General features: G+C 48.4%; 2 protein-coding genes across 3 annotated transcripts in view; one reads left to right on the top strand and one right to left on the bottom strand.

Moving 5' to 3' along the window:
• The window catches only part of LOC309961854 (cilia- and flagella-associated protein 298), a 15925-nt gene extending 12654 nt beyond the window's left edge, over window positions 1-3271 (top strand). For both annotated transcript variants that reach the window (XM_082839336.1, XM_082839337.1), the window contains 4 exons: window positions 1-6; window positions 1700-1831; window positions 2582-2677; window positions 2968-3271. The exon at window positions 1-6 is cut by the window's left edge and continues 153 nt beyond it. In XM_082839336.1, coding sequence (XP_082695462.1) covers window positions 1-6; window positions 1700-1831; window positions 2582-2677; window positions 2968-3078 — 345 coding nt within the window. In that variant the 3' untranslated portion in view covers window positions 3079-3271. The remainder of the gene's footprint in view (window positions 7-1699; window positions 1832-2581; window positions 2678-2967) is intronic.
• A 34366-nt stretch (window positions 3272-37637) lies between these two features.
• EVA1C (eva-1 homolog C) lies at window positions 37638-121528 on the bottom strand. The gene is made up of 8 exons (XM_082840286.1): window positions 121187-121528; window positions 86052-86248; window positions 82139-82262; window positions 73781-73933; window positions 57819-57962; window positions 48802-48882; window positions 46986-47075; window positions 37638-38164 (listed from the first exon to the last, which is right to left on the bottom strand). The coding sequence occupies exons 1-8, from the start codon at window positions 121344-121346 to the stop codon at window positions 37788-37790; spliced, it is 1326 nt and encodes a 441-aa protein (XP_082696412.1). The 5' UTR covers window positions 121347-121528; the 3' UTR covers window positions 37638-37787.
• Window positions 121529-122126: the final 598 nt, after the last annotated feature.

Raw genomic sequence — 122126 nt, forward strand, 5'->3', positions numbered from 1 at the left:
AGTCAGGTATGTGGCTCTTGGGGTTTCTTCCAGGTGAGTCCCTTCCCTCCCCCAGCCCCCAAAGAGCAGCAGCCCCTCCAATTTGACCTTTCTCTGCTGATGTAGTTTGTTGCTTCATACACAGCTTTCCATTTTGCTAGACTAGGCTTCAGAGCAGAGTTGTGAATTCAGGGGAGGACCCCGAGGACGTGCTCCTGCCTGAGGGCTTGGCCCCCACACACAGGGGTGGCAAGAGACAAGGGAGTAACTGAAAACAGTCCCATTTTCTTTGACCACTGGGAAGCCAAAACCCTAATTTGTGCCTATTTCTACCCTTTGCATGGAATTTTGTGTTCTAGCCTTATCTCTTTTTTTTCCCCAATACATTTATTTATTTATTTATTTATTCGTTCATTCATTCATTCATTCTTGGCTGCGTTGGGTCTTCGTTGCTGCGCGTGGGCTTTCTCTAGTTGTGGCGAGCAGGGGCTACTCTTTGTCGCGGTGCACGGGCTTCTCATTGCGGTGGCTTCTCTTGCTGCGGAGCATGGCCTCTAGGCACGCGGGCTTCAGTAGTTGTGGCTCGCGGGCTCTAGAGCGCAGGCTCAGTAGTTCTGGCGCACAGGCTTAGTTGCTCCGTGGCACGTGGGAGCTTCCCGGACCAGGGCTCGAACCCGTGTCCCCCGCATTGGCAGGCGGATTCTTAACCACTGCGCCACCAGGGAAGCCCCTAGCCTTACCTCTTGCTCCTTATTATTTTCTTAGCTTTCTGTTCCACTTTCCTTTGTTTTTCTCATTTTTTCATTCCTTATCCTGTGGGACAGTATCTTTTTCTCTGAGCCATCTTAAATAGGCAGGATATGCAGAAGCAAACGAACAGCCCCATTATACCTATACAGCTCTTCCTCAGTTTATGATGGGATTATGCCCCAACAAACCCAGCGTAAGTTGGAAATACTATAAGTTGAAAATGCATTGAATACATTTAACCTACCAAATATCATAGCTTAGCCTAGCCCACCTGAAACGTGCTCAGAACACTTACATTAGCCAACCGTTGGGCAAAATCATCTAACACAAAGCCTATTTTATAATAGTGTGATTTATTGAATACTGTACTAAAAGTGAAAAACAGAACTGTTGTCCGGTACGGACAGTTGTATCGGTTGATTACTCTGGCGATCACAAGTTACTGCCGTTGCCCAGCATCACGAGGAAGTCTCATACTCTACATCACTAGGCCGAGAAGAAATCAAAATTCAAAATGTAAAGCATGGTTTCTACTGAATGCGTATCACTTTCACACCATCATATAGTCAAAAAGTCATAAATCGAACCATCGTAAGTCAGAGGCTTTAGTATTTAAACACCCAGCAGGATCCCCATCTTCTTCCCTGGCAGTAACCTAAAAATCCATCTAAGACAGACCTTATATCATGGATGAGGGTGCAAATGAGATAGGATACCCGCCACCTTCCAGAAGTGACCTGAGTCAGGGCATGAGTTGAAACTAACAGGAAAGGTGCTGAAATGAGTGAGGGCTTTGAGTCAGGGGCATTAGTGCTGCCCGTGGGGGACGGCAGGGGAGGGCAGGGTGCTGGAAGCCTGTCCCACTTCCGATGCTGGGAGGGGCATTGGCCAGGCTCCCTGCCCACAGGGCCGGGCCACACCCTTGGCCGTGTCCTGACTACCTTAAAGCTGGTTCTTACCGTGAACCCAGGCAGCACTCAGTGTCATCACAGAATCAGAGGCACAATTGTGGTGGGCAGCGAAGGAGCTGAGACGAACAAAGAAGCTTTCGGACTACGTGGGGAAGAACGAAAAAACCAAAATTATCGTCAAGATTCAGCGGGTAAGTACTTTAACATGTCACTATTTTTCGCTTACTTGCAAACTGATAAAACTTTACATTAAATCTGAAAGATTTAAACTCTTGTGCAGACACTTTAATCCTGCCGGTCCAGGCTTAAAGTCAAACTGTCCTCTTTATGGGGCAACAAAAACATGAAGGAAATATGGATCGGTGGACAGTATCTGGAGTTTGTTTTAATTGGGGGGAAAGGAGAGTATGCTGCGTTCATTTCAACTTTAAAAATGGGGCTTACAAAAAAAAAAAAAAAAAAATGGGCTTACAAGTAACTAAAACTGTTTCTTGAAATGAAAAATACCGCCCAGAGCACGGATCTCAAGTTTTTCTAAGTGCTGACGGTCTGTGAAAGAGGTGGAGGGCTGGAGACCTGTCAGGACTTCGTGTGGAGCCGTGTACCTGCAGGCTGCTTTGTTGTGTGCTCTCTCCTAAATCACCTCTATAGTTTGGGGGTAACAGGGTCCCCCCACGATTATCTCTACCCCTCCCTCACTGGACCTGCAGTGGCTGACTTGGGAATGGCTGTGAGCAACACGGCACCCTCCCGCCTCCACTGTGAGGGCCCAGGGCCAGAGCGAGACTCCCCTCGTGATCCGCTGTGGGTGAGCAGAGATGCATGGCCTGTTTATCTTTAGCAGTCGGCAAAGGCAGTTGTAAGGCGTGAGCTGTAACTTCCTGGGTCGTCCTTATAAGAACGCCTCAGTCCGCAATTTGCTGTCCCCCCCGCCTTTTCAGAGGGGGCAGGGCGCTCCAGCGCGAGAGCCCATCATTAGCAGTGAGGAGCAGAAGCAGCTGATGCTCTTCTATCACAGGAGACAAGAGGAGCTCAAGGTACCGTGTGGCTGATGGATCCTCAGCTAGCTGGCGCCTGGGGCGTCCGCCCCCCACCCCCAGGCCTTACTCTGGGCACGGGGGTAGCTCGGGGGGCTCTGCAGGATGTGGTGAGGGCACGTCCTGAGCTGCAGCCTCGCCGGGGCTGCGGGGGCCCTGCCCGGTGTCCGCCTGCCTTAGGCTCTGGCGGTGTCCTGCTTCTGGGGACGTGGGGGGCAAGGAGGTTGGTCGTGGGTTCTGCAGAACACTTCCCTGAAATGCCTTCCTGAGCAAAATACGTTTGTGTCCAGAAACTGGAAGAAAATGACGACGATTCCTGTTTAAATTCTCCGTGGGCAGATAACACGGCTTTGAAAAGACATTTTCATGGAGTAAAAGACATAAAGTGGAGACCAAGATGAAGTTCACCAGTTGATGAAGCTTTCTAAAATATTAGCTCACCTTCCTTTTGGCAAAATAATAATAATAATAACTAAAAAGGACACCCACAGCTCTCTTTGAAAGTTGTTGAAATTTCTGGTTTTCCTAGTTGCTTTTTCAGTTTGAATGTTTAAAATAAAAGTTATTCAAGGCTTTAGAACTTAATAAATACATCCTCAAAAGAATCCGCCTAAACTATTTTTATTTCAGGACGACTATCTACTAATCTGAGGTTTTTCTTTGGCAAACTACTGAAGATATAGTTACAAACATTTTTTGCTTCCTGATTGCTTTATTTTATATTCTCATAACAGCTGCTGTATTGCAGGAGGTTGAAAGTACCTTTTCTCCCAGGGATCTGCTGTGAAACTCCACTGTCAGTGGCCACTAGAGGCCGCCCGTCACTTCCTTACCCGCATTCTTCCTGGGCCCTCCCTGTGGAACTGTCAGAGGCCCAATTCTCAATCTTGTTTCAGAGACTGGCAGGGGGTCTAACTGTAGCCTCGTGTCTCCCAGCTTCAAAGGTGAAGTTCACCCCCTTGTTGAGACCTGGCTGGTCTTGTCTTACCAGGTGTAAAGGCTGTACCTGTGATGGAAGTTGGGTGGCCAAACTAGACTAACCTTGAAACGGACAAATTCTTGTGTAGTTTCTGGGCTTTTCCTGAAAACAAATGCCGATCCTGGTAACCGATGGTTCTCCCCGTGGGCTCACAAGAGCCTGCAGCTCTTGTCGCGCTGAGGTCGGCACCGAGGCTGACAGATGCAAACGCTGTTGGCTGGGTGACAACCACGTTGGCTCACCTGTCATCCTGACTGGTTTTCTAGGACATCTTTGCTTTTAAATTCTCCAACTCATCATCTCTGCAAATGCTGACGTCTCAGCAGCTCGAGTACATCTCTCAGATTGTGCAGCCAGAAGTGGCCTAGACGTCTTGTCCAGCTGCATTTGGTCTGTAGAAGACTCTTCCCCTAGTTGGAGGAAACGCGTCATGCTCACTCTGAGGAAGAGTGAAGTGACAAGGACGCTCCCTGCCCTGGTCTCCCTGTGCCCACTGCTCCTCGCCCGCCACGGTGCTGGAGCGCCCCGTACACGCACAGCCACAGGGATGGAGCTGGGGCCGGGGCCGGGGCCGGGGCCCTGGGTTCCCAGACCTGATTCCCTTGTGGAGGGTGAGGACCGTCCATGTCTCCCCCAGCCCTTCACACATCGGCGAGACCCACTCAGAGTGCCCTCACCTCGAGGGGAGGCCTTGGCTCCTGGCGGAGACTAGTGCCCCTGGAGAGCACCCTACACAGGTTCTTCTCCCAGAACCCTCTGCAGCCTGTCCTCATCTCCCCACAGTCTCCAGGTTACTTAGGGCCCCTGCACTGACTAACATTTCTGCTGTCCTCAAAACAGCATTTTTCTAAAGTGGCTTGAAACCGACTCTACGTCTTGATTGTACCTTACTCTTTTGATTGTCAAATTTTGTAAAATCAAGTTTGCATCTGTTTGCTTTTTGACTTTCATTATTATTTTATTTTTAGCAAAGTAGAGTTGACATGATATTATATTAGTTTCAGGTGTAACTTTCATTGTAATTTTATTTTTTTTTCATTATAATTGTAAACGTCTCTGTGGAAAGCTTCTGTCCTTGGATGATATAAAGTTTGCAATAAGATCCTGTGATTTTATTTGAGGAGCTCCCGCTCTTGTCAGTGCATAGTTCACACGCATGCGTGACAGCCACACTTGACTTGCAGAAGACGTTAAGCCACGTGATCACGGTAGATCTTCTTAAGAATCACTATTTCCATATCACTAGGAATTCTTGACTCAATGGGATTTCAGTGCTTTCTGTGGCCATGACGGTTACTCTGTTGCTTCACATAATCACCGGAAATTGTTAACCAAAGGGCCCCTGGCTTTTGAGTACAGAAATCACTGCATTACTAACATCACACTACAGCCCTTTATTGAATACTCACGTAAAACGCACAGTCCTCTCCTCGTCATAACCCCTGAGCTCTGTCCGTTCTGACATAGCGGCTCCTCAGAAGGGCAGTACTGGAGCTGCCCCTTCACGGCCGTCTGTCTATAAGGAAGGGGGGCAGGCAGTCCCTGGGCGACTCTGTGCTAATGTGGGTTGATTCACTTCGCATCCACTCCCTGAGGAGGGTGGTGGTGACCTCAGATGGGTGGCCTCGCCCATCCATGGTGGCCTGGCTAGTGAGGCTAGAGCCAAGGGCCACTCCCAGGACTTCCCAAGGAATCAACCTACCAGCAAAAGTCATCTTGCCAAGTGGCAGGCTGTGGACCAGCCTAAGTGTGCAGGCCTGGGCTTTTCGGTGGGACTGTTGTTTTTTAATCCCATACATCTGTGGATCAATATCAAGGAAACACAGTGCATGTTGTCTGTTGCCAGGCTGGGTCTGCGGTTTTGTCCTCCATAACTTGTCTTCTCACACGGTTGTTTCAGGGAGACCAGGAATGCCTGTAATAAAACTTGTCACCACCCAAAACCCTTTCCACCGGCAAACCGAAACCCCAGGCAGTGTTTCTGTCACAGGATTACGTTGTTCCTTGGCAACGGCTCTGCGAAGGCTGTGCCGTCAGGCTTGAAGTCAGCCGCCACGAGCTGAGGGCAGGTGGCCTTGAGCCGTTCTCCATGAAGCCTCAGGAAACTGCATCCATCGCCCACCCTTCGTCCCAAGATCCCAGGGGTCGTCACTCTGTTCCTCCAAGTCCACTGGCCCCAGAGAGAGGGCCAGGAGAGATGTCACTGGTTCCCAAGAAAAGTTCGATACTGGATGTCAGAGTACGGAGCTGTTTCCCAGCTACCAGCGTGCTAAGTGCTTTATGTGTGTTTTCTCGTTTACAACCTCTCGACAGCCAAATCAGGAAGAAACTAGTGTTGTCATTGCACCAATAAGGAAGCCAAAGCCCAGAAAGGTTCTTTTGCCCAAGGTGAAGCATCTAAAAGCCCACCTGCTTGCCCCAGAATCTGCCACGAACTATACGGTAAGTTTCCATGTGTACCTAGTGTAGATGCTAAACCGCGTGCTAGGGAACATCGGGGAGGGAACGTCCACGGAACCCGCCCCTGTGAAGGGCCCCAAGCAGGAGTGCTCTCTCCAGAGCGGGCAAGTGGCAGCCTTCAATTATTTTAACTTACTCTGAGGCCGATAGTGATGGGAATACGGGCCCTAAGACTGCTTCTTTTCACCAACCACTGAAAAGGGGGAAAAGAGATATGTGAGCCCACCCATGAGATGCTTTAAGCAAAGAGACACTTGGCTTGACTCTGAAACCACTGCCCAGAGCGATAAAAAGTGTCTGGGGTTGTGTTCCTGCTGGAGAAGGGACCCCAACCTGCTCTCAGGCCCAGCACACGCGGGCCGTAGGACACTTTGCCGTAGGATTCTGGGCCACACTAGCATGGATTCAGAGGTTATTGGATGAGCAGATTCCCACAGGCCAAGTCCCAGGCTATCATTACTGTGAATAGATTGAACTCGCTGCATTCAGACCAAGAAAACAACAGCTACAGCTGTCTTGCTGTTCCAGCCACGGGACAGGGTTCCAGCATCGTCATGAAATGCAGAATGGGAAGTACCAGCAACTCCGTTTGCAGTTTTGTCGCCTAAATCCCTGATCCTACAACCGTCTGTGTTGGGTGGCAGCCCTGCTCAGCAGCCCCGTGACCACAGCTGTGTCCCTGCCGTTCCCCTGCCCCCACCCCAGTGCGCTTGGTACATCCGCCCAAGGTACCCAACGCGTTCTGTTGCTTTTCCTTGGCTCATTGAGAGAGGCCGTCGTACTGCAGGTGCCCAGGTGGCCTCAGCACAGGGCTAATGAAGGTGAGGATGGTACCTGCGCCTTCATTCTGCCCCTTCACCTGTCACATCGTGTTGTTGTTGTTGTTGTTTAATATTTATTTATTTATTTGGTTGCGCCGGGTCTTGGTTGCAGCAGGCGGGCTCCTTAGTTGCGGCTCACCAGCTCCTTAGTTGCGGCACTCAGGCTCCTCGGTTGTGGCATGTGAACTCTTAGATGTGGCATGCAGGTGGGATCTAGTTCCCTGACCGGGGATCGAGCCTGGGCCGCCTGAATTGGGAGCATGGAGTCTTCTCCACCGCGCCGCCAGGGAAGTCCCTGTCGCATAGTTTTGAAACAAGACAAACCCCGCCTACGAGCGGGTGACTACAGCGCAATAAACGCCCACGGGCCTCCTCTGTCCCCTCCTCCCTGCTGGCTTACTCTCGCCTCCCCCAGCCCCACCCCCAGACAAAGTAGGCAGGCATGATAGCGTTATCCTTCCGTTCTCATTTCTCATTTGCGTCTCTATTTGCATTGTGCTGGACCAGGTCCCATAGGCTCAGAGCAACTGTATGTTTCAGTGGTAAGTCAGCAAAATACAAGATGCACTCAGAGCTCCTACTGGGAATTCCCTGGTGGCCCAGTGGTTAGGACTCCCCTGGTCGGGGAACTAGGACCCCACAAGCCTCGTGGAGGTGGGGAGTGGCTCCTGCTCTCAGAATCCTGTGTTGTAACTAAATCACTTATTGTAAAATAAAAGAGATGGAGGTAAAACTACTAAGGGCATTAATATGCAAATCAGAACCCCCAAACTGAGAGCTGCTCTGAGTGTAACTCTTAGACCTTCACAAAAGGAGCTCAGCTCACGTGAACAGGTGTCCACCTTTTCTTGCAACTATTTCCAGGTCTGAAAACGCTTGGCATTTCTAGAGGTAACTTAGCATTGAACTGAGGAGAGAGTTTTCCAGTGGCACAGCTGTTGATTTTTCCCTGGGAGGTAAATCTGATTTCAGTTATTGAATATAGGATCTTATTAGCTTTACGCTAAAGGAAGTCAAAAATTGGTGCACATGTCTAGAAAATAAATGTCACAAATTGACTGTTAGCAAATATAATTTAATCTAATAAAGTTCAACTGAAGCTGTCTGTATGAGAAAATTCACCCTGAGCTGAGATGGAGGAAAAGGAAACATTACCTGGCCTAAAATAGCAATTTGTTAAAAACAGAGAAAGAAAGGGGGGGAGAGAGAGAGAGAGAGAGAGAGAGAGAGAGAGAGAGAGAGAGAGAGAGAGAGAGAGAATTTCGGAGTGTGTGGACATCCCATGCTTGTTGAAACAATTAAGACCGAGGAATTGGGCATTTTTCTTTTTCTCAAAGCAGTACGTTTCCTATAATGCTTCAGACTGCCATGGTTAGAATCTATCCCTCTGAGCGGCTTGTAACTCAGTCTTTATTTGCATGTCTGTCCCCTGAACGGACTGAGAGCTCTTGGCGGCAGAGACACTGTTTTACAATATCTTGACTCTTTCCCCGCAAAAGCAAGTATTCTGACACTTCCCCCGGCCTTTCTGAAGAAGGTGAAGCAGATGTGGAGTGAACAGACAGCACTCCCATCTTAATTCAAGAGCTGCTTTGCCTTTTTTGCTCATTGATTATCGAAAGGGGCGATGGGGCCAGAGTCGGGCACGGTGGGGTAGGGGGGATGTTAATTCTTTGCAAGTCTATGCTTCGGGGTCAGTGATAAGGGTCCACAGTCACCACCCTCCGCCGGGCTGTCTGGTCTTGCCTGGAAGATGCTACTGCTCCCACACACTGTGGCTGGATGTGGACTTTCCTGGTACAGGAAGCAGTTTGGGGATAGCGCTCAGCGCATAACGGACTGCTCGGTTTACAAGCTAGTTTACAAGCTACCGTGTGTGCCTTTGTCACCACCCAATTTTCGGCCTGGGGAAAGTCCTCTGTGAAAGTCAGCCTTACAGCTTTTGTGACTGGGGAAGCAATGACAGGATCGGACTTTCACTTTCAGAGAGGGGTCTTCAGCAGAGCACAAGAAGTTCTGTCATCACACAGAGCGCACCATATGTAATAGATCATCTACGTTTTTTTAATGAAAACATTTTAGGGCCAAACATTTACAATGGATCTGTTCCACCCAGCACATCTTGAAATGGGGCACACAGGTTCTTTTTGTTCTTGGAGGCCTTCTCCAGGCCTGTGTTTCTCCAAAGGGCTGTAGAAATGCTACCAAATAGAAAATTTACCAAATATTCATAGAACATTTTCAAATAGAAGAGAAATGTCTCTGGGAAGCTTCCTGCTGCGTATGTGGAGCAGAGGTGTGTAGACACCCACCCTACCCTCAACCCAGGGATGTATCTTCCAAAAGGGGAATGAGGCACCCTTCCCCCGGAGCTTCCTGCATGGGCTCTGTAGTTGTGGCTCGTGGGCTCAGTAGTTACGGCACGTGGGCTTAGTTCCCCCACGGCATGTGGGATCTTAGTTCCCCAACCAGGGATTGAACTGGTGTCCCCTGCATTGCAAGCGAATTCTTAACCACTGGCCCACCAGGGAAGTCCCAAGGCAAAATTTTAAAATAAAAATATAAGGAAATTGAATCCAAAAATGCATTAGATATGATATTTCACAACCCAGTGGGATTTATTCCAGAATTGCAAGGACGGTTTAATATTAGGAAATCTATCATATTAACGGAGCGAGGACGAAAATCACACGATCATGTCCATAGATGCCTACAAGGCATTTGACAAAATTCAACTCCCAGTTGACTCCGGCTGTGAACCACAAAGCACACTGTACAGGTGGTTTCATCCTGCCACACTTCATCACGCTCTTAGATATTCTTCCAAAACATGACAAGGATGAGGTTCCAAGGGGGTGCTCTGGACGCCCCTCTCCCTGGGGAGGCTGCGTATGGAGGGTGAGGTGGAGGAGCTCAGGTCAGACAAGGAAGCAGGGTTGACCGCAGATGTGCCAGCAGTTGAGGAGGAAACAGAGCCACAGGCCAATATCAAGCTGGCAGGCCTGGTGTCTTCCGAGGCCTCTGTGCTTGGCCTGCACATGGCCACCTTCTCTCTGTGTCCTCATGGTCCTTCCGCTGTGTGTGCACATCCCTCATGTCTCTTCCTCTTCCTATAAGGGCGCGAGTCTTATTGGATTAGGGCCTCATCCTTATGACTGTGGTGTAAGCCCTGAAAACGAGGTTTTCTCTTTTTTGTAATGCAAGTGCCAGATTTAAGCTTTGATTGAATGAACACATTGCCAGCCACAGGACTAGGTAAAGAGCCAGGCCCCCTTCCCCCACTAAGGCTCTTTTGTTTTAGAGATCTTTTGTTTTGTTTTGTTTTTGTCTTTGTTCTTGTTTTAGAGATCTTGATTGACTTCAATAACTGCTGACTTTGGGCCCCTTGTTTTTTCTTTTCCCTCCCTTTAAATTCCTGCTCTTTTTTGAACTCAGCAGTTTTGAACTCAGCAGTAGTGAGCCCATGAAACCCTAGGCCCCCACCCTCACCCCTATAAAAGGAGAACCCCTGGCCTGTGCTCACGCGCTCTCTACCCACAATCTTGCGGTGTGACCCCAGGTGTGCCGTGTAATTTCCGGGTCCTGTAAGTAAGACATATTTTTTTTCAGTTTCCTGATGGTTATTGCAGTTTGATCTCACACCAATTGTGTTAAATGTTTACAAGGACCGGAGGACTGAAGCCTGTTCTCTGGAGGAAATAAAGAAAGTACGTTTGGAGAGGAAAAAAAAATGTTTACGATTGTGTCTTGAAATCATAATAACCACAAGGGCTTGTCCAGCCACAACATTGGTTATTAGCAGGCTGAGACTGGCACACAACAATGACCTCATTTAACCTTGTCTGCAAATGCAGTCACATTCTAAGATGCTGAGGGTTAGGGCTTCACCATATGACTTTTGGGAGGACACAGTTCAGTCCATAGAGGCTCTGTCATTTAAGAGCCACCAGGCTTTGGATAATTTTATTAACATTATAGGCTTCAGTCTCCTCCTCTATAAAAGGGAATAATACCATTGCCTATTTCATCCATTAGGACTGAAGTTGGCTGCGTGTCCCAGTGACATAATCACAGTAACTTAGCCAAATAGAGGTTACATTTTTCTCAGGATCCAACTACTTGATCCAAATCTGTCCTGGTCAGAATCGAGATCTGCCATCTCCATGTGTTTCTGACGCTTTGACTTCGGGCCTTTTCTGGCCCTGGAGGGACTGCCCCTCCCAGGGTTAGCTGATTCCTAGAGACAGCAAACAGCTCACCTGGGAGCACACCTCTTGTATACAAACCAACCAATCCAGAGGCAGACAATTCAGGGTTGGGGCAGCTGAAGACCCAGGCTCCTTCTGGCTTCCTGCTCCATTTTCCATGGCTTGAAGCTTTCTTCTTCATGCTTGGAAGTTGACTCGCATGCCTCTAGCACCCAGCTTTTGTATTAGGCAGGAGGACAGGGGAGGGGCAAAAGGCAAGAAGCTGCGATGTGGATGCCACTTGCGTCTGCTCTCTCCTGAAGAGGTTCCTAGGGCCTCTTTCCTTTGTATCACATTGGCTAGAACTGGCTGTTTCATCAATGGTAGCTATTAAGGAGTATGAAGTGGTCAGTATTTTAGCCAGGGGCATTGCTACCTTGAAAAAAATTGGAGTTCTGCTAGTAAGGAAGAAAGGGAAAGTGAATATTAGATAGTTAACTACTCATATCTGCCGTACCTAACCTCAGGGTTGTTGAAGGATTAATTGAGATAATTTGTTTGAAGCAAGACAAATGAATAGTGGAGATGATATAAAACTTAGCCATGAATTCAACATGTGAGGTCCAAAAACGTCAAACGTGTAAAATGTAGGATTGCGTTACTGCAAGACTAGTGAGAGGAAAATGACAAGCCTGGGCAGCCAGCTGGCTGAGCATCTCAGGGTCCAACTACTTGATCCAAATCTGTCCTGGTCAAAAGTGAGATCTGGCATCTCCATGTGTTTCTGATGCTTTGACTCTGAGCCTTTGCTGGCCCTGGAGGGACTGCCCCTCCCAGCGTTAGCTGATTCCTAGAGACAGCAAACAGCTCACCTGGGAGCACACCTTTTGTATGCAAACCAACCAGTCCAGGGCCCACCCCAGTGACCTCCTTTACTGAGCTCTCACAGGACTCTCACACTCAAGGCCACTTATCTCCCTGCCCTCATCACCCAGGGCTAGGTATCAGACAGCCCTACCCTCCAGAGCTTGCTGGAATTATTCAAACTAGCCAGTCTCAAGCCTGCTTACCCTGCCTAGCCCATTCCTTCCAGTTAAACCACAGTAAAGGCTCTGTTCACATTTCCCCTGCACTCCCTCCGTCTCCTGACCGACCCTTGTGCTTCCCCGTGTGGCCCTGCATGGGGCGGTGTGCCCCCTCCTCCTAGGAACTGTGAGTAACAAGCTGTCTTTTAAGCAGCAGTTGTCTCCTGATCTGCTGCCTTCACTACCCCCAAATAATAATAAAACCGATGTTTTAACAGTAAGAGGATAACACAAAAATATAGGCAAGTACAGGCAGTTTAGAGAGCTGCTCACGCCTGGGCGCGTGGCTGAGATCCTGGTGTGCAACTTGGCCTCAGGTGGCCTACCTGCCTCTGCCCGGCTCTGAAGGCGCTACTGCTCCCACCCATACAGGATGCACAGGAAGCACGCGGACGCCGGCCCCTGCCTCCGGGCGTGGCCCTTCCTGGCAGTTCTTCCCCACATCGCCATCTGACCCCTGCCCCACTGCCCAGTCCCCGTGCACCCCACCCTGGCCACGAGGCTGTGGGGTGCAGCGACTGGACCTTCGGATTCCCAGAGTGTATGCTCTATCTGAACCCATATCTGGGGAACAGAGGGGGGAAAAAGGCTGCTAAGTTTAGAATCTCAAAGAAAGGTTCACAGCCTGTGAACCCAGATGCGTCTGGCTGTTTCAGTAAAAGGAAGTTTATAGAAAGCTGTGGGAAATATAGCACTTCCTTGGATACAGACACAGCCCAGTTACACATGAGCTCAAGGTTTTGCCATCGTGAGAAGGAGTTTCAATAGCTGGAGACCAAGCAGACTCCCAACAGGAGCGCGTGGTGGCCAAGTGAAGTCAGAGGGGACGGGCTGGTTCTCAGCGGCCCCGGGTCCTCGGCTTCGGGAAACCAAGTGCTCCCCAAAGTGAAGGAGCTCGGCTGGGTGTGGGGAGGTCATCATAAAGCAGGCCCGCGGGGATAACCGGGGCAGCCACGACACGTGGGGCAGAATCTCTGAAAGTCACCTCTGAAGCGAGACTCTCTGAGTGCCTGGCCGGCTGTCCCGAGAATTGCGAGGTTTTCCAGTCTCGCTGGTGGAACAGGCACTTCTTCTCCTTGCAGAGCTCGGGATGCAGCTTCTGCTGGTCCTTGCCTGTTTTACCCACCCCACTATCCCAGCCTTGAGTGGTCCCCTCCCAAGCACATGTGATGAGCTCTCAGCCGCCTTCTCGAGGGGCCTCTGCTCACCCCTGGGTTCTCTCTCCCTGTGCACCCCTCTCATCCCCGACAGTCTGTCCCGGGGACTCTGGCCACCTTGGTGTCCCTGGATGCTCAGCTCCATGTCTCCAACTCAGGTCAGCCACTGCCCACCCCCCTGCCCCCGGGGCTGCCCCTGCCTACGCTGCCCCCAAGGCAGTGAGTGGGGCGAGCACTGTCCCTCCTTGCCTCATGTCCAATCTCTTGAAGACGTTGTTTCACATACTTTTTAAAGTTTTTGATTGTTGCAGGTGGGAGGGTAAATCTAGTCTCTGTTCTCCATTTTGGCCAGAAACAGAAGTCTCAGGATACTCTTTTAAATCAAATATTATCCTCACTATAGATCTACAGTCATTAAAATACCAATGTTTAAAGAATTAAAATAGGGCTTCCCTGGTGGCGCAGTGGTTGAGAGTCCGCCTGCCGATGCAGGGGACACGGGTTCGTGCCCCGCTCCGGGAGGATCCCATGTGCCGCGGAGCGGCTGGGCCCGTGGGCCATGGCCGCTGAGCCTGCGCGTCCGGAGCCTGTGCTCCGGACAACGGGAGAGGCCAGAGCAGTGAGAGGCCCGCGTACCGCAAAAAAAAAAAAAAAAAAGAATTAAAGCACATCAATCACTGGAAACTCTACTAAATATGATTTGGTTTGGGGTGATCAAGAAGGTGACTGGGGGCATATGGTGTTTTACGGTCTCTGAATTGGACCACTGCCTCCAATTTCTCTCTGCTCTGATTTTGTCTGATTCCCACCACAAGCCCCTCACTCGTTGGAGCCGCCCCTCTAAGGCTCCCCTTTGACGTCACAGTTCAGTCCAAACTCCTCATTCAAGCAGGAAAAGCCGCTAGAATGGGTCACTGTGGGTGCTTCAAACCCATCCCGCGACTGGCTGGCGTCATGATCTGGGCCCAGCTGGCCGTTCGTGTTTCCCCACCCCCGGCGACATAGGGATCACCGTCATTCCCTCTGGGTCCCCATATTCCAGCTGAATGGAACTGCCCATCCTTCCCTGTGATGGTCGCTGCTGAGCACACCTCCCTCCCCCACCATTTGCTGAACTGGGCTGATGTGCCCATCCCCCCCACTGCTGTGAGATTGGCTGCTGAGTTCCCACCACCACCCCATTCCCTGGGGAACTGCTCTCTGCCGGCCAGGAGCCACCTTGATGGGGAAGTTGGCCTCTCTCCCCTCCAAGTTCCCCAGACCACGCCCGACTGTGGACCACTCCTGTGCACGCGCTTAGCTCCAGGGCTCCAGTGGGGCAGGCTGCATCCACACCCCTGCTGGGCTCTCTTCCTCTGCTCCATCCCTCTTCCCCCTTCCCCTCGGACAGCCCTCCCTTAATGAATCTCTTGAACATGAATCCCCATCTCAGGTTCTGCTTCTAGGGATCCTGACCTAACACATTCCCCTAAGAGGCTCGCATTTCTGGCGTCCGCCCCTCAACTCCTGTTGCCCCCTCTCCCCCAGAAGATCCTCTTCCCGACACACTTCTACCTGAGCAACTTCTACCTGTACTTCAGGGACCTGATCAAGGACCCCCTCCTCCATGAAGCCTCCCTTCATGTATAATGAGACGAGACAAGAGCAGACGCCCTGGTCGTGCCAGTCTCACTCTTCCGCGATAGAGCTCAAGAACTCCTCGCTATTCTGATTATTGGGTGTGAGATGGAGGTCTGTCCAAACAACGTTCGAGATTCTGCGCTAAGTGCTTCACGCACCACAGCAGAGGCTGTAGCAGCCCCCCACTATCTCCTCTACTTCTTTAATAATTGAAACCCCAATATTCAGCTGGTAGCAGGACCCCCCCGAATAAAATCTACATTTCCCAGCTTCCCACTGAAGCATAACCTTGTGATTTCTGGGTTACAAGCAGAAACTGTGTGTGTGACTTCTAAGACATGTGCCTTCTCACCTGCCCACCCCTCTCTTTCCAGCGAGCTGGAATGTGCAGGTTATTTGTCCCTGGGACTCCAACACCATGGACCATAACCTGACCCTGAGAAGGGAGGCACATCTTGGAGCTGGAGGTACCTGCCGTCTTGAGTACGGAGAGAAAAGAAACTGGTATTTTTTAAAGCCATTACTCTCTTGGGTTTTTCTGCTTCTCAAAGCTGAGCCCAATTCTAACTAAACCACGTAGGTTATCTCTCCCTGAAGCCCAACTCATAAGTGCGTAGCCAGGATTTGACCCCAGGTTTATCTAAATCTGAACCTATGTTCTTCACTGCTTTGCTCTATCCTCTCCAGCTTGGCAGGGTGGAGGGAGGGCCCACATCAATGGGGCAGGAGTACAAGGTACTCCTCACCCTTGGGAAATAATCAGTAATGGTTGTTTAGGTGACCAGGAAATGTGATGCCAGCCCCTAGTTTATATCCTCTTTATCAGGGCTGCCGTTCACAGCTGTTCAGGTTGTACACAGCACAAATGGTCCTGGCTGTGTGTGCTGAGATTGAGCATGGAGCTGCATGTCCCCAGAGAGAGTACCTTTCTCTTATTTTTTTAATTGTCACAGACGCAACATCTGGGCCAGTGGGGGCCCTGAACCTGACCCAGCTGAGACTCCTCCTACATGGGTGGCTTACTGAGCCTGGGGAAGCTGGGCTATGCATGGACACTTGTAATAACGGGTCTGAACTCATGAGAGATGGACCGAGTCCTGAACTTGACTTTCTGTGACATTGTCAAGGATCCTGCAGTGATTAGCTGGGTGTCAGAATAAAGAGAGACAGACAGGGATCCCATAGTGCTGGGCCCTCATTCCTGGCACGATGAACTAGAGTGGACCCCTGTTGAATTGGCCAGGAGACAAATTTAACATCTTCTTTTTACCATTTAAATAGCACCTCCCTGTGCCTCCCTCCTTCAGGCTGCTCTGGGGGAGGCAGAAGTCACCCTTAGACCCACCACCTTGGGGCACTTTGCTTGCATACGCTTACCCAGCATAGCTTATCCACAGATCCCAGCACTAGACACATGTATGTCTCCTAGTTCTTCCTGAACCCATGACCTTGATCTTCTTCCTCATAATACAGCAGAGTAACTATAACAAAGCCAGCCATTTGCCTCCCAGTTGCAATTCTTTCCTTTTCTCTTAGCAAAAGAGCACTTTAAAAAAAAAAAAAAAGAAGCTGGACACAGTGCTGCCAACTAAAACACTACATCCCCCGATATTCTTCACATCTAGAGGTAGCCATAGAAGAAAACTTTGGAGAGAGAAATTAAAGTGAAGGGGTGGAGGTAATAGTGGAACGTCTCTTTAAAAGTGATTTCTTCCTCTTCTTCTCTTTTCTGTCACCTGGAATGCAGTGGTAATGGCTGGAGCTCCAGCAATCGTATTGGACTATGAGATGACCTTGGAAAAGAAAGCCACGTGTGGCAGAGCAATGAGGTAGAAGAAGCCTGGGTCTGTAACACCATGGGCCACCGTACCACTCAGGAAGGCCTATGTGTGTTCTTCTCTACAGGTTAAGTCACTGTTTTTATTATTAGGTTACTTGCAGATGAACCCAATCTAATTGGTATAGCTACACAACCCATCTCCATCTTCCTCTTACCTCACGGCGGCCCCATTCCTGCAATGCTTAACAATGTAAACAAGAGAAACCAGAGACAGAATTGATAAAGTTGCCTCGGGCTGTGGAAAATCGAGATGCACTGAGCCAATGCTTTGTGCTGGAGTGTTGAAAGACTGAAGGGCACTTGCCTGCCAGAGGAAAACAGAGGAACACTTCAAAGAGTCTTCCCACGTTCCACACTCAAAAGAAGACCGGAGCAAGATGCTTCAGCGCTCGACTGTCAGATAGACAGACGTGGGAATCGCTCATCGCTCCTGAATCAACACCTAATCTGGCAACGTCTCTTTTTCCTCTACTGAGCATTTTCTGCTGGTAGTTTTGAATTGGTAAGTCACCACTGCAAGCACCATTTGGCCATTTAACTGAGAGAGGTAGAAACAATGAGAGCCGATCACTGAGTGGGTGACTATGGGGGAGGATTCTTTCTGAATCGAAAGAAAAATCTTTTCATCTCCAGAGCTGGGGCAATTGAGCATTGCCCCTCGTGTCAGTTTAGGCTCTTTTGCTGGTAGCAGGCAGAGGAGCTTGGGTGAAGATCACAGGCTCATGTTCAAATCCTGACCCCACCTCTTGCTGGCTCTGGAATCCAAACAAGTTACTTTACCTCTGTCTGCCTCAGTGTCCTCATCTGTAAAATGGGAATGATAATACACCTAACTTCATAGGGCTGTTATGAAGACTAAATGAAACACTCCCTGTAAAAACACTTAACGTGGCACAGAGAAAGAGTTCCAAACTTTTCAGTTACTGTTCACAGTTTCAGGAGATGTGATTGGAGGCCAGTCAAACCCTCCAGAACCAAGTGATAATTGAGTTCTCCTGGATCAAGGGAGGTGACGGACCCAGCATATCATGGCCTCAATCTTTGGACACAGCCTCCCCAGGAAAGACGTCTGTCAGGCTTGGGTCCAGCTGGGGTTCTCTCATGGTGCCTGCCACAGGTCAAATTTTAAGAGCAAGCTGTTGAATGAGGAACTTCACTAGAATGTAGAGGGTCCCAGGCCCCCGTGATCTGCTTGGGGACCATTCTGGCTGGTCCCATCATGCCCTTTATTCCCGTTTTTGATGGTCCCAAGAGGCCCAAGACTCCTGGGTCTCTCATCCAGACCCCTACCATTTGGCTCGGGAGAGCCTGTGGTACATCCACAAAAATCCCTCATATGCTCAACCTCCCCTCCAGCATCTCCTTCACTCTGTCGCATCGAAAGCCTGACTCTCCCCTGAGGCCCGCTCTCTGTGCAGCCTGTGAAGTGGGGACCGGTTTCTCCCCGATCCCCCGATTCCCAGGTGGGTGATTCCCAGGTGGGTGTGGGTCGATGTCCTCCTGGCTGTTCTCCATCATAATCCTCTCTCCTCCCTCAAAACCCTGCCTCTGACACTTCTTCAACCCCTCGGGGTCTTTGTACAGCTCTGTTTGCTGCCCCTTCACCACCCCTGCATCTGAACCCCCCCTCACAGACCTCAGGGCGCCTTTAAACCACCACAGCAGGCCCAGTCAGCTCCCACACTCGGCCCTCTCCCTTGGGAACTTTGTTTGGCAAAACCCCAAACGTTGTTAAAAACAACATTCCAGCGCAGCACGATGGAGAGAACAGCACAGTCATGGCCATAGGGAGGGCACCCCTGGTCCTTAGCTTCTCCCCTTAGGCACCCACATCACGTCTCCTCTCTCGCCACACCTCTGCGCTCCTCCCATCCTCTCTTGCCTCCTAATTCACAGAGAAAACAGAAGCCCCTACCAGAGAGACGGTCCGCATGCTCCTGCCACCACTTCGCCCCCACCTGGCATCTGCCCGCATTTCAGGGGCAAACTGTCCGGGCTCCCGCCAAGGCCAGGGCCTTGTTCCCCGCCCGGGACACAGCTCTGGCCGACCCGCTCTCTGCTCCACACCGCCATACTCCCTGCAGTATCATCCATCCCCTTAATCTGTAATTACGTAAGGGTCCCCATCTTAAAACAAATCCTCTCTGTCCGCACAATGACTTTGGTGTCAGAAGCATCTCTTCTCTTTTTTGCTTCCTTCATTGAAAAACATTTTTTTTTAATTTTTCCTTCCATTTCTGCTTTTACTTTTTGACTGTCTGATTCTAGGTTTTCTTTTTGTTATTTGTCCAAATGAGTCTTGTGCTTTGTAGTTGGTTTTAGGGGAAGAATTTTCATCTACCGAAATGTTTTAATTTGCATTTTCTGTTTACTTTTTTTTTTTTTTTAATATTTATTTACTTGGCTGTGTTGGGTCTTAGTTGCGCACGCAGGATCTCTTGTCATGGCGCGTGGGCTTCTCTCTAGTTGTGGCGTGTGGGCTTAGTTGCCCTGCCGCATGTGGGATCTTAGTTCCCTGACCAGGGATTGAAACCGCATCCCCCGAGTTGGAAGGCAATTGGTAATCATGAAATGGAGGATACTTCCTCATCGTGATAAAGAATAAAGAGCAGCTAATGCCATTTATTTATTTATTTATTTATTTATGGCCGTGTTGGGTCTTTGTTGCTGCGCGCGGGCTTTCTCTAGTTGAGGCGAGCGGGGGCAACTCTTCGTTGGGGTGTGCGGGCTTCTCATTGCGGTGGCTTCTCTTGTTGTGGTGCACAGGCTTCAGTAGTGTGGCACGTGGGCTCGGTAGTTGTGGCTCACGGGCTCCAGAGTGTAGGCTCAGCAGTTGCAGCACACGGGCTTAGTTGCTCCGCAGCATGTGGCATCTTCCCGGACCAGGGATCGAACCCATGTCCCCTGCATTGGCAGGATGATTCTTAACTACTATGCCACCAGGGAAGTCCCAGCAGCTAATGTCATTCTTAACCTTGACCTATGTGGCTAACACTTCCCAAGTGAGTCCTCAGAAAAGGGGATCTGGTGTTTTTATTTTAAAAATAGTATCATGGCGTATTAGTTAGGGTAATGTGACAAAAGCCAACATTTCAGAGGCTTAATACAATAGAAATGTATTTCTTGCTTCTGTAATAGTCCCGTGTGGATGTTTCTAGTTGGTGGACCTGTTTTTCCGCTTGGTGGTTCAGTGACTCATTGATGGATTCCTTCCACCATGTGGGCTCTACCATTTCCCAGGGCCTTGAAATTGGCTTCCAGCTGGTGGAGAGGAAAAGAGAAAGTGGAGAATGCACACCCTCTTCTCACTTCCCTTGGATGCACACATCACTTCTGTTCACATTCCAACAGCCAGAGCTAGATTTACAGACTTCACCTGTCGGTGAAATGTGCATGCGTGAGACCAGGTGGGGGATGGGAAGTCGCCCCAAGTGGAGGATAGGCATTCTTGTTTATAGTTGGCAGGAGCTGAAATTAGGACCACCCTGATGAGGGGCATTTTGGTAAATATCTATCAAATTTTAAAGTACACTTATCCTTTAACCTCATAATTCCACTTCTAGCAATTTTTCCTACAGATATAGTCACAAATGTGTGTAGATTTACATTTTGAGGATATATTTATTGTGTTTGTTTCTTGTGGCTGCTATAAATTACCACAAACTTGGTAGCTTAAACAACAGAAATTTATTATCTCACATTTAGGAGATAAAGTTCAAAATTGGTGTCACTGAGCCGAAGTCAAGGTGTCAGCTGGTCCGCACTCTGAAGACAAGTCCTTCCTTGCCTCTTCCGGCTTCTCGTGTCTGCCAGCCTCCCAGTTTCTTCTTCTGTCTTCACATCACCTTCTTTCTGTGTGTGCCTTCTCTTCTGTCTGTACCAAATCTCCCTCTGCCTCTCTAAGGACACGTATGATTTCACTCAGATACAGGCTCCCCCCCACTATCCAACAGTAGAGCATTGCTATGAAATCTTCCGCAAGCCGAACTGGCATAAAGTAAAGAAGCAATTACCTTAGGACACATCTTGTTAATGAATGCACAGAGTAAGTTGAGCACGGATGCTCAGACAGTTCAAAGCTCTGGCGGCTTGATGCTGAGATGCTGAGTGGAGTTCCTAGCGAAGGAGCTTGGTGGTACCACTCTAGCTGCTGAGGATGACTACCTCTACAACAGCTCGCTGCAAAACAAATGCTGAATGTTATTTTTCAATTTTTGCCTTTTTTTCATATAAATGAAAATCCTCTTCGAAATTCTTTCGGTTAGCAAAAACAGGTACTAACGTAGGTCTTTAGGAAAAGCGAAGTGGCCTAAAACGAACTTTCAGAAAGTGGGAGATGGAGGTAATCTAGGATCATCTCTTCATCTTGAGTCTTAATCACACCTTTAATCACATCTGCAAAATTTTCCCACGTAAAGTAACACTCCCAGGTTCCAGGAATTAGGGCTTGATATGTTCAGGTGGCCACCATTCAGTCTACTACACCTAACAGCACTGTAATAGCAAAAGATTGGAAGCATCTTGAATGTTCATCAAAAAGGAATGGATGGATAAATTATTGTACATCCATATAGTGGAACACCTACAACCACCATGAGGAACAAGGACACGACATGTGTACTGACTGGGGATAGAATAATCAAGATGCAAAACTATGTGTATGCACTCAACCATTTGTTTAAAAAGAAAAATAAATACATAAATGCTCATATACTCATAGACTCTGTGGAAAAATCACAAGAAACTGGTAACTGTGACCGCTTGTGGTTGAAACTGTAGAGAGGAGGGGAATGGGATGGAAGGAGTCACGCTTTCACTATATGCTCTTTTTTTTTTTTTTTTTTTCCTTTATTTGCGGTATGCGGGGCTCTCACTGTTGTGGCCTCTCCCGTCGCGGAGCACAGGCTCCGGACGCGCAGGCTCAGCGGCCATGGCTCACGGGCCCAGCCGCTCCGCGGCATGTGGGATCTTCCCGGACCAGGGCACGAACCCATGTCCCCTGCATCGGCAGGCGGACTCTCAACGACTGCACCACCAGGGAAGCCCCTATATGCTCTTTTGTACCTTTTGAAGTCACCTATCCAAATAAACACGAGAGCCAGTTGTAGTACCATGCTCGTAGCATCATCATTCACTATACCCAAAAGGCAGAAGTAACCCAAGTGTCCATCAAGGAAGGAATGGATAAACAAAATGTGGTCTATCCATACGATTGGAATATTATTCAGCCTTAAAAAGGAAGCAAACTCTGACACAGGCTACAACAGGGATGAAGCTTGAGGACATTCTGCCAAGAGACATGACTCAGACGCAAAAGGACAAATACTGCATAATTCCACTTATATGAGTTTCCCAGAGTAGTCAAAGTCAGAGGCAGAAAGCAGAGCGGTGGTTGCCAGGGGGCTGCGGGGGGCGTGGAAGGCAGAGTTAGTCTTTAATGGGTTCCGAGTTTCGGTTTTGCAAGATGAAAAGAGTTCTGGTGGTGGATGGTGGTGATGATTGCCCCCAAATATACTTTATTATACTCCTGAACTGTACACTTGAAAGTGGCTAAAATGGAAAATTTTATGTTATATATATTTTACCACAATAAAAAATAAAGAAAAAAATTTAAAAGTCAGTTGTAGAAGTACAGTAAATAACATGAGAAGATAGTTGTAATGTATTGTTGCCACAAAGTGGCTTACCGAAATTATATATAAATGTGACTGCATTTATGTAATAAATTAAATAAATAAAAAATTTAAACAGCATATTAAAAAATCCTCTCTTGACCTCTCATCCTTCTCTAGCTCTTGTCTCCCTTCTCTGCTTTCCTTTATAGAGAAGCACCTTAAAATCATTGTGCACACCTGCTGTTCCCTCGCATTTTCTCCTGAACCTACTCCAGGTGGCCTCTAGTCCACACAGCATCACGGAAGTGGCTCTTGTCACACCGCCGTTGACCTCCATGCTGTTGGAAATAGAGCCTTTGCAGATATAATCTAAATTATGGACCTCGAGACAAGATCATCCTGGGTTATCCAGGAGGGCCCTAAATCCAATGACGTGTCCTTTTAGAGACACACAGAGAAGGAGACATGGAGAGAAGGGAAGGGCATGTGAAGAGGCAGACAGACACTGGAGTGATGCAGCCACAAGCCAAGACCACATGGAGCCACCAGAGGCTGGAGGAAGCCGGGGAGGATCCTCCCCTAGAGCCTTCAGAGAACACGGCCCTCGCGACCCCTGGATTTCTGGCTTCTAGGGTTCAGAACTGTCAGAGACTAATTTCTGTTGTTTTAAGCCACCTAGTTTGTGGTATTTGTTACAGCAGCTGCAGGAAATGGATCCACAACCCAAAGCCAAAGTCCTTCTCAGAGGTCTACATGGCCCTAAATGACCGGCCCCTGCCCTCCCCCAACCCGACGCCACCACCCTGACCTCCTGCTCTCCTCCAAACAGGCTGAGCATGTTCTCTTCCTCGGGGCCTTTGCACTCACTCTGCCTCTTCTGGGAGCCCTCTTCCCTCTGCTTTGTGGCTTGTTCCTTCACTTCCTTCTGGTTTGTGCTCACATGCTACATTATTAGCAAGACCTTCCCTGACCATTCTTATAAATAGCATCCCAAGGTCTCTTCCTCCACCTTACTCTGTTTTATTTGTCCCCATAGCATTTATCACAAGATGGCCTACTGTGGGCTACTTAGAACGTAAGATCCATGCGGGTGGGTTGTTTTCTGTTTTGTTCACTCCCTAGAACAGTGCCCGGCACAGAGTAAGCCCTCATATTTTTTAAAAGTCCTTATCTGATCAAGATCTAACATCTGAAATATATAAAGAGCTCTTAAAACTCAACAATAAGAAAATAAGTTTATTTTGCCAACTAAAAGTAGGCAAGAAATCTGAACAGACACCTCACCAAAGAAGAGATGGCAAATTAAAAAAAAAAATTATTGAATGAAGAAATGAATGGAATTTAATAAACTGGGACATTTTCTAATTTCTCAAGGAACTTGTCTGGGTCCTTTTTTAAAAAAGTAGTTAGCCTTTATTTACCTGTATTTTTTTTTCTTTTAAATAGATTTTATTTTTTCGAACTGTGTTAGGTTCACAACAAAACTGAATGGAAAGTACAGAGAGTCCCCATAACTACCCGCCGCCACACATGCACAGCCTTTCCCATTGTTGAGACCCCAGACCAGAGGCACACATTTGTCACAATCAATGAACCTACACTGACACATTATTATTATCCGAAGTCCATAGTTTACGTTAAGGTCACTCTTTGTGTTGTACATTCTGTGGGTCTGGGCAAATGTATGACACGTAGCTACATTATAGTATCATACAGAGTATTTTCACAGCCCTAAAAATCCTTTGAGTTCCATCTATTCATCCCTCCCTCTCCCCTAACCCTGGCCACCACTGATGCTTTCACTGTCTCTGTAGTCTTGCCTTTTCTAGAATGTCGTATGGTTGGAATCATAGCCTAGGCAGCCTTTTGAGATTAGCTTCTTTCACTTTGTAATATACATTTAAGTTTCCTTCATATCTTTTCGTGGCTTGAAAGCGCATTTCATTTTAGCACTGAATAATATCCCGTTGTCTGGACGGACCACAGTTTATCCATTCACCTACTGAAAGACTTCTGGTTGCTTCCAAGTTCTGAGGATTATGAATAGAGCTGCTCTAAACATTCGTGTGTGGGTTTGTGTGTGGAGATAAGTTTTCAACTCCTTTGAGTAAATACAGAGAAGCGTGGTTGCTGGAATGTCTGGTGAGATTGTCTGGGCCCCTTTAGACTCCAATTTCCTACCTATCCCGCTTGGCCCGCCACACTCCCCCGTATCCCTGCACAACCAGCACCCTGCGACTCCTTTCCTTTGTCTGTTTCTCATGGTGGTCTCGAATACGGGGTTTTCCCACCATGGCTTCACCACAGGGTAGAAAGAGCTGCAGCCTTCATTCTAGAAGGATGTACTCCGGCTGTGAAATGCGGGCTGAGCGTGGCTGAGGAGACCTGAACCAATCACTGGCAGAGTCACACAAGTATTTTGTTTCATAATGTTAGCTTTTCATTTTTAAGTATGAATATCAATGTTTACGTATACTTTTTGACTTGTGATAAGATACACAAAACACAAAACTTACCATCTTAAACATTTCCAAGGGCACAGTTCAGCGGTGTTAAGTACATTCAGATTGTTCCGAAACCCATCTCCAGAGCGCCTTTCATCTTGCAAAACTGAAACTCTATACCCATTAAATAACAACTCTCCCGTTCCTCCCACCCCCAGCCCCTGGCAACCACCATTCTACTTTGTCTCCCTGGATTCGACTACTCCTATAAGTGAAAGTACACAGTATTGGTCCTTTTGTGTCTGCCTTACGTCACTTAGCAAAATGTCCTCAAGGTTCACACATTGTAGCCTGTGTCAGAACGTCCTTCCTTTTTAAGACTGAATAATATTCCGTTGTGTGGACAGACCACATTTTGCTTATCATCTGTCAGTGGACACTTGGGTTGCTTCCCCCTTTTGGCTCTTGTGAATAACACTGCTATGTCAATGTTTATGTTTTTATATGTAGGAATGCCACTGCCTAGCACATTCTAATAGATGTTTTTTCTATACACTAATGTGTTACTTTCACTGTTTTCCTAGATGAGACTTAGAACACAGGATTTAACAAAGACTTTCCATCCTGTGATCTCCCTGAAGGGCTCTGGAGGGCTGGGCAGGGCGGAGTGAAGGGCTGTGGTCTTGGGGATGGTGGGTGGGCTCTAGCGCTGACCAAAAGGGAATCATTCTTGGGGCACAAGGTGACATGAGCCGGGCCTTCTCCAGGGAAACAGCCCAGGTGGCCGAGAGGGCCCCTGAGCCCAGGGCCTGGCCAGGTGTGCATGGACAAGGCTCCTTCCATCCTTTATCTTCTCTCTGTTTTCCTTTTCATTAAAGACAAACTTCCTAGGAATTCTGTGTGAGTAAACTTCCCACTTTCTTGACCAAAGCCAGGCTTTTCAACAAGCAGTGGGGTTGGAGGGTTGCCTGTGAGGGTGGGAACACCTGGAGAATCCTCAGGTAACAGGGGCTCCCGGCTACCGTTCCCCGGGCACTCGGACATCTGGGCCCTGTGCAAGCACTTGGCGCTCCCAACCTCATTTACTTCCCGCCACAGCACTCTGTGGTTGTACTCCCGTCATCTCTATTTTCCAGAGGAGGAAACAGAGGCACAGAGGGGCCAAGCCAGCCACCCAAGGTCACGCAGCTACCGAGTGGCAGAGGTGGGGTTTGATCCCAGGTCAGCAGAAACCTCTACGCCAGCGGCCGCTATTCAAACTTACATGTGCAGACCTGCAGAGTGGAAACGACGCCTCATGCCCTGGCCACTTGGCAACGTGCTTTTAAGGGCAGAGGGAGATAAGACACACATGCCGGCACACACACATGCGCACACCCACAGGCATACACGCACGTGCACACACGCGCATACAGATGCACCCATGCACGCACACCGTGTTCTCTTTGCCCTTCAAACAGCTCATGATTCTGGTGGAAAGAACAACTGAGCAAATGAAGATCTGAGAGGGTGAATGCCTGGTTTCTGCAGCTCTGGGGCCGGGGAGCCTTTGTGGGCGGGGCGGGGGGGGGGATGCGGTGCTCTGTCCCTGGGTTGATGGGGCTGGAATTTGAAGGTGCTGAGGGATCCTTCTGGCCCCGCCCACACGAGGGCACCTTGTGTGAGACCCAGATACACTTTCACGCTGGAATCGGGGTGAGCGGCTGAAGCTGAAACGAACGACGCTCGTGTGCGAAAGGAGTTTAAACAGACCCCGTGAGCGGGAAGGGTCACGAGGGGGTAAGATGGGAGCAGCGCCAGGCAAGGCTGCTGGACCGGACCCTCCCAGAACCCAAGTCCGCCAACCAGCCTGGGCAGCCTCGCAGACCCAAGGAGCCCACGACTTTAGAAGCACCGCATTCTCCTTTCTTGTTTTCTAGGGTCACATTCCTGGGATCGCCGAATATGTCAACCTGACATTTCATGATTCAGGCATCCAAGCGCAGTAAAGGGCATTATTTTAGACTGAAAAGGTGCATTTTATATTCACACACTTGACTTTCAAGACCCTGAATAAATTTTGCTGAAATAAATATTCACCTTTGGGTCTAGTCCAAGTATGTGAAGTTTCAGTACCAAGGGCCTTCTCTCTTTCTTTCTTATATTAAAAGGATATTAAAAGTGACTGAAAAGAGGGATTTAGAGATGAATGGCAGTTTTTCAACATGTCTTATAAAACGAAAAAGAGCAAATGCTATAATATTTCTTTGGGACATGGATTTAAGGAAAATGAGATTTAGAACCCAGTGGCTGTTCGTTGCAACGTGAGATTTCTATCCTTGCACTGCCTGGTCAGAAGGAAGGTGAGAATTAGGGTGACCACCCGTGTGTGTCCACCCGTCACGACTGCCCAGGATGACGACCCCGGTTTTAGCACTGAGACTCCCGCATTGCAGAAGACCCCTTGGTGCCCAGCAAACCAGGATGGTGGGTCACCCTAGCTGAAATGACTACAGATACGAGAAGTGCTTGTAAACCCCACTCACCTGAGCTTCTCACCAGCCCTGTAGGCAGACACCCAAGGATACCCACTGGGTCAGTGGGAGCTTTTAGACAGGCTTACAGGAGGGTCTGGGCTTTCTGGAGGCGTGAAGTTGAGCTGTCTTCACCTGCTTGGCTTCCTGCCCCCTGCCTTTCCCAGGTCAAGGACCTCTTGAGGTCCTCAAGGACCTTGTCCTCAGCCCAGGCCATCTGCAGCCCCCGCCCAGGGCTCTTCACGTTGTCTAAGAGGATAGATTCCAAAGCCCCACCCAAGAGCCACTGAGTCTTAGGGGGCAGGGCCTGGGAATATGCATTCGTATCACAAACTCCCCTGGGTTTCGTTCTTTTTTTTTTTTTGGCCGTGCTGTACGGCTTGTGGGATCTTAGTTCCCCGACCAGGCATCAAGCCCGGGCAGTGAAAGCGTAGAGTCCTAACCACTGGACTGCCAGGGAATTCCCTCCCTGGGGTTTCCGATGGGCAGGCGGCTGAGAGGCCTAGCCTGGCCTCTGCCTGGGCTTCCTGAGCCCCGTCACCTACCTGCTTATATCTTGCAGCCCAGGTACCCCCCATATTTGGGCTTTTTGTTTGCCCTTGTACAGAATCCCTTCCCTTCGCCCTGACCCACCTGCTCTCCACTCTCTTCCAGCCTTCTCCACCCTGTCCCTCACCCCAGTGCCTTGTCCGCCATCCTGACTTCCTACAGGGCTGGGCCCCCAGCAGGAGATCACATACTTAAGGCTGTTGTGGGCATGGGTGGAACAGGGAATGGACACAGGAGCCGTGTCATCCACACTTAAGTATGTGAGGTCCCTCCCAGGGAGGAACAGAAGGGAGGTGGGACTCGAAGGGTGGGTCAGGGGCCAGAGTATAAGACCAGCCCCTTCCTCCCCATGCAGCCGTGTTGCCGCATCAAACCCTGAAAAGCCTGAGAATTCTGTTTGAACCTGGGCTTCAAGGTCGTTATAAAGGTATATGTGTCACGGAAGGCAAGAGAACATTTATATAACTTTATATTTTCGGCCTGATGTCTATAACATTTTAACGCTTGGCTGTTCGGTAGGTAACACTCGTTCCTTCTCTCCGACCTGCAGATGTGAGAGGCAGACCTATAGATTTCCATGCATACACAGAAAAATATAGTTTTATGTGGGAGTCTTTTTCTTTTACATAATGATATCATAATCTATGCATTATTTTCCAATTTGCCCTTTTCATTGAATAAGACTTCAAGAAGTTTTCAGGTCTGTATGTACAGATCTACCTCATTTAAAAACACAGTACAACCCGTCTTTATTCTAATTTTTTCCGAACAGTTGGAATTCCTCCCAAGACATCTTCCATAAGAAAAGAAGTTTTCCACGTGCCTGAGCTGAGTGATGTAGGCAAGTCTGATTTAACAGAAACCTCGGAGGAGGCGAGCCTGGCTATAGCTCCTGTGAGTCCCCCTCTGCTGACAGCACACGCCTTGCTCTCCCAGGGCCCAGAGGCTTTACAATCAGAGGTCAAGTTCTAAGGAAGGAAGTTCGGGGAGCTCAGAGCTGGGAGGCAACTCACTGGGTTTTGTAGATTCCTAACACATTCTCTTGCTCGTTCATGGTCAGTGGGTTGGGAACATTTTGCTTTTTCTCCGTGAGGGAGGTAATATCATGATTCTACACATCCCTCTAATTGCTACTCCCTCCCTTCCTCGGAAACTAATCAAGCATTTTCCAGGTCAGGTTGCTGTTTAGTCATCTGAACACGAGTCCCCTTCCTCTTGCCGTAATCTTTCCCAGGCTGGATTTTGTCTTTGAAACAATAGGAAATGACAAGGTCTATTTTTCTTTTCTTGAAAGAACTCCATGCATGGAGTCATGAGTTGCAACAAAGTACGGGGAATTAATATGCAGCCCTGATCGGAAGTGACCAGCCTTCCTGTCTTTGTTCCACCGAGTCCTGCAGTCTGAGCTCATGATATCGTGGGCAGTTTGCTTACAAGCAGGAAGGCTGCATTTTCATCTCAAGATAAATCCCCAATTGGATTTTCTGTCGGACCCATCTGAAAGAAGTGCAGTTGGGCCGTGAGCAATCTTCAGGCAAAGATTGGGAACATTCCAAAGAATGGCTCTGCTACAGATCATCTGTCAGGTCCTGGACATATATTTGTATCATTGGAGAAGTTCATTGCATCTTTTTTTTTTTAAGAGTTTTTTTGATGTGAACCATTCTCAAAGTCTTCAATGAATCTGCTACAATGTTGCCTCCATCTATGTCCTGGCTTCTCGGCTGCGAGGCATGTGGGATCCCAGCTCCTCCACCAGGGATCAAACCCACACGCCCTGCGCTGGAAGGCGAAGTCTCAACCGCTGGACCACCAAGGAAGTCCCTGGACCACCAGGGAAGTCCCCACTGCATTTTCAAGCACCCTTGCGAGTAAGTCCCTGGAATAGCTTTCTAAGAACGTTGTTTAATTTCTCCAACAGAAAATTAAGCTGTAATTTGGTAACTTATAAGATAGTAAGACTAGCTGGATAGTCACCAGCAACCTTAAAATCAGGAGCCATTACTATTCCAAGAGTTCGAGGCCCAGGTTTGAGGCCAGGCCCAGCCCGTTACTGGCTGTGGGTGCGCTGAATAGGCAAGTCCCTTACGTGCTCTGAACACTGGCTTTTGCTTCTTGGAGATGGAGGGATCCTGCCCAAAGTGGGTGATGCCCCCTACAGCCAGTCCTGCACCCTGGAGTCCAGACCCAGCTCGTGGTGTTCTCTACCCCGTCAGCCTGATTTCCCATGGCGCCCCTCACCCTGGCGGCTCCCCATTCCCAAACATCCCCTTCCTGTTCCCACCTCCTGGCCCACTGCTGCGGTTCCCGTCTCCCCCTCAGGTTTCCCCACCTTCACCTTTTAAAATTCTGCTCATGGGCTTCCCTGGTGGCGCAGTGGTTGAGAGTCCGCCTGCCGATGCAGGGGACACGGGTTCGCGCCCCGCTCCGGGAAGATCCCACGTGCCGCGGGGCGGCTGGGCCCGTGAGCCATGGCCGCTGAGCCTGCGCGTCCGGAGCCTGTGCTCCGCAACGGGAGAGGCCACAACAGTGAGAGGCCTGCGAACCGCAAAAAAAACAAACAAAAAAATTCTGCTCATTCCTGAGGACCCTGTTGAGCACCGTCTCCATTAAGCATCTCCAGCCCATTAGGTAGAATCGTTCTCTCTGGGCTCCCACGGCCATTTGGTTTGACCATCTGATGTCATTCTTTTTTTCTTTTTTCTTTCTGGTACCGCCCCGAGGCTCGCAGGATCTGAGTTCCCCCACCAGGGACTGAACCCAGGCCTCAGCAGTGAACTGGACCGCCAGGGAATTGGGCTAATGTCATTCTTATACTCTGTCTTGTGAAGCTAAAACCTCCAAAGGATAAAGAAGAGGGCCTCTGCTGACTCCACTCACAGGTCCAGCAAAAAGATGGAAGGTCCTGAAGGTTACGAGGAAGAGGAGGGTAGGAGGTGTGGGCCTGGTGGACCAGCCACTGCTGCCTGGGAAATGGGGAGACAGGGCCTTGGTGTGAAGAGCGCTTGGCCTGAGGTTCCTCTGGACCCTTCCTGGGGGTGCCGCTAGCCTGCTGGGCCAGGAGGAAGGGGCACTGGCTCTTCTCGGAAGGCGCGCTCTTCTCAGGAAGCAATAATAAAAGGTGAATTGATAGCAGCAGCGGTGCCCAGAGGAGGGCTGGTGGCAGCAGCTGCGGCAGGACAGGTGGTCAGAGCAAAAGGGCGCCATGAGCTGCGTGCAGCTGGGGCAGCAAAGGTGGACACGACGGCTGCGGGCGCGGCTCTGCAGGGGTCGGTGCCCACAAAGGCTGGGCTGCACCAAGGTGTCCCCGCAGGACCGAGCCCTGAGGGCTTGGAGACTAGGGACGTGTGAGGGCATCCCCAGGAAGGTGAGCCAGGGTGGGAGTAGGAGGTACTTTATCCCATGTTTCTGTGCCTGGGATTTTGATCTGATTACACCCTCAGTTGGTAATAAAATATCCGCTCCACTTCATTGCGGTGAGTTGGGCTTGTGTCTCCGAGTCTGACTTAATACACCAGCTCAGCATCGCCTAAAAGAGCTCTCTGCACCATCCAAGACGGGAGCCACTGGCCACGTGGCCACTGAGTGCCTAGCGTGATTGAAGAGCTGACTTTTACATTTTATTAACTGGACTTCCCTGGTGGCGCAGTGGTTAAGAATCTGCCTGCCAATGTAGGGGACACGGGTTCGAGCCCTGGTCCGGGAAGAGCCCACATGCTGTGGAGCAACTAAGCCCGTGCGCCACCGCTACTGAGCCTGTGCTCTAGAGCCCGCGAGCCACAACTGCTGAGCTCACGGGCCACAAATACTGAAGCCCGCACGCCTAGAGCCCGTGCTCCGCAACAAGAGAAGCCACGACAATGAGAAGCCCGCGCACCGCAACGAAGAGAAGCCCCTGCTCGCCGCAGCTAGAGAAAGCCTGCGTGCAGCAACGAAGACCCAATGCAGCCAAAATTTAAAAACTTAAAAATAAATAAATAAATAAATGTTATGAACTGATTTCAGTTTGAGATTAGCTAAGCACACGTGGCTGCTGGCTCCGTACCAGACGATCAGCACGGTGATTAGTACCGTCTCATTCATTCTCCAGGGAGCCCAGCACTGCCCCCACGGGGAGGTGCCTGTTGATTTGAAATTCCTACAAAGGATGTGATGGCCTTGGATAATTATTAGCTGGCTTCCTGAATTCTCCCTTATCTGGTTGATGCTATCGCGCTTCTTTCTTGTCTTACTTCCAGCTATAGGCCAGTGTGGCTTCCAATTGACAGGGCATTTAGTTGGAGTATTTATTTAGGATTTAATCTCTGAGGCTACCGTCCAGTCATGGGATGGAGTTTGGCCAACTCTGCATTGGTGGTCAGGCTTACAATGGGCTTCTGAAAACCCAGTGACCATAGTTCCGGGTTTACAGCTATCCTGCCAATACTGGGCCTGGCCTTTCAAGTCCAAGTGTGGGAAACTTCACAATGGACTTGGCTGAAGACTCCCAGCAAGGTCAGGCCTTGACACTTTCCTTGGAGCTCTGCAGACAGTCATTCCTCCTCCAAACTCCCCTCTGTGGTGAGGCTGGAGGGGTGCCTTGTTCTCCCCCTCAGCAGCTTGTTCTTGCTTTGCCCTAGAGCTCTGGTTGATGCCCTGAATGTGGTAAAACTGGTGAAGTTTTGGCCCTGCTGGATGCTGACCCTCAGGAGGAAGAAATAATCGAAGATAAAAGCTTTCATTTACGGTGGTTCTTATTAGGTGTGAAGCACGGTCACTCTCCACACCGCTAGGGAGGAGTTACTATTATTGTGCCCATTTTACAGATGAGGAAACTGAAGCACAGATAGATCTTCCTGAGACCAAGCTAAGACCAAGTCAGACAGAAGTTGGGAAACAAGAGGGCAGCACAGCAGGAGGGGGACCCTGAGGCCGGGGCTGGTGCAGAGGCATGTCCAGTCTGGTTGACATCGGTGTTCCAGGGTCTGGGTGGGGCAGGGAGTGGGGTGAAAGCTTCAGGGCAGTCGTGCTTTCCAGGAGGCCCCCACTAGACAATATGGGCTGACGAGAGTGGATCAGCCCTGGGGAAAGTGGATGAGAAGGCTCTTGCAGCTCCCCCCGCTGCCAGGGAGGACTCAGCGTCAGACCTTGGTCCCCCAGGTAACCTGGAGCCGGAATAGGGCGTCGCCACGCATGGAGAAGGACAGGGACAGATTGAAAGGGGGCCCTTGTGGGCATCACTTTTCTGAGACTCACCAGATGCCAGATGTATGAACCAATGGCTAACTCTTCCCTGACATCGCTTGCTAGTGGGGAGGCTCCCCCATGTTCCTTCCACTCTGGCTCCCCCAGAGGCTGCGGGTGGCATTGTGCCGGCAGTGTGGGCCGACAGGGACCAATAGGTACCCCCAGGCCCCTCACACTGGATGTCTCAGGTCAGTTTCCGAGATTCTTGAATGAGTGGTTTATTGAAACAGTGCTCTCAGGGGAAATACTTGTAAGAAAAGTGCTATGGTCTGAATGTTTGTGTCCCTCCAAATTCATACGTTCACATCCTAACTCCCAAAGGTGATGGCATTAGGAAGTGAGGCCTTCGGGAGGTTTTTAGATCAAAGACCTCACGAATGAGATTAGTGCCCCGTGTGCCTTCCATCATGTGAGGACGCAGCGAGAAGTCTGCAACCCAGAAGAGGGCCCTCACCCCACCATGCTGGCACCCTGAGCTTGGACGTCCATTTCCATAACTGAGAAAAAAAATTCTGTTGTTTATAAGCTACCCTGTCTGTGGTAGTTTTGTTATAGCAGCCCACGCAGATTAAGACAAAAATGGTGAGGGGGCAATTCTCTGCAAAAGAGGGCAGCCGTGGGCCGTTAGGTCACCCTCGCAGCAGCTGGGGCAGGGAGCAGGCTTGGTACAGGGATCTGGGCGGCCACAGCCCCGCGCACTGCCCATCTGCGGGGTCGGCAGTGGGACCGCTCACAGGGCCGCCCAGGAACTGCTTGGTCCCTGGGTAAGCGCTGCTTTTTCCTGAAGCGGCAGCAAATGCCCCAGCATCAACAGAGCGGGAGCGGCCCTGCTAACAAGCTCCGTGAATCCATGAGGGCTGAATTTTACAGCAGGCGGCTTGCATTTTGAAAGTCAGCATCTGCAGCAAGTAACTGAGGTAGTGACACGTGCAAACCTCCCACCGAGAGCTGGCCTCTTGGCACAGGACTTCCGGAACCCCACAGCTTGGAAACAGTGGGGTGTCTGTGTCCCAGAGAAACACAAAACTCAGAAGCAGCAGCCCATGTGTGCCTCACACTCCGCGGGTGGAATTCCACCTGGGAGCTTCCACCAGCCACCACGCTCCATCAGAAATCCTTCATCCAAATCTGGTTTGGTCCTTTTCCTCCTGGGCGTGGTGCCCGTCCAAACACATTCTCAGCAGGACCTCTCAGGCTCCTTCCATGAGAAGAACGTGACATTCTTCTCTTGGGCTCAGAAAACGCAAATAAACAACTCGTTGCTTTTGATCAGGCCAAAGACTGCCCCTCGCTTTGGCCGGCCTGTCTTCCAGCTGCCTCCTCGGGGGTCCTGGGAGGAGTGTGCACGTGGGTGGGTGTTGGGGGGGAGACGCAGATAAGGGAAGACCCAACGCGGCATTCAACAAGAGCTTTGAGACTGAGGTCAGTGTGGGCACAGCTCTTCCTCCAACTGGAAAAGTGAAAACCTTCAGCTGGCGCGTGCTCTCTCTTTAGCTGCACAAGGTCATCGGAAGGACAGCGGTTACGTTCACGGAGCCAGAGAAGATGCTGCTTGGGAATTAGAACTAGAGACCATGGCGGAGGCTGTTCTGGGACCTGAGACAGTTTCAAAGTGCTTCTTGCTGAGCTCAGGAAATAAAAGGACAAGGATTCTCTTTGATTAGAACAAAATCCTCACGAAGAAGTTAGACAATGGGGCCATATGTTCATTCTCTGCTATGACCTAGAACAGATTTATCTCTAATGACAGACTGAAGGCGAGTCATCTTCGCCCTGTCAACTTCTCCCAATTCCCTCCACTATAGATGGAGGACTCCGGTTCCTGGAGGTGCTGAGGCATTTCAGCTCTGCCCACACGACCCCAGCCTGTCCATATGGTACCCCTCTGGACCAGTCTCTACTCTCCCACCTTCGCAGGTAAGTGTAAGGGAAGAACCCTCTGAAACTGGCAGAAGCGGGGGTGAGAAAGGGGGTTTCACTCTGACTCACCTTCACTCCCCCTTCCCTCTGTTGAATGGAATCCGTGAGATATCTCATCAACTTTATCTGCAGTTGCCGTCTTATGTGGTTTCACTGCTGTTAAAATACCACACGAGGGGCTTCCCTGGCGGTCCAGTGGTTAAGACTCTGTGCTGCCAATGCAGGGGGCACAGGTTCGATCCCTAGTCAGGGAACTAAGATCCCACATGCTGTGCAGTGTGGCCAAAAGATAAAAAAGGAAAAGAAAACACACATGAATGTTTATAGCAGCACTGTTCACAGTAGCCTAAAGTGGAAGCAACCCAGATGTCTACCAATGGATGAATTAATGAACTCAATGTGGCCTATACATATAGTGGAATATTATTCAGCCATAAAAAGGAAGAAAGTACTGATTCATGCTACAACGTGGATGACCTTGAGGACATTATGCTACACGAAAGAAGCCAGTGACAAAAGATTACATTTATATGTGTGATTCCCTTTATATGAACCCTCCAGCATAAGTGAATGCATAGAGACAGAAAGTAGAGAGGTAGCTGCCAGGGGCTGGAGGGAAGGCGGAATGGGGAGTGACTGCTGAATGGGTAGGGGGTTTTATTTTCTGATGTTGAAAATGTTTTGGAACTAGATAGAAGTGGTGGTCCCATGACACTGTGAATGTACTAAAAGCCACTGAATTGTGTGCTTTAAAATGGTTAATCTTACTTCGTGTGAATTTCATCTCTGGCGTAGACCAAATGTTTGTGTTCCCCCCAAACTCAGAGTAAATCCTAACGCCCATTGTATTTGGAGGTGGGGCCTTTGGGAGGTGATCAGGTCATGAGGGCAGAGCCTCCCTGGATAAGATTAGTGCCCTTATAAAGGAGATCCCAGAGAGCTCCCGGCCTTTCTGCCACGTGGGGACCCAGTGAGACCGCCAGCTACGAGCCAGGAAGCCAGGCTCTCACCAGACCCTGGCCCCTTGAGCTTGGACTTGGCCTCCAAAACCGTGAGAAATAAATTTCTGTGGTTTTATAAGCCACTCAGTCTATGGTGTTTTTGTTATAGCAGAATGAATGAACTGAGACAAACTGAATTTTAAAAAACAAACAAAACTGCAGCCCCTCTGCCCTCCAGGCAGCTGGGCTAGTTGATGAGAGACAGGCCCCTCCCTCCACACCACCCCCTCCTCTGGATTCCTCAGATGGGCCCTTCGCCCTCAGGATCTGGGGGCTGAAAGAGAAATGTCTCCTGTCCTACCTGTCATTACTGGGGTTCCTGAGGGAACAGCTAGCATTTCCTGATCACCTTACAGCTGAGCCATCTCCAGCACTTGGTACCGTATGACTTGGCCCCAGTACTGTCAGCCTTCAGCTCCCTCATCTACATATGCCTGCTTGCAGGGCTGATGTGATGATGAAGTAAGATAAGGCAGGGAGACCTCATTCATAGTCAACACCATCATTTTAATGCTCTAAGCCCCCTAGGACAGGAAAGAGAAAAAAATTCTTTTCTTATTCTACTCCACAGCTATAAGCCTCCTGTCCACCAGGGGGCGCCTTCTAAAAGAAACCATCGCCAGTTCTCCCACCAGGAATCTTGTTTCCTCAACTCCTTTTTCTTTTACTTCCTCACCTGCCCCTCCCCCTAATATGGTAGGACCTATTTTTTTGCAATAATTTGAAAGGTAGCTCGACTTGCTCCTTGCCCACAGGCTGCTGGGGAATCTGGTCGACTGTTTTTTTACCACTAGAGATTCTGTAGTTTTCATCTAAGTCGGGGGTCAGCAAGCTTTTCCTGCGAGGGTAAATGTTTTAGGCGTTATAAACCATACTTTATTTACAAAATCAAGAGGCAGGCCAAATCTAGTCTACTGCCTGTAGGCTACTGGACAGCCCATGAGCTAAGAATGGCTTTTACATTTTAAAATAATTGATTAAAAAAAGAGAACTATGTGACATACGGAAGTTAATTTCAGATTGCAGTTCCCACAAATAAAGTTTTATTGAAACACAGCCGTGTTCATTCATTACCTATTAGCTGTGGCTGCTTTTGAGCTCCAGGGTCAGAGGTGAGTAGTTGTGGCAGACCTATCTGACCTACGATGCCTAAAATATTATCTTTCCCTTAAAAAGAAAACAAACTTTGCCAATCCCTTCTCTAAACAAATTATGTTAGTGATTAAAGTCTACCACCAGTGAACGTGGAGTGACTGAACTCACGCTTGCCATTGCGAATATTAGTATAATTCTTTTATGGATGGATAGGGATCTTCTGTTTACCCATCTGTAAAACGATAATGACAGCACCATCTCCTGAAGTTGTCGTGAGCATTAAATGACTTAATACATGAAAAGCAGCTAGAACAGTGCCTGGCATTATAAGTGCTCAATAAATGTGAACTCTAGTTCTGTTAGCATATAGACATGAATTTAAATAAATACAGAAAACCAAGACTTCTTCCCTCCATATTTATTTTGAAATGTGCTGTAAACAGTTTGAAATGTCCCTTTAAGAGCTTTCTGGCTTCCTCAGTATTGGATGACATGACAAGTTCTCCTTCATAGAAGGTACGAGTGAAACAGAACTGGAGGGGCATTCTCAACCCTTCCCTCTTCAGAAAGTGTGATCACATCAAGATGCATCTGGTTTTCAGTAGAACTGGCTCATGTTTCTTGGGAGTGAAGTGTCCAGACCACTGTTCATCCATATTTCCTGGATGATTTGCTCCCTGCGCTCAATCCTTTCTGCCAGCTCTGCAGCCTCTATGGAACTGTAGACAGGATATGTAGTCCTACGAAACCCCGACAGTTCCCCCGGAAAGTCGGAGTCGGAGGAGTCCTCCTCCCCCTCCTCATCCTGGCTGTCCTCCTCGGCTTTGTCGCTTCCTGGCACCAGGTGCTCCCTCGCCAGCTGCAGCTCCCGGAAGTCCTTGGTGCAGGACACTCTGATGACCAAGGCACACAGCGTGAGTGCAAGACCGATGCAAACACTGGACACGAACAGCAGGGCAGCTCTTTCAGGGTGGGCTGTAAGGGAAAGAGAACACGTCAGGACGCGGGGGAGCTGTCAGTCTTCACCAGGCCAAAGTCCCACAGAAGCAGATACATGCAGTCCTGGACAGCATCTCCGAGACCATCCACACCTAACTGATCATATACCCCCACTAATTAAAAAGAAAAAAAAGGTTTGGAGCATATATAGTCAACATGTGTATGTTTATGAGAGGACACATAGCAAAGGACCTGAGAAGCTGGGCCCTCCTGAGTTCAAATGCAGATCTGTCATTCCCTAGTAGTGTGACTTTCGGCGAATTACATCACCTCTCTGTTCCTCAGTTCCTTCACCTGTAAAATGGGGCCAGAAGCCCCTTTCTGTCAGAGTTAATTCCTGTGAAGCTCTCAGAACACTCAACGACACATAACAAATGTTCAATAAACTGTTAGCTATTATTAATAGTAGTAAATTTTGAAAAATTAATTTACATGTAAAGTATATATATGAATGTAAGTACTAATATAGTAAATGTTACAAAGCTTAATTTTAGATTAAAAAATAAATATAAATAAAAGTTCTGGTAGTAAAAGTTCAACCTCCAAATAACTGTACAATAGAAATAGAAAGAATGCTAATTTGTACTATGTACGCTGGTCTAAATCTTTACATATGTTTAATCCTTACATTAACCCTGCATGGAAAGGACTATTACTTTTCAGCTGTGTACCCCCTGAGGTGTTAGCACTCCCATTTTGGGAAGTAATGATCCAGCTAACTTCCTAATATAGGTCAGGAGTTGACAGATTTTTCTGACCCTTCTGTCAAAAGGTCAGATAGTACATATTTTAAGGCTTTGTGGGCCGTACAGTCTGTGTTGCAGCTACTCAACTGTGCTGTTGTAACACGAAAGATGATACAGGTGTGGCTGTGTTCTAATAAAACTTTATTTACAAAATCAGCCCGTGGGCCGTATTTGCGGATCACTGATACAGAGACTCAAGCTGAGGTCTAGGCGAGCCACTGTCTGAGCTCAGCTGGCCTCTTTAGCTGCAGCCAGGACAGGAACCCAGCTCCTGAGCTGCAAGCAGCTTGTGAGATGTGCACTGGCCGTTTGCTCCTACGTCTCGACGGAACCAGCCTCCGCCAGGCACGTGGCCTCCTCGTTCACTAGACTCGACTATAATGATGACTGTTGTCTTCACTGCCTCGGTCCCTCCCCAGAGGTAGAGACTGGAGGTTCAGAACTTGACAGTTGTTAAGTTTCATGTACAGTCAAGGGATCTAGCCGCTGTGATCTGACAGGAGAGATCTAAGTGGGACACGTTATCTCCTTGAAACATGCAACTTCCCTATTTGGCTTCCTTCACTTGCAGCTCAATTCACTGGACCCAAATGTCCTTTGTTGCCGTCGCCCCTACGAGCACCATCTCATCACTCTCTAAGACACAGAAGTCTGAATGCAAAACTGATTTTGGCCAGGGGAGGGGCAGTGAGCTGTGTCTGTAGTGCTATTAATAACAATATATTTTTCCTAAGGGTCAAGGTATTTTGAAGATTTGGTCAGATAGAGACACACATCCTTTGTGCTGTGTTCATTTCTGGGAGTGGTGGTAGAACAGGGATTGGAAGACTGGCATTTGGGACGCAATCATTAAACTGTAAACCACAAAATGATGCTAAGACCCGAGGCCCTGATCTGATGGGGCAAATCGTTTCTCCTCCCCCTGCACGTCAAAGCCTCTGCTGGGAGTGCACTCGTCACTCCCAGCTTCACTCTCACCTCCCTTTCCTTTGAAACCTCCTTTCCTCTCCCCGCTGCCTCCGGCCCCCCCTTCCCAAGCCTCCTGGCCACTGTCCTCTCCAGTCCTTCCTGTCCTCATGGACTCGGATACGGGCTTTCTGTGCAGCCACAATTCATCTCCTCTTCCTCCTGGGAAAGCGTAAGCCTTGAGCCCACTGACAGCCACGCCTCTAGCCATCACCTCCTGCAGTGCCTGGAAGGAGCGCTGCCGATGGGCGAATGGAGTCCCATCCACTTGTAACCTTTTCCAGCCATCCCGGTTCAGGACAGGGCCAGCTCCAGGCAGAAAGATCTCATGCTGGTCAAGCTTCTGGGAGACCATGATCACCCACAGCCCCCTTCTCTCCTCGCCCACGAGACCATCATTCCCAGTGGTGGTCTCATGGGTGAATCAGGTACTCAGGCCAGGATCAAGGAGGATTTAAGGTCTGGCTCTGCCCCAGACAGGTGGGTAACTGTGGGCTAGTTACTGTCCCCCACTCCTTTCCCATCTCTACTTCTTTTTATTTTATTTTATTTTATTTATTTATTTTTTGCGGTACGCGGGCCTCTCACTGCTGTGGCCTCTCCCGTTGCAGAGCACAGGCTCTGGATGCGCAGGCTCAGCGGCCATGGCTCACGGGCCCAGCCGCTCCGCGGCACGTGGGATCTTCCCGGACCGGGGCACGAACCCGCGTCCCCCGCATCGGCAGGCGGACTCCCAACCACTGTGCCACCGGGTAAGCCCCGCTACTTCTTTTTAAAGACTCCAGGTGGACAGAACTAAACTCACCATAATCCTCAGGATATGACACATTCTGTTTATCGGTCAATACGCGGCGTTCCTTTATGTTTATTTATTTAATTAGTTACTTTAAATTCTGTACCTGCGCTGTGAATAAGCCCCCCACGTGGGAGTTAGAGCCTTGACAATAACCATGTCTAACCTGTGAGTTCCCCTCCCCCCAGCCTCCTCCCATCAAGGTAACTACCACCTGAATTCCATGCTCGTTACTCCCCCACTTGCCTTTTTACATAGCTTATTGCACCTCTGTGTATTCCTAAAAGCTTTATGGAAAAGGTGTAACGTTACAGCGTTGGGGGTTTGGTGTTTGTTTTGAACTTGACAGTATATTGCTGCATGTTATTCCGCTATCTTGACTACACTGTGGTTTATTCACTCGCTCTCCTGCTGATGGGCATCTGGGGGGCTGCCAGGTTTCTATATGTGGGCCTTGTAGCTGTGACCATTCCTGTACATGTCCCTGGTGAATATCTGCAAGTGTCGGTCTCGGCTACTGACCTAGGACGGCAACCGGATGAGCTGTAAGGCATGTGAATTGGGGAAATACTGCCACCGTGGTTTCCAAAGTGGCTGCAATGCATGAGGAATCCTGCAAATCCTCATCTTCTCCAGCACTGAGTATGGACAGGCTTCGAACATTTTTCCAATCATATGAGTATAAAATTGCATCTCACTATGGCTTGACTTGTATTTCCCTGATCCCCAGTTATGTACACATCTCTTCAGGTACTTACCTATCCCTCGTCTCAAAATGCTGTCTCAGGTCATGTGCCCACTTTTTAAATGGGGTTGTGTGTGCTTTTCTTCTTACACATAAAATATATCTGTATCTATCTATAGTTTCTATATATTCCTGATATTGATCATTAGACAGTATATACATTGTGAATATCTCTGGGTAAGTGGCTTGTATTTTCCTTTCATTAAGGTGTCTTTTGATCTAGTGAATTTATCTGAAAAGCAGGAATGATAACACTTCTCTTCTCCATCCTCCCCACCCCCAGCTGGTCTCCTCTCTCCTCTCTTGCCCCTCTCATCCATCTTCCCCACCGTGGCCACTGTAATCTTTTTAAAAATGCACATCAGATCACATCACTCCCCTACTTCAAACCTATAAACGGTCTCCCTCCTCCCGTAAGGTAAAAATCAAACCCAGACCACTGCCTACGAAGCTTGCTAGGACCTGGTCCATGGAACTACCCTCCCCAAGTTCAACTCCAAAGACTCATCCCTCTGCTTTCTGCTTTCGCACCCACTGGCCTCTCTCCATCCCTCGCAGGGGCCAGACGGCTTCGCACCTTGGCGCTTTTGCACGTGCTGTTCCTTCTGTCTGGAATGTTCTTTCTCCCCTCTTCATCCAGCCCTCCGTGACCCCACCCCCAGTCTGGACCAGGTCTCCCCTCTCATTAGGTCTCATAGCCTCTGGAATGGCACTAAGTTGCTGAGTGTGTTTTGTCCTCCCCCCCGCCCTTCGCCCGCCATAGAATGCAAGCTCCGTGCGGACTGGGACTGAACAACCTTGTTTTTCACCAAATCCCCGGTGCCTGGCCCAAAGCAGGGCTGACACAGCTATCTGCTGAGTGCTTGAAGGGAGGGGTCGTGGGTCTACGGCACGAGGCTTGGTGCCCTGTGGGTTGGGGGCTCCATAACGTTAGTTGCCTTTCTTCCTCTCTCCCTCTGCTCCCGGGGAGGGAGGGTGTGGATTCTATTGCCAGGAGCGCTTCTCACTCATCAGACCCTACGTGCCTCTTGGCTCCGGTGTACCTCCTGCCAAGTGATCACTCTTCAGGCCATGTTTACACCAAGTCTGCTAATATCCAATAATCAAAGATGGAGAATATGGCAACTCTTGGAAAGCCCGTTGGAAATAAGGCTTCCTAGTCACCTGAACCAACTAGTCTGGAGTCACAGAATCACCAGATCTTAGTTAAATGGAGCCCTGGTGGTGAACTGGCTCAACTCTTCCTGTCACAGCCATTTAATGTGTCCATAGCCACTGCTTGGCTGGGACCCCAAGCTCGGGGCCAGGGTTCACTCCAAAGCCCCAGGCTTTAAACTAAGGGGATACCATCTGTTTTCTAAAATCAATTGGACCACTTTAGGCTTTTGTGACCCCTTTTCTTATTATACTGAATGCGTTCTGTTAAAATAAAGGCGTTAGTCTCCTCGTCAAACAGAATCTTCACACTGTGCTATTGTTGGTCTTATTCTCATTTTAGCCTTAGTTCATCACAGGCTCAAGCGAATGGCTTTAATTTCATCAGCAGTAGCAAGCCCTCGGGAACCTCACCATGGTGGCCCGTGGCCTTTAAGGCCCCTTGACCCTTAGATCCCTGGTCTGGAGCCAACACAAGCTCCAGCTCAAACTTATTTGTGTCCAAATAAGACACCGAGAGGCTGGGGCGAAGGTTCCACCCCTTGGGGCCCTGCTACCGTCGGGTGAAAGCACAAAGAGTATTGGGCCTGGTCTGACAGCACTTAGGGATGTGATAATAACTTTCTGTCATGGAACCAAAGATTAGAGGCCGTGGGAACACTTCAGAATCCACACCTATGTGACAAGGTGGCGCTGATTTCCCATCATCCTCCCTGACAGGGGATCGTGTAACTTCAACTCTGGAATGTGTTATGATACTTTCTATTTCAATGGGGGTTTGCCTGATAGCCTGCAGTTCCTTTCATATGAAACAATGACGCCCTCCCAACTCAGGAGAAGCACTGCTTTCTCACCCATGGCCCCAGTTACCCCATGCACCTCGCAAGTCCACAGTGAGCGCTTCCAGAGGCCAAAGACACACACAGGCCCAAGCCCAAGGCCGGGGCTGAAATATTGGGCCACGAGGGCACCCAGTAAAACACTAACTAGGTGGAATGGAGGACATCAAGCTCTGAGCCAGGCTGTCTAACTAAGTCTCCTTCAGAACCACCTGCAGAGGTACAATGGCTGAGCCAGCGAACTGCCTTCTGCAAGCCTCACACACACACACACACACACACACACACACACACACACACACACACACACACTCACACACACACTCACACACACACACACACACACAGACACACACACACAGGCACCTCTTTCCATTTCCCGGATATCAAAAATTCTCTATGAGTTTCTTCAGACCCATGATCAAAATTCTAGAATGAATTCAAGGAGTAGGTCTCTATTACTGAGAGGAGGGTAAATTCTAACACTCCTAAGAAAATGTCTCACAGATCATTTAAATGGCCCAAAGCAAAATCATTCATCAGGGACCCTTGGATATCCTTGTGTCCGTTCCACCAGGCTCTCTGTCTCAGCATCCCAGGACAGGCCCCTTGATTCTGGGTCCTGGTCTGCTGGTCCTTCATGTGAACTTGGCTGCACTAATAGAGCAAAGCTACCTACAGCCTGACGTGGGAAACGTCCTTCTGGATGTGCTCAATCGACTGTCTATTTAGCTGATTTTGCCAGAATCTTCCCAGCTCACTCTTGGTGGCTCCTGTCGGGGTCCCTCCTGTAGGAGGGTCTCCCCCCTTTGGTGGGTGCCCAGGGACCCCAGTCCAGCCTTCAGATCCTATCCCTGCAACAAGGGTAAGGATGCTACTGAGAGTCGGCTGGGGCACCGCCTTCTAACGACGATGAGGGTGACGCTCTCACGTGTGACACTCGTGTTGAAACAGCTCAGCCTGACGTCCTGCCCTTCGCTGCAGTGTGCTGGCCTGCTTCGTGAGGAGGACGAGGTGGGCTGGGGACCTCTAGAGTGACCACCCAGAGGGCGACATGCCCAGGAAATTCACCAGCAAGTGCAGATGTCCCTGTTTCCCTACGACTTGGTGAGCCTCTGTGATTTGACAAATGAACTCCTATAGCAACTTCATTTCACTAACACCTGACACCACACGTTCAGAGCCTCTTTCTCTCTGTCATGAAATTTCGGCCTAAACATCCCTCTATAAAGTAACAACCCACCAAGTCCTCACATTCCTTAAAAATTTAATACCTACAAACAGCAAATACAGGGAGATGATTAGGCGCAGGACAGCTCATGACACCAAAGGAGGACTCTTCATACGGTCACTTATTAACCACTTAGTGTGCATCTACTCTGTGCCCGCTCTGTCCCAGGCAGTAGGATATGACAATGACTAAGGTGACAAACACCTGTACTTGAAATAGTTAATGTCTAGTGGAGAGATGGGTGTTTAACAGATAAATCTCTCCAACGACTTCTGGGAGTGATGAGTGTGTAAAAGGTTAGACAGGGATGGAGGCAGTCTAACTTAGATCACTCGAGGTCATGAGGTTTCCATCCTTCAAAATTCTGAAAGGCATGCATCTCTCTTGGAGAAGCTGGAGGGCAGGTTTTATATCTGCTGAGTCTGAATCCTGCCCTGTTGCCAGCCACTTGGTGTCCTCAGGCACCTGGCTCAACTCCTCTGAGCCTCAGCTTCCCTGTGTGCAGAATAGGGGATAAGAGTCCCTCTCTCAAGGTCACTACTATGGACTGTATTGTGTCCCCCTCAGATTCATGTGTTGAATGAATATGACTATATTTAGAGATACAACCTATAAGGAGGTAATTACAGTTCAATGGGGTCATACGGGTGGGGCCCTGATCCAACAGGATTAGTGTCCTTATAAGGAGAGACACCAAGGGGGACCTAATATATGACATAAATGAACATATCTATGAAACAGCAACAGACTCATAGGCATAGAGAACAGACTTGTAGTTGCCAAGGGTGAGGGAGGGTGGGGGAGGGATGGACTGGGAGTTTAGGATTAGCAGATGCAAACTATTATATATAGAATGGATAAACAACAAGGTCCTACTGTATAGCACAGGGAACTATATTCAGTAGCCTGTGATAAACCATAATGGAAAATAATATGAAAAAGTATGTATATATATGTAGAACTAAATCACTTTGCGGTACAGCAGAAATTATCACAACATTGTAAATCAACTATAATTCAATTTAAAAAAAAAAGAGAGACACCTAGAGCTCTCTCTCTCTCTCTTTCCCTCCCTGCTGTGTGAAGACATAGGGGGAAGGCAGTTGTTTACAAGCCATGAAGAGAGCCCTCACCAGAAACCAAGCCTGCCAGCTCCTTAATCATGGCCTTCCAGCCTGGAAGAAAATACAATTCTGTTGTTTAAGCCACCGGGTCCATGGTATCTTGTTATGGTTGCCTGAGCTGACCAAGACAGTTGTTGAAAGGAACTGACAGGGTCCAGAATGGCCGCATCACATAAGCAGCCTCCTAGTTGCTCCTCTGAGTGAAGGATTTTCATGATGTCTTTCCTCCAAGGAGCTCTCCGGGGACTTTGAAAATATGTGATATTTTCAACAATAAAAAATCCTTACATCTCTTAACTATGACAACTGTCCGGAACAGCAAGAAACAGAAATGGAAGGGTGGTTAGAAAAGAGAAGATTCTCAACAACCACACAACCACCACACAGGGAGGCTATTGGTAAGGAGGTCCCAAGACTGTTCTATCTCCTGTGTTGAGATGTTTCCTTAAGCCTTTATTTTCTTCTGAGGAAGGCTTAGTCCAAACAGCCCCAGCTCTGGCAGGCCTTGAGTAAGTAATGCCGTCATGCATTGTATTACCATGTATTTTACAAAAGTCTTCTGAGGTTCTGGCTCTCTGAACAGAGTCAGGCAGGCATTGTCGAAACTTGCAGAGTTGATATTCCAAAATACGGTCTCTCCAGAGGTGAGCGGTGAGGCTGGAGAGGAAAGGTAGCATGCACCTGAGCAATCTGGGCTCTGCTAATTAAGGAGGGCTGAGTCTGACTGATCCTGAAGGGGAAGATTATCAAGGGAAACCTTGGAACCGTGAGAAGTAATGCTGGTGACTCAGAAAGGGGCTCTCCTTTCACAGAGCATGACCTGTTTTGTTCACTAAGTCATCTTTCAGCCCAATTTTCTCCCAGCCAAGGGTGGAATTCAATAATCCTATGCCCTTCCCAAATTTTAGAGCTGGAAAATGCATTCCTCAGCTTCCTACTTTGCAAAGTGGAAAATTCCCATGGAGCCCAACTGCTACATAGTGTGACTTTAGCCTTTGCTACTTGCCTGTGTGGTTCTCTTGTTGGTTGCCAGTGACAAGCATACCTAAATTCAGGCCTCTGTGTTTCTGGATTGTAGAAGATTGCAGTTGCTGTGTCAAACTTAAAGTCCTTTTTCTTTAGCCAACCAAGTGTTGTAATTAAACAGAGCATTCGTGAGTAAGAATTCAGTAAATCCGTTATTAATTCACTGACCTACCTCGAAGGTAAGCAAATGCTGCCAGGGAATGGCTGACAATAGCTCCATCTTTCCTCAGAACTCTTGGTTTCCTTGGGTCAAAGTTTATACCTGTTTCGTAAAAAATGCAAGACCGATTAATCACAACTGTTCACAGTATGCATTTTTTCCTAATCCAGGACTGCCATAATAAATAAAAAGTCATAGAGATCCAATAAGTGGGCCTCTGACAAAATTAGGGAAGACTAAGCCAGGAAGAGCATTTAGTAAGCAGTCTCTGAAAATATTAAGTGATAAAAGGGATTCAGAAATTCTAAAATGTGTTGGTTCCAACTTCACTCATCTACTCTACTGCAGAAGGGAACACATTTATTTTCCCATTTTAAGGCAATGGCATTCATCACGCCTCTGGGAGATTTAATAATGTCCCACTTAACCACAGAGCTGCTGTCTGCTCTGTTCACCACAGATAAGAAGGCCTGGAATTATGGAGGGAGGTTGTGTTGGGCTACGTTTTTGGAAATGAAGCAGAATACAGGGCAGATCTGGCTTCGGATGCCTGGTTAAGCTGCTGTGATGCAGCTTAGGGAGCCCCTGATGGGGTAGCCTGAGGGCCCTGGGGACCCCTGGGAATGTCAGACACGGCTCTCAGGCCTCCACTCCAGGGGGCCCAGGATATCCATGGGATCTGGGTGGGAGCCCTCTTAGAAAGAGAAGAGGGGCTGGGAGAGGCTGGGAGAAGCAGAGCCTGGTGGAGAGCTGGAGGGCTGGAACTAGAAGAACATAGGATACTAACAATAGTTATCTCTAAGCTTTGAGACTAAGGGTGAGTTCTATTTCTTGGTGCTTTCCTGTGTGCTCCATAACAAGCACACTTTAGTTTCATTCTTAGGGGGAAAAATTTCATAAATGTAATCAAAATAACACAAGACCAATTCTCAACCTGCAAAGTGCAATATCTTATATAGATTGTCTTGGGGGGGGGCTCTGTAATTTCTATCAAGAGCCCCAAGGGTCTGGGTCTGAACTGCATTCTAGATTTGATAAGAAGACCAAAACGTTCATCCCCTTATTTACAAAAGGCTGGTGAAAACCTCAGGAAGAAGGGCACCTGTGGATAGAGGCACACAGGTCCAGCCTGGGTGTGGCCCACCCAGGCTCCCTATGGCAGAGGTCCCCGTCCCCCGGGCCACAGACTGGTATCAGTCTGTGGCCTGTTGGGAACTGGACGGCACAGCAGGTGGTGAGCGGAGGCTAGCAAGCGAAGCTTCATCTGTATTTACAGCCGCTCCCCGCCGCTTGCATTACCGCCTGAGCTCCGCCTCCTGTCAGCATTAGGGTGAGTTGCACACTCACTGTATTATATATTACAATGTAATAATAATAGAAATAAAGTGCACAATAAATGCAATGCGCTTTGATCATCCCGAAACCATCCCTCCCCACCCCACAAGCCCCGGTCTGTGGAAAAATTGTCTTCCACGATATTGGTCCCAGCTGCCAAAAAAAGGTTGGGGACCGCTGCCCTATGTGATCCTCTTTCCAACAAGCTTGTCGGATAATCCAGGAACCCCAGATTTATTTCGGAGCAGATCTCTTTTCAAGGTGACTTTTCTTTTAGGAAATAAGAGAGGGAATGGAAGGGGGATTTATCCTACTTATAATTTAAAACACAAAATGCTGGCCACCATTTGCAACCATCCGCCACAGCACTGCCATCCTCAGAGCTGGCAGCTCACACACCTTCCATCCTAACCAGTGTGCACCCACCTGCGGTCACATGGGGCTGTTCACCTTCACTTAAAGAGAAATGCTGCGAGTAAGCCATAAACCTTACCATAGTCACCGTCTTTCTGTTTCACAGAAGGTTTTAGATTAGCAACGGATGGATCGATCGCTGTGAGTATATTCTTGGGAACTAAAAACCAAAAAGAAATATTTTAAATACTTTGTACACATAATACAACTTTCAAATGCAACGTAGATAAGACAAAAAGAGATCAAGTTTCAAATCAGTACATAAATCACTCTGCTTGTCCAATACACTCACATACATACACCAACGGTACCCATGTGATCATCAAATGTCCCAGAAAGGTTAAACTTTAGGCCTATCTTGCAGTATTTAAAAAAAAACAACATAGAGAACAAAGAAACAAGATATGGCATATCTATCCAATTGAATGATATTTAGCGATAACAAGGAATGAAGTATAATCATCTTTCGGTATCCTTGGGGGATTGGTTCCAGGACCCACCTTGGATACCAAAATCCACAGACACTCAAGTCCCTAATACACATAGCATATGATTTGCATGTAACCTATGCACATCCTCCCATGTACTTTAAATCATCTCTAGATTCCTTACAATACCTAATATACTGTAAATGTTATGTAAATAGTTGTAAATACAGTGTAAATGCTATGTAAATAGTTGTCAGTGTGCAGGAAATTCAAGTTGTGCTTTTTACAACATTCTGGAATTTTTTTCCGAATATTTTCAGTCTGTGGTTGATGTGTAACCCACAGATACAGAGGACCGACTGCACTGACACTTGCTACAACACGGATGAACTTCAAAAACATTATGCTCAGTGAAAGAAGCCAGACACAGAAGACCACATATGGTATGATTCCATTCACATGAAATCTCCAGAAAAAGAGACAGAAAGTAAATTCGTGGTTGCCGAGGACAGGAGTGGGGATGGGGACTGACCGCAAATGGGCGTGAGAGAACTTTGGGGATCTTGGAAATATTTTAAAATTGGAGTGTGGTGAAGGCTGCACGGCTCTGTAAATCTACCAGAAATCACTGGATCACTTTTACTTAAAACGGGTGAATTTTAAGGTATGTAAATCTCAATAACGCTGTTCACTCTGAACATCAACTTCCCTGAGACACAGTGAAACAAAATGAATGGGACCAACTCAAAACTCATCACCGACCTCTCCCGGCTGCGATTCCACTTTTTGTTTACTCTCTCTAACTCACTCCTTCCTTAATAACCCTGAGAGAATTCGAAGTCTCTGTGCTAGAATGCAGCTCTCAGTATTATAAGAAAGGATGACAGGAGGATGAAGAGAGAGGGCCGTGAAACAGACTCCCTTGGAAGATGGTTAAAGATTCTTCCAAACTGACCTTAAGAATAAACCATCCGGATCTCAAGACCCCCCAGGCAAAGCGGACAAGACGGTAGCAGGAGCTGAGCAGGGGGGCAAAGCAAGAATTGTGAAGAGCCAGTGCCCTGCAGCCAGCTGGGAGGAGGGAGAGGAAACCAAATGTTTTCGCTACAGAAAATTATTTTTGTTTGTTCTTCGGCTCAGCTGGTATCTGGGAGAAGTGGCAACAGGAAATAGAAGGGAAGCCAATACAAACCGGGCAAGTTCAACTGCACTGATTTTTTGGAAGAGAGCTGGTAAGCCATCTTCAGCAGCAAGAAAACCTCATTTCCTTTCTCAAAGTGCTTAACAAAAGTCTTTTGGGGATGTCCCAGGATCAACAACCAGAGGACGTTCCTAAATTGTGAATTTTCCACGTGCAGGAGGCCCTGGCGCCTTTGTGACCGTCAGCAGCGAGGGTCACTTTCCAGGGCGGCACAGTGATGGGGACAGAGGCGGCGTAAGCTGTCCACCCCTCCCCCCGGGAATGCTCCTTGGCCGACCAAGGGGCAGGCACACTGCTGATCCTGGGACGCCGGCGGTGCCCCAGACAGCTGGGCTGTGCTGCCCCAGATGCTTTCTGATGAACAACTTCTCCATCACTTCTGCGCCCTGATTCCTCGGCAGGAGTTAAGTCCTCTCTGCAGGAGTGGTGTTTCTTTCCCACGTCTGCCTCTTGGCCTGTAGTCGAGATACAGCCTCAGGAGGGCTGGGCTCCCTACAAATGCCAGAGGCTTTCTAGCGCGAGGAGGAATTGCTTGGGAGAGGAATGAGCTTTGCAGAATAAAACATTAAATCGCCTGTGTCTGCCGTAGGCTCACGTCAGGGAACTTGCTGATTTACTATGTGAAAATGGCTCTCGTCCTGGGAGAATCTCTTAGGATCTTTAAGGTAACAACAGGTGTCAACACACCTGTCAGATTCTCGCATCTCCTGTTTCAAACTGATTCTGAATGAGGACAGGGACTGCGTGTCATTTACTACCACCCCTAAACCCGTCCCTCTCCACTTGAGGTCCTTTTGTGAAAATGCCAGCAAACCCCTTTTCATGGAGCTCCCACCACGTGCCGAACCCTGTGCTCAGCGTTTAAACAGTGCCTCTTGTGCAGTCCTCTTAGTGACCCCATGAAGATGCGTGTCATTCCCATTCCCGCAGATGGGAAAACTGAGGCTCAGAGATGAACCATTCACCTAGCAAAGGGCGACGCTTCAACTCCTGGTCTCACTCACATATGCCCTTACTCTTTTCTGTGATGCTGGGACGTTCAGCCTTTGGGCACCCGATACAGGATTGTTTTAAAGGATTATAAAGATGGCAAAGCAATTCCCACTCAGATAGTCCCCCTCAAGCCTCTTAGGTGAAACCAGAGATGATGATTCTAATGGGTTCCAGTGGTTCGCTAAATTTAGGCAGGCCCCCTTCCTGAATTTTTTTTTCCTGAGTAAATCTGTGTCAAGCCTGGATCCGGGTAGACTTTAAGAAAGAAGCCTCCACAGGTTGAAATTAGAGCCCCACATAATTTTTCACATCAGAGACAAAAAAGATCTCTGCTTACCCTCTCAATAGGTACCCAGATTGCATGAGCACCTCTGAATCCTGTCATTCCCCCGATCCCGCCTGTCCCAAACCTGCAGCACCTATTCCTCCTGTCCCCAATCCTAGCACCTACAGAAGGGGGTACCCCAAATTCTGGTACCACCATCCCTCTTGTCCCCAGATCCTGGCACCCATTCCTTTTACACACAACCCTGGTCCTGAAACAGAGCAGGACCTTACGGTCTTTCTCCCCTATGTCCTCTGCCTGCCTTTTGCCTGTGGAAAAACTTTAGCCAAAGAATAAGTTTAATCAGAGAAGTGAGAAAATGCAGAAAGAAAGGAAAACAGTCAAAGGAGACCAAATAATAATAGTTTAGTCATTAAGCGTAGTCAAGGACCATTAGTTCCTTCTCAAGGGCTATAGATGATATTCTGAGCCATATCCTGTGAGCTGTCTTATAGATACTGAAACCCCCGCCAGGCGAGAGAAGTTAACTACGTGTTGACCAGACTGTAGCCATGACGTAAGGTGTCACAATTCCAAGAACTGGCCTCAAGGAAATGGGAACAAACCGACCCTGGAACTGAAGATTAACTGTACTTAAAACAATCAAGATGACGCCGGTCAGACCATCGATGACCAATTTCAAGATGACCGTCAGAGCTGACTGTGCTGTTTCTGCACGTAGCCCCTCCCTCAGCCTATAAAAGCTCTTGCCCACTGGGTGTCAGTGGGGGGAGTCGGCCTTTGGACAGGCATCCCCTCCCTCCCACCCCGCGTAGGTTGCCGGCATCCAAAAGAAAGCACACTTCCCTTTCCACCAACCTGGCCTCCTTATTGGCTTTTAAGCAGCGAGCAGCTGGACCCCACTTTCGGTTACAGTACCACCATCCCTCCTGCCCCCAAATCCTGGCATCCATCTCCTGGGAGGAGCTGCAGGCCCCCGGCTGAGGTCCATGTGCTTCCTGTCCCTCTCAGGAACTGTCAGGGCGGGGATGCTGGCTGTCAGGGCGGGGATGCTGGCTGTGCCTCTGTCTTGGTGACCCTCAAGGACCAGTGGCTGTGGACCCAGGGAGAAGCCCTCCCCGTCGGGGTGAGGGGAGAGCAGGCCGTTCTCCAGGTCTGCCTCCTCCTAATAGGAGGAAAGTCTGAAACCTATCCTGTCCAAGAGATGTGGCTAATAATAAAACCTGGATAAAAATTGAGAGCGAGGACCTCGTCTAGCCATGCATTAAAGAAGGGAGCTCCAGCGATGCATCTCCCAGCCCAGTCAAAGACTGATTGCTCCGCTCTCCCATGCACCGCCTACAGTTCAAAAGGCAAAAGGCCCACAGCCTGAATCATTCCCCCGAGGGTTCACCAAGACGCTGAAATTCTCCACGCAGCCCACGAGCAATGAGGGAGGGGAAGGCAGGATTAAAGGAAGCTATAAAATAGGGAGGGGTGTTCCTATCAAAATGCAAATTACTTATGTCCCCGGAGAACACCCTCCAAGGGCTCCCTGCTGCCGTTAGGTACAAGCCAATCCTTAGTCGCCCTTCCCCCAAGGTCCCACTGTCCTGCTCCTGTGCTCACTTCCCAGCCTTTGCCTGCCCGTCACCTTGCTGACTCCTTACACGCCTGGTCTCACTTGCCTCAGACGCCACTCCCCTGGGAAGCCCTCCTGGTCCCCCAAGTCACCAGGGCCTGGAATCACCACATTCCATCCTACAGCTCATGAGGGCAGGGACCACATTGCTCACAGCACCGAGGCAACCTCTCCCCAACCCAAGGGGCGGGGTATTTCCTGGGTGGGCGCAGCAAGATTGCTGGGCAGAATAGCAAAGCCCGGTTGGACACTGCGGTCAGAAGCCAGGTAGTGGAACAGATGTCTATAGGGGTGGATCTTCCATGAGCCTCTTAGGTAAGAGCATCTTGATTTGAGTAGGGGGTTGGCTGGGCCCCTCTCTAGCAGCCATGTTTATAATCACATCACATGGTCTCTGGCCAAGGCATATCCAAGGAGGGGGCTACTGGACCCCAGTCCAGCCAATTAAATAGCTCTCTGTTAGAAATTTGGAATTAAGTTGCCAGATTGCCAGTCTTCATGTTGTTCGAACATAAAAATCTAACAGAAGAATCACTCGGGCTGTGGGGATAGCTGTATGGCATCCAGCCCAGGGTCAGAGGGCTGTCTGCAGAGGGGAGAGAGAGAGAGACAGACAGAGACAGAGAGAGAGAGAGAGAGAGAGACAGAGAGAGGGAGGGAGAGACAGAGAGCGAGAGACAGAGAGAGACAGAGAGACAGAGAGAGAGAGAGAGACAGAGAGAGACAGAGAGAGACAGAGAGACAGAGAGAGAGAGAGAGAGAGAGGGAGGGAGAGAGAGACAGAGAGAGGGAGGGAGGAGAGAGACAGACAGACAGAGAGAGACAGAGAGAGAGAGGGAGAGAGGGAGGGAGAGAGAGACAGAGAGAGAGGGAGGGAGGAGAGAGAGAGAGAGAGAGAGAGGGAGAGAGGGAGGGAGAGAGAGAGAGAGAGAGAGAGAGAGAGGCAGAGAGGTGAGGGACGGCTGCCATCGCCGTGAAGTCTCCAGCTGGGCCCACCCTGAGGCCTTGCTTTCCGGCCCTGGCTTCTGGAGACGGCCTTCTAGCCTCAGGGAACCTCCCCAACCTCAACCCCCTTTCGGCTTAAACCAGCTCAACTTGGTTTCTTCATTCACATCCAGAGAGTCCCAAGTAAGACAGATTCTCTTAGAAATTAATTCCCGACATCCTCTGTTTTTGTATCAACTCCCACATCAGTAGAACTCATGTTTTTAAAATGTAAAACTTTTCATGCCCATTTGGTAATCTACAAAATATGCAGACATTGCAAATCATGTTTTCATGATTCAGGTTTCACAGTGAAGGGTCATCTGTTCGGGGGGGAGAAATAATTTTTAAATGTCAACCACTTAAAAAAGAAAAAAAACATCAACCACTCAGAAGGTGGTTAGAAGTCGCCTTAGAAGGTGTCTGCTTGGACAGTCGGGGCTGGGCTGGGAACATTAAGTGGCCTCAGGCTGAGGGTCACCACCTCCCTTTGGGATAACTCCTGGGGAACCACGCCGACGACAGGGGGCCACTGTCCACGGTCCCACGTCCGAAAGCAAGATGCAAAGCCCCCTCTCTGACCTCGGCTTCCCACCCGCGAGCGGACTCACTTGGATGCCTCCCTCTGCCATCCTTCGACCTCGTCCAGACCCTTCCCCGTTGCCCAGTGAGGCTGGAGCAGGCCTCTGCTCCGTGCCGGCCCTCAAGCAGCTGGCCCTGAGGGAGGGACCCACCACCGGGCAGACCAGGGTCCCCCAGAACACTGACCGCTAACCCCCTGGGCTCTCAACACACCCAGCTCCGTCACCACCGCCCTTTCCGAAGTCAGCCTGCCCCCACGGCCCTTACTTCAGACCTTCTCCCATCTCCTCAAACCCCTCTCTCCTCCCCCAAGTCCTCACAGCGGAACACCTCAGCTCGCACTTATCTTGAGAAGGTTGGGAAGACAGGGGCCATGCGGTTGGAACCCCAAGCCCTCCCTCCATCCATTCCCAGAGCCTCTGCCCCACCCCGTTGGGACAAGGGACACATCTTTCCCGCCCTCGTCACCTTCTCTGGACCCCAATCTTGCCCAAATAGGCCAGGTCTCTCCAGCGTCTCGAATGTCTTCCTACTTTCCCAAACCTCTCAATCCACCCAGTTTGGGCCACGTCCTCTAGCGCCATTCGGGTCCGAGTCATTGCCTGCCGCTGTCTGACGGGTCTCTGCTTCCATCCCGCTCTAGCCCACCCTCCACCCTCCAGCCGGAGTGGTCCTCTAAGGGTCTAATCATCACCAAATGACTCCCTTACTTAAAACTCTCCAGTGGCACCTCCTCCCAGGACCCTGTGGGATCTGGTCCCGGCCCCTCCCGTGCCACCTCATCCACCTTCCACCTCACCCACTGCCCTCGTCTCCCCCGCTCAGCACCTGCCAGCTCACGCCTGCACACCCCTCAGAGGACGGGGGCAAATTCGCCCCAGAGGAAAGTTCTCTTTGGAAAACGTCTCCGTCCCCCCACCTCCCACCCGCTAAAAGGGCCCCTCCACTGTTATCCTTCCACACGGCATCCTGTCCTTCTCAGAAGCATCAGTTATCACAGTGGGTAACGACACATTTCTCTGGTTATTTGTTTAATGCCCATCTCTCTCCCCCAGCTGATAATTCCATGAGGACACGGACAACGTCTTTTCTTTTTTAACGACAACACGCCCACAGTGTGCTGAACGAGTGAATGAGGGAGAGGAAGCTTGGACTGGAACACGTGACCCCTAGGCTCTGAAAGTCCACCTTCTCTTCGCGAAGAGCAGCCTCAGCTGGAAACTGCTCTGGCCTCGCCGTGAAGGCGCACCAGGAAATCCACCTTATTTGCAGGTTAATGTCCTGCCCTTCCCTCAACGCTCAGCTGCAGAGGCCTGGAGTTACTAGAACTTCAGAGTGATCTGTCTGGTATCTTGGGGAAACTCAGCCAGAATGGGCTCCATGCTACCCAGAGCTGCTTTACATGGGAGCCAGCATATAGACTGGAGAGCAAATAAAACCATGCTTCCTGGAATGTGAGTGTGGGTGCCGTTACTCTGGGAATACAATCCTGTAGTCACTGCACTGTGACTATTACAGCTTTGCTATTGCAGAGGACAACGGTTTGAGCTCGGGATAGAAAAGGCTGGGGATGTCACGAAATATTATTGGGCCATAAAAAGGAATGAAGTACTGCCACGTACTCCAAATAGATGAACCTTGAAAACATATACTAGGTAAAGAAATCAGTCACAAAGAACCACGTATTGTCCGATTCCATTTATAGGAAATGTCCAGAAGAGGCAAATCAGTAAAGACAGAGTGGTGGTTGCTTTGGGTGGGACTGGAGGGTGAGGGGTGGGTCGGGAAGTGACTGCTGAAGGGTCCAGGGCTTCTTTGGGGGAGTGATGAGAATGTTCTTAAATGAATTATGGTGGGAGTCGCACAATTCTGTGACTCTACTAGGATCACTGATTTGTATGATTAATGGGTGAATTGTATAGTTTGTGATTTATAGTTCAATAAAGCTCTTACCAAAAAAAAGACAGGCTAGGGGTATCTGGCAGGGGGAAAGGGGTTTCCATGAGCAAAAGTATGGGGTTCTTCAGTTATGATGTTCTTTGCTTTCCCTTTGCTTCTATACTTATTTCAAAAAAAACAAAAACAAAAAACACCTCTAAAAACCAGTTCACATGTCAGGATTACAAACCAGAAATCCACGGCACCCTCTGAGGGTAATTAACACCTGATTTTTAAAGGCGGCTTTATAAAATTAGAATCAAATGAATGAGCAATTTCATGTTATTATTTGAAGACACTAGGAAAGCAAAGTGATGCTGTCATGTAACATATTTAATGGCTGCGGGGTAAGCATTTGATCCGTTGGTTTAACCCTGGGGGTACGTCGATAAAGCGGCTGTCGGCAGCACAGAGAATTAGTCATTTTACAGCCTAAAGGCTGGGATGGAAGATCAGCTGGGCGTCCAGCAATACTGAGTGAATTTGTGTGACGAGCCCATACATTTCAGAGCCTCCTAAGAACCCAGCTTAAAATCACTCTTCTCAGTGACATCCATTTTATCCCATTTGCTTCTTCTCCTGCCCACCCCGCTTGCTGCCAATCTGATTGCTAAAAGCACTTTTTTTTTTTTTTTGCGGTACTCAGGCCTCTCACTGCTGTGGCCTCTCCCGTTGCGGAGCACAGGCTCCGGACGCGGAGGCTCAGCGGCCATGGCTCACGGGCCCAGCCGCTCCGCGGCACATGGGATCCTCCCAGACCGGGGCACGAACCCGCGTCCCCTGCATCGGCAGGCGGACTCTCAACCACTGCGCCACCAGGGAAGCCCGCTAAAAGCACTTTTAAAACAAACGTGGACCAGAGACAATTCGATCGCTTATCTGAGGCGAATGTCATAAACAAGGCTAAGGGCTAGGAGGAGAGGCTCGCCAGTATCTGGGATGACAGCACAGTTTCAGGGTAGAGTGAGTGCAATGGTTTGTTACCGGAAAACTCCTGTTCACATGCTCACCACCTCCCCAAGAGGCAGGGTCTCCAAGCAGCTTGGGGAGGGTGGATTCTTACCACACGCGTAGGTGACGGTGAGGTATTTCTTCACTCCCGGAAGACAGGGGCTTCCGAAATGGTGATTGTTGACGAGAATTTTGCATCTCTGCTTCCCATAACACCTCCTGGATAATACTTGCAAAGCCGAGTAAGACAAGCAATCTAGAGGCAAAAAAAAATCAAGAACCTCATGTTAGTTGGATTCCACGTACGGCCACCGTGTAGCTACTGTTATTTTCTGTAAATAAGGATACTGAGCTGGATCTCACATCTCACGGAGATCGTTTCTCTGATTATTTTCTGTCTCATCAAAGCACCCCGCATGGGCTAAGTATCGATACTACACAGGCAGGCCTGGAAGGGCTTACTTTAATCAGACTGCTCGAACCCTCTGCTGTCACTGGTCGGAAATCCTTATGTAGTTTTGAACAAGGGGCCCTGTATTTGCATCTTGCACTGGGCACTGCCCCTGTCTCCCCAGTCAGGTAACGGGCCTCGCATATAGAAGAGGCAAAGCACGCAGAACACTGAATAAAGATTCGTATTTCTTTTGCGAGCGTTACCTCTCTGAAATACTTTAGTTATTGGTTAATTTTGAGAATCCTTCTCCCTGCGTGAGCATAAGCTCCATGAGGACGGGAACTATTTCTATCTTGTTCCTTATCTAATTCCCACAGCCTGGTCCACTGTGGAAATCCAGTAATAACGAATGAATGAATGACCAAAAGGATAGATAGATGAATAAACACAAGGATGTGGTTTTCAGCACCCTGGCACGATGCCATCACAATTAGTAAATATTAATTGAACACGTACGGAGGACAAGGCACTGGGCTAGGTACCGTCTGAAAAACAAGTCAGAAGAAGCCTGCCTTGCATTCGCAGGATGTCGGATGGGGCTGGAGAGACAAAACCCACATTAACCTGACGGCTAATAATGTGAAACACGGAGTGAGTGTCAGCAGTGATTGGTCCAGACAAGAGGTGATGGGGTTGGAGGCAGGAGAGGTTGCTGGGGACCGGAGTGGTCAAGACAGGCTTTATGGAGCAGAGGGGCTTGGTCATGGGAGAAACAGCATGAATTGGACAGAGGCAGGCAAAGAGAGAAAGGTAGAAACACCAAGGCAAGTGGGCCAGAAGCACTTCGTGGGAGTCTAGGGGCTCAGCGTGAGCTGGAATAGCGGGCGTGGGCAAGGAAGATGCAGTAGATGAGCCGGAAAAGCAAAATGGAGCAGGACCAAGCTACCTCTGAACGCTGAGCTGAAGATTTCGAACTTTATTCTGCAAGCAACAGGGAGCCTAAAAAAATGCCTTGATGCTACTTCCTCTGGGGACAGTGTATGGGATGCCCTGGGAGAGAAAAGGAACCAAAGGCAGGGAGACTAGTTTGGAAGCAATTTTAATAATACACGTTGGGAGGAGTTAAGGGTTTGAAGAGAAGGGAATGGAGAAGAAGAGAATTCTAGACACCTCGCGAAGTTCAGCTCACTATAACAGCTAACATTCTGCCAGGCTCTGCTCTCAGCACTTGTATGTGAACTGATACAATGTTTCAACAACCCCATGAGATAGGTTGTTTATTATAATATCTTATATTTTAGAGAGACTATATATAGGATAGGATATATGATTATGTATCATAAGTTGCTTATATAATCTATAATAGGTTAGTTGATATCTAATAGGTTGTTTATATTACATATGTTTATATATATATATATATATATATATATATACACACACACGTATAGAGAGAGAGAGAGTGTGTGGGTGTATATATATATAAAATATCAATTTTGTGAATGGGCACACAGATGTGTGAGAGGTTACGGAACCGCATACAACTAAAGAATGAGGACAGCAGGGTCTGGACGTGAACACCCGGGAAAGGCCCCCAAGTCTGCAGGTTTAACCTTTTAACCTCTGAGCTCCACTCTTCAGGTCTCCAGTGGGGGGGGGGGTGAGGGCCCCACTGAGGATGAGTCAGACCTTCAGCCTGGGGACAGAGGAGATGGCGGTGCCACTGCCGTGGACAGGGGAGATCAGTAGCAGTAGGCAGTTTGGAGGACGAGATAGTAAATTCATTAAAATAAAACAAAACAAAATAAAAAACTATTCTGCCTTTCAAAGGGGAAGGACCATTCAAGAAAGTTTTCAGATCCTGAGATGCCCGTGGGATGTGCATGCCCGCAGAGCCCGAGGGCGGATGCTATGAAGCTGATCTCAGGGAGAGCACAGGGGCCCCCAGTCCCAGGACTTTTCTTTTCTTGGCTACACCACGTAGCTTGCGGGATCTTAGTTCCCCGACCAGGGACTGAACCCGGGCCGTGGCAGTGAAAGCGTGGAGTCCTAACCACTGGAGCGCCAGGGAAGTCCCCTCACAGGACTTTTCTTGTGCTGTCTGTTCATGTCTTACAGATGACAAACTCCTCTACCCTGTAAAAACAAAACCCCTGCAGTCCGATCCCGGAAACTGTCTCCAGCCTTATTGCCTTCCTTCACAGTCAGGATTCTGCCAAGGTCCTCCATGCCGGCCACCTCCACTGTGTCCCCCTCCACCCACGTCCCAGCCATTCCTCAATGTGCCTCTGCCCTCCACACACCCTGACAAGGGTCCCTTCCCTCAGATCACAGGGACCTACTACTGTCCTAGCAGAGAGATGCGGCCGGCCCTAATCCTCGCCCATCTCCGGAACTCTGGGTGCCTGAACACTCTTGCTGGAGGCTTCCTCCCTGACCTTGGCTGCCTGGTGCCCTTCTCCCCCGTCTGTCTGACTGCTCCACCCCAGAGACCCCTGCAGGCCTGCTCGCCCCACAGGAGGTCCTTCCTCAGCCTGGGCTCTCTCCTTGCACCTGCACACGCCATCTGGGCCCACGTCCACCTGGACCATCAGAAAACTGAGGACCCGACCGCTTCCAGCTCCCATAATGGATCGCCTTCACTGTTCCCTCAGGAACCTCTCACTCCTCACGCGACATTCATCATGTGCCCCTCCCCCACCAACACCCAAGCGAAGGCCTGAGCTTGCTCTTCCCCCACATGCTGCTCTCAGTCGCGCTGCGACATCCTCTAGGCAGCCCGGCCAGAAGCCCCGGCTCCCTCCTCCGAGGTCTGATGCTCGGTCCTAGAATCATCCCTCCTCAGTTCCCCGCTGCAGCTGCAGCTTCAACCCTGTCACTTTTGCAGGAAATCTTTTTTTTTTTTTTGCGGTACGCGGGCCTCTCTCACTGTTGTGGCCTCTCCCGTCGCGGAGCACAGGCTCCGGACGCGCAGGCTCAGCGGCCGTGGCTCACGGGCCCAGCCGCTCCGCGGCACGTGGGATCCTCCCGGAGCGGGGCGCGAACCCGTGTCCCCTGCATCGGCAGGCGGACTCCCAACCACTGCGCCACCAGGGAAGCCCTCCAACTCCATCTCTTATGTTAACTAGAGATCCGTGAAAGAGTCCAGTTGAAAGGAAGGATGTGTTTGGAAATTCCCTGGAGGTCCAGTGGTTAGGACTCTGCACCTTCACTGTTGAGGGCGTGGGTTCAATCCCTGATTGGGGAACTAAGATCCCATAAGCAGCACGGTACGGCTAAACCAAAAAAAAGGAAGAAAAAAAAAGAAAGGAAGGATCTGTGGTAAACACCACAAAGCTGGAAAGACAATGATCTTGAGGAAAGGACAATTAAATTAAATAAATACACACACGCACACACACATATGCACACACACATATATATAATATATAAATTATATATTTGTTTATGTAATATGTGTATATTATATATTCACACATATAAAAATATATGGACCCTATAAACATATATGTATATATGTGTGTGTGTATGTGTGAATATATATGTATATATTTTTGGTGATATATCTAAATGTATGTAATATGTATATCTCAACAAATGGTGAGGAACGTTATTATAAAAGCACTTGATCTGAATATATTCATGAAGGTTCTGATTTATTTTGCTAAGTCCAGTTCCATGATCACTGGAGTGTTGGGCACATAGCAGACACCCAAAAATGATACATTTAATGAATGAATTAGTGGACTGGCATGGACGCCAGGGAATGCAAACATCCCATATATCTGGCTTTAGAATGTGTTTGCTATGTGTGTGTGGGGAGGGGCGGGGTGTGATCCGTGAGTTCAAATCTGTGCTGAGAAGAGCTGCCTGGAGGGGCTTCAGGAAGCTGTCAGCCTCCTTTTGGTCCCTGGGTCAGTTCTCTGCAACTCGCTCTGGCTTGGAATAGATCCATCTTTTTTCTGACTGCTTCTGAATACTCCAGTCTAAAGGAGGCATCTTGCTGGACCTAATCTGGTGCGTTCTTATGAATGAAAGAAAAGTAAACAGAGCAAGTCAAGCAGCCAATGAAGATAGAATGAAATGTTTTAAGTGCCTGAGCATCAAGTACGTCTTTGTGAAGAGTAAAGAATAGTAACGTGAGCAGTGGGTATCATCAGGGTTCCGGCAGGCCACCCAGCGCTCAAATCGGACAATGTAAAGCAAGCTTGATAAAGAGACTTTACAACGGTGTGGGATGTGAACACCTCGAAGGATGGTGCAGGACCCCGGGGCAAGGAACAGCAGTGAGATGCTACCACCCCAAGCCTAAGGGGCGAGGGCAATGGCTTCCAGAGCACAAAGGGGGATGCCCCATGGACAGGGCTGCTGCACGGAGCTGGGGTCTGCGGTGGGCAGTCGTGCTGCTTACGGTGCGTTGTGTTGCGTTAGGTTAGCTGCTTTGGTGCCTGGATCTCTCATTGGATGAGAGCTCCTGGAGGGCATGGGAGTTTCTCTGCTGTTTGCCCAGCACCTGGTATCTGCTCAACTCACTGAGACTCTGTGTCCCTCCTGCGTAGCATGAGGAACACCTTTTTCACTGTCTCTCTGTGAGGTTTGTATGAAGCAACTGCGGAAGTCAAAGCCCACATAAATGTGAACTGTTCTCACCAGCTGTCTCTAAGGTCGAATGGAATACCTCCTATGGTTAAGAGTCCAGAAAGTGAAAACAAGCATATGGTACAATCAGACCTAAATATTAAAGTTTAACCTGCAAATAAGCAAAAATTTAAAAACACTGTAAGGAGAATCACCAAGATGGTAACAGGGGATATTTCTGGCTGATGGGAAAGTTTTTTTTTTTCCCCTATCGATTTTAAGATACTTTCCAAGTTTTTGAGTTTACATTGCTTTGAAATGAAAGCGTACAAAATGAACTTTCTTAAAAAGAAAAATAAAATTCATGTCTGGATAGAAGACAGCTTTTGAATACGAGGGTCTCTGGGGCGATTATTTTCAGAAATGTAAATTTTTCTGCAAATGTAATGATAAACTATTCTTTTGTATAACCCAGTTTGCCCCAGAAGCCATGAAAAGTTTACCTAGGAGTAAAAATGTATCCTTTGAATTTTCTTCCAGTTTATTTAAAAAGTTTTTTATTGAAGTATGATTAATTTACAATGTTGTGCTAGTTTCAAGTGTATAGCAAAGTGATTCAGTTATACATATATACATATATATTCTTTTTCAGATTGTTTTCCATTATCGGTTATTATAATCCAAGATATTGAGTATAGTTCCCTGTGCTATACAGTAGGTCCTTGTTGTTTACTTACTTTATATATAGTAGTGTGTATCTGTTAATCCCAAACTCTTAATTTATCTCTCTCCGGTCCCTTGCAGTTTATTTTTATTATTATTTTTCATTGCTTTGTGGACGCACAGGTTCTTCTCTGAGCACATGTATCAGTTGAAAAAAAGAAACCTTAAATCTCAAGAGATCTGAGAATGCACTGTATGATTTCTGTATAAGCCACCTACATTGGGAAGAAGTAACCGTACGAATTATGAAGTTATTCTTAGAAGTCCTATAATAACTATTATTGTTTTTGTCTGTAAACTATTATTTTTTTCTGTTTCAAAAAACAACATGTTTGTAGTTGAAAACTTGAAAATCACAAATATGCCTAAACCAGGAAAATAAAAATCCCCAGTAAATCCCACTAATAGGAAAAAAAAGGTTAACCTTTAAAGAACATCCTTGTAGTCACTTTCCTATGTTTAAATGTCCTTCCCCCTCAATGGGATCATGTACATATTACTCTGTATGCTATTTTTTCTCAGTTATTAATATACTTGTGAAAATTTTAACATAAGCATCGTTTTAAAGAGGTGTAGAGGTTCTCACTTTATGGATGTATCAGCTCTATTTACAATACCCTATTGGCAGACATTCTGATGAGTTCCATGGTTTAATGCTATAAAGAATTCTATGTGAAACATCCTTAGAGATAGACATTTGCACACAGGCATGACAGTTTCTAATTCTTGGAAGTAGATTGCTTTGTCAGAGGGCATTCAAAATGTTAAAGTTTTTGACACACACTGCCAACCCGTTACCCAGAAGAGTTGTACCAATTCATGCTCTTGCCAGAACGGTATAAGAGCCCTGGAACCTTTATATTTTCTTAGGACATGTGCCTGACCATATTCTTTAAGGCTCACAGAGGAAGGGCGGGGGGAAGAGACTCCCATCTATAAGACTACAATCCTCTTGCACCCAGGAGGTCCTGTGACCAGCGTGATTTACAGAGGCAGGCTTCTGCACTCACAGCTACCCTGGGAGTGAAAGAGTTTATCTTGGTGAGAAGGAAAGAAGCCACAGTGTGTTTTTAGGAAGAGGCCCAAGGTAATTCAGGTCCACTTCGGGTCTGACCATTTCCTTGTTGATGCTGAGCTCTGAACCATTGGCAGGATTCTTTTTTTAAAGTGGTTATTTCCCTCCAAGGCGGATTCTGTTTGCACCTCTCTGCCTGGCAAACTACCCTCCACCCCAATACATGTGATAACAAGATATTCAACTTTTTTGGGGGGAGGGGAGGCTACTGTTTAACAGAAACTGAAGTTAATCGCTCTTTACAACCTGTGTTTATTCAGATAATTAGGCTGGTTGCTCTTAAGAGACTTTCTTGGCAGTGGGAATCCCTGGCACCTTGATCTTTGGCTGAAAAGTCCAGGCCTGCCCACACTTGGCCTTGGGGCGGCCTTAGCCCAGCCTTTGACGTCCATTGTGTCGTTTTTCTCATTCACTTCTTAAGGAAATGGAGTCCCTGGAGCCCACCCAGAAAATGTAGCTGCAGCAGGAAATGACGTCCCATAGTGGAGGCCCAGCGAAGGGAACTTTCTAGAGGCCTGCTTTCCTAAGTTCATGCCCGGGTCTGTGGGAAGGTTCAGTCCTTCCTGTGTTAGGATGCTGCTTCACTGGTGTTTCTCTGGAACCAATGCTGATCACTTCCATACCTTTCTTTCAGTTTCTCTTCCACTAGAGGAGCTGTAAGTTTTCGGGTTTTTTTCCAAATTTTTTGGCCATGCCGCGCGGCACGTGGGATCTTGGTTCTCCGACCAGGGATTGAACCCACGCCCCCTGCATTGGAAGCACGGGGAGTCTTAACCACTGGGCCTCCAGGGAAGTCCCGAAAAGAGCCATAAGTGCTGAGGGGTGTGACTTGCTTTAAGATCTTTCAGAAATTTTGGGTCACCACCCTCAAGAAGAGACACCAGATCTACCTGTGTTTGAACCTGTGTGACGGTAAAATGTCGCTTTTTGACAGCTGTGGCGGTCAGTCAGCCTTTGTAGTAGTTTATAGGGCCGTGGTAATGAGTACCACAAACTGGGTGGCTTAAACAACAGAATTTTGTTTCCTCTTGGTTCTGGAGGCCGGAAGTCCAAGATGTCAGGAGGGTTGGCTCCTTCTGAGGTTTCTCTCCTTAGCTTGCAAATGGCTGACCTCTCCCTGCGTCCTCACATGGTCTTCCCTCTGTGTGTGTCCGTGTCCTGATCTCCCCTTCTTATAAGCAGTCACGTTGGATTAAGGCCCTCCCATATGACCTCGGTTTAACTTAGTCACCTCTTTAAAGGCCCCATCTTCCCAGACAGTCACAATTCTGAGGTACTGGAGGTTAGGATGTCAACACGGGAATTTTACGAGGACACAGTTCAGCCCGTAGCAGCCTTCAAGATGGCCCCCAATGGTCTCAACCTCCTGGAGTACACACCCTTGTGTAGCCTCCTCCCTCAAAGAATCAGCTGGTCTGTGAGACCCATAGAGTTGCGTGGAGGTGACGGTGTGTGGCTTCCATTTGCTCTTCTGCATCTTGGGCTTTGGGAGAAGCTAGCTGCCATGTCTCAAGGACACTCGAGACCTATGTGGGGAGAACCAAGGTCTCCCACCAACAACCTGCACCAACTTGCCCGCCATATGAGTGAGTCACCTTGGAAGTCCAGCCCTCAGATGACTGCAGCCCAAGCCGACATGCCGGCTGCAACCATGAGACACCATGAGGCCCTAAGCAAGAACTTCCCAACTAGGGTACCCCAGACTCCCTGCCCCACAGAAACGCACAGGTTCCTTACACATTGTTTATGATATTTACAATAATAAATGTTCATTTTTGTTTAAGCCATTAAATTTGGGAATATTTCATTACTCTGCAACAGAAAACAAATATAGTAGATGCAAACTATTACATTTAGAATGGGTAAACGACAAGGTCCTACTGTATAGTACACAGAAGTATATTCTGTGATCAACCATAATGGAAAAGAATATAAAAAAGAGGGGTTTCCCTGGTGGCGCAGTGGTTGAGAGTCCGCCTGCCGATGCAGGGGACACGGGTTCGTGCCCCAGTCCGGGAAGATCCCACATGTCGCGGAGCGGCATGGCCACTGAGCCTGCGCAGCCGGAGCCTGTGCTCCGCAACGGGAGAGGCCACAACAGTGAGAGGCCCGCGTACCGCAAAAAAAAAAAAAGAATATAAAAAAGAATGTCTACATGTATATAACTGAGTCACTTTGCTGTACAGCAGAGACTGGCACAACATTGTAAATCAACTATACTTCAATTTAAAAAAATTTAAAAAAAAGAAAACAAATACACATTGCTGGGGAAAGAAAATCCTAAAACTACAGAAGTGGCTTTGGGACTGGGCAGTGGGCATAGTTGGGAGGACCTTGAGGAGATGGTTAAAGTCCAAGGGCCTTGAAGACAAGCCCAGCATCAGTAACCTTTGCGCCCTGAGCCAAGTGCATCTTCCAGGCAGAGCTTCCCAACTTCAACAGTGAATGCAGGGACTTCCCTGGTGGCGCAGTGGATAAGAATCCACCTGCCAATGCAGGGGACACGGGTTTGAGCCCTGGTCCGGGACGATCGCACATGCCGCGGAGCAACTAAGCCCGTGCGCCACAACTACTGAGCCTGTGCTCTAGAGCCCGCGAGCCACAACTACTGAGCCCACGTGCCACAACTACTGAAGTCTGTGCACCTAGAGCCCGTGCTCCACAACAAGAGAAGCCACCGCAATGAGAAGCACGCGCACTGCAACGAAGAGTAGCCCCCCACTGGCCGCAACTAGAGAAAGCCTACATGCAGTAACGAAGACCCAACGCAGCCAAAAATAAATAAATTATAAAAAAAACAAAACCAGTGAATGCACACAGGTACACTGAATGTATCTCGTCAGGCCTCCAGGCTTCCCTTGGACTCTTGATTTGGGGTATGGGCAGTGCCTCCCTTTACCCCTCTGTGCCATGCAAATATAATTTTCTGTGTGTGATGACGTGGGAAGACTGGGAAGCCCTGTTCAAGGCCAGGGTGTGGTGTGTGACCAGCGCCTCACCGTGGCTGCGCCTGCCCTGATACATTCCAGATAGGACCAGCTTAGAGTATCACCCATAGAGCATGGAGACTCTGTCCGCCCTCCTCCCAGCCCAGACCCGGAGGGCTTGCCGAGGACAGCATGAGTCCCCTCATATCCTTGGGGATGTCCAGTAGAAGCCTGGGTCCCGCTATGGGAGGTACTGACAGCCAGGCCTTGGGCAGCCCTGAGGATGCCTGTGGGAACATGATGCCGTCACACCATGATTTGGGGACCACATGTACCTGCCCGACTCCCACCAGGGGCGTCCCCCTCTCCACCACCACTCAACCCATTCCCTTTGAACTTATCCTACGTATGAAGTACACAGACGCAACCAGCCCTATAGAGCAAACCCGGACTACTAGTTCAGAAAAAAATATACCGTGGCATGGGAAACTTCCAGCAGAAAAAAATGTATAAAGGGTTCATATCTTTACTCTGTCTTGAGCTCATAAAAATTAATGGAAAAAATAAAGATCTCAACAACAACAAAAGGACAAAGGCTAGAGACACAGTGTGTGCAAAGCACAAATACAATCACCACAAACACAAGGGGAAAGGTTCAAGGTCATTCATAAACAAAGAAAAGCAAATAAAAAATATACAGAAAGGCCACTATATACCTATTAACTTGGAAACATGAAGAAAAATCATACAGAATGCTGCAAAAATTGCAGGGAAACCCACAGTTCTACGTCGCTGTTTATGCACATAAACTGGTATGAAAAGGTTCTGGAAAGACCTCTGGTGGTACATGGGAAGAACTGTAAACATGCCCATGCCCTCCTTTGGAATAAAACTTCTGGGAATTTATCCCAAGGAAATAAACCAGAGGAAAGAAAAAGCTACAAGCACAGGTTCCTTACACATTGTTTATGATATTTACAAATCAGAAACAATGAAATAGGGACTTCCCTGGTGGTGCAGTGGTTAAGAGTCCGCCTGCCAATGCAGGGGACACGGGTTCGAGCCCTGGTCAGGGAAGATCCCACATGCCGCGGAGCAACTAAGCCCGAGCGCCACAACTACTGAGCCTGCGCTCTAGAGCCCGTGCTCCGCAACAAGAGAAGCCACCGCAACGAGAAGCCCTCACACCCCAATGAAGAGTAGCCCCTGTTCTCCGCAACTAGAGAAAGCCCTCACGTAGCAACGAAGACCCAATGCAGCCAAAAAAATAAATAAATTAATTAAAAAAAAAAAAAAGCAATGAAACAGCCACCAGGGAATGGGTAAGTAAAGTATATATTGTATCCCTTTAACAAGAGAGTGATTGACTTTGTCAGGAATTCACTGGTCATGTGGAAAACCACCTGTGACATAAAGTGAAACTTCAAAGCAGAATTCAAATGTATCTACTTCCGAATTGCCATTATGTAAAAGTTGTTCTCTGCTCATCATACACCAGGACTTGGAAGAGATCCTGAAAAGAAAAATCTTTTCATTAGATGGGAAAAATCTGTGGCTGAATCTTTCTCTTATTTCTGTTCAATACAATGACGGTGCTTGTGCAGAACAACAATCATCACAACAATTATCGTTTAGAAAGAAGTGGAAATGCTCTCGCTGGGTATCTGAGTGCTAACGCCCCGCTCCGCCCTGCTTTCTGACCGAGTATGCGGGGCTGCCCTGGGTACCCAGACCCTGAGCTTGTGGGGCGGCACCAGACTCTAGCTTATATGCAAGAGGAAAGGCACACACATCCCCTTTCAGAGGCCCAAGGTGAGACCCGACCACTTGGCCTTTAGGCAACCATCCTCCCAAGTTCATACCAGGTTCCGGGGTTAAAAATAAACAGCCCTTTCTCCTTCTTCGAAGTGCTGAGGCCCAGCTGCAGTAATAACTTAGAACTGAGGGCAGAGATCACACACCGGTGGCCCATGGACCGGATGTGGCCCGCAGGCATGTTTTGTTTGGCTTGCACGGTGTTTTAAAAGTTGGAAAATTTCACATTAAAAAAAAATTCAGATTCCCAGCATCTCATGAGAGGTTGGAAGCTGTGACAACACCAGGCCCACATTCCAGGCCGGCAACCATCCACCCGCCAGAGGCCAGTGTGGGTGCCTCACTTAGGAAGGGGGGCTCTGATTCATTCACCGGGCTCGAGATTCACACGGGCACCTGCTCTGTGCCAGGCTCTGCTCTGCTTGCTGGGAATTCCACAGGAAAAAAGAGACATATCCTCGGCAGTGCTGGCCTTCTCCAGGCGAGAGAGACCATATGCACATAAGTGACTATTTCCATGTTATGAAGACAATCAAATGGGGACAGCTCGAGTGGGATGACAGGGACAAGGTGCCGTGCTGGCAGGCTGCCTCGGAGAACCTCTCTGAAATGACATCTGAGTTGATTCCCGAAGGACGAGACGGAGCTGGCCAGGCAAAGGTGTGGGGTGAGAGTCCAGGCCAGAGGAAGAGCTTGTGCAAAGGCCCTGGGGCATGAAGGAGTGTGGAGTGCTCCAGAGGTAGTGAAGGAAGGAGAGAGAGAGGCGCACCACAGCTGGGAGACTGCGTTTACTCTACAGTAGACGGAGTGAAGGGCTTTAATTGGCGTGGGGGGATGTGATCTGATTTGATTTAAATAAAATCCCTCTGATTGCTAAGTGAAGAAGGGGCTAAGGGAGGGTGTGGAATCAAGAAGCAAGGCCGGAGACCAGTCAAGAGGCAGCCCAGATGGTCCAGGTGAGAGAAGCCCTGAGTGGGCTGGGAGCAAACAGTCTGGATACTGGGTACGGGGAGAGGCCACAGGACTTGCAGACGCAGTGGATGGGAGACAGGGGGTCAAAAGAGGGTGCTTTTTAAAGTGGGTGATATTAAAGTGTGTTTATATCAGAGGGAAAACTGATGATTTTTGTGGGGCAAACACGCCAAATTCAGTTTAAAACCCTTACGTACAGTTTACCTGGGCCAAGGAGGGGAGTATTTCTTAGCATTCAGTTAGATCAAGAAACTTCATCAGCACAGGCTGCCAGGGGTTCATATTTCTGCACACATGCACGGTTCTGCCCTTAAGTGCTAACCCGAAAGGTGAAACCAGAGGCCTCCACGTAAGGCTGTGGGACAAGATGAACGGGGACCCGAGACGGTGAGGTGAAGGGCACACGAGATGGTGAGATGAAGGGGGACCCGCAAGGACCCTTTCACTTTCCCTTGGACCCCTTCGCACTGCAGAGCCTAGGGCCGGAGGATCTCTGGCATTTGGGTGGTGGTTCATGAATGCAGGGAAGAGCTTGACCCTCAGCCGCACGGGCACTCAGGGGCCATGGGCAGAAGCACGCAACGGTGAGGGGAGGGTGGGAAGGGGGAGAGGGATGGGCAGGCTGTTTATTTACTTATTTTTTTGCGGTACGCGGGCCTCTCACTGCCGTGGCCTCTCCCGCTGCGGAGCACAGCCTCCGGACGCGCAGGCTCAGCGGCCACGGCTCACGGGCCCAGCCGCTCCGCGGCCTGTGGGATCTTCCCGGACCGGGGCACGAACCCGCGTCCCCTGCATCGGCAGGCGAACTCTCAACCACTGCGCCACCAGGGAAGCCCTGGAAGGCTGTTTTTGCCATGTGACCCTGGCCAGGGCTCAGGGTTTAATAACTGAACAGCCAGGCAAGGGGCACAGTCTCCCATTCACAGACCTTTCCTGAGTCAACAAGGCTTATTCACAGCTGACCTGAGGATTCCCTGAACTCTCTATGGAAACCTGTCTTTTAACCACGGGGTCTGCTAACGTTTTCTTTGGCTGATGACTTTTCCCTGTAAACCCAACTCCCATCCAACCTCCCAGGAACCTAAGGCAGTGACGTACGGAACGTCAGTCATTCAGCCTGCACACAGATCTACCTACCTGGCTGACCAACTTCTGCTCAAAAGAACTTCTAAGATAGATGTTACTTATTGCTGTCTCCCAAAACACACATGGCTAAGCTAGACTCAGTGAGCCCGAGAAATGGGATGTCCCACACTGATATTAAGAAGTGGAGTCGCTTTCTGTCGAAAGAGATCAGATCACCAAGGGTGCCTTGTCCAGCTAAGCAAACCAGATGATACAGGGAGCCCCTGCAGGACGTTCAGGAGGGCAGTGAGCAGATTTGCCTTTTAGAAGGGACATCTGGCCACCCAGGGGAGAAAGCCATGCCTAGGGACAGGGGGACTCCTGCGATGACCAGGCAATGGTCCTTTGACCTAACGCAGCAGCAGGAACAAGGGAAAAGGGGGTGGAGACATTGTGAACACGGGGAGATGTTATATGGGAGGGAGAATGGAGTTTCCAAACTCACAAGTCACTTGCTGGAGCACCGGGCACTACGCACAGACAGCAGGAGCCACCCTCACGGGGGTCTCTCTGCCCACGTGGCAGGCAAGCCTGTTAAGACGGGAGCTAATTAAGAGCGGCCGGATGCCCACTTCGGCCTGCTTCTGCTGTCTGCCTCAGCTGTCCTTCAGACGACCTTCTACCTTCCCTGAACGCTGGACGAGGGGCCTCGGAGACACGTGTGACACGTGTTCCTTGTGAATTGCTTTTTGGTGCCTGTGTAGCTAGGTCACTTTACATTCTTCTTTTTTTCTTTTTTTTTTCAGATCCAAGATATTAGTTATGTATAGACTTCTTTTTAAATTAATGTTTAATTTCACATGTGATCCAGGAATCGACTGCAGCAATTTAACACATTAAGGAGCTCATTTCAGGTTTGATGAATAAAGTGCAGCTTCTTGGGCCGTTTCACAATTGGTCTGTTCTCTCTGGTAACACGGCGGGTGGAGCTGAGGCCGTTTCACCACCACAGATTGGGGCGTGTGATGGTTAATTTCATGTGCCATTTTGCCTAGGCTACAGTGCCCAGTGGTTTGGTCAGACACCAGTCTAGATGTTATTGGGAAGGTATTTTTAAGATATGATTAACATTAGACATAGAAAATAAACTTATGGTTACTAAAGGGGAAAGGGGGGGAGGGATAAATTAGGAGCTTGCGATTAACAGATACACACTACTATATATAAAATAGACAAACATCAAAGACCTACTGTATAGCACAGGGAACTATTCAATATCTTGTAATAACCTATAATGGAAAAGAATTTGAAAAAGAATACACACACACACACACACACACATATACATGTATAACTGAATCACTTTGCTGTACACCTGAAACATTGTAAATAAACTATACTTCAATTTAAAAAAAAAGATATGACTAACAGTCAATCAGCAGACTTTGAGTAACGCAGATCACCCTCCATAACGTGGGTGGACCTCAACCACTCCATGGAAGGCCTTAGGAGCAAAGACTGGGGTCATCTGAAAAGGGAGTTCTTCTCCAGGCCGCGACATAGAACTTCTGCCAGGGTTTCCAGCCTGCTGTCCTGCAGAATTCAAACTCAAGACTGAACATCAACTCTTACCTGAGTTTTCAGACTGCCAGCCTGCCCTGCAGGTTTCAAACTTGCCAACCTCCACAAATGTGTGAGCCAATTCTTTAAAATCAGTCTATCTATCTATCTATCTATCTATCTATCTATCTATCTATCTATCTATCTATCTATTATCTATCAATCTACCTATCATCTATCTATCTATCTGTCTATCCACCTATCTCCTATTGGTTCCATTTCTCTGGAGAACCCTAATAATAACAGAGGGTGACTTTGAAGGGTGGAGCTCTCAGGTGTGTCGGGCCATCATCTTAGCTCCAAACTGCGGACTTCTAAGAATGACTCACTGAGCTCTTCTCCACCCTGAACATAGCCTCAGGGCCTTAGCATGGGCTCTTCTCCCCGCCTGGACGCCGTCCCCAGGACCTGCAGGCTCTGCCCCTCCGAGTCTCTGCTCAGCACACCCATCAGTCCACAGCACTGTGCCTCCCTGCAGCATCCTCCGCGTGCTCTCCAGCCTTCCCTCCCTCCCTCCCTCCCTCATGTGCTTTTCCCTTTAATGCTTATGTGCACTGGAAGTGCGACACATTAGCTCGTTTATTGTCTGCTTTCTCATTGCCTCCTCATCCACTGCTGGAAGGTCAGCTCCAGGGAGACTCTGTGCTGGTCGCTGATGACTCCCCCATGCTTACAACAGGCCCTGCATACAGCAGGTGTTCAGTAAATACTCGGCGTAGACTAACTGAACAACAGACGGATTCCAGAATGTGGGGCAGAGGGAGACAGGACCCTGGGGGGTGGTTTCCTCCTGCCCTTGACTTTCCCTCTAGTCCAGGTACCAGCCAGCGCGTGGCCTCCTTCCTTAGGGACCGGAGCCCTAATCTCCGACAGCACCCTGAGAACAGCCACATAAAGACACATACCAAAGGGGGGGAGCCACGTGGCTTCCGAGGAGCAGACATCCCTCTCCTGGGTCTTCCTGCCATAGGTCGCTGAGTAGATGTTGAGAAACTTGGACTCGTGGCAGTGCAGTTTCAGCTCGTGATCTTCACACACAGTTTTGTTTTTTAACTCATCTGAAGCAGAAACAAAAACAGGTGGCACCATCAGCTTCCTCAGAAGGAATCAGAAAGCACTGCCCGCGCCCTGGCCAGGTCCCATCCCCCGGGGGGCTGCACCCCAGGAAGGGGAGAGTCGGGATGGTCCTGCCTGCCGTGGGCTCTCTGACCCTGCAAAATCCTCTGCAGGAAGAGGGTCAACAAGTGCAAAGACCCAGGAATTACCCTAAGGACCAAACGGAGGAGGAGAGATGCCAGGGTGAAGACAGCAGAGCTCCCTGGGCCAGGTCCTGGGCCAGGCCATAAAGGGAGTTTCTCTCTCTCCCCACTTGAGGTCCCACGTTCCTTAATCGAAGGGAGCCTCTTCTCAAATGCCACACTGGGACTCACACAGGTAAAGACCAGGAATCACCTGATGGAAGATTAAGTTCTGGAGAGAGTCCAGCTAAACCGCACCACCCAACTTCGTAACGTTCTAGTATTCCGTTTGTGTATTTACAAAGAGAAAGAGAAATGATAGGAAAGTAAATTATGTCCTTGTCTGGGAAAGGAAAAAAAGCAAGGCACAGTGTCTGTGAAGGATCGCTCTTTGAAACAACAAGGTCCTACTGTAGAGCACAGGGAACTATATTCAATATCCTGTAATAAACCAGAATGCAAAAGAATATGAAAAAGAATATTGAAAAAAAAAAAGAATCCCTCTTCGAAGAGGTGTGAAGAGTTGGCCCCAAGTCTGGTGATCCAGGAACAACGGGCCCTTGGGCTGGCGTGGGTCCTAGGAGAGGACGATTCCAGCTTATAGTCTGTTCCCAAAGAATTCAGGAAAAGTTTATTTGTTTACTCCGTGCAGCACAGTGACACTTCCCTTTGCCACGTCATACACAGTTGACATTATACATGTGCCCTGGGGAAAATATAGTTCGTTGGTTTTTTTTAAAAGAGTGTCTCCCAAAACCATTCAATTGACTAAAATGTTTTACTAATGATTTGATTTTTTAAAGTAATAATAGTTAACACTGCAGACACAATAGACTGCCTAACGTATGATTCTATTTCTGTGAGCTATCCAGAAAAGGCAAACCTCTAGAGACAGAATGAAGATTAGGGGTCTTCTGAGGCTGAGAGCTGGGGACACGAAGTGACAATGGCAAATGGACACAAGGAAATATCTTCAGATGATGGAAATGTTCTATTGCTGGACTGTTGCGGCTGCACAACTCAGTACGTCTACTAAAAATCATTGAATTGTACAGTTAAAATGGGTGAATGTTTCGCTATGTAAATTACACCTCAACAAAGATATTTTAAAAATAACAATAGCTGATGTTTACACCTTCTCTGAACTTAGGCCTTGTTCTAGGACCTTTAAATGTATCAATGAATTTACTACTCAAAGCAGCCCTTCCGTGAGCCCCCTCTTTACATCCTTTGCATGTTGTGTTTCAGATCTTTAGAAATCACTTGTAGGAGTGATTCATAGATACTGGATGCTAACTTTTGAACTTTTGTCTCTTACATGTTATAAATGTCTTTTCCTAGCTTCCCACTTATTTTACACCTTGCAAGATAAAAGCAAAGCAAAACATAAAGGGGACCGTGGTCATTTCTTTGCATGTGGGGTTCTTTCCCTCCCTCACCCAAACGTTTGTATAAGAAAAATCATGAAAAAATGCTAGCCCCACCCTATCACCCCAGTCCTAGTTTTTTCTACTTTGAGGCACATCTTTCAGCCAGACAAGCATTGGTGTCAACAGCAAACGAGAGCTAAATTCCACGAGCTGCTCAGGGTGTCACGGGCTGCCTAGGACGGGAAGAAACAGAAAGGAAAACTAGCCCACACCCTCCATCACCCTCACAGTCAACCTGTCTTTCACTTCTCTCTCCCATTCATGTTTTTGTTCCACTTTTCTCTCCTGGATGGGAGGTACAGCCAGATAACCTGAAACCAAACTTTTCCAATTGTCATTTGAGGCCCATTAATAGGTCATGAAATTAATGTGCTGAGTTGTGATTAAAATTTTAAAAAATAAAGAATAGCTCAGAAAACATCAAAGTGCATCACGCAAAGTAAGGATAAACAGTAGTTTATAAAAGATTTTTTCAGTTGAGCGTGCGTTATGTAGGGCCAAAATGTAAAATGTTTTTCTCACTCGGGGTTGTGATCAAACCAATCTGAAATTCCCTGCAGAAGAAGGCGTGAGCGCAACGGTGGCCGGCGGGACCTTCACATCCTGGAATCGCTGATGCTTAAGTCCCAAACTTAAAACATGAAAGAGAATAATTTCCTAATAGAAATGCCACCTTTCGGTAACTTGTAAATTCCCATGCCTCTCTCCTGAAAACAGAGACGTAGCAGTGAGGCCAGAGTTTTGAACTGCTTGAAGGAAACGTTTTAGGATCTCAAGATTACCATCAGCTCTGGCGCTGGAAAACTTGGGCAATGGTTCTTTAAAACATGATGATGGGAAGATTCATGAATGAAAGGTGCAGAGCAGAAACCAGGTTACAGATGCTCACAGAATCCTCACAGATGCTCATCATTCTCTTTAGTATGTGAACATAGTTGAGGACCCATCAGAGGAGGGAGAAGTCAGGTGATGACTCAGCAAATGTCTAGGAGGCCCTTTACCCACTCACTGGAATCTTAATATAACAGTTTGAACTTAGAGCCAAGAAAAGTTTTGTTTCCTTTTTCTAAATAAAAAGAACGCTGTGTCTGACCTTGACATGGGAGGGTTCGATTTCGGTGAGTCATATCCGCACTGGTATGAGTTTTTCAGTGCTTTTGATGAGTAAACACTAAATCCCACCAACTCCGAAATATTGCCTGACTTCAAAGGTCCAGCCTGAGCAACGGCCTTTAACGCAGAACAGAGGGCCTAGTAGACACACCAACTTCCAACTAGAAGAATACCGAAAATGCTAAGAATTTTTGGTGAACTGCCTTCCATTGGCAGAGCTTGCCAAGAAGGAGAAGGGAGAACACAGGACAGAAAGCAAGCCTTATCTCTGTAATCCGGAAACTTTTCAACAGGAATGGTTTCTTTCTTTTTTTATCAGAATTAAAAAAAAAATTAGATGAGCTTTTTTAAGGCATGTCATGAAACGCATTTAGTAGCCCCCATCTCTCTGATTTATTAAGACACGTTCATGAAAGGTTCCAGCCTCGGTACCAGCCAAACTCACCCAGAGTAACATGACACTCCCATGTAAGGCCTCCAGTGATTTCTGTCCCCAGAATATGGGCAAATCATCTCCTGGAATGGAGGGGCCTGGGAGTGTCACATTATGTGCTTGGAGGTTAGTGCTGTATGATGTTGAGTCCTTTGGTTCCTTGGGAGTGTACTAATTCACTGTCACCTAAGAGTGACATTTCTGGGTTCTAAAAACAATGGGACCATTAACACAATTGCTGCTTTTCTTAGAGAACTAGAATTTGGGTTAGAGCTGGGTTAGCGTGTGGGCAGCCTTCCAGAAACGGGTTGCCAACATCTCTGTGGGTTCGGACGGTTGACCCGGGTAGCCTGGGTAGAGGTAGAACCACGACTCTGCTTAAAGGACAACAGCAACAAATTCTCTCGCCTAATTAGAGGTCTTTGTGTGCGATGCATTCCTCTTTCACAATGCATACGGACTTCCCAGGTAACGCAGCGGTTAAGAATCCACCTGCCAACACGGGGGACACAGGTTCGAGCCCTGATCTGGGAAGATCCCACATGCCGCGGTACAATTAAGCCCCTGTGCCACAACTACTGAGCCTGTGCTCTAGAGCCCATGCTCCGCAACGAGAAGCCACCGCAATGAGAAGCCCGCGCACCGCAACAAAGAGTAGCCCCCGCTCGCCGCAACTAGAGAAAGCCCGCGTGCACAGCAACGAAGACCCAAAGCAGCCAAAAATAAATAAATTTATAAAAACAAACGAACAAACAAAAAACAATGCATAGACACATCTGCATATCAGCAGTGGCCTTTCAAAGATGGGCATGTGGAGTGATCTGCCATGATGGGAACATGTTATTATTGACATTATTTATGACTGCCAGTGCATGGCAATGTTAACATGCAGACAGATACTTGGTCTCTTCTATTGTGTTTTTAAATTCTCAGCAGACAGTGCACCCTGCTATTGCCTGCACTCAGGGCAGACCGCACCCCCCTGCCCCCCCCCCCCCCCGCCATTGGTATATCACTGCCTTTCAGTCATTCACATCTTTAGCAAGAATTACTTTAATCTGCCTCTTGGAATAATAGCTACCAATCGCTGAGCTCAAGTCCATGACAGGTGCTGTGCTAAGCATTTTACGTACAGCACTGTAATTTTAGTCTTTACGACAGCCCTAGGTAGAGGGTGCTTTATCTTCATTTTCTAATTGAGTTATGGTGCCTCAGAAAGTTTCCCTCCACTGCCCAAGGTCACACAGCAGCTCCACAGCAGACAGGAACATGAACCCCAAATTCAAAGACTCACTGGAACCAAAATTCTCTGAAGGGATGATATTTAGGGAGGAAGTGAAGCATGGCACACGATCGGGGAAAAGAAGATTCTAGTGAGGACTGTTGGTAAGATACTCTCCAAAAAACAAACATACAAGTAAGCCCTGATTTGTAGCCTTAGCCAATTTCCCCGGTGTAAGAACTTCCATCAGGGCAGATTCCACTGCACACAGGCACGGCTGGGAAGAGATGGGAGTAACTGGCTCTCACGGTAACAGCCGGCTCCATGCGCACCTGGGTGCAGCCGTGGGGGCTTTGGACCATTAGAGTGTTATGCAGGGGCTGGAACTGGGGCCATGGAGAAGAGCCTCAGGAGGTGACAGGGTTGCAGAAAAAGAGACAGGAGGGTGCGGGGACCTCACTTCCACCCCTACTTCATAGCAGCAATAGGTGCTGCCACCTAAACGGCAGTGCTTTAGGCCCCCAATGTCCAGGTCACACGAGGGGCTCTGGTTTCTTTTATTTATTTATTTTTGGCTGCATTGGGTCTTCGTTGCTGTGCACAGGCTTTCTCTAGTCGTGGTGAGTGGGGGCTACTCTTTGTTGTGGTGCGCGGGCTTCTCATTGCGGTGGGTTCTAGGTTCACGGGCACAGTAGTTGTGGCTCGCGGGCTCAGTAGTTGTGGCACGTGGGCTCAGTAGTTGTGGCTCACGGGCTCAGTAGTTGTGGCACGCGGGCTCAGTAGTTGTGGCTCGCGGGCTCTAGAGCGCAGGCTCAGTAGTTGTGGTGCATGGGCTTAGCTGCTCCACAGCATGTGGGATCTTCCCGGACCAGGGCTCGAACCCATGTCCCCTGTATTGGCAGGCGGATTCTTAACCACTGCACCACCAGCGAAGCCCAGGGACTCTGGTCTGAATGTTTGCGTCCTCGTACAGTTCATATGCTGAAATCCTGATGCCCATGTGATGGTATCAGGAGGTGGAGCTTCTGGGAGGTGATGAGGTCATGAGTACGCAGCCCCCATGAATGGGATCCGTGCTCTGGTACACGAGACCCCAGAGAGATTCCTCGCCCCTCCGCCGTGTGGTTAGAGCAAAAAGGACAGCCGCCTACGCGGAAGCAGGCCCTCAGCAGGTACCAGATCTGCACCTTGATCCTGGCCTTCCCAGCACTCCAGAACTGACAGAAATGAATTTCTGTTGATTATAAGCCACTTACATTATGGCATTTTGTTGTAGCGATTCAAACAGACTAAGATGCAAGGGCTCTGCCCCTCCAATCCGTTACACACAGGGCAGCCAGAGGGCCCTCTACCACCCCAGCCGAGTAGCCTCCCTGCTTCAATGCTGCCCTACGGGAAGACTCCACCCACTTCCCTGGCCATCAGGGCCCTGGATCACACTCCAGCTCTCTGCCCAGGGCTCCTTTTGCTCCTTCCGGCCCCCGCACCACCCTGTGCCACCCCTGCCACAGGCCTCTGTAAGGACCCAGCTTTCTGTGCCCTGACTCTACCCCAGAAGGTTGTCACCATCTGCCGGGAAAGCCTTCCCTGAGTTCCTGCCGAGGTCAATTCCTCCTGGGAGCTTCTCGCACAGTACCAAGGGCGCAGGGGTCTTCTTTAGATATTTTTTTGGACAGAGAAGGTCTTTCTGGAGAAAGGAGGTCTTTGGCCTAGAATCTAAAGAATGAGAAGCAACTGGCTATGTGAAGATCTCAATAAATGCTCACTTTATGAAGGGACATTGGAAATCACCCAAGACAGAACCACCATCCAGGAATCCTCTGTGAGATATGAGTTCTCTTCATAACCAAAACGTGGCCCACAGCTGTGCACAGCAGGTGCTTAATAAGTGTTTGAGGAAATGAAATTAGCAAACAGACCTAACTGCCCACTGGAGAAACCAGGCTGAGGCCCAGCACTGGCTTATCCAGGGTCCTGCCAATTTCATGAGGGTCTTTTCACTTCTTCTAAAGTCTGGTCCTGTCCAACTTTTTATTATGAACTATTTCCAACATACAGAAAATGTGAGAGAATATCACAATAAATGGGCAGAAGAGAAAAAGAAGGGAAAGCTAAGACAGTCAAGGGTGAGGCCAAGGGCGTGGCCAAAACCATGGCCAGGGCATGGTCAAGGGCATGGTCATTTTTTGTTTGTTTGTTTGTTTGTTTTTGCGGTACGCGGGCCCCTCCCTGTTGTGGTCTCCCGTTGCGGACGCGCAGGCCCAGCAGCCATGGCTCAAGGGCCCAGCCGCTCCGCGGCACGTGGGATCTTCCCGGACCGGGGCACGAACCCGTGTCTCCTGCATCAGCAGGCGGACTCTCAACCACTGTGCCACCAGGGAAGCCCTAGGGGGTGTGGTCATTTTTTGAGATTCAGCAGAGGGAGGATGTTACTAAAAACGTGGGCATCTAGAGGTGATTTTCCTGAGTCTGTGAGGTAGGGCAGGAGTTGGTGAGAATCCCTGGGTGGGGAGCAGGGGAGTTTCGGCTGTTCTGCAAACTTTGGGCCTGCTTGTGAGAGCTTGTGATTGTGTGTACTTGTGAGTGAGTGTGTGTATGTGGTATGACTACATGTGTGACAGTGCATATGTGTATAATAGTGTGTATGGGTGTGATAGTGTATACGTGTGAGAGTCCAGGTGTGTGCATCGTGTGTGATAGCGTGTGCATTGTGAGTGTGTACATGGGTGCACGTGTGAGTATGAGTGAGTTTGAGTGTATGTTTGGACGCAGAGTAGGGGCGCTGAGCCATAGGGCCATTCTAAGGTATCTGGGTCCCAGCAAGGAAAGGATTTGAGACAGAAGCCTGGGTATTTGCTGAAGCCCCCAGGGCTTTCTCTGAAGACGTGCGCCTGAGACCGTTCCACGCATATGACTGATGCCTCACCCGTCAGAGGAACCCAGGCCACCAGTGTCTTGGGAGATGCTGGGCTCCAGAGGCAGAAACCAACACAGAACAAGATGCAAAACAATGAGAACGGTTGCATTGCTGTGGCAGTACAGAATTTTACAAATGATTATCCCTGATGTTTGGCTAAATGTTGTTGCTAGAACACTGCTGTCTTTCAACAAGTTTTCCGAGTGTTACCAGGAACCCGTAATTACCTTTGGCTTCTCTCAGGCAGACCCTCCACGCCTGGAGGTGTGACCTCCTCATGGAACAGCAATTATTTTTAGCCTGCAATGGGTTAACCACAAAACTGGCGTGTGTTAGAAATGGCGCAAGTTAGTGGGGAGAAGTGCAAGAATCAGGATAGAAGAGCTTGCTCCGCCAAGTCCTCTTCCTCTTTCTTTCTCCTTAGGAAACATGCTGCTTCAGGAGCCCCCGCTGAAGGTGAAAGTGGGAAGAAGCCAGTCTGTAAAGACCTGGAATCTGGGGCTCAGCTGGCAGCTGTGCCACCAGCCTCCTCAGAAAAATAAGTTGCCCTGCAGCCGGGGGAGGGGGAGCCTCATAACAAGCCTTCCTCTGAAAAGGAGAAGCAGCTCCTTATGTGGGGGAAAAGCCATTGCAGTCTCTTGTCACCTGGCATCTTTAGCATCAGCACAACCAAGTTTTACATATTAGGAAGGATTTTTTTAAATTCAGGGATTTGCAAGAATTCACACAGATCGGTGCGCGTGTGCACACAACACGCACACAGATACACACAAACTAAAAAACCAGGTGGGATGGGGCCCCGACATTCCGATGAACAAGAGTTTCAAAGCTGGACGAACGTCAGCTGGCGGAGCATTGCCGTCAGGGAACCCACCCCCTGCACATGCTGTGCCCCTCGCAAGTTACTTACTAGGTTGGCATTTAAAGGAGACCAGGAGGTATTTACTGCTTCCTGGACAAAGGTCCGGTCCAAAAACACGGCTATTGACCAGGAGGTGGCAGGTCCGCTGGTTCTGGCATTCGTCCAGCACCTTCTAAAATGAGGGGGTAGAAAAGGGATAGGCTTGAGAACCACACACAGTGTCTGCGAGACTCCACACCTGGGCTGCTCTGGGCTCTCAGGAGGAAGGGCACCTGCCTGCCTGGCCTGGGGCTCCCGTTTTAAAACCTTCTCGCTGGTACCAGCTGTGTCTAAGATGCAAGCACCCGCACGCGGCTGACCAGGTCGGCTGCCTGTCTCCCCATGTCTCCCCCAAACGAAACCTGCTCCAAGAGTGCCAGGCCTCCCTCAGAAAACCAGCTCCTATTCGGCTCACCTGGCACCACTGCTGACAGTTTGGGCAAGAGCGCTGCATCATGGAGGCTCCCAGGGACGGGAGCAAAATCAGGGCACCGCGGAGTGTGGACTGGAGGGGACTTGGAGGCCCCCTTCTGGGAGGGATCCGTGGTTTTAAAGCTGACAGAGGGCTATGGGGAGCGGGAACCGTAATCACAGCTCCTCATCCTTAGAAACACCTGACGCTGGCCACAGGGAAGCTCAGCATCTGGGAGATGCTGGCCTTGGAGACCTCAACCCAAACACAGGCCAACTAATAAAAATTAAAAAGCTGATTCCCTAGGAGGCGGGTCAAAAGGGATCTTGCTGTGATTTATGTCATAGAGGGTTCTGCCTATGTTTTCCTCTAAGAGTTTGATAGTTTCTGGCCTTACATTTAGGTCTTTAATCCATTTTGAGCTTATTTTTGTGTATGGTGTTAGGGAGTGTTCTAATCTCATACTTTCACATGTACCTGTCCAGTTTTCCCAGCACTACTTGTTGAAGAGGCTGTCTCTTCTCCACTGTATATTCTTGCCTCCTTTATCAAAGATAAGGTGACCATATGTGCGTGGATTTAATTCTGGGCTTTCTATCCTGTTCCATTGATCTATATTTCTGTTTTTGTGCCAGTACCATACTGTCTTGATTACTGTAGCTTTGTAGTATAGTCTGAAGTCAGGGAGCCTGATTCCTCCTAGAGTCTGTCATACAGAGTGAAGTAAGTCAGAAAGAGAAAAACAAATACCGTATGCTAACACATATACATGGAATCTAAGAAAAAAAAAAAGGTCATGAAGAACCTAGGGGCAAGACGGGAATAAAGCCACAGACCTACTAGAGAATGGACTTGAGGATATGGGGAGGGGGAAGGGTAAGCTGTGACAAAGCGAGAGAGAGGCATGGACATATATACACTACCAAACGTAAAATAGATAGCTAGTGGGAAGCAGCCGCATAGCACAGGGAGATCAGCTCGGTGCTTTGTGACCACATAGAGGGGTGGGATAGGGAGCGGGGGAGGGAGGGAGACGCAAGAGGGAAGAGATATGGGAACATACGTATATGTATAACTGATTCACTTTGTTATAAAGCAGAAACTAACACACCATTGTAAAGCAATTATACTCCAACAAAGAGGTTAAAAAAAAAAAAAGCTGATTCCCACCCTCGCTAACCTCAAGGACGTGGGACCCACGTTTCCTGGTGGAGCACTTTTCTGGGTGGAATATGCAGGCTTTCTGTTGAGTATTTGGCTTAAAATTTTTCCTTTATAAAAATAAATTTTAAAAAAAGCTTTCCTTCAAATCTCTCCCGACCTTTTCCAGGCACCTTTGTGAGTCTGCTCTGCGGAAGCTTGGGGAACGCCCAATACTGGGTTGCAGATGGGCCAGCGTCACGCTGCTGCCCTTCCGGCTCCCAAACGGATCAGGCCCTGCCGACGACAAACACAGAGGTCGTCCGCACCAAGTACAGTAAAAATGTTCCCAAGAATCTACTTATTACTATTGGACTGAAGTGCAGATTCACGACCCTGTCTGAGTCGCCATGTTCTCATAGTGGCTCATGGAATATCTCCGTGAAGGATGCTGGCCCTACCAGGTATCCCCCCGTCACCTCAGCGGCCCCGTGGATGTGCGTAAAATCAGGAAAAATGCCCAGGGAGACCCCAAGGGCCCCCAGATGATGGTGCATATTCCACGGCCGAGGGTATCGTGAAATAACTCAGTCCTTGGATGGCTCTTCGTGTTACAGCCATGGAATGGGACCCAAGGGCAGAGCTCTTTCCAAACTGTATTACAGCTGGAAGTTGCAGAGAGGGGACTTCCTATAGCCATTCAGTCGTGGGCTAGATCAGGTGAGGTGCTCCTGTGTGGACATCAACCTGTCCTCTCCTACGTTAAGCAACTGCCCCCTGAGGAAGCACCTTGCCTCAGCCCCCAAACACAGGTTAAAAGACAAAGTAAAGGATCTCCTAGCACGCGGGGATGTTTCTGGCAAACAAACCCTCCGCACAGCATCAGAATTGTGTTCACAAACTCTGACTTGTCTGCCCGGTTATGGCAACATCCTCTTCCCTCGGGGATGCCCGGCAGAGGCAGGCGCCCGTGTTGGAGGGCGAGGTGCCCGTGTTTTGGAACCGCAGGACGCCAGGAGTTCATACGTTCACAAAGCAGGCACTGCCGCCCTGGTGGCACCGGCCACGTTCTTTTTATGTCCCTAGGAGGGCAGCAGAAAGCCTGGGTACCTGGGATAGGTGGGCAAGAGTGCTGGGGGGAGGAAAGGGAACATTCTCAAGGTACAGGGAAGGATTGGGGGTAGGGTGGGGCACACAAGTAAAGGAACTTCTTGTCTGCAGAAGACACACGTTGTCTCTCCTCAGGGTGTGGAAACCAGGGGATTCATTCAAACACATTCTTCTGGCTCCTCAGTTGGTGTCTTTACCAATCACATGACCACCCGGGTACTACAATGCTTAGCTTGGAAGTAATACATAGTAGACAAAATAGAAAAATCCTTACATGATCATTTTATGTTTGCTTCTCCTCTTCCGGCCTTAGGGAGAGCTGCACGGCATTACAGCTAATTCCATGTCTCCTCAGTCCGCCTAGGAAATTTACCATCACCCACATTTCCCACAACTGACAACATCAAGCTGACATCTAATTTGCCACCTATCTGCTCTAACCACCGTGACTCCAATGGACTCACAGGGAACTTTGGAGGCATTAAAAAAACCCAAGGCCAAGGGACTCCATAATCTTAGCTAACTAGTTATAAATGTTGAGGGGCCTGGGAGAGCAGAACAGAGGTTGTTTGGATAATTGAAAGCCAGAATAGTCTAGAATCATCATTGCTATATTAGTTTTGACCTCCCCGTAGACCACATATTTCCCCAATGCCGACTGAAAAAAGAATGAGTCAGCCACCCCCCACCCCTAATTCCTGGTACCATCAAGGACGAACCAGCAGAAACTGCCCAAAATAGCTCCAAACAAGAATAACATGATTATCTACAACGGGAGAAGCAAACCATAAAAAAAAAAAAAAAAAAGATAATTAGTGATGTTCCCCTTCCTTGAGTGCATTCTCTAAGAATTTGATCATGACTTCTGATGTCTGCCTTGTGGTTTCCACTAAAGAATGCACAGCCTTTCCTCTCTCCCGGGGTACTGATAGGCAACGTAGGCCTGGAGGTTAAAGCCCAACATGACGATACTTTATGGCAGGGAGGAGTGTGCCTATGAATAACTTCATTCTGCAAGTGTATTAAGGGAGCTCTCCAATAAGCAGGAATTCTATTTAGACTCGTTTGGTAAAGAATCCTTTTGAGAAGCAAAGACTAGCTCGCCTGCAAAATGCGTGATTTGCCTACGTTGAGATTTCATGGAGCGGGTTTGCTTTGAGTACACTATAGGATCACAAGTAGATACACAGAGAGAGAGAGAGAGAGGGAGCGAGAGAGAAACCCATTTTGTCATCTTAAACCATCCGTGAAAGGCAATACCTGCAGTGTGGTGGGCGCCACACAGGTTAAGCTGTCTTCTCTCTGGGAGGCAGGTTGCTGCGCGCTACATGTTTGGTAATCTTGCCCATAAAATGCCGATTGGACACTTATCGTCGAATGCCGAGGGCAGTGCAGATCCAGATGGTCCCCATCACAGGCATAGGCGGTGTGGTTTTGCAGGAGTTTGGTTAGGTAACCTAGAAAACATGCAGCCGGGTTACAAGAGGCCCAGGAGTTCACCACTCCTTCATGGATTTGGGGCAGGAGGACCTCGGCTCCCCGGAGGGAGGAGCTGGTCAGTGAGGAAGGTGTGGGCGGGGCCTCCTCAGCTGCTCCCTGGACAGGACACCAGACAGGCCCGGAGCTGGGGCGGAGGGACCGGATGCTCGTTTTTCCATCTGGGCCTGAAACCTTGCTCTGGAATGGCACGTTGCAAGCCTCCAAGGGCTCCTTCCCTCCAGGAAGCACTAAAGGACGGGCCAGGAGCCATGAAGTCCCAAAGCATCTCTATAAAGCAGGAAAAAAATGCGAGTAGGTGTCCCTTGGGCATGTAGATGCCTGTCCTAGGGGAGACTCGGGTTCTCTGATCTCCCACTAGCTGGGCCAGGCCTTCCTGGGGCGAGGGGATGCCGTTTTATTTTAAGAAACCACTCCTGGGCCTGCCTCAGTCCTGGAGAAGAAAGCAAGGCAGGCCCCCTGCATGGGATAAGGGCCTTCTCTGAAGGGAAGGGAAGGGGAGGATGGTGGGGCTCTGTTATGGGTCGAATAGTGTTCCATCCCCCCAAATTCATGTTCACCCGGAACCTCAGAATGTGACCTTATTTGGACATAGGGTCGTTGCAGACATAATTAGTTAAGATGAGGTCAGACTGGAGTAAGAAAGGCCCTTAATCCTGTATGACCTATGTCCTGATGAGAAGAGACGAGACACAGAGGCAGACAGCCATGTTTCTACAAGCCAAGAACACCAAGGATTGCTGGGAGCCACCAGGAGCTGGAAGAGGCGAGGAAAGACTCTTCCTTAGAAACTTCAGAGACAGCAGGGCCCTCCGGACGCCTTGATCTCAGCCTTCGGGCCTCTGGAACTCTGAGAGAATGTATTTCTGTTGTTTTCAGTCACTCAAGTTAGTGGTCATTTGTTACAGCAGCCCCGGCAAACTCATACAGGCTCCCGATCCCTGCGTCTCCGGCTGGCTGGCTGAGCTGAGCAGGGCCTCGGGCTCGGAGGAGCGCTGGCGGCCTGGGTGTTTTCTCAGGAAGGAGGAGGGAAGGTTCATCTGAAACACAGATTCCTTTCCTCCTTCTCACACCTCACGAGGTCAGTCGCAAGGCGGCTGGGAGGGAAGCCAGGGACTTTCTGGTGAGGTGTGTGGGAGACGGCCTGGCAGCCTTCGGCCTCTGAGGGGGAAGAGGGAGAGTGTAGGAAGGCAGCCTTAGAGCTCCCCAGTTCCCACACGGCCAGGCCGTGTTCCAGCTAGTCCTGCTTGGCTTTCAAAATCCTCTCCGGGCTGTAACGCTCTGCAAAAGGCACCCAGTCCAGCTCCCTGGGCTTCCCTGACAGTCACAGAAAAGGGACTGAGATGCTCTGCGGTACGGTGGGCACACCAGCCCATCCACACCTGCCCACCTGAGGACGGAGACCGGGCGCCCTTGACAGCACACTGCATCCAGACTGTAGGTCTTTCACTGCGACTCCTTTTCTTCCTTCCCGCCCATGACAATCATCATGAGAAAGGCCAAGACATCAGCTACCCTGATTTAACTCTGCTTCGAGAAGCAAAGTCTAGCTTGAGCAGCAAAACTGCCAGCGGGCATGTGAGTCAAGGGCCTGCTTGGTGAAATGCTGTCACTCATAAGGTCACTCAAACCCCTCAGGGCACCAAGAGGGGCCAGGAAGAGGCCCCTTGGTGGTCCTAGGGCCCCAGGTCGGTGTCATCCTGTAGGATACACAGGTGAGCCCTGATTAAGCCATGATTTGATTTGTACAAGATCATTTGTGGGATCTCAGCATTATGAGCTGAGCTGAGCCACACCAGGGAACTCACGGTGGCCCTCAGGCTGCCCCCAGGCCAGCACCCACCCTGAGGCTTCCCAGACTGGTACCCCCGCGCTTTAGCTTCGTCATTAACACTTTCTTGTCCATCACGCATCACTCATGGAGACGATGGGCTGACTGAAATGTTAAATTAATTCTGGGAGCATGACTTCATCTTCATGTTTACGGTTTGTGAAAAAGGCCATGTGTTACTCTGGCTAAATGAAGGTGATGATAAGGCCCTGGGGCAGGTGGAGCCACAAGACGGAAGGGGCCTGGGTCCTGGATTCACGGAGGGGATTGCTGCCTGCTCCACAGATTGTCACATGAGTGAGAAAGAAACTTCTGCTGTGTTCGGGCCATCACCTTTCTTCACCCTGTGTGTCATGTACTCTGTGCCCAGTGAACAAACTTGATCTCCGTGGGACCATTTACATCAAAACACAACACGATGTAGCACAGTGGCCCGAGCCCCCCTGCATACCGTATTCACATTCTGAGTGATATTCTAGAGGCAGAAGCTCAATGCATAGAATTGACTAACTGCAGGTCTTTTAGGCCCTTCTGCACTTTGAGGGGGGAGGGGAGCCTCCTTCCCCGTACATCAGTCCTAACACTAATACGAGTTCAAAGAAGATACTTCAGCAGTAAAGCTTGCTCTAGACGCGGTCCAATTCCTTCTTCGAAAACCTATGCCTAGGTCCAATAATGGAATATTATTCAGCACTAAATGAAATGAGCTATGAAGCCACAAAAGACACAGAGGAAACAAACGCATATGACTAAGCGAAACAAGCCAATTTGAAAAGGCTCCACACTGTGTGATTCCAACTATACGGCGTTCAGGAAAAGGCGCAACTGTGGAGACAGTGAAAACATTAGTGGTTGCCAGAGGTCTGGGGGGAGAGAGGGATGAGTAGGTGAAGCACAGGGGAATTTTAGGGCAATGAAACCATTCTGTCTGATACTATACTGGGGGATACATATCATTATACGTTTGTCAAAACCCAAAGAATGTATAACATCAAGAGTGAACCCTAGTGTAAACTATGGACTCTGGGTGATAATCAGGTGTCAGAGTAGGTTCACTGATTGTAACAGATGCACTGCTGGTGTGGGATGCTGACAGTGGGGAAGGCTGTGTGTGCGGGGTCGGCGGGGAAAGGGATATACGGGAAATCTCTGAACTTTCTGCTCCATTTTGCTGTGAACCTAAAACTTCTCAGAAAGAAAGTCTATATAAAAGGGCAAAAATTTAAAAACCACCCATGCCTCCCCAGGATAGCGCGACCTCTGGGAAGAGAGGGGTTAGGTGACAGGGAGGGGACGTGACAGGGAGTGCGTGTTGCTGGCAAAGTTTTGTTTCTTGACCTGAAGGGGGGTTACATGCTTTACTTTGTGAAAGTTCACTGAGCTACGCACTTAGGATCTGTGTACTTTTTTGTTGGTAGATAAATGTTTGTTTAGAAAACCTTTACCTGCAGTTTTGTGACCAATACTCTACACTAATAAAGAAAGTCTAGATACTGTGGAGCCTGTGGCTGATGTATAGGACATGGAGAGCCATGGAACCCCGTTTTCTGCAGCTGACCCCATCCCATCCACACTAGATCCTCCTCCATAGTGACAGCAGGAAACCCTCATGAGGACAAGCCATTGGCCCGCCCACCTTATGGCCCCCATAGGTGCCTTCCATGCCCCGTTCTGATTGGCCGACTATGTCAGAAGCTGCTAATAGGTCCAAAGAAGGACAGTTAGAACTGCCCACTGCTTTCAGCAACATGGAGGGCATCAAGGACCATTTGGAGAGGCATTTGGGATGGTGAGTGGGGAACAGAAGCCAGTTTAGAAAAGGCTGAAAGGGAGTGGAAGTTAAGGAAATCTAAGATGGTTCACCTGGTAGACAGAATAATGCCCGCCCCCCCAAATGTCCACAGGGACCAGTCCCCAGAACCTATAAATATGTTCTTTACATTATAAAAGGGACTTTGCAGTTATAATTAAGTTAAAGATCTTGAGATGGCAAGATGATCCTGGCTGATCTGGGAGGGACCAGTGTCATTCCAAGGGTCCTTATACGAGGGAGGCAAGAAGGTCAAAGTCAGAAGAAGGAGGTGTGGCAAGAGAACCAGAGGTTGGAATGGGGCAGCCATGAGCCAAAAAATGTAGGCGGTTTCTAGAAACTAGAAAAGACAAGGAAACAGATTGTGCCCTGAAGCCTCCAGAAGGAATGCAGGCCTGCCAACACCTTGATTTTAGACTTCTGACCTCCAGAACTGTAAGAGAATAAGCCTGTGCTGGGTAATCATTTGTTAAAGCAGCCATAGGAAACTAAGAGTTTATACAGATGACCCTTACAACAACTTGGTGAAGATAAGGAGAGACGTAAGGCTATAGTCATAAGAACTGATGTCCAGGGAGAGATTTTTAAATAATTATGATTGTTTTAAAGTTGGGAGAGGTCTATGCAGGTTTGTATGTATGTGTAAAAATATATGTACATATGAGTCAGAGGTCGTATGTAAATATATTCCTTACTGTAGATTAAGGTTCAAAACATTTGAAAGCGGATGCTAGCAAGAGAGAGCTTGAAATGATGGACTGTGGGCTCCAAGCTAAATAGAGGGAAGGAGATGATCACGGGAGAGGCCCAAGGGAACAGAGAGGTCCTGCTGAGATCCAGCAAGGTCAGAGTGGAGGCAAGCACACCAGCAAGCTGGGGAGGGAGGAACTCGTGCCCAAAATTTATTTGAACAGATTTCAAGACGGAGCAGTTGCAGGTGATGAAGTGGCCACGGAAGTGGCCACGGAGGAGTGTGCAAGAGGTCAGCGGAGGAGAAGGTTCTTGGAAACGAGGATGCCGGGAGCTGGGAAGATGCCCTCTGGATCAGGCATCTCCCAAGATGAAGGAAGGAACTGGGGTGCAGCAAGAACCTTCCGCCAAGGTTGACCTTGAACAAAGGGCAGATGACAGATGACCCGCTCCCAGTCCAAAGCCCCTTCCAGCGTGCTACCCGGCTTCCCCAACCAACACACGCACTCTTTCCAATGTGTTGTGTAGGGTCAACACATTACTTAGTGTCTCAGTCCATTCAGGCTGCTCTAACAAAACACCACAGACGGGTGGCTTATAAACCATGGAAATTCGTTTCTCAGAGTTCTGGGGGCTGGAAGTCCAAGATGAAGGCACCAGCATGGTCAGGTTCTGCTGAAAGCCATCTTCCTGCTTCATAGCTGGCCTCTGCTCACTGTGTCCTCATATGGTGGAAGGGGCAGGGGAACTCCGTCAGGTCTCTTTTGTAAGAGATTCATGGGATCAGTGAATCCCATTCATGACGGCTCAACCCTCATGACGTCAGCACCTGCCAAAGGCCCTACCTCTTCCCTTTGGGAGTTAGGATTTCAGTACATAAATTTAGTTGCACAGATACATTCAGACCAAGCACTTAGCTTCCCCACACCTTGGTTTCTTGGCTGGTTCAAATGGGATCTTTTTTTTTTTTTTAATCAACATACGGCCAATTTTATGTCATTTATGCCCTCGCCAACTTTCAAATGGGATCCTTTTTAAAGATGTAGCTTTTTGTTCACAGTTCTCTCTGGATCAAATGCCCCATCAGTCAAAAATGCTTTATGTGTTAATACTCTCTGCCAGCATTTTCACAGTCTAGCTGTATATTTGGGGGCAAATATTTACTACCCTGAAAGAAGGCAGAAGTACACACTCTGTTAAGAAATCACTCCTCAGGGGCTTCCCTGGTGGCGCAGTGATTGAGAGTCCGCCTGCCGATGCAGGGGACACGGGTTCGTGCCCCGGTCCGGGAGGATCCCGCATGCCGTGGAGTGGCTGGGCCCGTGAGCCATGGCTGCTGAGCTGCGTGTCCGGAGCCTGTGCTCTGCAACAGGAGAGGCCACAACAGTGAGAGGCCCGCGTACCGCAAAAAAAAAGAAATCACTCCTCAGAATCTGGCATGGCCTGTCAATGCTCCGTTGATCCTTGCTTAAACTGGGGGAGAGGAGGAGTGGGAGGTGTAGATGCTTCATCAGCTGCACACAGTGCAGACGCCTTGGAACAGCTTCTGTTTAACTCCAGGATACTCTCTTCCCTGGTGAACCCTCCACTGTGTATCAGCAGAAACTCCTGCAGCCACGGCCATGGCTCAAACCTTCCTCAAAGGCACATCCCGAGAGGCTTGGGTTGGGCAAATCTTAGAGTTATTTATTTATTTATTTATTTTGCTTTACGTGGGTGGACTCTCAATGACTGCGCCACCAGGGAAGCCCTTAGAGTAATGTAGATAAAGGCTTTTATGTTTCCCTGTTTCTAAAGGTAGGTGAAAAGTTCATGGGAAATGAACCCCTAAGAGGGGCAGCAGCTCTTCTCTGTCTTCAGAAAGATATCCATGGGATCATAACCCCCATCACATTTACAAGGAAAACCCATTTATACACAAATAATCCAGGGACCACTGAAGGACCAGAATGGAAATGACTGATTTTCAAAGAATAGGGATTCTTGAATCCCCATTCAAGAATGGGGAGGAGGTAAAGAGTTCTATGGGAGGAACAGGTATTGCGCAGGGAAAAAGAAGAGTCTATCCGAAATAAGCCTGGAATGTATGGGTTCAACCAAGGCAAACAGTGCTTGCCCTGCAGGACTCCACAGAGCCACAGAGAAGCCACTGTGCACTGGGGCGTGAGGAGGGACATAGGAGGTAGAATCTCTCGCACATATTTGACCAGACCCCCCCCGGGTTTTTTTTTTGCATGAAGTATCTGAGGGTTACTGTTAAGCACATCATTCTGAAGGGAACGTTCACTGAGTCTGTAAAACACGGTCAGTGCTAAGAGCTGCCTCTAACTTGGGTGATTTCAGAAGGCATTTCAGAATCCCATACTGCTGAGGAATCCTCATCCTGAAACAGGGGGACGGACAGGGAAGAAGTGGGGGGAGCAGAGGATTAAAAGGCCTGAGACCAGGGTTCAACCTGGGATTAAAGTGTGTGACTGTGACCATCACCTCTCAGAACTGACGTCCTCATGTCTTACTGTGAGGATCAAATGACGTCAACGGGCAGAGCATCTTCTATCAATCATAAACCATTGCACAACACTAAGGTATTGCTACTATATGGTAAATCCTGAAGGACATAAACTTACTCATTGATGGAATGCCAATAACACCCCCAGTCGCCCCTCTCTGCTCTGAGCATCAATGGTTAGACGGTCAACTCAGAGACGGTCAACTCAGAGACAAGCACACAGCCCAGTAGCTGCCATCACGGTCCAGAAATGTCACTGCTGAGCTTGGAGGGAAAAGAAAATTTTTCTCCCTTCCTTTCTCCCTCCCTCCCTCTCCCTCCTTCCCTTCCTTCCTTCTTTCCTCCCCTCCCTTCTCTCTTTCCTTCTCTCTCTCTCTCTCTCTCTCTCTCTCTCTCTCTCTCTCGCTCCAGTTTTTAAATCAATAAGGTTTAAAAACTACTAATATTTAGAAGATGCCAAACGGGCTGCAAATTCTTCCGCTTTCTTTTCTGAAGCCAGAAGTCATCCACAAAAGTCCCAGTTTCCCAAAGGCTGAGGTTGCGGGAGTCACCCCGAGTGCAGGATGTAAGTACCTCAGTCCCCGGTCCCACATCCATGTGCTCAAGGCCCCTATCACCTGGGGCCAATTTCACAACCTTTCTTCTGGGAAGAGAATGGAATTCAATTGTACTGTTCTTGCTACCCCACGCCCCCATTTTCTTAAAAGAAGGCAGCTCCCTCCAGTCGGTTAATGCTTTAGATAAGAGACCACACCCTTTTATTCACAAATACTCAAAGGTGTTTCTACATGTCTGAAGTCCTCTTCCAGAAAAGGGTATTTTTTCTTTTGTGTTTGTGAGTGTGTTTGGAAAACTGGCTAAAGCTCGAGGAGGGGCAGCCCACGCGGCTTTAGAGCAATGAGTCAGTGAGTCTAAGGATGCAGGAAAGGCCCCACAATGGATAAAGGGCTCGAGACTGGGAACCACACACCCAAGAGCATTAAGATCAAAAAAGTCTACTTAGACTTTAAGTCTCTTCTCTAGTCCCAGGTTTGGCATGAAAACGTTGACTCTGGAGGTTAATTATGAGAACTAGAGCCATCAGCCTGTTTCTTAGATGTTTGGGGGGGAATCACAATGACAGGGATGACCAAGGTAGCTGTGCTGCTCTTAAATGATGCAATTCAGATCCTGGTCCCAAAACAAACCAGCCGAGGACAGAGGTAAAGTGGGAGTCTAGATGGGGCAGAGACAATACATTTCTTCCTCAGTCCATGGAGGAGCAGTTTTTCCAGGCCTCCTGACAATATAGTGGACCCGTGGAAAGTTCTGGCCAATAGAAAAAGGGCAGAAGTGATGCTTGCCTCCTGCAGGTCTGGCCCTTGAGACCCAATGTGACTCTCTACTTCCTCTGTCTCCCCATCTGCTGTCACATGTGGAAGAGAGAAGGGACAAGGCCAGATTCTGAGCACCCAGAAGATGGGGGAGGCACAAGGCAGAAGGAACCTGGGTCCCTGAATGACCTCATGGAGCACAGCCTCGTTATCCCAGCAAGATTTGGGAGCTGTTGGTTTCAGCAGCTAGCCCACCCTGACTAATACTCCAGCATTCTGTCAACGGGTACTTGTGTTAAGTAGGAAGCTGGTAGGTCTTTGAGGAGTAGCAAACACTTTCACCAAACACATCTCACTGATTTATGATGGCGTGTTGACACCATTTCACATGACCTTCAATCCTCATTGGGATAATCCTTTCTTTGAGCTGAGACCTTGCTGCCATTGAATTACTAAGGAGATAAAAAGAATTAGAGGTCTCATTACTTAGCCTACTAGTCACCACTCTTCACAATGCCACTGACTTTTTAAAACTTTAAAAAGCTGCATCAGCAAAAGAGACTAAGTGGGCTTTTATGGAACGCTCACAGGTAGGCAAGTTTCCATGTCCTGATGAGTATGGGAAGGGTTTGGGGCTGTGGGCAGACTGGTGTGGTGCCCCAGAGGGTGCTGGCCCAGGATAAAAGTGCCAAAGCACAGACGTGGGGGCCACAGGTTATGATGCAGGGAATTCAGGCTTTGAAACCCCTCAGATCAGATGCTTTTCAGGCACGTTAAATATAACCCCTTTAGATCTGTTTTCTCATCTGTCATATCGGAGACATACCTACTTTACAGAGTTGTGCAGGCCGTAAGATAGCATAAGTAGAGCAGCTTACACAGTGGCTGGGTATGTCAGTTTCATTCCTTAAGGACTGCTGAGTGTACTAAGAGGAAAAGAGACTGGGAGTCCAAGCTCTATGGAAAAGGGAGCCCCAAACAAGCAAGGACAAGCAGCCCCAAATCCACTGCTTCCTCGCTCAGCCACGGTTTGGATTCAGCATTAAGACACGGTAAAACAGCAGATGATATTTGCTTTCACAGTCTATAAAAATGTCCCAAGGACGGGCTCCTATTCACGACGGGGATTACACCATTAATCATTTGTCCCCCGGTTTGAGGATGTCATGGAAGCATTTTTTACAGAAATGAGCACAACCCTCCCCCAAAAAGAACCAGCTGAGTGCAAATTTGGAAAAGTTTGCTGGCTTCTGATACGTTACTTTTGAACCTACAAATTCCAAAAATCCAGTTTCTGACCCCTTTTTCTCAACAAGCTCAAGCTGTGCTCTTTGTCAATAAAGCTGCTTGATTTTCTTAAAGCCAAATAAAAATACTATTGCTAAAGGCACAAAACCTGCAACATTTTCCATGCCTGCCATTGTTGCAAGAGCATTTAAAGGAACCCCAAAGTGTATGTGATTAAAATACTTTCACATTTCTGATCAACAATCATGGAAAAAATAACCCTGGAAGTTGGCTGCTAACATTTGACAAGAAAAGTGACAGCCGCCCGGCTCTTCTCTGTGACTTTTCTGCCTAAGGAATGAACATTTCTTCATCTTTCATGAGTGCCACATGGCACCCAGGTCCCATTTTTCCACTTCCCCCGGGCTTTGAATTCTTGTATTTAACTCTGGTTCCTGACAATCACTTAGTCAATGACCTCTTATCTTGTTAGTTTTTCTCCCAACATCTCCTTCTTTTCCCTTTCTGCACACTGACCCTCTGATTCACCAAACCCCATACTTTCCCCTACATATTCATATATATTAAGCGGATTTTTCTGTGTGGACGACCAGGTGTGTATTTATACGTACGGATCAGATCCTTGTGCCTGGCTAAGCATTTGTTTACACGTGTCAATCCACTATTTGGCTTTGACTCATTCAAACAAAAAAATCTCAAGTTTTTATGAGATCAAGCCCCTTCCACTACCTACCTGACCTCATCCTTGTAACTCTCCTCCTCAGCTCCAGCCACACTGATCTTGTTTCTCAAAAATGCCACACAGGGACTTCCCTGGTGGCGCAGTGGTTAAGAATCGCCTGCCAATGCAGGGGACACGGGTTCGAGCCCTGGTCTGGGAAGATCCCACATGCCATGGAGCAACTAAGCCCGTGTGCCACAACTACTGCACCTGCGCTCTAGAGCTCGCAAGCCACAACTACTGAGCCTGCGTGCCACAACTACTGAAGCCCGCATGCCTAGAGCCATGCTCCACAACAAGAGAAGCCACCGCAATGAGAAGCCCGCGCACCGCAACAAAGAGTAGCCCCACTTGGTACAACTAGAGAAAGCCCGAGCACAGCAACGAAGACCCAATGATGAAGACCCAATGCAGCCAAAAATAAATAAATTAATTCATTAAAAAAAAAAAAAGCCACACATACTCCCACCTCAGGACCTTTGCTTTGGCTGTTCTGTTCACCAGAAAGCTTCTTCCTTCGAGTGTCTATTTTCTCCCTCCCTTCATCCTGACCTTTGTTCAAATGTAACCTTATCAGACAGGCTTTCCCTAGCTGCTCTGAAAAACATGCACTTCCTGCCCCACTACCCCTGATTCTGCTGTATTTCACTACAGGGAGATACTGTCAGTTTCTCCTCTTCTGAATATAAGCAGGGATGTTGTTTTATTTATTGCTCTATCCCCAGAACCTAGAAAGAGTCTGACATATAGTAGGAAGGCAATGAATAGTTTTTAAATGAGTAAGACTGGCAGAGAAAGGGCAGACCAGACGTGAATGGGTGACTAGTAGATTCTGATTAACCCTCGTGGCACCAACGTCACCCAGTACTTATAGATCTTGCTAGGGAATTGTACTGTCAATTTTTTCTTTTTATAAATTTGTTTATTTTTGGCTGCGTTGGGTCTTCATTGCTGTGTGTGGGCTTTCTCTAGTTGCAGCAAGCGGGGGCTACTCTTCGTTGTGGTGCGTGGGCTACTCTTCGTTGTGGTGCGTGGCCTTCTCATTGCAGTGGCTTCTCTTGTTGCGGAGCACGGGCTCTAGGTGTGAGGGCTTCAGTATCTGTGGCGCACGGGCTCAGTAGTTGCGGCTCGCAGGCTCTAGAGCTCAGGCTCAGTAGTTGTGGTGCACCAGCTTAGTTGCTCCGTGGCACCTGGGTTCTTCCCGGACCAGGGCTTGAACCCATGTCCCCTACATTGGCAGGCAGATTCCTAACCACTGCGCAACCAGGGAAGCCCCCGGTACTGTCAGTTTTTTAAACCTATATTCCTAATGCCTCAACATCCCCACAAACAGGCTGTGAGCAGCCCGCCCAGGCAATCAGTTGCACTGGTGTGATAAGGATGGTCCCTGCCACGTGCTCCCCTATGACCCAGTGACATTCAAACACACCAATAAAACCCCTCATGACTTCTGCTACGTACTCCACCCTGACCCCCAGTAAAGGTACTTGCCCACGGGTCCTCTCTCTTTCTCGGCCCCCTACCTGATTGGCTGAGCTGCTCCCTGGGTGCTTCTCCCCTGTGGCACCCTGCGTGGTGTGCCACGCCTCCCTCCTATAGGACCTGTGAGTATAATCAATCCTTTAATTTCACATGCCTCTCTGAGTGTAATTTCCAACATGCTGTGTTGGTGTGATCCTTAAAGAGCCCAAGAGGAGGACTTTCTCTACCATTTACAACACAATACTATAGTGTATATATATGTACATACATACATGTATTATATATATATTTGAGCATATGTATATAAACATATACAGAGAGAAAGAGAGAGAGAAAGATATGAATCAATTGATTACAAATTATTCTAAATGAACTGTGTTGGACTTGAATTACAACCGTACGATGACACTATTTTATGTTTGAACAGTCTGGTAGGAGCTCCTTTGTGCCTTTTCAACCAAAGATTTCACATCCTATAAAAATGAACACCTTATTCGGTAATCAGGTACCCACCCCAGAAAGTTATTCAGCCAACACCATCTGGATTAGAGCTGTTTAAAAGTAACTAGATCAATCCCCATTTGCCCGAAGCCTTTACACGGAATACTTTTTCTTTTCTTTGGGATGCAGAGTCACCCCCAAACTACAGAGCCACTTGGCGATTAAGGCAGGATGGAGGTGCATTTGATAACTTAATGCAACTTTTAATCCGCACTTAAAGCTCAGATGTGAAATCTACACTTGATCTTTCCTGCCTTGGAATTGGCCAAATTAGTGGCTCTATCCCCACGTACAACAAAAGGCTCTCAGAAACACTCAGGGAAGCCGACCAACCAGAGGGTCCGACACAGCCCAACACATGGATGTGGGGGCAGAGAGGTGCCACCTCTCCAAGGAGCCCCTGAAACAGCCTTTCAACTCCAGACTGTTCATTTCCCCGACAGCCCACGCTCAGGATGTGTAGGACGATCAAGGTGGCTTGATGCGCTCAAGGTAGAAAGATTCTAGGGCATGCATTCTGAGCTTTATTCAGTTACCTGGAAAATCATATAGTGATTTCACTACTCATCATAATAAAACTCTTTCCTTAAAGATGATGACTGGTGAGCAGCGCTGTAAACCTCAGAAAGCTATTTGGAAGGTTAAAACGATTGGATTTAGGGGCAGGATTTGCTGTACTTTTGACTAAACAGGCTTTGTTCCCTAGGCAGTTAACAAAAGCAGAGCAGGGAAGTTTCTAAAACTTGCAACAGGTGTAAACTTCGTATCCAAGAGGCTGTGCTGAACAGGCCAGGTGACCTACTGTATCTGTTACAGCCTCCTCGTGGGTTTAACAGGATTTTGGGCAGGTCATTTCGCTGCCCCCTTCTTTGGTTTCACCTTAGAATTAGGGGAGGTAGCAGCATTTCTTCTTTTGTATTTTGCAGAAACAGGGGAGGCTGGCAAATGTAAAGAAATACGGGCGCCCGCACGGTAATCAGGCCGGCCTGGCCTTAATCATTACATTCATCCTTAATTGAGTCCCTGGCATGCTGGCCCCTGGTGTAAACCTTCTCCAGTGGACTCAGCTTCACTCAGTGGCCCCAGGGACCCACGCTTTCTTCATTCTCCTATGAGCTCTTTATTTACTTTTCTGTATCCTTCCCTGGCTGACACCTGTTCCTTCTGACGGCCCTCAGCTTACACTTGCTATTCTGGGTCTGTTGCCTTCTTTTATACACAACTGTTTGGGTGACAGTTGAGCGATTACATCCCGTCATGTCTACTTTATTCACCACCGTGCTGGAGTCTTATTCTACCACCTGGCTTCTGGCCATCTTCTGGATGGCTAAGTAGAGGAAAATCCAACCCTGGTTCAGTGGTATATACAGCTGACCCTCATGATAACTCCCAATGTTTTTTGTGAACTCGCCTACTAATATTTATTTGACACCCCCAAAATCAATCCTCCCAGGGCTTTCCTAGCCATTCTTGGGAAAATTTGAGTCACCCAGTGTGCGTGGTCCCAGCCGTAGTGGAACCAGGTGACGCTCTGCCTTCTGGTTTCAGCTCTCATACGATCAACGTGGGTCCTTTTCATAGTCTACCTAGTGCCAGGTTTGTCACATTTTTGTGCTTTGTGCTGGTGATTCTGCTGTGTCGAACAGCCCCAAGCACGGTGGTGCACCACCGTCTCACGTTCTCAAGCGCAAGAAGCTGGGATGGGCCTTACGGAGAAAATACACGTGTTAGAGGGGTTGTGTCCAGGCACGAATCACAGTGCTGTTGGCCGTGAGTTCAACATTAATGAATCAACAATGGGTATTAAATAAGGTGTCTTTCATGGAAGCAACCTGAATGCCCATCAATAGAGGAATGGATAAAGAAGATGTGGTACATGCATTCAATGGAGTATTACTCAGCCATGAAAAAGAACAAAATAATGCCATTTGCAGTAACATGGATGGACCGGGAAATTGTCATACAGAATGAAGTCAGAGAAAGACAAATATATGATATCGCTTATATGTGGAATCTAAAAAAAGTGTACAAATGAACTTATCTACAAAACAGAGTCACAGATGTAGAAAACAAACTTATGGTTACCACGGGGTAAGGGAGGGAAGGGATAAATCGGGAGATTGGGATCGACATATACACACAAATATATATATAAAATAGATAACTAATAAGGACCTACTGTATAGCACAGGGAACTCTTCTCAATACTCTGTAATGGCCTACATGGGAAAAGAAGCTAAAAAGAGTGGATATATGTATATGTATAACTGATTCACTTTGCTGTACACCTGAAACTAATGCAACATTGTAAGTCAACTATACTCCAATAAAAATTTTTATAAAATAAGGTGTCATTAAGCAGAAACATGTATAAAATTAGGCTGTGCATTCTCATAGGAACAATGTCTCAATATTTGCTAATTCAGTGCTATACAGGACTCTACAGGACATACCACCTCGAATAATGAGGACCCAGTGTATTTCTATATTAAGGATAGAGCGGGATTTACACAGCCACAAAAGCGCTAGCCTTTGTAGGTAATTCAAACATGCAGAACTGGGACTGCCTTCAGAACAAGTCTCCATGTGGCAGAACTCGGTCTTTGCTTCAAAATATATATATAAGTATTCATTCTTCCTTTTTATAAAATGTTCAACCTTTCACAAAAGCCTTGTCATCTCCTAGCTCACGATGATACCCACGACAGCCCGCTGTGATGTCAGGGAAGTATTCCACTTTCGGCGGCACAAAAGATCTCACGCCCCACTGGTGATGGGGGCCAGGGTGAGTCCCTGCTCCGACTCTGGGCCTGGGTCTCTACTCCAGGTTCAAGGGCCCCTCATTACCCCTGCCTGAGTCCAGGATGCCGAATGAAGGAGGAACTGCTCACCACTTCTCTCTCTACACCTTGTCATAGTATTATGCTGAGTGATTTTAAATGCTGTGGTAGAGGAGCACAGTGGGTGTCTGGTGGGCAGGGTGCAATAACAAGAGACACCTGACCCACCCGAGGAGGTGGCGAGGAGGGCTTCCAGGTGGGAGGTGATGCCTGAAGAAAGAGCAGGAGGTAACCAGGTGAAAAGGAACCTCAGGCAGCAGGGGCGGATGTGCAAAGGCTCAAAGGGAGCTAGACGTTCGGCGTGGCCAGTGCACCGGGTATGAAGTCAGGAGGGAAGGCTGACGAAGTTAGCGAGGTCTTCCCACGGAGTTTGCATTTAACCTGAAGTCAGATGGGAGCCACTGCAGGCTCGAAGGCAGGCAAGTGATGCTGGTCAGATTGGCAATTCCGAGAAATCCTGAATCCAGGGGCCTGTGTTAGATGGACTGCAGAGACCTATGAAGAAATGAGGGTGGCTGCAGTCCTCTGGGGGGCAAGGATGAAGGCTTGAGCTAAGACAGGGGCAGAGGGATGGGGAGGGAGGGATGGAGATCAAGAGTCGACCTCGTGGGTCTATGCCCCACGCCGGTGCACAGAGCCAGCCCCACGCTCAGAAGAGCCCAGCTCTTGGTTTAATGCTCTGCTGTGACCACCTTGAAACTTTAATAATTTAATCTTTGAACTCGTGTTTTGTAAACGAAGCCCCATAGGCCAACGGGGCATGTGCTCGAGCAGAGGAGACCCCCATAACCTAGGTTTCCACCGTTGTTTCCCACCACGTTGCCACGCAGTGTTTGACATGCCCCGAGCACAGAATTCTGGCAGAAGTGCGATCTGACCAGCAAAACTCAAAGTGAACATCAGGAAAGCGTGTTACATCTCCAGCTGGGTAAGCAGAGATGCTGACAGCACTGAGAGGCCACACTGTCTGTTAGAATAGGAATCTGCTTTGAATGAGGAAGGATGGCAAGGGCATTGTAAGAAATAGGGACAACCAAGAAACCCACCGTATCTTTTTTTTACTTGTGTTTACATTAGCCAGATACGTATGCTGAAAATGATGACACAGAAGGAAAGGGAAAGACAGAGGAACCCACAGCTTCTCTTCCTTTCCATCATTCCTTACACATCAGTAAGAGACAAGGTAGAGAGCAGTAGCAGAATGGGCAGTATATACACAAAATAAGAATGTATCGTTTCTGTAATGCCACGTACCCGCTCAACGCTCTTGTATTTGTATTTAAAACTAGCATAGCCTAATATGAAGATGATTAATAAAATCCATGCTAATAATTTAAAGTGTCCATTTTTTTTCTCTTAGAACAACATTGAAGAGCAAATAAAAACCAGTGTGACAAGAAAACTTCGTATTTTAGTGCCTTAAACAGCTCTTTCCCCCTGATTTTTGAACAAGGGGGTCCCTATTTTCATTTGGCATCTGGGTCCTGATTATGCAGCTGGGTCCAGACTGAAGTGACAGTGATTTAGCCCTAGAATCGGTGGGAATGGGGGATGGGGATGAGGGGCACAGGGACAAAGGAGACTTAGGGATGCCTCCCAGGTTTTGAACTGGTGATGCTGTCCTCTTGGGAAATCCAGCATCAAAAGCAGGGTTTGTGACTCTGTTCTGAGTGCCCGTGGGGCATCCCAGCGGAGTGTCCAGAGTCAGAAGCTCCAGAGAGGGACCTGGGAGGAAGGAAACCAGGAAGTGATCGGCACACAAGTGAAACTTGAGAGAACGGCTAGCGTGGGAAGAGCGGAGGGCAAGGACGCCTTCAAGAGGCAGAACAACAGAGAAGGCCCCTTAGAGGAGACCGAGAGGGAAGGAGGACGGGAGGGAGGAAGAGGCACAGGGCGGCTGTGAAGGAGAGGTGAGACGTAAGATGACGGCCAGAGGTGGATATTACAGGGTTGAGTAAAGCGGGGTTTTATCAGCTCCAGGGACCTTGAGCCAACTGCCCGACCCCTCTGAGCCTCAGCCAGGCATCTATAAAATGAAGGTAACGATAATAACTCTTATCTCAGGGGACCGTTGTCAAGATTAACTGAGCTATTACACGCATGGTGCTCAGAACTCTGCAGTATTAATTTCCTGTGGCTTCTGTAACAAGGTACCACAAATTCGGAGCCTCAGAAGAACAGAAATGTATTGCCTCACAGTTCTGGAGGCCGGAGATCCAAAATCAAGGTGTCGACAGGGTCACGCTCCCTCCGAAGGCTCTGGGGAGGGCTGTGTTCCAGGCCTCTCCCCTAGCTACGGCAGTTCCTTGACTTGTGGCAGCATAACTGTACTCTTCACATGGTCTTCTCCCTGTGGGTCTCTCTGTGACCAAATTTCCCCTTTTTTGAAGGACACCAGTCATATTGGATTAGGGGCCACTGTAATAACCTCATCTTAACTTGATTACTTCTATATTGACTCTAGCTCCAAATAAGGTCACAGGTACCAGGTTAAGACTCCAATGTCTTTTGTGGGGGGGAACATCCAGAGTCAGCTGTGCATAAACATTCATCTTTATCATTATCACCTCCATCAGTTGTTGTTTGGCTCAGCGGTATGAGGAAGTGACCGAGGGACAGCGTGAGTTTGGGGAACTTAAATTTGTTGTGGCCACTATCTCCATGACAAGATGATGTTTCTCCAACAGCCCAGGTGAAGGTAAATATATGAAGTAAGGAGAGGGAACAAAGAAGAGGGAATGACACATTCTTATAATAAGCCAAAGACAGCCATGAGCAGAAATACCGACAGCAGTGCAGGAGGGAAACTGCTTGCTACTCAGGGGCCCTCGGGGGGCCTGGTATACCAGATGGACAGAAATAAACACCATCTCCTACTCCACCTCAGTCTATACACTGTCCCCTATATGCACACACAAGGAAAACCAAGTTCTGATAGTTTATTAAAACAAGTAATAGGCTTCGTCTGAGCCAGAAGCAAAACGGATGCATTCCATCCGTTGAAGTTCTAGTGCTCTTTGAAGTGGTAAAAACCACATCTGATCTGAAGATATGCAACAGATAATAAACAGGAAGTGTCAAGCTGGTCATGATCTTAACAGGAATCATATCTGGGGCTAAAACTGGAAGCTATCGATCTCCATTACAGATGGAGCTGCGCGGTGCACCAAAGCTTAGAAAGGGTGAGTTGCTCTGACTCAGATGGAGGATTAAAAAGGAACATTTCAGTCCTCACCAAAGCCACACGTAAGCAGTCTCTCTTCTTGCCCCTCTCCCTAATCCGAAGCCCCTTCCAGGACAAATGCTGTCCTGTCACTTCATCCCAACGCCAGGAGCAACATTGGCAGTGCCTTTCCTGGACCAGTTCCCCTTGCCAAAGCTCCAGGTTCCAGAACCTTTTTATTCTTTCCCCTCTTCTGCTTTAAGACTTGCTTCTCCCGAGTTCAAGAGCCTAACAGCTTTGCTAGATATATTGCTACCTACAGTGACTCAATTTGTGTGAGGATGGCTGATGATGGCATCTGTCATCCAAAAGAGACCTTCACCAAACATCAAAGTCACTTCAGAGTAACGGGGTGACCGACATCCCATTCCTCCCCATGCAATGCACAGAAAAGAACACAGCTTCACTGCTGTAACGTCCTGCCCAAATGCGTAAGAATAAAACATCACACAAATCCAAACTAAGGGACAGGCTATAAAATGACCATCTCATAATCTTCAAAAATGCCAACGTCATGAAAGATACAGACTGGGAGCCATTCTAGGTTGCAAGGAGACTAAAGAGACATGACAACTGAAAATACTGCATGAGCTGAGGTTTTCTTTCGCTCTAAAGCACATTATTGGGACAACTGGTGAAATATGAATGAGGTCTGTAGATTAGAAAACAGTATTGTGGCAGGTTCATTTCCTGATTTTGATCATTGTTCTTGGTTATGTAAGAGACTGTCCTTCCTTGTTCTTAAGGAACACATGGGAGTACTTGGGAGTAAAGGACGTCTTACTTGCAACTTAGAAAAGAATAAGGCGGGGCTTCCCTGGTGGCGCAGTGGTTGAGAGTCCGCCTGCCGATGCAGGGGACGCGGGTTCGTGCCCTGGTCCGGGAAGATCCCACATGCCGCGGAGCAGCTGGGCCCGTGAGCCATGGCCGCTGAGCCTGCGCACCCGGAGCCTGTGCTCTGCAACGGGAGAGGCCACAACAGTGAGAGGCCCGCGTACCACAAAAAAAAAAAAAAAAAAAAAAAAAAGAATAAGGCGAATGTGATAAAATGGAAACGTTTAAGGAATCTGGGTGAAGAGGATAAAGGAAGCCTTTGGACTAGTATTACAAATTTTCTGTGCCTGGAAAAATAATAATAAATATTTAATATTGAATAAATATATGGACAGATTTAAAAGCGTGCAATGCTTTCCAGCAAGTGCCAACCTTGACTGAATGTCAGAACCACCTCGGGAGATTTAAAAATATCAATGTCCAGGCCCCAGCCCAGAGATTCCAATTCAATTAGCCTGGGGAGGAGCTCCAGACATCAGTATATTTGAACGCACCCCCAAAGTGATTCTAGCGTGAGCCCAGAGGAATAATGAACAGCCAGGTCAGCCCGTGGTATTATCAGGGAAGGGGAGAGTTCTGGGCTGGGGTCTTTCTGAACCCCTCACGTGTGCTCCTTTTTTTTTTTTTTTTTTGCAGTACGCGGGCCTCTCACTGCTGTGGCCTCTCCCATTGCGGAGCACAGGCTCCGGACGTGCAGGCCCAGCGGCCATGGCTCACGGGCCCAGCCGCTCCGCGGCATGTGGGATCTTCCCGGACCGGGGCACGAACCCGTGTCCCCTGCATCGGCAGGCGGACTCTTAACCACTGTGCCACCAGGGAAGCCCTCATCTGTTCCTTTTGAGAGCTGATCCTGCGGGCAGCACAGTGACTCCGAACAGGAGCGGAGTCCGGAGTCCAATCTTGGTCCTGCCTCTAATAAGCTGGGAGACATCCTGGCAGATCCCTTACTGGTACCCAGCCTGTGTTCTCTCCGCTGTGGGCTAAGGTTAACCAAAAGCAGCCTCTGGGAGAAATAAGCTTTCCAGTAGGAGGATGCACAGTTCAAAAACTCTTGCACCACTGAGCCCCGATGCCCCGTGGTGGGTTTGCACAGGATGACAGCCTGAAATCCTTGTGATGTCCACGTGGCAGAAAGGGATTAAGGCGAGTAGGGCTGATCAATTTCTGCTATTGCTGGAAGGTTCTGTGAGACTTTGGTGACTCCCGGCAGCCCTCTCCCCGTCCAAGGACAGAAATCTAGGAGGGTTCTCGGGAAAGGGCTTGGAGGAAGCATGAGGACACCAATCCTCCTCCACGCAGCAAGGAGGCAAGCTGGGGAGGCCAAGCTCCCAGGGAGGAACTGGGGCAGCTGGCACTGGCCCCTTCACGAGGCAGCCTGACGGGGGCTCTGTGAGAAGAAGCTGCCCTCACCAAGAGCTGAGGCCTGAGGCTCCGCGCTGATCCCCTACCTCAACTCTGCCCAGCTCTAGACATCTATAGACTTTCGCGCCCTGCTCAACCTTCTACCGCTGCGCTGCTCAGTACGGCGGCCCCGGGCCACACGTGGCTACTGGGGACTTGAGATGCAGCCAGTCTGAACTGAGATGTGCTGTAAGGGTAAATTACATACAGCATTTCCAAGTCTTCATAAGCAAAAAAGAACACAAACTATCTCATTAATAATTTTAAAAATACTTATTAGGGTGGAAATGATACTTCGGGTACATTGGGTTAAATAAAATTTCCTATGGAAATTCACTTCACCTCTTTAACTTTTTCTAATGTGGCTACTGGGATATTTAATATTACCTACATGGATGACGTCATATTTCTATTGGACAGCTCTGTTTCTGAAGTCTGCATATTATCCTTTCGTGACTTCATTCCTTGGTGATAATTGTATTAAAATCCAATCAAGGAAGGATTTAGTATGCGATGGCATCAGCCCTGGGCCCCGAATGCCCTGCAGTGAGAAAAGCTTAACCCTTTCCCCTGGTTCTCAGGCTTCGGTGATTCCAGCAAATTCACTCTTCCCCAAAGCCAGCGGAAGTGCAGATATGGTCAGGTAAAGTCCATACCTCACAGCTTGCTGGAATAATAATGATGATGATGATGTAATTTAAAACTAGTACTTAGCCCTGCAATTTTAACCCAGTCTGTGAGACTGAATCACAAACGTTTGACATTCTTAACATAAGACCCTCAGTATATCAGACTGTGTATACTCCACCTAATAATTTACCTTGCCAAAGAAAGAGAATACATAAGTGGGTAATGAAGATGAATGGTGCAGACTCTCATGAAAGACCCTGAGGCAGTAGCAAGTCACATTCCAGAAGGTTCCAGAAGGTTCCATGGAAGACTGTAGTTTGAGTTTGGTTCACATGTCACTGTCTGACTGCATTCTGAGGATGAAAGGCCCCTCACTTGTGCGTGTGTGTGTGCACACACGCACACACGCGTTTAGCTACGCACACAGGAGCAAATAACTAAGACATTCCCTTTGGCCAGACCTTCCTCACAGTAACAGCCTGGGGCTGTGGAGAGTCATGGTGGGTTTATCTGTGTTCAGTTTCCCAGGACTGATCTTGTCCATGGTCTGATTTTATTTTGGACCCAGCCTGGGGCGATCCATGTTGCGTATGGGGTCTACATGTTAAATTTCCCATTATAAAAAAAAAAAAACAACCTTAAATTCAGTGACTGTCCAGGTCTTTAAGGGAGTTTTCTAGAAACCAGGAAGAAGGAAATAGAGTCTGTTTTGCTGAGGACCAGTGGCGTTGGAAGCAGGGAAAGTCACTCCCATCACACGGACTGATGCTTGGTAACATTGTGAGAAATTTTCCCAGCCTAGAAGCTTACAACCTGGTTCAGCTGAATCCAATGGTTGAATAGAATCCCTTGGTTCTTTGTTTAAAAACACAGTATATAATCTTTATTAACACAGAGACATCGAGGATAAACGTGTACTCTATATTAACATGTCTATATGATGAAAAAAATCACTGTTCACTATTTAATATCCTGGGAAGAAGACAACTAGGAAAGAGCATCTTCATAAAATGTTTTTTTCTGCTTATTTTTATAACATCTGTATCCGGAAGTAAATAACAAATGCTTGGAGCATTTGGGAAAATCAATAATGTCTCTAGGCCTACATTTTCAAAAGTGTATTGTTAAAACAGAGACTCACAGACACAGAAAACAAACTTACGGTTACCAAAGGGGAAATGGAAGGGGAGGGATAAATTGGGAATTTGGGATGAACAGATACACACTACTACATATAAAATAGATAAACAACAAGGACCTACTGTATAGCACAGGGAACTATATTCAATATCTTGTAATAACCTATAATGGAAAAGAATCTGAAAAAGAATATATATATATATATATACACACACACATATATACATATATATACATAACTGAATCATTTTGCTGTACACCTGGAACAGTGTAAATCAACTATACTTCAATTAAAAAAGAAAAAAGTTATAATTTTTAAAAAGTGTATTGAGAAAAAGAGAAGATCTGGCAAGAAGATGCTCTGTATATGTTCATAGATATATATACACACACAGAGAGACAGTCAAGTAATCAAATAGACATATACAGTCAAATATGTTTTTACTTTTATTGCAGGAAATCATATTCATTTGAAAGACATACTGTACTTTGCTTAGGGATGTGGTGCCTTTTTATCAACATGGTGTCAAGGGAAGATGCTTCAATTTCTTCATATAAACGGATTCTGAACACTCAAGTTGTGTCACACCAAAATGGGCGGAAATGAGAAGCAGCAGCAAAGCCCTCCCATTGGACGGCATTCTTACATCACCCACTTTAAAATTAAATCTGAAACAGAGTTCTGACAGGCCTGCTATTTTCTTCAGTGCCAAGAGCCACACAATAGACCTTTTTTTGGACAAAGCTCTTAAAATGCTTGGAGATTCAGAGTTACTGAGTCACGAAACTTTACAAATATTGCACACCCATTCCTGCTGGTGCCCCTGCCTGCTCTTTTGGAAACAATACTATATTTTCTCTGTGTTTGGCAGAAAGAAAGAAATATTTTAATTAGTGTTGCAACCTGTTTGAAAGAAGGGTGACAGAGAAAGGCAAGCTCTGACAGTGGTTGGCTGTCCGCCGGTCTGGTGGCCTCTGGGCAGGGGTTGTAGCTATCATTTCAGAGGAATCTGTTTGATTCTCCTTCTACTCAGTGTGGGCCCTACAATGATGCCCGGTCCCATGACCACAGAAGCTTCAAATGTGGCCTGATAAGGTGATAACATTCAGCACAGAGGGGTGGGCAGGGCTGCACTGAAATAGTAATAGATGATTCATCCATGCAATTAACACTCTTAGAACCATCTCCGAACAGGTCTCTTTACAGAGTATATAACAGGCGGCACAGATGGGGACACGACGTTGCACAGAAATGTCAGCGGGTGTATGTGCTGTCAGTCTGTGGATGCAAAGGTGGGGGGCGGTTAGACAGGGTGCAGGAGGAAGGGAAGCAGGAACAGAGGAGGAGGAAAGTAGGGGGAGGCAGTGAGAGGAGCCAGGGAAAAGCAGATCTGAGCATGGGTTTCAAGACTTGCTCTCTTCCTTTTAAAAATTCAAATCGAATTGCCCCCCCATCCTGCCCCGCGCCTAGGATTGTTTCAGGGAAGTTGTGAAATCATTGAGAGGTGTTGCAAACACAGCCTCGCACCGCGAGCGAGCAAGCGACTTCAAGTCTAAACACCTCTGCGTCCAGAGGGCTATTTTAGAGTGACATGAACGATGGCCAGTATTTGAGCTTGAAATGAGGACAAAGGGCCACAGACACAGGCCAGTTCCAGGGAGGAAGCCGGGGCTGAGGGGAGCCTGAAGAAAAACCTGGATGAGAGCAGTGCCTGGACTGCCACGTCCCTGGCTTTGAGGAACTGAACACTTTTGGGTGGCTGCAGGAGGCGAGCTGGCCTTGAAAAGAGCGTCGTGGAGCCACCTCTAGGTTCTCCAGACTCAACTCTGGTTTTGAAACAATGTTGCCACCTTTTTGAGATTCCAAACTTGTAGAACATAAAGCCATGGCATGTTGTCTTGTCGGACCCAGCATTCCTCAACCTCAGCATGAGGACTGAGGACCTGATCGTTCCCTGCCGTAGTGGCTGTCCTGTGCCTTGTAGGACGTTTAGCAGCACCCCGGCTTCTACTCACTAGATGCCAATAGCACCCCTAGTTGTGAAGAATCAAACTGCCTCCAGACATGGCCAAATATTCCTGGGGGGACAAAGTCTCCCTGGGTTGAGAATCATTGGCCTCTTTCTTTCTTTTTTTACTGAGATATAGCTGATGTACAGTATTGTGTTAGCTTCAGGTGTGCAGCACGGTGCTTCAGTATTTTTGCCGACTAGAATCCGTTACAACTTATTACAAGATAATGGGTATAATTCCCAGTGCTATACAGTAACTGTTGCTTATCTATTTTATGTATAGTAGTTTGCATCTATTAATCCCATGCCCCTAACTTATCCCTCCCCCACTTCCCTCTGCTCTTTGGTAACCATTAGTTTGTTTTCTGAGTCTGTGAGTCTGTTTCTGTTTTGTATATACGTTCATGTGTATTATTTTTTAGATTCCATGTATAAGTAAATATCATATAGCATTCGTCTTTCTCTGTCTTATTTCACTAAGCATTGAGAATCACTGGTTTAGATTAAACATTAGGACAAGCTAAATTCTCCTTGAGTGAAGACAGCCATCTACTATAAGGACCACATGGCATTCTTGGTGAAGACTGACAACCCAAATAACCTGCCTTGAAGAGCCAGAAAGAAACGCAGAAGTCTGCGACAAGAGGAGACCTTTTCCCTCAAAGCACTGGTTTATGGCTTTAGGGAACCATAACACTATTTACACATAATCCTGGGGACAAAAGTCTTGGAGCCCTTTGCTTAAAAAAAAAAAAGTCAATCAGAAGAAAGGGACCTTCACACGTAAACTGAGGTTTAAAGAGGCAAAACAGAGAAGACCACAGGCTCTGCTCTGTAGAATTCTCCACAGCCTGAAGGACAGACTCCACACAGCAGGTCCTGCAGCACCGGGGCCTTGAGGCCCCTTTTCATGCTGAGGCTGCAGATGGCACCTGAGTCTTTATATCCGGTCTGACTTGTCCACAAAACATTTGGCATTGTTAGTTTCGGAAGGTGTGTTTAGGCCTCCCAAAATAGAAGAAGGTGTTTAAAAACGACCGTCCCTTAATTTCACCATCAAATGGACAGAAAAGAGGTGTGTGAGCCTGAACGTGAGTCAGTGTACATTTTTTTAATAGAAAGGAGACTATAATTGCAGGCACTCCTTGACGTGTATGCCTCAAAAGCTGTACAAATTGGCCTTCTAGATAAGATCGTGCGTTCTCATCTCCACCTGTCTCCCGCTGAACAAACAGAGAAGAGAAAGGGCTCCGTGACTCAGGTCTCTCTCGTTCCAGAGTACAGTACCACGATTGATTTATGATTGCTAAGCCTGAGACCTTCGGAAGCCGCCAAACATGAAAAGAGGGAAAAATCTTCTAAGTCAAGAGTAGAAAGGGAAGGACTTGGTAGCAGAGCGCCCTTCTCAGACTCTGAAACACTACTCTGAAAGCTGTCATGAGGAGGCATCGCTCAGGCCCTCACAGACAAAAAGGGTTATTTTATCCAGATTATTCCCCCACATTGCAGGGGAAAAGGGACTCATTTGTAATCATCAAAGGAATGCTGACAGACTTGAAATGGGATTACATTCTATTATCCTCATCCGAATTAAAGATTTGTTTTGGAGATCATTCTTAGGTTTCTTCCTCCCTGCTCCTCCAACCCCAAATGAGGTGATTTGTATTCATGGGACATCTGAGGCAGACATGAAATCAGACAGTTTGCAAACATACATTTCAGAGTCAGTGGCCTGAGTTTTGAATTTTAATGTTGCCTGCTTCTCTGTGTATAGAAAACTTGACTCTCAGGTCGAAACTGACCCCAAGCATCGCTTCATTCCCTAACTGGTTAATGCAGGAGAAATTCATCTCCAGGAGCCTGAGTGAGCAAGTGATACAGGTGTCCTGAAATGCAGGTGTGAAAATGTAAAACCTATACACGGGCAGTGTCATCTGGTAGGTCTATGGATACACTACTAAACCCTCAATTCCAAGCTCTGTGCTTTGGGTACCATTTTGAGAATGGGACCTGCCAAATCTATTCTTCATCCCTCAAACTGCTTGTTATCTGTGTGGCTATGGAAACCACTGAGAAAGAAGCTTTCTCAGGACAGAACTGACTCTTTAGGCCTATATGATACTTAGCACAGCATCTGATACCTGAAAGACCTGAGAACATTTCTTGTTCTTTCATACAGACCTTCTACTGTGTACTCACAAGGGAACTGATGCCCACCTGGTAAGGAGTACTGGGTACCCTCAGGATGAAAGTCATAAGTCAGTGGAAGAGTTCAACTGGGTCAAAAAGCTATCTCTTGATTTTAGCTGCCAAAAGGACAAGATATCTTAGAGAACATCTCTATCAAGGCAAGGAAATGACACTCTCTAAGCAGGCGGACAGCAAAAAATACAGGTAAAGTGCATTAGAAGTTATACCATTTCTTTGCTCATCATTTCTTTTCTTTATATCTCAAGCCTTCCTTCTAGACTCAGTGTCCTTCTTCAGGAAGTATATTCTTTAGTAGTTCTTTCAGTAAGGATTTATTAGTGGTAAACGTGCCCTTATTTCACACTCACTCTTGAAGATAGTTTAGCTGGGTATATAGCTCTGCACTGACAGTTTTTTTCCCCCAGAACCTGGAAAATATTTGACTGGCTTCTGGCTCTCACTGTTATGGGCAAGCCTTTATAGATGAAAATTTTTTTCTCTATGATCGTTTTAAAACTGTCACTTTGTTTCAGCATTTTGTAGTTTTAATATGATAAGCATAAATTTATTTTTATTTATCTTGCTTGAGATGCTTGAATCTGAATCATTCATCAACTCTTGAAAATTGACTCTAAGGTATTATCACTTTGAGTGTTGCCTCTCCCTCATTTTCCCTATTCTCCCTTTCTGGAATACTGATCAGCTGTATGTTGAACCTTCATTCCATTTTCCATGTCTTATAAACTTTTTTCCGTGTCTTTATCTCTTTTGCGGCATTCTGGATAATTTTCCCAGCTTTATTTTCCAGTTCACTATTTCTCTCTTCAGCTGCATCTAATCTACCCATCAAGCTTTGCACATCAATGAATATATTTTTCATGTTAGTACATATATTTGATTTCTTAAAAAAATATGCCTGATCTTTCTTGATAGCCTTTCATTCTTTCTTCATGTTTTAGATTCTCTCTTTTATTTTTTTACGTTTTATATTCCCTATTTTATTTATTAAAAACTCTGTTGTTTTTGCTGCTGATTATTATTCATATAGTGTAGTTTTGGATACTGTGTTCATAATCAGCAGAATTTTATCTATCAGAATCTGTGGGGCCTGTGTTGATGTTTCTATGCAGGGAGTATTTGTGTGTTTTTCCCAGGCACCCTGGGGCACTACTAACCTGGGACAACTTTTTTAGTTTCTCAGCTTGGGTTTCCTGGTAAAGGCAATGTGAATTCAAAACCCAGACTCTTGAAAAGGCAGACCTGTGGTTACATAGTCTCAACAGAGATTATTTTTTCCTCCAATCCTGAACCTAAGCTGAGATGTTTCCTTGTCATCTTTCTTTACAAGAAGGCTGATTTGTTTTGCATGCATCTTTTTATGAGTGTTTAGCCCTTCCATGTCCTGGCCTTATAAGGAGATCTTTATTCCAATTTCTCACTTGACATTGGTCTAATGCCTTGTCTCTTGCCCTCATGCACCTATTAAATCCTGGTTGTAAAGCTCATCAAAGGCCCCAGTGTAGCCATAGGGTTGGTGACAGCAAACTTCTTCAGTTCTCTGATCCCTCTTCATTTTTGTTCCCTGGCTACTCCTTGCATTTAGTCACTCTCTCATGCATTTAAAGGATGTTTGTTATGTTTTATTCACCAGCCCTAAGTGTTTTGTTGGGGAAACCATTCCAGAACACCAGTTCCACCATAGTTCCAGAAATGAATTATAGATCCTATCCTGTAATCAGTTAGTTGGGGCTGGACGGTGCTATCTCTAGACACGACATGGAATGGACAATCCCTGTAAGTCCTGGGAAAGCTTTGGATCTGGTATATTAAGAGATAAACATTACAGAAGTGGCACTGTTTTAAACAACTTGTAATTTATTTGTTTTAGCATTAGAGAAGCTGCCTGCATTCAAATCCCCGAAAGTTACTTAGCCTCTCTTGATGTTATTTCTTCAACTTATCATAGCAGTATTCCCTTCGTAGCGTTGTGAGGATTAAATGAGTTAATGAACATGAAGTTCTTAAAGCGCTGTGCGGCACACAGTGCTTTATGTTCTTGATACGCTATAGTATTTTTAGCTAACTTCTCTTACTTGTGCTACGGGAACCAAGTAAAGAATATACCCCTTACGATGGGTCAGAGTTTAAACTGAGATGGTGCACACACAGGGGCCAGCTAAGGGGTAGCAGAATTAGAGACCCCACAGGGAAAGAGAGAAGCTCAGAGAAAACAGATTAGAATCACTTGGTCAGCCACCCTCCCATCTGAGAGTCTCCTTCTATCACTAAAATCTAGGTGACTCTAGGACTGATGTTATTCAGGGAAGCTATTTCCTTCCAGAAAGATACAAACACATCAGCCTCATTAAAATAGTGGCTGAGGGCTTCCCTGGTGGCACAGTGGTTAAGAATCCGCCTGCCAATGCAAGGGACATGGGTTCGAGCCCTGGCCTGGGAAGATCTCACGTGCTGTGGAGCGACTAAGCCTGTGCACCACAAATACTGAGCCTGAGCTCTCGAACCCGCAAGCCACAACTACTGAGCCCAAGTGCCACAGCTACTGAAGCCTGCGTGCCTAGAGCCCGTGCTCCGCAAGAAGGGAAGCCACGACAATGAGAAGCCCGCGCACCGCAATGAAGAGTAGCCCCCGCTCATCGCAACTAAAGAAAGCTCGTGCACAGCAATGAAGACCCAACACAGCCATAAATAAATAAATAAATTTTAAAAATAAATTAAAATAAAATAAAATAGTGGCCAAGTATCATAAAAGTTCAGAATGCCTCGCCCCTAGCTTCCACGTCCATTACTTAGCTTGAATGACAAGAGTATGGATTTTTGAAACAAGACGGTTACGGGATTCACATCCTGCCTCTAAATTTTACCAGCAGTTGTTAACTGGGGTAGTGGGCGTGGCAGGGGTAGGGCTGGGTCACATGGGGGCAGGTGTTCTTTCAGTGTATGGTATTTCCAAAGCGGTGCCTTTTCAAGAATTTTAAAGGTGCTGACAGGATGGCTGAGAAGACCAGTGGCCTCCAAGTTTTTTAGATCATGAGTCCCATCAGTAAAAATATTTTGAGAACATTTCTCCACTATATTACATTTAGAAATTATGTTATAAATCAGCTATACTTCAATAAAATAAATTTTAAAAAAAAGAGATTACGTACTGTTCTACTGTCGACTTGTATGGGGTTTTTTTGTTTTTAGTTTTTGTTTTTGGCCACATGGCATGGCTTATGGGATCTTAGTTCCCTGACCAGGGATTGAACATGGGCCACGGCAGTGAAAGCACCAAGTCCTAACCACTGGACAGCCAGGGAACTCCCTCAACTTTATGTTAATTATAAGCAAAACATAACTTCTTTTTTAAAGATAGAAAAGAAACAAATAGAAAAGAACAGAAGTTCTAACATTTTTCTCCTGTATCCACTCATCACCTTGTGCCTGTACCGACTACGGATGAACTGTGATGAGAAGATGTGGAAGGAAGGAATGGGAAAAGGTCAGTCTACTCAGAGGGCAACTGAAACCACCACGGTCAATCCAAGGACTATATAGAAAGGTTAAGCAAATTGTGGCACTTTTTCTCTGGCTTTGTCCCCCACTCAGCACCCACACGGGCCAAGCCCCCCAGGCTGGCCCTACTCCTGGGCTGGAGTTAGGGTCTGCCTCTGCTCTGCTTCCTAGCTGGGAGGTCTTGGGCAAGTCACTTAACCTCTCTGAGGCTGGGTAAAGTGACACTACTACTTACCTCACAGTGTTGCTATGAGGATGAAATCAGATAACCCTGTGCTCAATTAATTTTTACTCCCTTCCTTTCTGTTCCTTCCTTGAAATGGCTACAAGGCTGCCCTTTCCAATAAAGCGCCTGGGAGACCAAAGCCATTAATAACAGGACCACTCCCTTACTCAGACTCCTCTTCTCGGCTACAGAAAGAGCTGGGAGAACACTTTTCAAACGTTGTTACTTTCCATGGAAACAGACGAGCCCTTTGAGACACTTACTCTTCATCCCTCTTCTTCTGTGACAGCTGGACAACTCCTGCAGACATTTGCTTTGTTTTTTCTTTCGTTACGAGCTGGCTTTTCGCTCCATAAAAGTTTTGAAAATGAAGACAATCCTGAATTAAAGGATGATGTGACCAAGGCATACTAAAAAGAAGAGCTGTGCGTGTGCACATAGGCACACGTGCATGTATGTATAAGTGTGTGCATACGTGTGTGCTGGGATGCAGTGGCAAACTGAGAGCTGGGAAAATACATCCTGGTCTCCCTGGTGGTGAGCCCTGGGGTGCGGGGGGGGGGGCGGTGAAGGGAGACCCCGTCATGCCCGTGTCCCCCTGGATGAACTGACACAAAGACAGGAGGCAGCCCTGCCCTCTGACACCAGAGCAATGGTTCTCAACTCTGGCTGTGCACTAGAATTGCCTGGGGGCTTTGAAAAAGAGACCAATGCCTGGATCTCCCAGATCAATGAAATCAGATGCCTTGAGTTGCTGCTAGAGCATCCGTACAGTTGTTTAGACTCAAGCAGTTCTAGTGTGCAGCCGGGGTTGAGACCCACTGCCTCTCTGAACAGAACAGGAAGGTTCAACCTCTGCTACATGGACAACTCCATCACGACCAAGTTCCCACCCCCCAGCCCCCAAGATCAACTGAATGACCATTTTTCCACATTCTGAAATTCCTGGCCAATGAAATAGGAGCTGGGATGGGGCTTATTTGCTGGGCTGCAAATGATCTGATAACAAGCCCCACGTCTTGTTTGCTTGGGCTACTGATTCCCGGGGGCGGGAGGTAGGACGTCAGCCCAGAGACCCACTTCTCTCGTGCAGTGCCCTTTCTTTGAGGTCTGAGGACATCTGGGTACAAGGAAGGCCTTAAAAGCTGCTCCGCTCCCCTTGTCTCTCACCTCCTTTCCTTTCCGCTTCCCACATTTACCACTACGTGCCCTAGGGTAAAACCAAACGTGTAAACATATGGTCATGACGACTTTGCCAAAAGTCAAGAGTTTTCTAGGAATCCAAAGGGGAACTTGATGAATTTTCTATCCTTTCCTTCCCTCTCTGCCCATCAGCCCATCCATCACTTTGAACTTCTTTGAGAAGAAAGAAAAGAAAGAAAAAAAAGAAAAAACACAAAACAAAACAGAAGAGGGAGAAAGGGAAGAGCAGATGGAGAAGGCCGTGCCTGCTCTCGGCGAAGAGTAAACCACCAAAAACATGAACAAGACCTGAGGGACACGGCAAACTAAGTTCAGGGACGCACTGAAACATCCCGCTTTAAAGCAGGACCAAATGTAGAGGGTCCTTAGCGTTTTATGGCTGGAACCAAAATGGCACCCCTCCCTCCCCTCTGCCCTCATCCTGCCTTGTTCTTTGAACAAAGATGATGCTGACATGACATTTCCATTAAAAAAAAAAAAATCAGTGATCAGTTTGGACCTCTCAGGCTAAATCCTCAATTTGGGAATGCAGTCAAAAGAACAGAAGACCATCCCAGAGGAAAATGGATGAAAGCCAAGCACATTTGAGTTCGGGCTTAAGGATCAGAGGCAGTGATTCTGCATGAACTGTTCTTGCCTTCCTGGGATGTGTTTTTAATGCAGTGATGATAGCCTTCCAGTGGCCGCTGGCAGCATCTCAACGTCTTCAGGGAGGAGAGGGAAGGGGGTGTTTAGGGAGCCTGTTTCCTAGCAGGCTTGGAGGTGATTACACAAGTCACGAGCACGGAGGGGGAGAAGCAGGCCCCGATGCAGCCTCTGGCTTATTAAGAGTGAGATCCGATGCTGGAATCCCTGGGGCCAAAAAAATCAATGACCCAGGAAAACTACAGCAGCTGACGGCCTCGGTGAAAAGCTCAGGGAAGAGTTGCAAAGAAGAGAAAGACTTAAGTAACTTTCCAAAACTCTGCACCGTTCGTCTCCCTGGAGGCCCTGTACTGTACAGACCACAGCTGGGACCCCTTTCATTTTGACACTTTCTTTCACCTGGATTCACCATCCTTCTTCCATCCCCTTCTTCAGGAAGGTTGAAGGGGGTCCCAAGTTCCCTCCACCCTCCCTCTGTCTGGCTTTTTGATGTTTCCTTGTTTAGAAAAACAAGCAAGTAACTACATTGTCAAATGGTGCTCTCCAGCCCTCAGCTATTGCTGTCAGGCTCCGACAGGGAGGGTCCACTGTCTTTTTTCAGGCACTGGTTTCTACACACCCCTCCAAGTGCAGGAATAGGACCTCCTGTCCCCAGGAAAGCAGGCATCAGGCTTTGAGGCCACAGTCGGGGGGTGGCAGGGGCGGAGGTGTGTGCTGGAGTCACGTGATCAGGATGCACTGCTTCAACGAAAACATTCAACTGAACCCTCAGACTGTCATCTTCGGAGCTTAGGAGTTTTCCTCGATGCCGTATGTCACATGGTTACGGGGTCCCTAAAGGTTCATGAAGTTTCAAATCAAATGAATCAACTTTGAAGACTTCATCTTTCTCCCTGAGCCTTTTCTAATATTTCCCCGACGCCACACAAGATAGAATTTAGATCTAAACCTGAGTGTGTCTGTGGTTTCAGAGAAGCTTATTTTTCTTTTCTTCTTCCCAAAAGGCTCCCGGGCACTTTCTCCCTGGTCTTCACATAACAAGAGCAAGGCTGCCCAGAGGAAACATGGGAACTCCTTGTGGATGCACCTGGAAATATCACCGCCGACCCAACACTGGCTCAGGGAGTTTTAAACCCTGAAATTTAGGTTCCCATCCAAAGCAGGAGAAAATTCCTTTTATTGTTTAGTCATTTAGAAAAACATGTATGAAAGCATCCATTTCCCAGGGCAGACCATCCCTGTTTGAGAGCTCAAGTTCACCCTCTGGAACAGTTGCTCTGTACAGACAATTCCAAACCTGGGTGGTAACCTATAGACTGCTTCAAGGATTGCAACTGCTCCACTAAAGAAACAAACTCTAAGTGTCTTTAATCTATGAAAACAATCTAATGGTTACACCGCGATTTACCTAAAGCAATATTTGTTCAGTTACGATGATGTCACAAAAGAAGGGCTTGTTGGCTTTCAGTTCTTTCCTTAACAATATTCAGAGCTTGATGGAGGCTGAACTCAGAACTGCTTTCCATAGCTTAAACCAGCAAAGAGAGAACTTTCCTAGCAGCCCAGAAAGTTCTATTACCAAAAAAAAAGTCAATAGCACTCGATATTCAGCAGTTTCCCAGCACATTTACCATAGCGCTCTGATCCTGTAGTGCTGGGTTTTAAGGACCACAGTTTCCTTGCCAAATAGACATATCTTGGCTTCCTTTGCTAGGTGGAAACACTGCCTTGATATTAAATATTCAAAGCAAAGAAACTCTGACCCAAGGGCTCTCAGCTAACAATGACATTCTCTGTAAGTAAACTAGAAACCCAACTCAGCTTCTGATTTGCCAGTGTCCCCTGCCATGTACTAGTCTACTGCACAAATAGGGCTGAGGAACGACTCCTGTTTGCCGTGATTATACCGCAAAAGACCCTCAGGCAGGGATGCGGGAAGCCTGGACTTGGCAGGAGATGCTGGAGAAGGGGAAGAGTAGGATTCAGAGCTGCTTCCTGGGCAGGGCAGGGGCGAGGAAAGGGTGAAAGGCCTCCAACCTCGCCAGACGGAGACCCAGGTCCGATACAATGGCAAGGACGTTGTTACTCTAAGCAAGCGCGGCCGTAACGTAAGAATGCGGCTCCTATAGCCCTCGTCAACCCAGAAACTTCTCTCACTTTGCTGCGCCACACCTACAGCGCCAGAACTATCTGAGATCAGCTGCGGAAGCCTTGGTCGCAATCCCCCCAAAGAAAAGCCTCATCCTTTACTGGGAGGGGGAAGTCGTTAGTTTTTTGTTAAGGCGATAGGGGACGGGCAATGGGGGATGGAGGTGGGGGACGCCGGTGCCTTTTGGCGGTCAAGTCCTACCCCTCAGTCTCCTCTCTGTTCTGTAAGCTTCTACTCATCTTCTTACTGCATCTCTACCAGACCTCCCATCCCCTTGGGCTTCCCTCGTGCCTGTCGGCGCAGACTTCAGGTCAAGTGTCCTCTGGGCTGGATTCCTTACGTGGGCACCTGAGAGGCTGGCTGGGGCACACCCGGCCTATGCGGAGAGCAAACCAAGTGCAGCGTGGACCACAACACGTGTTCCAACAGCGCTGAGCGCGGCACAGGGCTCAGTTTAAGGTATTATAAGCCGACCCGCATCCATCGGAGTCGGGTCCCTGACCCTGGGAAATTGACGAGGAGGTCAACTCATTGAGGGAAAAACTCCAAATACCCTACCCACCCTTCCTTCTCGGGGGGGGGGGGGGCTCCCCTGCCACCATCCCACATGCGCAGCTACTGAATATGCTAAGGGCTCCTATTATCAGGCAAGAAAACTGGCTCTGAGCGCGCTCCAACTTCAAACCAACCCGGCCTTGCCCCCTCGGGCGCCTGCCCCCAACCGAGGGCTCACCTGGGCGCCCCGCGGCGCCGGGGTCGCACAGCGAGGGAGGTCGCTTCTTACCGGAGAAGTCCGTGAGCGCTGCGATCTCTTTGGAGCAAACCAGGACGGTGCAGTAGAAGAGTCGCAGGAGCTGCCCGGGAGGCTCTGCCTGCCTGCGGAGGCCGGGATGCTGTGCTGGCTGGGGCGCTGGCGGTGGGCGCGCGTGTCCCGGCAGGAGCATGGTGCGCGGCGCGACAGAGCGCGGGCGCGGGCCCGGGGCGCGCGGGGGGTCTCTGGGCGGAGGGCGGCGTCACATGGCAGGGCGAGTTGGTAGCCAGCGGCCCCTTGCCACCTCCTGGCCCAGGCTGCCAGAGCTTCCTCCCCGCCGCGGGCTAGCACCGGCTCCCCAGCAAAGAGGAGGGGGCGGAGAACTGGGGCGGGGCGAGGAGCCCCGGGAAGAGTCCGCGTGGTTTCCCCGAGAGGAAATCTCCGCTACGGCCGCGCGGGAGGAAACGAGGGCGGGGGGCGAAGAGAAAGTGTAGCCTCTCGCGCCCGGAGCTGCGGAGGCCGGTCCCTGGCGCGCTGCCCGCCGCGGAGGGCGCCCCCAACAGCGCGCCGAGGGCCGCGCAACTTTAGCGCCTTCCACGCCCGGGTCCCCGCCCCGGAGACGGCTCAGCGCCCCTGGCCTGGCCCGCGCTGGCCCCGTGCCAGCCTCGCCCTGGCCGCCTGTGGAGTGCGGCCGGTGCCCGTGACGCACTTAGGCACCAGAGCCGCGCTTAGAGCCCGGGAGCCCCGGGGTGGGGGCCGCGGGAAGGTGGGGTACTGGAGGTGTGGGACCGCAACACTGACGTCTCTGCGACCCAGCGCGCTCCACGTGCAGAATCACCAAGCACGCACAGTTTTCCCCATTTCACAGAAGAGAAGACCGAGACCCGGAGCATTGCCCGACGCCAAAGCTTACGCAGCCAGGAGGGGAACCATCGCGGGGCTGGGGGGAGTGGAGGGGGGGCAGGGATGTGCA

The sequence above is a fragment of the Leucopleurus acutus genome, assembly GCF_964270905.1.
Source record: "Leucopleurus acutus genome assembly, chromosome: 5".
NCBI classification, from domain to species: domain Eukaryota; kingdom Metazoa; phylum Chordata; class Mammalia; order Artiodactyla; family Delphinidae; genus Leucopleurus; species Leucopleurus acutus.

Bases quoted from the DNA above. Each gene is read 5' to 3' on its own strand.
- EVA1C (XM_082840286.1), bottom strand. From the start codon at position 121,346: ATGCTCCTGCCGGGACACGCGCGCCCACCGCCAGCGCCCCAGCCAGCA. The intron at 86,249-121,186 runs GTAAGAAGCGAC...CATGTTTTCTAG, and splicing joins AGCGCTCACGGACTTCTCCG to GTTACCTAACCAAACTCCTG. The intron at 47,076-48,801 runs GTAAGGTTTATG...TTTACGAAACAG, and splicing joins ACAGAAAGACGGTGACTATG to GTATAAACTTTGACCCAAGG.